Source organism: Heterodontus francisci, chromosome 11 (genome assembly GCF_036365525.1).
Source record: "Heterodontus francisci isolate sHetFra1 chromosome 11, sHetFra1.hap1, whole genome shotgun sequence".
Classification (NCBI taxonomy): Eukaryota; Metazoa; Chordata; class Chondrichthyes; order Heterodontiformes; family Heterodontidae; genus Heterodontus; species Heterodontus francisci.
The window spans coordinates 29,779,318-29,923,496 of record NC_090381.1 but is presented as its reverse complement, the minus strand read 5'-3'; the positions used below and the strand labels follow the sequence as shown (position 1 = coordinate 29,923,496).

The 144,179-nt window shown below is 44.7% G+C and overlaps 2 protein-coding genes across 10 annotated transcripts; one reads left to right on the top strand and one right to left on the bottom strand.

Annotated features, from left to right (window-relative positions):
- Window positions 1-62,312: 62,312 nt before the first annotated feature.
- zgc:103559 (Allantoinase, mitochondrial) lies at window positions 62,313-108,124 on the top strand. Of its 5 annotated transcripts, none has more exons than XM_068041893.1 (12): window positions 62,590-62,666; window positions 74,451-74,676; window positions 78,258-78,409; window positions 93,353-93,491; window positions 94,184-94,330; window positions 95,705-95,750; window positions 96,900-96,993; window positions 101,214-101,400; window positions 104,176-104,314; window positions 105,232-105,404; window positions 105,492-105,524; window positions 107,747-108,124. In XM_068041893.1, exons 3-12 carry the CDS (start codon window positions 78,285-78,287, stop codon window positions 107,882-107,884), a joined length of 1,221 nt encoding a protein of 406 aa, XP_067897994.1. In that variant the 5' UTR covers window positions 62,590-62,666; window positions 74,451-74,676; window positions 78,258-78,284; the 3' UTR covers window positions 107,885-108,124. The 5 variants fall into 5 exon arrangements, with proteins under 5 accessions (XP_067897993.1, XP_067897992.1, XP_067897991.1 ...); XM_068041895.1 differs by lacking the exon at window positions 62,590-62,666 and adding an exon at window positions 67,709-68,533; XM_068041892.1 differs by lacking the exon at window positions 74,451-74,676 and having other exon boundaries at window positions 62,313-62,666; window positions 93,383-93,491.
- Window positions 108,125-111,813: 3,689 nt separating this feature from the next.
- Window positions 111,814-143,211, bottom strand: cox18 (cytochrome c oxidase assembly factor COX18). Of its 5 annotated transcripts, none has more exons than XM_068041896.1 (7): window positions 143,145-143,211; window positions 138,218-138,683; window positions 131,558-131,658; window positions 122,755-122,921; window positions 119,714-119,832; window positions 114,846-114,953; window positions 111,814-113,053 (listed from the first exon to the last, which is right to left on the bottom strand). In XM_068041896.1, the coding sequence occupies exons 2-7, from the start codon at window positions 138,671-138,673 to the stop codon at window positions 112,880-112,882; spliced, it is 1,125 nt and encodes a 374-aa protein (XP_067897997.1). In that variant the 5' UTR covers window positions 138,674-138,683; window positions 143,145-143,211; the 3' UTR covers window positions 111,814-112,879. The 5 variants fall into 5 exon arrangements, with proteins under 5 accessions (XP_067897997.1, XP_067897998.1, XP_067897999.1 ...); XM_068041897.1 differs by having other exon boundaries at window positions 143,114-143,193; XM_068041898.1 differs by lacking the exon at window positions 143,145-143,211 and adding an exon at window positions 142,197-142,295.
- Between the last annotated feature and the right edge of the window lie 968 nt (window positions 143,212-144,179).

The following is a 144,179-nucleotide window of genomic DNA, read 5'->3' as shown; positions in this document are numbered from 1 at the left end:
TATTTTGCACATTGAAAAGTCTACAGGATAGAAATAAGACACAGGGCAGGATTTTATTCTGCATTGGGGGTCCTGGCAGCAGGCCAGAAAGCGGGGGGAGAACCCGCCTCGGCCCTCCATCTGACCCCCTGTGCAATCTAATTGCGGCAGCCAATTAACTGCCCGCTGTTCCTTTAAGGGATGAGCTCCAGCCAATTGGAAGGCTGACAGCTCTGCAGCACTGGCAGTACCACTGGGAGTGGTAGCCACTGTCGATACTGCAGGAGGCCCTGCAGTACGAGGACCTTATAGACCCCGCACAGGTAAGTGAGGTTGGGCTAGCTGTGGTGAGTCAGGCAGGCCCCAGGGACGGGTTGGGGTGGGTTGGTGAGGGTGTGGGGGGGGGGGGGGGTGGGTCTTGAAGGAGGGGTGCCCTCTGGGGGCCATGGATTGCTCTCAAAGGAAGGAAACACCGACCTGTGAGGAGGTCACCATGTCTCATCTGGCACCCTCTCCATGTGGCAGTGGGCCCCCTGTCATCTACAAAATTGGAGTGGAGCTGCGAAGAAACCCATAAGTGGTCATTAAACAAAGGAGGACTGCTAACATTGTAGCTTTGTTTAAAAAGGGAGCAAGAGATAGACCAAATAATTACAGGCCAGTCAGTCTAACCTCAGTAGTGGAATCAATTCCGAGAGACAGGATAAACTGTCGCTTAGAAAGGCACAGATTAATCAAAGATAGTCATCATGGATTTGTTAAGGGAAGATCTTGCTTGACCAACTTGATCAAATTTTTTGAAGAAGTAACAAGGATGAGGGTAGTGTAGTTGATGTGGTCTACATGGATTTTAGCAAAGCTTTTGACAAGGTCCCATATGGCAAGCTGGTTAAAAAAAAAGCCCATGGGAAATGTAGCAAGGTGGATACAAAATTGGCTCAGTGGCAGGAAACAAAGGGTAATTGTTGATGGGTGTTTTTGTGACTGGAGGGCTGTTTTCAGTGGTGTTCTGCAGGGCTCATTACTGGGTCCCCTGCTCTTTGTGGTATATATTAACGATTTGGACATAAATATAGGGGGCATGATCAAGAAGGTTGCAGATGACACAAAGATTGGCCGTGTGGTAGATAGTGAGGAGGATAGCTGTAGGCTGCAGGAAGATATCAATCAACTGGTCAGTTGGGCAGAAAAGTGGCAAATGGAATTCAACCTGGAGAACTATGAGGTGAGGCAAAGGAATACACGATTAATCGGAGAATACCGAGAGGTGTAAAGGAACTGAGGGACCTTGGAGTGAATGTCCACAGATTCTTGAAGGTCGCAGGACAGCTCGATAAGGTTGTTAAGAAGGCATATGGAATCCTTTCCTTTATGAGCCGAGGTATAGAATAGAAGAGCAGGGAAGTTATACAGGAACTGTATAAATCATTGATTAGGCCACAACTTGAGTACTGTGTGCAGTTCTGATCACCTCATTACAGAAAGAATGTAATTGCACTAGAGAGGGTACAGAGGAGATTTATGAGGATGCTGCTGGGACTGGAAAAATGCAGCTATGAGCAAAGGTTGGATATACTGGGGTTGTTCTTGGAACAGACAAGGCTGAGGGGAGATCTGATTGAAATGTGTAAAATTGTGAGGGGCCTCGATAGAGTGGATGTGAAGGGCCTATTTACCTTAGCAGAGAGGTCAGTGACGAGGGGGCATAGATTTAAAGTGATTGGTAGAAAGGTTAGAGGGGAGATGAGGAAAATCTTTTTCACCCAGAGGGTAATGGGGGTCTGGAATTCACTGCCTGAAAGGGTAGTTAAGGCAGAAACCCTCAACTCATATAAAAGGAGTCTGGATATGCACCTCAACTGCTGTAACCTGCAGGGCTACGGACCAAATGCTGGAAGGTGGGATTAGACTGGGGACTCATTTTTCAGCTGGTGCAGACACAATGGGCTAAGTGGCCTCTTTCTGTGCCATCAACTTTCTATGATTCTATTTCTATGATTCTTTCATTGGCTGCTTATGGGCCTCAATAGGCTGGGTCAGGAAGGCTGTCCTCAACCTTCCCTGCCCCAGACAAAAGGCAGGGGCTCCAGAAAACATTGGGAATGGCACCCCTTGCCATTTTGTTTGTCCCCCCCCCCCACCACCAGCCCCCCAATCACAAATGGCTGTCCCCTAAATCTGATCACTGCAGCTGTCTGTTGACCTACGCATTTATATTTGGACTCCTAATTTGGACTCAGTGCCTTTGGCACTGAGTGAGCTAGTGTCCAGGAGCAAATACAGAGGAAAGTCTGCCTTCCTTTTATATGCTTCAATCCCAGCCAAGTCAGCTCAACATTAAAGGGACGATTTTCCTGATGCTTCCCCTTGGGGAGCACCCATTTCCCTGGGTGCAAAGGTTTCACTGCCACAGGATTTCCCACACATGCAGTCTGTGCAGGCCCATCAGAGTAACAACACTGAGACTGGGAAATTGTGGAGTTTGGGGGGAGTGGCGGTGTTGGGTGTCTGCCTGTCACCTCATTTTCCAGGAGAAATGTGCGCTGGGTACCCCAACACAGAACTACCCATAGCAACAGGGCACTGTGCCATTCCCCCATGCCCCACTGACCCTCCAATCAGTAGGTGGAAGATAAGAAGGTGAGCAAACTTGTTTAATTTTTAACATACAAGAGATATTTTCAGGCAAGTGGGACTTTCTGGCTGCTGATCAGCAGCAGCCAGGGAACTCTGACCTCAAAGACCCGAACAACAGTTGGAGGCATGAGAGGACTGCAGTTGTACTTAAATTACCTGACCCTTCTGCTTACACTCGGCCCTGGTCCCAGGGGTTAGGGTGGGGGGCGGGGCCAGGGAGGGGAGTTCTTCCACCAGGGGCATCCCTGACTCACAGAGTAAATAGGAACAGTTAGACATACTGCTGCCGCTGCTCAGTGGGGAGCAGAGGTTGGGTCAGGTGTGTGGGTGGGGACGCTCAGGGAAATCTGCCCATAATTGTTTAGCTAAATTGACCTGGGCAGATGACTAGCAAAACTTGACCTTCAGCGTCCCTTCAAAAACAACAAAAACTTTCTCCAAAGTATTTTCTGCTATTGTGCCTGCCATGTTCAAATGTACACAGCCCGAAAATATAACAAGAGTAAAAATAAAAGAGAATCACGGCTGTGATACTGCAAGTGAGTACCAGTACAAAACATGTAGCCCCCTCCTGATTAAATAACGCAGCATAAACCAGGAGTAAATTTGGTTAATTGGATTTGACCAATTTTGTGGAGAATAGAAGTGTTGCAGGTAGATCTGGCTGATTCAGATCCAACTAACACTTTAACAGCCTTAGAGACAGAAATAAAGAATTTGCATTTGGATAACATCTTATTGTGTTTCTCAGCAATGTCCCAATTCACTTCACTTACAGTGAACTACTTTAATGTGTGTTCATTGTTGTTATGTATGTGGCAGCCTATTTTATGCACACCAATGGCCTACAAACAACTCACTTTGATTAAAACTTCCTTCTAACTGTCTCCTCCATTGGAAGCGGCTATATTCTTGCTTGATGTTCTGAAATATCTGTTCTGGTCACTCTGTTAAAGCTTGGAGAAATGCTTGATGTGAGCCATGCAATGCAGCATCCACTTGTACAACAAACTCAAACATAGCTTAAGTGCAAGCTGCACGTTATACTGGCCATAGGGGAATGGCACAATGCCATTAATAGATCTGCTCTGCTTTGAGAGAATGAATGGAAACAATAGGACAAACCCATCCCAGCACTCTTAAAACTAGTGATAGCCCTCTATTATGATCATTTCTTCAAAGGTTTGAGAGGAAGGCCTTGCATTTATAGAATCATAGCATCTTACAGCACTCAAGGAGGCCATTTGGCACATTGTGACTGTGACAGCTCTTTGAAAGAACTACTCAATTAGTCGCACTTCCCTGCTCTTTCCCCAAGCTGTGCAATTTTCTCCCCTTCAAGTATTTATTCAATTCCCTTTCAAAAGATTTCATTGAATCTGCTTCCACCGCCCTTTCAGGCAGATCATCATAACTCGTATTTTAAAAAATTCTCCTTATCTCCGCCATACTCTTTTCCAATTACTTTAAATCTGTGTCCTCCGGTTACACCCACTCCACCACATCTGCCACTGAAAGTTTCTCCATATTTACTGTATCAAAGCCCTTCATAATTTTGAATATTTCTATTAAATCTCCCCTTAACCTTCTCTGCTCTAATGATAACAATCCCAGCTTCTCTAATCTCTACAACTGAAGTCCTTCATCCCTGGTACCATTCCAGTAATAGCACCCTCTCAAAGGCCTTGATATCCTAAAGTGTTCTAACTATAACTGGACACAATACTGAGGCCTAACCAGTAATTTATAAAGCTTTAGTATAACTTCTGTAAGGCAAACCCCACCTGCCAAGACTGAGGCACACATTAATGTTGCACATGAACATTAAAACTTTAAAAATTGCAATCTCTGACTGGAATAACATTTACATAAGGACAAGACAATATTTTTTTTATTCATTCATGGGATGTGGGCATTTATTGCCCATCCCTAATTGCCCTTGAGAAGGTGGTGCTGAGCTGCCTTCTTGAACCGCTGCAGTCCATGTGGGGTAGGTAGACCCACAGTGCTGTTAGGAAGGGAGTTCCGGGATTTTGACCCAGCGACAGTGAAGGAATGGTGATATAGTTCCAAGTCAGGATGGTGCGTGACTTGGAGGGGAACTTGCAGGTGGTGGTGTTCCCATGTATTTGCTGCCCTTGTCCTTCTAGTTGGTAGATCTCGTAGGTTTGGAAGGTGCTGTCTAAGGAGCCTTGGTGCATTGCCACAGTGCATCTTGTAGATGGTACACATTGCTGCCACTGTGCATCTGTGGTGGAGGGAGTGAATGTTTGTGGACGGGGTGCCAATCAAGTGGGCTGCTTTGTCCTGGATGGTGTCGAGCTTCTTGAGTGTTGTTGGAGCTGCACCCATCCAGGCAAGTGGAGAGTATTCCATCACACTCCTGACTGGTGCCTTGTAGATAGCGAACAGGCTTTGGGTCGTCAGGAGGTGAGTTACTCGCTGCAGGATTCCTAGCCTCTGACCTGCTCTTATAGCCATGGTATTTATATGGCTACTCCAGTTCAGTTTCTGGTCAATGGTAGCCCCTAGGATGTTGATAGTGGGGGATTCAGCGATGGCAATGCCGTTGAATGTCAAGAGGAGATGGTTAGATTCTCTCTTGTTGGAGATGGTCATTGCCTGGCACTTGTGTGGCGCGAATGCTACTTGCCATTTATCAGCCCAAGCCTGGATATTGTCCAGGTCTTGCTGCATTTCCACATGGACTGCTTCAGTATCTGAGGAGTCACGAATGGTGCTGAACATTGTGGAATCATCAGCGAACATCCCCACTTCTGACCTTATGATTGAAGGAAGATCATTGATGAAGCAGCTGAAGATGGTTGGGCCTAGGACACTACCCTGAGGAACTCCTGCAGTGATGTCCTGGAGCTCAGATGATTGACCTCAAACAACCACAACCATAACCATCTTCCTGTGCGCTAGGTATGACTCCAGCCAGTGGAGGGTTTTCCCCCTGATTCCCATTGACCTCAGTTTTGCTAGGGCTCCTTGATGCCATACTCGGTCAAATGCTGCCTTGATGTCAAGGGCAGTCACTCTCACCTCACCTCTTGAGTTCAGCTGTTTTGTCCATGTTTGAACCAAGGCTGTAATGAGGTCAGGAGCTGAGTGGCCCTGGCGGAACCCAAACTGAGCGTCACTGAGCAGGTTATTGCTAAGCAAGTGCCGCTTGATGGCACTGTTGATGACACCTTCCATCACTTTACTGATGAATGTGGAAACAAAGGGGAGCCAGTCCCTGTTTTCCAATGCAAAGAAGTGGTCAAACTAGTTCTGCTGGAGGTTGAAGAAACTGTTCCATATAAGGCGCTAGTCACATGACTAACCTGCTGAGCACCCTAGGAGATTTTTGAATTTGAACTCTCAAACAAAGGATTTGCCAGTTAGAATGTTGTGTGGTCTCCTGGAACTAGGAACACCTCCTGTCTGCCTGCCTATCTCTCAGGGAACTGAAACCATTGAAGGCATGCGAAACTAAAACAGAGAAAGGTTTGTCACGTGAACAAAGTTTTAAGAAGATTACTGGGCCCCAACAAAATGCAAGACTATAACTTCAACCAAGGACTACAGCGAGCGTGAGAAACAGTAACAAGACTGTTCTACTTATCTCTTCTTCAACTCCTCTTCTGTCCCTATCTTGCATGTTTATATCGCGTGTGCATGCTACTGTGAGCGCGTCGTATATCTGCAGGTGTGAACCATACTAGAGTTAAGTTTAAGGTTTAATAAATTTCACCTTTCTGCTTTAAACCAAAGAAAGCCTGAGTGTGCTCAGTTATTTGCCTGATAATTGGAAACTGCGAACACGGATTTACAAAAAAAGGGAGCTCAAAACACAGTGTGTTTAAAATTAAACCCTGTTACAATAAGACCAGATGAAGACAGCAAGAGACCCCTAGACACATTGCTCACCTGGTCGTAACACTTCCTTGCTTTTTCACTCTATGCCTCTATTAATAAAGCTGAGGATCCTATATACCTCATCAACTCGTCCTGCCACCTTTAAAGATTTCTCTTTGTAAGCCTCTATGTCTCAATGTTCCTGCACCCCCTTCAAAATTGTACCAGTTGTTCAAAATTGCCTCTCCTCATTGTTCCTCCCAAAATATGTCACTTCACACCTCTCTGCATTAAATTTCATCTGTCATGTGTCAGATAGCGAACCTTTCACGACCTCAGGATTTCCCAAAATGCTTCTTAGCCAATAAAGTACTTTTTGAAGTGTAGTCACTCTTTAGTGTAGGAAATGCAATATCCAACATTGTCCCACAAATAGCACTGAGATAGATGACTGGTAATCTCTTTTAGGTGAGAGATAAATGTCGGCTAGGACAACAGGAGAACTCTGCTTCTCTTCTCATTTCATCTGAAAGAAGGTACCTTCGGCAGTGCATCATTCCCACAATACTGCACTGAAGTATAAGCTATTATGTGCTCATTTGTCTGGTATGGGTCTTGAAGCCATGATCTTCTGACTCAGAGGTAAGAGAGCTCCCACTGACCCAAAGCTAAAAATGAAAGAGAACTGAGCAATCTGAATGGTTGGTTTTATGGTACTGGCCTTTCCTGTCAGTGCGCACACGTGCCAACCTGCAAAACACAGAAAAGTTGCTGAAGAGCTTCAAAAGGAAACTTACATAGCTGCTGCACCTGCCATCGCCATTGCCCCGGCTCCCCCCCCCCCCTCCCTACCACTCAGAAAAACCCTGTACAAAAGCCTTGACAAACATCATTTCTTTAAGGTGACTGAACAAATTAAACCCCTTTTTTTTATTCTGGTTGGATAATAGATGTCAGGTACTTTACGATTATTTGGGGATTCTGCAATTCAGTTTCTTCATCTGTGAAAAGCAAAACATGGCCCTTACATATCAGAAACAAGATGAAGCAGTTACAATAGTTTTTACAATAGTAGGCATAAAAATGTTTAAAGGGAATGGTGAGTTCTGATGGTGCAAAGTTTATTCCCTGCATGGATTTCTCCCTCTCTCTAGGCAATTTTGATTTTTGACACCTTTCGACGCACTTTACAGCATTCTGATGTGCACTGTGATTCAGGATTTGGAGCTAAAATAATTTTTCCTGGAATTTATATGTTTATAAATATTAAAATAACAGTACTTGTCACACATCAGAAGTGACTCATGATTTCAGCACCATTAGAAGCAAATACTTAATGAGTATAACACAGCAGGCCTACAAGTGCCCTAATTGAATTTGACAATAATAATAATGTTCTGTAGAGCTTACAGCAGCAAAAGATTATTGAAACAGATGTAAATAATGGAATATTTTAAATGTAAAAAGTATTAATGTAAAGGCAATAGCAACAACTTGTATTTCTCCAGCAGGAAGACGTGTCATTGCATTTGTAATGCATTATGGTAGGAGAGCATCAGGTAAACATTAAACACCCAGTTCACAAGAACACTCTACTCCCTCCAGACTCCAGATTCCAGACCCAGTTTACAGAGACACTTTATCCCACCGCTTAACACTCTGCCATCTGCACCCTTCCCTTGCATCCACTTCTCTTTCTTCCCCATTCATTTCCCCTTTGCAATGCACTTTCTCTTCTGCCCTTTGCCATGCATTTTTCCCTTGCTATGCATGCTGCTCTACTCTCCTTACATTCTTCCTTCACTCTTCTTCTTGCCTTGTATCTGGTCACCTTCCTTGTCATATATTCTCCCTCTCTCTTTTACACCTATTCCCTTTTTACCCACTCCTACCATATTCCAGTGGTGAATGGGTCAGACAACCCTACTCCTTTTCTTCAAGTACTTGCAACACTAATGGCTTCAGTTGTCACCTCTGTATAAAGGAGAGTTCCCACCTCTAATACATGGAGATGACAACTGGGGCCATCAGTAGTGAGGTGGGCAAAGTATTGGAGCAGAACTTGTTCAATGTTTTTACCACTGAACACAGGAACAGTGCAACAGAAAGGGCAAGGAGTTTAACTTCTGTCAATTTCTTGCCATAAGTATAGACAAGCATACACAGACACCCCAAATGTGCAAATTGCAGAGGGTCATCAATTATGTATGGCCTACCACATTTCCTGCATTACAACAGTGACTACACTTCACAAGTACTTCATTGGCTGTAAAATGCTTTGGGGTGTCCTGTGGTTATGAAAATCGCTATGTAAATGCAAGTCTTTCTTTTCCTTTTATTCTTTCTTCTGCACATTTCTACAATGAAGTATCAAGGGAAACAATGGACATTGATTAGCCAATGATCATGTTACCTCCAGCTTGAGTATAACAGAAGATAACAGTGTAATCTCATTGTCAATGGCTATGACTAAAAAACATAAGAAAACAAATCTTTGGTTTTGATTTTTCTCAAGATTATTGTTAAAAGATGACAACCAAATAGAAATGAACTCCCAGAACATTAAAGATGTTAAAACATTAAGCATTAAAAAATAAACATCCACTGGTTTAGTTTAAAAAGAGCGTAAGTTGCTCAAATACATTCAAAGATTATGCAGTGTATTACACAATTCCACACAGCCCTGCAATAAAAGACCAGCCTATAAAAGGTGGATCTTTTGTCACTCCAAAACAACAGTTCATTTCCACTGATCTGATTCTCTGCTGTCTTGCATGCGCTCAAAGGAAACAGCTGCGATTAGGGATATGGTGGCCTAATGGTTATGGTACTGGGTTAGAGGTTGTGAGTACAAATCCCATCAGGGCACATTGGGAAATTTTATGTTGTAAATCTGGTAAGTAGTATGCTGGCTGAAGATATCAAGTTGCCGGCATGTTGTGGAGGGAAGGGAATCTGCCAGCCCTATCGATCTGGTCTAATTGTGTCCCACACTACATGGCTGACTCAGGGCAACTAGGGATGGGCAATAAATGGGGCCTTGCCAGCGTTGTCCATATCATGAGAATAAATATTAAAAAAACATAATACACCATGGTTCACTTCTTTTGCGTGGGCACTGAAACATTGCAGAAGAGACGAATCACAGTATATAATGTGATGACATCAGGATGTCATTAGGTGGTCACACGAATGGCGCAAATGAGTGCTGAAAAGGTTGACTGCCCATGTGAGAAGCTGATGGATGTGGTGAATGGATCTGATGTTTAATCGAGTCACATTTGGTCAAAGGAATATGCGAACCAATCAACCCTTCTCCAATCCATGCTGTCTCTCAGTCCTCAGTCACTCTGTCCCCATTGATAGGGTACAGTAATTTCCTCTCAACATCTGAACGCCTCATTTAGATTCCGGTCCATGGTTGGGAATTTCTGCAGAGTTCCTCCAGCTCCTCCACCGTAACTTTGCCAGAAATGATATGGATGGTGTTTCTGCTACACTTCCAGCAAAGTTATAGTGGCAGAGTGGGAGCAGCTCCCAGAAATTTTCCAGCACCTAGCTCACTTCTGGGTATACATTATCTATATATAAGCTGTGCAGAGCTCTCAATTAGATTCTAGCTTGTAACATACTCTTAGGCATTCACTACTTAAAATATTGAGCAACCAAGAACTTCAATTAGATTCCAGCCCATAACAGGTATTTGTTGTTCTGTGGAACACATGGCCAGAGGCTCTTCATTACATTACTGTTTAGACCAGGAGCACAATAATGATCTGGATAATGCAAAGATTATTTTGAGTGTTTGAGGTAAATATATTCTACAGAGGAAATGAATCCATCAGCAAGCAACAAGAGTGAGATTTATTGTCTGTTGTAGGAGAATGATTTTTCACAGATCAAGTGCTGTCCTCGAACATCCCATTTACAGCCTCATGCAGAAGAAAAATCTCTTAACTCTGCCCCCACAGTCTGAGCTGAGCCACTCTTGGGTGAGAAACCCCCAATATCATTTACCACACCGTGTCTCTGGGTGAAACTTCAATTTAGTGATAGCTTTTTAGGTCGAAGTAGTGAACATTCTGTGCTGTGAATGAGAAAAGAGATGTCATCCCAATTGACAACCCTCAATACACCAGGTAAATGGAGTTTCTGCCAAACTTACGTCAAAGTTACTGTGGTTGATCGACAAAACCCCCAAGGATATTACTGCCACCAGTCTCTCTGACGAGCTTTCATCTTCAGCTCAAGTCCCAGAATTGAAAGGGTATGAAGGCAAACAATAGCCCAGCCCAACAGAATTCTATGTAGTGAAAATGAATAGCGATTGTTTATCATACTCCTATATGAGAAGTGATTGGTTCGTTAATGGTATGATGAGTATGATGTAGGGAATGGGAGCTTGCTTATTTTTAAGATGTTTTTGGATTGCCAATTCCAGGACATCTACTTTCAGGCTTACATGGCAAGGGGTCAGATTAGGAGAAGGGAACATTGGGGATTCCAAACACAGATTGGGTGACCACTTTGCGAAACACCTCCACTCAGTCCGAAATCACAACCCTGAGATTCCAGTCACTTGCCATTTCAACACACTACCTGCCCCTGCTCCCATGCCAACATTTCTGTCCTCGGTCTTCTGCAGTGTTCCAGTGACTATCAGCGCAAGCTCGAGGAACAGCCCTGATCTTTTGATTAGTCACTCGACAGCCTTGTGGACTCAACCTTGAGTTCAACAATTTCAGAGTATGAATGGACATTTTTTAAATATTTTCCTTTTTTTCTTTTATTTTTTTAACCATGTGCGTGTTTTTCATGTGGACAGCATTGCTCATTACTCTGCTATTAACACTCTCTCTGGACCAATGCTTTGTCTTTCACCACAAGCATTAACACACTCTTTGCATTTGTCCCAGGACAGTTTTGTTATTTAATCTCTCCTGTCCTCTGCCCTATCACACACCTTCCCTTTTGTTCTCTTCTCCATCAAACCCCCATTCCCCCCGCCCCTTCAGTTGCTTAAAACCTAATTCTTTTTTAACCTTTGCCAGTTCTGATGAATGGTCACAGACCTGAAACGTTAAATCTGCTTCTCTCTCCACAGATGCTGCCTGACCTGCTGTGTATTTCCAGCACTTTCTGTTTTTATTTTGTATCCCCGAATCTTGTTTATGGGCACAGCTTAATGTCTCCTCTTCCATTCCGGGAGAAGTGACTGGAGCAAGCCCCATGGTTTGGATTTGTCACAGATATGATGCCCAGTGTAGTTAGCATGTTGACCTATGAGTAAAATTATGTTATTGGTATGCTCATGTGGAGCACTGGATAGAAGGCAAGATGATCGAGGCTGGTGTGATTCATTCACTCTGAGCAGTGACATCCACAAGGCATTTTCAAACAACGACCAGCATTTTACTGTTGTGACTCTTGTTGATTTAATAAATGTAAATTTAATAATTTACATAACCAGTACTCATGCATATGCTCCCTCACTGTCAATGAGAAATGTCCCTCTACTGCTCAATGCTTACATAGCATTGCAAGTGTTGATTGCCTGGAGTATTGTATTAAACCAAAGATAAACTCTCCCTTATATAAAAACAAGAAATGCTGGAACCACTCAGCAGGTCTGGCAGCATCTGTGGAAAGAGAAGCAGAGTTAACGTTTCGGGTCAGTGACCCTTCTTCAGAACTGGCAAATATTAAAAATATTGTTATCTCTTGCCCCACCCCCACTTCACTTGCTTATAACCTGTGACATTTTTAATATTTGTCAGTTCCGAAGAAGGGTCACTGACCCGAAACGTTAACTCTGCTTTTCTTTCCACAGGTGCTGCCAGACCCGCTGAGTGGTTCCAGCATTTCTTGTTTTTATTTCAGATTTCCAGCATCCGCAGTATTTTGCTTTTATAAACTCTCCCTTTGCAGAGATCTTGGAGCTTCTCAATGCTTCAATTTGTTACCATAGTCAACAGGACGATATAGATGGGCTGGTAAGATGGGCGGAGATGTGGCAAATGAAATTTAATCCAGTGAAGTGTGAGGTGATGCATTTTGGGAGGACTAACAAGGCAAGGGAATATACAATGGATCAATGGGTGCTTGGAGCTCAGGGTCATTGCCCGAAAGGTGGACTGATGCACCGCACCAAACAACATGAAAAAAGGAAAGAAGGTACCAACCCTTCGCTTTGCAAGCTGGAACGTCAGAACTATGTGTCCTGGCCTGTCGGAAGACCTTACACAAATCAACGATTCTCGGAAGACCGCCATCATCAACAACGAGCTCAGTAGACTCAATGTGGACATTGCAGCACTTCAGGAGACACGCCTCCCTGCGAGCGGATCACTAAGAGAGCAAGACTACACCTTCTACTGGCAGGGTAGGGATCTTGAAGAACCAAGACAGCATGGAGTGGGCTTTACCATCAGAAACTCTTTGCTCAGCATGATAGAGCCACCTTCAAATGGCTCGGAATGCATACTGTCCATTGACTGCTCACCGCCTCTGGTCCAGTACACCTACTCAGCATCCATGCTCCAACACTCTGCTCCTCACCTGAAGTTAAAGATCAGTTCTACGAGGAACTCCATAACATCATTAGTAGCATCCCCAACACCAAACACCTATTCCTGCTGGGGGACTTTAATGCCAGGGTTGGGGCCGACCATGACTCATGGCCCTCCTGCCTTGGGCGCTATGGCGTTGGAAGGATGAATGAGAACGGGCAGAGACTGCTTGAGTTGTGTACCTATCATAACCTCTGCATCACCAACTCGTTCTTTCACAATAAACCCTGTCATCAGGTTTCATGGAGGCACCCAAGATCGCGTCATTGGCACCAGCTAGACCACATTGTCACAAGGCGAGCCACCTTAAACAGTGTTCAAATCACACGCAGCTTCCACAGTGTGGACTGCGACACCGACCACTCCCTGGTGTGCAGCAAGGTTAGACTCAGACCAAAGAAGTTGCATCATTCCAAGCAGAAGGGCCACCCGTGCATCAACACGAGCAGAATTTCTCACCCACAGCTGCTACAAAAATTTCTAAATTCACTTGTAAACAGCCCTTCAAAACACTCCCACAGGGGATGCTGAGACCAAGTGGGCCCACATCAGAGACGCCATCTATGAGTCAGCTTTGACCACCTACGGCAAAAGTGCGAAGAGAAATGCAGACTGGTTTCAATCTCATAACGAAGAGCTGGAACCCGTCATAGCGCTAAGCGCATTGCACTGTTGAACTACAAGAAAGCCCCCAGCGATTTAACATCCGCAGCACTTAAAGCAGCCAGAAGCACTGCTAAAGAACAGCCAGGCGCTGCGCAAACAACTACTGGCAACACCTATGCAGTCATAGTCAGCTGGCCTCAGACACCGGAAACATCAGAGGAATGCATGATGGCATGAAGAGAGCTCTTGGGCCAACCATCAAGAAGATCGCCCCCCTCAAATCTAAATCAGGGGTCATAATCACTGACCAACACAAACAAATGGACCGCTGGGTTGAGCACTACCTAGAACTGTACTCCAAGGAGAATGCTGTCACTGAGACTGCCCTCAATGCAGCCCAGCCGCTACCAGTCATGGATGAGCTGGACATACAGCCAACCAAATCGGAACTCAGTGATGCCATTGATTCTCTAGCCAGCGGAAAAGCCCCTGGGAAGGACAGCATTACCCCTGAAATAATCAAGAGTGCCAAGCCTGCTATACTCTCAGCACTACATGAACTGCTATGCCTGTGCTGGGACGAGGGTGCAGTACCCCAGGACATGCGCGATGCCAACATCATCACCCTCTATAAAAACAAAGGTGACCGCGGTGACTGCAACAACTGCCGTGGAATCTCTCTGCTCAGCATAGTGGGGAAAGTCTTTGCTCGTGTCGCTCTAAACAGGCTCCAGAAGCTGGCCGAGCGCGTCTACCCTGAGGCACAGTGTGGCTTTCGTGCAGAGAGATCGACTGTTGACATGCTGTTCTCCCTTCGTCAGATACAGGAGAAATGCCGTGAACAACAGATGCCCCTCTACATTGCTTTCATTGATCTCACCAAAGCCTTTGACCTCGTCAGCAGACATGGTCTCTTCAGACTACTAGAAAAGATTGGATTCCCACCAAAGCTACTAAGTATCATCACCTCATTCCATGACAATATGAAAGGCACAATTCAACATGGTGGCTCCTCATCAGAGCCCTTTCCTATCCTGAGTGGCGTGAAACAGGGCAGTGTTCTCGCACCCACACTTTTTGGGATTTTCTTCTCCCTGCTGCTTTCACATGCGTTCAAGTCCTCTGAAGAAGGAATTTTCCTCCACACAAGATCAGGAGGCAGGTTGTTCAACCTTGCCTGTCTAAGAGCGAAGTCCAAAGTACGGAAAGTCCTCATCAGGGAACTCCTCTTTGCTGACGATGCTGCTTTAACATCTCACACTGAAGAGTGCCTGCAGAGTCTCATCGACAGGTTTGCGGCTGCCTGCAATGAATTTGGCCTAACCATCAGCCTCAAGAAAACGAACGTCATGGGGCAGGACGTCAGAAATGCTCCATCCATCAATATTGGCGACCACACTCTGGAAGTGGTTCAAGAGTTCACCTACCTCGGCTTAACTATCACCAGTAACCTGTCTCTAGATGCAGAAATCAACAAGCACATGGGAAAGGCTTCCACTGCTATGTCCAGACTGGCCAAGAGAGTGTGGGAAAATGGCGCACTGACACGGAACACAAAAGTCCGAGTGTATCAGGCCTGTGTCCTCAGTACCTTGTTCTATGGCAGTGAGGCCTGGACAACGTATGTCAGCCAAGAGCGACGTCTCAATTCATTCCATCTTCGCTGCCTCCGGAGAATACTTGGCATCAGGTGGCAGGACCGTATCTCCAACACAGAAGTTCTCGAGGCGGCCAACATCCCCAGCTTGTACACACTACTGAGTCAGCGGCGCTTGAGATGGCTTGGCCATGTGAGCCGCATGGAAGATGGCAGGATCCCCAAAGACACATTGTACAGCGAGCTTGCCACTGGTATCAGACCCACCGGCCGTCCATGTCTCCACTTTAAAGACGTCTGCAAACGCGACATGAAATCCTGTGACATTGATCACAAGTCGTGGGAGTCAGTTGCCAGCGTTCGCCAGAGCTGGCGGGCAGCCATAAAGACAGGGCTAAAATGTGGCGAGTCGAAGAGACTTAGTAGTTCGCAGGAAAAAAGACAGAGGCGCAAGGGGAGAGCCAACTGTGCAACAGCCCCGACAAACAAATTTCTCTGCAGCACCTGTGGAAGAGCCTGTCACTCTAGAATTGGCGTTTATAGCCACTCCAGGCATTGCTTCACAAACCACTGACCACCTCCAGGCGCGTATCCATTGTCTCTCGAGATAATGAGGCCAAAGAAAGAAAGAAAGAACAAGGCAAGGGAATATACAATGGATGGTAGGACCCTAGGAAGTACAGAGGGTCAGAGGGACCTTGGTGTACTTGTCCATAGATCACTGAAGTCAACAGCACAGGTAGATAAGGTGGTTTGGAAGGCATATGGGATGCCTTTATTATCCGAGGCACAGAATATAAGAGCAGAGAGGTTCTGATGGAGCTGTATAAAACGCTAGTTAGGCCACAGCTGCAGTCATCTTCTTCTTTGGCCTCCTTGGCTTGAGAAACAATGGGTAAGCGCCTAGAGATGGTCAGTGGTTTGTGAAGCAGCACCTGGAGTGGCTTTAAAGGCCAATTCTAGAGTGACAGAATTTTCCACAGGCGCTGCAGATAAAATTGGTTGTTGGAGCTGTTACACAGTTGGATCTCTCCTTACACTTCTGTCTCTTTTCCTGCCAACTGCTAAGTCTCTTCGACTCGCCTCACTTTAGCCCTGCCTTTATGGCTGTCTGCCAGCTCTGGCGATTGCTGGCAACTGACTCCCACGACTTGTGGTCAATGTCGCAGGACTTCATGTCACATTTGCAGACATCCTTAAAGCGGAGACATGGATGGCCAGTGCGTCTGATACCAATGACAAGTTCGCTGTACTATGCATCCTTGGGGGTCCTGCCATCTTCCATGCTCACATGGCCAAGCCATCTCAAGCGCGCTGGCTCAGTAGGGCGTATATGCTGGGGATGTTGGCCGCCTCGAGGACTTCTGCATTGGAGATACGGTCCTGCCACCTGATGCCAAGGATTCTCCAGAGACAGTGAAGATGGAATGCGTTGAGATGTTGCTGTTGACTGACCTACGTTGTCCAGGTCTCGCTGCTGTCGAGCAAGGTACTGAGGACACAGGCTTGAAACACTCGGACCTTTGTGTTCCGTGTCAGTGCTCCATTTTCCCACGCTTTCTTGGCCAGTCTGGACATAGCAGCGGACGCCTTTCCCATGTGCTTGTTGATTTTTGCATCGCGAGACAGGTTACTGGTGACAGTTGAGCCTAGGTAGGTGAACTCTTGAACCACTTTCAGAGCATGGTTGCCAATATTGATGGAAGGAGCATTTCTGACGTCCTGTCCCATGATGTTCGTTTTCTTGAGGCTGATGGTTCGGCCAAATTCGTTGCAGGCAGCTGCAATCCTGTCGATGAGTCTCTGCAGACACTCTTCTGTGTGGGATGTTAATGCAGCATCGTCAGCAAAGGGAGTTCCCTGATGAGGACCTTCTGTACTTTGGTCTTCGCTATAAGATGGGAAAGGTTGAACAACCTGCCATCTGATCTTGTGTGGAGGAAAATTCCTTCTTCTGAAGACTTAAACGCATGTGAGAGCAACAGTGAGAAGATCCCAAACAGTGTCGGTGCGAGAACACAGCCCCGTTTCACACCACTCAGGACAGGAAAGGGGTCTGGTGAGGCACCGCTATGCTGAATTGTGCCTTTCATATTGTCATGGAATGAGGTGATGATACTTAGTAGCGTTGGTGGACATCCAATCTTTGCTAGTAGTCTGAAGAGACCACGTCTGCTGACAAGGTCAAAGGCTTTGGTGAGATCTATGAAAGCAATGTAGAGGGGCATCAATTGTTCACGGCATTTCTCCTGTATCTGACGAAGGGAGAACTGCATATCAATGGTGGATCTCTCTGCTTGAAAGCCGCACTATACCTCAGGGTAGACATGCTCAGACAGCTTCTGGAGCCTGTTTAAAATGACTCAAGCGAAGACTTTCCCCACTATGCTGAGCAGGGAGATTCCACGGTAGTTGTTGCAGTCACTGTGGTCACCCTTGTTCTTAAAGAGCGTGATGATATTGGCATCGCACATGTCCTGTGGTACTGCTCCCTCATCCCAGCACAGGCAAAGCAGTTCATGGAGTGCTGAGTGTATAGCAGGCTTGGCACTCTTGATTATTTCAGGGGCAATGCCGTCCTTTCCAGGGGCTTTTCCACTGGCTAGAGAATCAATGGCATTACTGAGTTCTGATTGTGTTGGCTGTTCGTCCAGCTCGTCCATGACTGGTAGTGACTGGGCTGCTTTGAGAGCGGTAACAGTGACATCATTTTCCCTGGAGTACAGTTCTAGGTAGTGCTCCACCAGTGGTCCATTTGCTTGCATTGGTCAGTGATTGTTTCCCTTGATTTACACTTGGTTGGCCCAAAAGCTCTCTTAATGTCATCATCCATTCCTCTGACGTTTCCGATATCGGAGGCCAGCTGAATACAACTGCATTGGTGTTGCCAGTAGTCATTTGCACAGCTCCTGGCTGTTCTTTGCACGGTGCTTCTGGTGGCTTTAAGTGCTAAGGATGTTAACTCTTTGGGGGCTTTCTTGTAGTTCAGCAGCGCAGTGCGCTTAGCAGCTATGACAGGTTTCATCTCTTCAGAGATTGAAACCAGTCTGCATTCTGCTTCTTACGTTTGCCAAAGGTGGTCATTGCTGAGTCACAGATGGCGTCTCTGATGTGGGCCCACTTTGTCTCTGTATCCCCTGCGGGTGTGTTTTGAAAGGCTTTTTCAAGTGAATTTAGAAACTTTTGTGACTGCTGTGGGTAAGAAAATCTGGTAGTGTTGATGCGCAGGCGGCCATTCTGCTTGGAGTGATGTAGCTTCTTTGGTTTCAGTCTAGCTTTGCTGCACACCAGGCAGTGGTCGGTGTCACAGTCCACACTGTGGAAGCTGCATGTGATTTGAACACTGTTTATGGAGGCTCGCCTTGTGACGATGAGGTCCAGCTGGTGCCAACGACGTGATCTTGGGTGTCGCCATGACACCTGGTGACAGGGTTTAGTTTGAAAGAAGGAGTTGGTGATGCAGAGGTTGTGATAGGTACACAACTCCAACAGTCTCTGTCCATTCTCATTCATCCTTCCAATGCCATAGCGCCCAAGGCAGGAGGGCCATGAGTCATGGTCGGCCCCAATCCTGGCATTAAAGACCCCCAGCAGGAACAGATGTTCAGTATTGGGGATGCTACTAATGATATTCTGGAGTTCCTCGTAGAACTGGTCTTTAACTTCAGGTGGGCAGCAGAGTGTTGGAGCATGGATGCTGAGTAGGTGTACTGGAACAGAGGCGGTGAGCAGTCAATGGACAGTATGCATTCCGAGCCATTTGAAGGTGGCTCTATCATGCTGAGCAAAGAGTTTCTGATGGTAAAGCCCACTCCATGCTGTCTTGGTTCTTCTGGATCCTTACCCTGCCAGTAGAAGGTGTAGTCTTGCTCTCTTAGTGATCCGCTCGCAGGGAGGCGTGTCTCCTGAAGTGCTGCAATGTCCACATTGAGTCTACTGAGCTCGTTGTTAATGATGGCAGTCTTCTGAGAGTCATCAATTGTGTAAGGTCTTCCGACAGGCCAGGTCACATAGTTCTGACGTTCCAGCTTGCAAAACGAAGGGCTGGTACCTTCTTTCCTTTTTTTGTCATGCTAGTTAGCCATAGAGAGATACAGCACTGAAACAGGCCCTTTGGCCTATCGAGTCTGTGCCGACCATCAACCACCCATTTATACTAATCCTACATTAATCCCATTGTCCCTACCACATCCCCACCTTCCCTCAATTCTCCTACCACCTACCTACACTACGGGCAATTTACAATGGCCAATTTACCTATCAACCTGCAAGTCTTTGGCTGTGGGAGGAAACCAGAGCACCCGGAGGAAACCCACGCGGCCACAGGGAAAACTTGCAAACTCCGCACAGGCAGTACCCAGAACCGAACCCGGGTCGCTGGATCTGTGAGGCTGCAGTGCTAACCACTCCGACACTGTGCCGCCCCACAGCTACAGTACTGTGTACAGTTCTGGGTACCACACTATAGGAAGGATGTGATTGCACTGGAGAGGGTGCAGAGGAGATTCACCAGGATGTTGCCTGGGCTGCAGCATTTCAGCTATGAAGAGAGACTGAAAAGGCTAGGGTTGTTTCCATAGAGCAGAGAAGGCTGAGGGGAGATATGATTGAGGTATACCAAATTATGAGGGGCATTTGATAGGTTAGATAGGAAGAAACCTTTTCCTTAGCAGAGGTGTCAGTAACCAGGGGGCATATATTTAAGGTAAGGGGCAGGAGGTTTAGAGGGGATTTGAGGAAAAATGTTTTCACCCAGAGGGTGGTTGGAATCTGGAACTCACTGCCTGAAGAGGTGGTGGAGGCAGGAACCATCACAACATTGAAGCAGTATTTAGATGAGCACTTGAAATGCCATAGCATACAAGGCTACGGGCCATGTGCTGGAAAATGGGATTAGAATAGTTAGGTGCTTGATGGCTGGCACAGACACAATGGGCTGAAGGGCCTGTTTCTGTGCTGTATAACTCTATGACACTTTGACTCTAGTCATAGAGTCAGAGAGATACAGCACTGAAACAGGCCCTTCGGCCCACCGAATCTGTGCTGACCATCAACCGCCCATTTATACTAATCCTACATTAATCCCATATTCCCTACCACATCCCCGCCTTCCCTCAATTCTCCTACCACCTACCTACACTACGGGCAATTTACAATGGCCAATTTACCTATCAACCTGCAAGTCTTTGGCTGTGGGAGGAAGCCGGAGCACCCGGTGGAAACCCACGCGGCCACAGGGAGAACTTGCAAACTCCGCACAGACACCCGAGCAAGAAAATTCTATTTCAATTCCTAGTCTGAGCTCAATTATCTGATCTCAGTTTGGTAGCAGTAGATAATTGAACAACAACTTGTATTTATATAGCACCTATAAATTAACAAAATATCCCAAAGCACTTCACAGGGGCATTTTGAAGCAAAATTTGACACCGGGACACACATGACAATATTCGGGCAGATAACCAAATCTTGGTCAAAGAGGTAGGTTTTAAGAAGTGCCTTAAAGGAGGAAAAGAGGGGTAGAAAGGTAGAGAAGTGGAAAAGTTTAGGGGAAGAAATCCAGACCTTAGGGTTTAGGTAGCTGAAGGCATGGCCACCAATTGTGAAGTGGTTAAAATTGGGGATGTTCAAGAGGCCAGAATTGGATGAGAACAGATACCTCAGTGAGTTGTGGGGCTGGAGGGACATCTGTCATTGACAGTGAGGGAGAATATGCATGATTTCTGGTTATGTAAATTATTAAATTTACATTTATTAAATCAACATGAGTCACAACAACAGCAAAATGCTGGCCATTTTTTTGAAAATGCCTCATGGATGTCACTGCTCAGAGTGGTTACAGAGATAGGCAGTGACAAAGTCCTGGAGGGGTTGGAAAATGAGGGTTAAATTAGTCTTAGCACCACTGGGTGTACTTGTGCACTGCTGGTGTTTCTGATCTGTATAATGGGGCATGGAGCTGTGTTTTTAGGCTATAGCTCTGGTCCTCACTAGTCAATCTTCAGTCTGTGATCCTCTGCAAGCAGGTTAGTATAGGATGAAGAGTCATGTCATGACCCAAAGAATTATGGAAATACAAGTGAATCCACCTCTGAGCACTGTAGACCACCTGTATTCTGAACAAATAGAAGCCCTTATCAATGATGTATATCATATATCAACCCAAAGGAGACAGAAATGCTCGAGAGTATGAAATCAGTCTCCTCTTGAATGCAATAGGATATATTGTCTAATGGCAGAGAACCACAACTCCCCACCCCCAACCACCACCCCTTCCCCCAATGTATAAAAATACCTGGTAGCAGGAGATTCGATGGCTGCTGTGACTTCATAGCTAGAGGAGAAGTAGTGGAACAATTAATAAACCAATGTGATAATCCTGCACCATTATACACCCTTTTATCTCGGCCATTCCTTTTATATTGTGTATTCAAACACACATTCAACCCTCTACCCCTACACCCTCCACCCCTCTATTGCAGAAACAGTTTAGAGGCCAATGACACAAGCAACAACTGAACCACTGGATATGTCACTGTATCGGATTTGGAGGAAGAAAGTTCAGGTTGGTCCAAGGCATGCAAAAGCAATACTTACAAAAATAATTCTTAAAATTTTCTTAAAGTATCCTCCGGGAGATGACAAGAAAACTGAAAAACAGAAATGAAACATTCAATTCTTCCAAATCAATATATTCTTCAGATTGAGGTCGGATATGGAACAGTAGGTTTCAGCACAGTAATTGACCACATTAGTTTGTAAATATATGTTACTCTTCAGCCAGAATCTGTTAATGCATTCACACGGTTTGGCATTTTGCTCACCACTGCTTCCTGGCTTGACAATGAAGACACTGAGTGATTGCTTCCCCTGGCTGGGGAATCTAGAACACGGGAGCACAGTCTCAGGATAAAGGGCCGATCATTTAGGACTGAGATGAGGAGAAATTTCTTCACTCAAAGGGCTGTAAATCATTGGAATCTCTACCCCAAAGGGTTGTGGATGCTCCATCATTGAATATATTCAGACTGAGATAGACAGATTTATGGTCTCTCAGGGAATCAAGGGAGATGGAGAGCAAGAGGGAAGGAGTTGAGGGAGAAGATCTGCGATGATCATATTGAATGGCGGAGCAGACTAGAGGGGCTGCATGGTCTACTCCTGGTCCTATTTCTTATGTTCTTATGTTCCTGATCCTAGATTGCCAAAAGTCACCATCTTTTATCACACAGTGTTGTGTGATTCGGGGCTGTAGAAGTGGTTGTATTTGGAGTCCATCAGTGCCTGAGGACCGTGTACTCTCAGCTGTGCAATTAAATACCAATAGATTGATCTTGAAATTGAATATTGTACAAGATTCTTGAGGGCCTGTTATTGTCCTTGGCCTGTGACATATAATTGTTGGTTTTAGTGTTTCCCTTGTGATCTTTAATGGCACAAATTTGATCATGATCTGTGGTTTGCCTATTATCCCTGGCATTTCAATTCGGGATGGACAACAAATGCTGGCCTAGCCAGTGGCACCCACATCCCACAAATGTATAAAAAAAACTTGTCAATGCTGTCCACTAGACTTTGAATTGGAGCAGGATCAGCCCATTTCTGTACGTCAATCTGCTGAATATATTGAAAGCGAGGAGATATTCACCCAGTGTAGATTCAATCTGATGAATCTTCCTTTAGTGATTATTTGCTGTACTAACAATCTTGATTAAAAATATTTCCATTACTTTTGCAATTCCTGTTTCAACTTAAAAAAGCACAATATAGCTGGATCACCGAGTTTGTAAATACACTGCCTGGTACTGGACTATAAAATCTGTTACATTTTCAATAAGATGACAATCAGATGCTAATCTGAATACAGTACACAATACGTTTGTATTTGAATTGATTCACTTGGCTCCACTCTCAGAAAAACTTCTCATCAAACAATTAAATGATAGCACATACTAGCAATAGAATTACCTAAGTAATCTGAAATCAAAACAAAATTGGCCAGAGTTCCCACTCCTGGGGCAGGATTTTACCAGTTCTCTGGAGATGGGCTGGGAGATGGGAGGCCTCATAAAATGGTGGCAGAAGGTGTCGGGAGGAGAACCCCACGTCTTCCTGCCACCATGGGATATTCTCAATGGCAGGAACAGCAGCAACACAGCTGCCCACCTTCATTTGGTGGGCAGCCAACTGAACCAATTAACTGTCCAATTAACGGCCAGTACTGCCCCGCTGACGTTTTACCAGTGTCAGGATGGGCTCCGCCATGTGGGGAAACTGCCAGATAAACTGTGGCAACCTCGCGGCAAGTTTCTGGGGGGGTGGGTGCCTTCCTTAATGGCCCACGGAGGGGGCCCTAGTGGCAATGGCTGCCCCACTGCTTTGACACCGCTACTGGAGGGTTCACCCCTCCAATCGCTGGGGCTTGCATGCCCAGTCTTGGCGCAGTGAAAAAGAACTTACCTGGACTTCAAGGGGGCCTCAACATGAGGCGCCCTCTTCTTCATCCTGCAGCCTCACCAGTGGCCACCTCTATCAATGGCACTGCCGAGGCTGCCAAACTGGCAGTCCTCTGATTGGGCCAGCAGCTCTGAGAGGTGGCCGCTGTCCTCAACTGGATCGCGATCCTGATGTTGGCCTCTTAATTGGCCACTGCCAGGAATATATTGCCCAGGGTCCCGCCGTCCGTTCACATGGGTTCGGCACCTGCTTTCAGTACCGGTGGAAGGACAACCTGGGACTTGATCAGATTCTGGCCCTGATCACGACCTTGGTTGCACCCCTCTTCACTCCCACCACACCACCAGCTGAGCAATGTGCATGTCTGGATATCAGTTGAGGTGGGCAGGTTGTGATAGGCTTGAGTGTGATACGGCCCACTAGTGAAAACTTGCTCACTATCTAAACTCATACATGTAGAATATCTATTGGAGAGGTATTAAAGAGCAGGCATCAACCCATGGATTTGTACCTCTGCTAGAGTTTTCAGTTTCAGATTGAGGGAGAAAAATTAGGGATTTAAAAAAAAAAATGCTGTTTTGATCCTGTTAGGGACCTTAACTTTTAAAACGAGAAAGTCAAATTCCTAGTTATTACTGAAAGAATTACGCCACAAGATTTCGTGTTTTAAAAAAAAAAATTTCTGTATAAGAGTTAAACAAAGCAAAACACTGATGAAAGGTCACAGACCTGGAACATTAACTCTGTTTCTCTCTCCATAGATGCAGCCTGACCTGCTGAGTATTTCCAGCACTTTCTATTTTTATTAAAGCAAAACACTACCAATTTAAGACTACAATTAGGAAACATTTATCTTTTAAACTTAAAAACTTAACAGATCACGAAGACTGTTATGGCTGGAACACACTGCCTGAAGGGGTGGTAGAGGCAGGAACACTCATGACATTTAAGAAGTATTTAGATAAGCACTTGAAACGCCATAACATACAAGGCTATGGGCCAACTGCGGGGAAGTGGGATTAGATTTGGATGGGTGCTTGATGGTTGGCGCAGGTATGTTGGGCCGAAGGGCCTGTTTCTGTGCTGTAAAACTCTATGACTCTATGACCCGGTGAGAAAGAGGTCTAGGGCTCCCTTTCAGCCTTCACCTGGTCTTACCGTAACAGGGTTTAATTTTAAACACACCATGTTTTTAGCTCCTCCTTGGTGAATCCTTGTTCACCTCTTTCCAATTATAAGGCAAAGAAGCCAGCACAAACAGACTTTCTTAGGTTTAAGGAAGAAAAGTTGAAATTTATTAAACTTAAACTCTAATTCGGTTAATGCCTATGGATACACGATGCGCCCACACTAGCATGCATACGCAATACACACATGCAAATAGAGACAGATAAGAGCAGAAGAAAAATAAGGTGGAAAAGTTTGAGGCAATATATGAAGAGTTGTTGTTACGGTTCTTTGAGCTCACTGTAGAGTCCTTGATTGTAGGTAGCTCTTGCTTTTCGTTGGGGCCCAGCATTCTTCTTAAACCCTGTTCGCTGTCGGAGACTTTTCTCTTTTGGGGTTCATGTGTCTTCAGTGGATTCAGAGGCTTGTGAGAAAGAGATGGGATTAGACAGGAGAGATCTTCTCAGTCCAGGAGCAAGCAGACACGCTGCCCAAACTGTTTGTACAAATTCAAAAAACTCAGATTGCCCAGCAGGTTAGTCATGTGACTAGCTGGTTTGACCATGACCGTTTGTGTATTTGGCCATCTTAGCAGTCAACCTGGAATGCAAACTCCCCCATCTTCAACGTCTGATGATCAGAAGTCCATTGTGGATTGAATGTGTCAGGGAATAGCTGCTTTGTTCTTCCAAACACTGTCTGTTAATATGCAAATATCATTACCAGCCACAGCTGATCTGTTTAACAAGTCCTTTCTTTACTCCAGTAACAGTTTAAAATCAATGTTCGCGACAAAATAAATGTGCCTCATTCTTGGCTGGTGGGGGCCTAGCATGACATAACAAATACCTTAAACTCTAAATTTCAACAGAACACTCCTGTTTGACTGTTACTTCCACCCCAAGAGTTCCCCTGTATGTTACAAGATCTTGTAACAGGATCTCCAGGGACCAATCCAAAGTGTGCCACTGTTCTTAGGAATTCACTTCGATTTCCTTAATTTCTCAGCTTTCTTCTGAGGTTCCAGATCTCCTGAATCTGGACTTCCCAGCTTGAGCATGGGCCTGCCTCAAAACAGAAACAACCCTGGCTCCTGATGGCTTCTTTGCTCCTGAGTCCAACTCTCTTCCAAAAGCCAACTGCCTTCTCTGTGACCAACAGCCTGTCTGAAGCCAACAGCTTTCCAAAAGCCGACCTACTTATCCAAAAGCCAATTGCTTATCTGTCATCAGGCACACAGATCAAAACACCAACAGGCACCTCCCCAGCCCCCGCAATATCTATCTCCATCTCCATAGCAATGTGATACACATAGGATGTCCCAGATAGCAATTTAAGCAAATTACCCCAAACTCCAAAATCTTCTCTTTGTTCTGGGAAATCATATGAATAATTTAAACCCCTGATTGCAGTAGCTGCATGCACATCATTTCCATCAAGAAGTTCAGAGAGGCTCCCATTGTTACAGTCTTCATACTTCCCATTATGACGTTACTCAATAAACGTGGGCCATCCTTTGATTTGTCACCACCCTAGGTTTGTTTGCCAACTTCTCAAACCAGGTATTTTTATTTGTCATGCACTAAAACAAATTCAATTCCCAAATTAAAAGTTATCTCTAGAAAATTAACATAATCATAACAATGATCATAACAATGCACAATTGTGGCAGCATGATTGGGTCTGACAAAAATGAAGCTATCATTCCTAATTTTTATCTTAGTATTGGTAATGCTGTGATGATACTTCAGGAGTTAAAAAATGGTTTTACTTACAGAATTCTCTTGCATCTTAACTTAGTACAATGTTGTGCCTATTGACTAGCTGGTCATTGAAGAGTCTGTGGAAGGGAGGGGCCAAATCACACAAGTACAAACATGCTGTGTAATTCATTCAGATCTGCATCTAACTGTCAGCTTTATGAAAATCTAATAGACTTCTTGTGTTTGGTGAAGAAAGAATTAAAAAAAAATCAACAACATAAAAAGTAAATATAGTGATAGTTTTAACGCTAGATTTATAAACAATTTATAATGTTCTGCTAGTATGAATAGCTAGCATAATGTAACAACTGTAAAACTGGGTTTTACATCTTTTTACTACCCATTTTTTCAAGAAATTTTGGGGCACCAGATAAGAGTAAAATGGGGCAGCATGTAACACTGTCAGGAAAATGCCCTAAAAATGTTTTTTTTAAATTTATTCATTCACTGGAGGTGAGTGTCGCTGGCAAGACCAGCATTAGTTGCCCATCCCTAATTTCTGTTTGAGAAGGAGCCACCTTCTTGAACTACTGCAGTCCATGTGGTATAAGTACACTCAACAGGGCAGTTAGGTAGGAGATTCCAGTATTTTGACCCAGCAACAATAAAGGAACGGAGATATAGTTCCAAATCGGGATGATGTGTGGATTGGAGGAGAACTTGCAGATGGTGGTATTCCCATGCACCTGTTGCCCTTGTCCTTCTAGGTGATAGAAGTTGCAGGTTTGGGTGATGATGTCGAAGAAAGTTGCCATAAATGTGTTCTCAGAATGGAATTGAGGAGTCATGCTGTGTTCTGGGAAACTGAAAAGCTAATGCTTTGTAAAACAAAACATTGCTGAACTGGTTATCCTAAGCTGTCACAATTACACCTCAGAGATATCAGCCCTGATTTTTAACCTTGGGAGGGAAAGAAGCATGTGGGTGCTGAAGCGGGAGGGATGCACCCACTACACTGCCAATGTGAGGCCTGGGCAATTTTTACCTCTTAGGCCTTAATTAAATGGCCAGACATTGAATCCGACCCAAAGCTGGCTAGAATGTCGTGGAAGGCTCGCGGGCTGGAGCAGGAAATCGTGATTCCACTGCCATGAAACCAAAAAAAATTGTTTGCCAGCAAGGTCAGTGAGAAGGAGGTGTCCAGGACAATCACAGTCAGAAGAGGAGGAAGAGAGGCCAGGGCGGAGGGCGACCAAGGCTTCCTTGTGGGGCAGGAAGACTCCAAGAAAAAATGAACTCACCAGCACCTCTTCTGGATTCGACCCTGCTCACTGCCAGCGGGTCTCACTGTTTAAGTACTGCTGTGGTCTGAATTATGTCACCCCTACATTTAAATATTAATGAGGCCCAGTCTGTGCTGGGCAGACTTGACATTCCCAAAAATTTGTAAGTTAAAATGATGGGGGGAGGCATGAAAGCTGTGGACATGCAATGAGTAGCTTCTCTCCACCTTTTCAAATCCCTGCCCACCGCATTCCTTCCAGGCATTCCTTTGAGGAAGTTAGGAGCCCAATTAAAAGGAAGGCAGAGAAATTACGAGAATGAAACTGTCACATGATGCCTATTTTATCCCATAGTTTGACTGAGTTCAGCATGATTCCCAGTGTGTCTATTGATTGACAAGGTGATTGACACCTTAAATTGGCAAACACTTGTAATATGTGTGCCAATGTGTGCCAATTGGACTGGTTAATCACAGAATCATAGAATTGTTACAGTGCAGAAGGAGGCCATTTGACCCATCTTGTCTGCACCGACACTCTGAATGAGCATTTCAACGAATGCCATTTCCCCGTCTTCTCCCTGTAAACCTGAACATTCTTCCTTTTCATATAACAGTCTAATTCCCTTATGAATGCCTTGACTGAACCTGCCTCCACCACACTATCAGGAGGTGCATTCCAGATCCTAACCACTCGCTGCGCGAAGAAGCTTTTCCTCATGCCGATTTTGTTTCTTTTGCCAATCACTTTAAATCCGTTCCCCCTCATTCTCGATGCTTTCACAAGTGGGAACAGATTATCTCTATCTACACTGTCGAAACCCCTCATGATCTTGAATACCTCTATCAAATTTCCTCTCAGCCTTCTCTTCTCCAAGGAGAACAGTCCCAACTCCTCTAATCTATCTTCATAACTGAAGTTCCTCATCCCTGGAACCATTCTCATGAATATTTTCAGTACTACTCTCTCCAATGCCTTCGCATCATTCCTAAAGTGTGGCGCCCAGAACTGGATGCAATACTCCAGCTGAGGCCAAACTAATGTCTTATACAAGTTCAACATAGCCTCTTTGCTCTTGTACTCTATGCCCCTATTAATAAAGCCCAGGATACTGTATGCTTTATTAACTGCTCTCTCAACCTGTCCTGCCACCTTCAATGGCTTATGCATATATGCCCCTCGGTCCCTCTGCTCCTGCACCCTCTTTAGAGTCGTACCCTTTATGTTATATTGTCTCTCCATGTTCTTCCTACCAAAATGAATCACTTCACATTTCTGTGCATTGAACTTTATCTGTCATTTTCCGCTCATTCCACCAACTTGTCTATGTCCTTTTGAAATTCTACAATCTACACTATCCTCCTCACAGTTTACAATGCTTCCTAAAGTTTCATATCATCCACAAATATTGAAATTGTGCCCTGTGCACCAAGTCTAGGTCCTTAATATATATCAGGAACAGCAAGGGTCACAACATTGACTTCTAGGGAACTCCACCACAAACCTTCCTCCAGCCCAAGAAACATCCATTAACCACTACTCTCTGTTTCCTGTCACTCAGCTAATTTTATATCCATGTTGTTACTGTCTCTTTTATTCCAAGGACTATAATTCTTCTCAAGTCTGTTGTGCAGCACTGTATCAAATGCCTTCTTGAAATGAATATACAACACATCAACAACATCGCCGTCATCAACCTGTTACCTCTTCAAAAAACTCTAGCAAGTTAGTTAAACATGATTTTTCCTTAACAAATCTGTGCTGGCTTTCCTTAATTAACCTGCATTTGTCCATGTGCCTATTAATGTGGTTCCAAATTATTGTTTCTAGAGGTTTCCCCACCACCAAAGTTAAACTGACTGGCCTATAGTTGTTGGGCTTATCTTTACATCCTTTTTTGAACAAAGGTGTAATGTTTGCAATTCTCCAGTCCTCTGGCACCACACCTGAGTCTAAGGAAGACTGGAAAATTATAACCAGTGCCTCCGCAATTTCCACTCTCACTTCCGTCAGTATTCTTGGATGTATCTCAAATGGCCCTGGTGTTTTAGCAACTTTAAGCATAGACAGCCTATCTAATACCTCCTTCTTATCAATTTTAAATCCTTTTAGTTTATTAATTGCCTCCTCTTTCACTGTGGCCTGGGTAGCATCATCTTCCTTGGTAAAGACTGATGCAAAGTATTCATTTAATAGCTCAACTATTCCCCCTGCCTCCATGCATAAATCCCCCTTTTGGTCCCTAATTGTCCCTACTCCATCTTTTGTCATCCTTTTATTATTTATATGCCTATAGAAGTCTTTGGAATTCACTTTTTTTATTAGCTGCCAGTCTCTTTTCATACTCTCTATTTGCTTCTCTTATTTGCTTTTTCATTTCCCCTCTGAACTTTCTATATTCAGCTTGGTTCTCCATGGCATTATCTACCTGACATCTGTCATAAGCACACTTTTTCTTCTTCATATTTATCTCTGTCTCTTTTGTCATCCTTGGAGTTTTGGACTTATTCACCCTAACTTTTCCTTTCAAGGGAATATGCCTTAACTATGCCCAAACTATCTCTTCTTTGAAGACAGCTCATTGTTCGGCTACTGTTTTTCCTACCAACCTTTGATTCCAATTTATTCAGCCCAGATCCATTCTTCCCCATTGAAGTTGGCCTTCTCCCAGTTAATTACTCTTATTCTAGATTGTTCTTTGTCCTTTTCCATAACCAACATAAACCTTATGATACAATGGTCAGTGTCCCCTAAATGTTCTCATTCATGCAGGCCCCCACCTGCCAGGAATGAGGCACATTGGTTTTGTCATATGAACATTGATTTTTAACTGTTGCTGGAGCGAAGAAATGACTTGTTGAACAGATCAGCCGTACCTGGAAAAAAACATTTGCATATTAACAGACGGTGCTTGTGTAGACAAAGGGCCATTCCCTGACACATTCAACCCACAATGGATGTTGATCACCGGACAGTGAGGGAGTGGGGAAGTGCAGTTCAGGGCCTGCTGGGGTGATGCAATCCACAGGGGCTAGGATTGGTTGGATCAGCTGGTCATATGACTAACTGGCTGTTCCAAGGGACTTTTGAACTAGCCACAGAGAGTTTGAACTCAAAGATTTTTTTCTCCTGGACTGAGAAGATCTCTCCTGTCTGCTCCTCTCTCACAAGCCTCTGAATCCACTGAAGATACATGAACCCCAAGAGAGAAATGTCTCCTACAGCAAACTAGGTTTAAGAAGAATACTGGGCCCCAACGAAAAGCAAGATCTACCTACAATCAAGGACTCTACAGTGAGCTTGAAGAACCATTCAGATATTGGCCTCAAACATTTCCACTTTATTTTTTCTTCGGCTCTTTTCTGTCTCTATTTGCATGTGTGTATTGCATATGCATGCTAGCGTGGGTGCGTCATGTATCTGTATGCGTTAACTGAATTAGAATTTAAGTTTAATAAATTGCAACTTTTCTTTTTTAAACCTAAGAAAACCTGTTTGTGTTGGTTTCTTTGCTTTATAATTGGAAAGCGGTGAACAAGGATTCACCAAGTGGGAGCTAAAAACAGTGTGTTTAAAATTAAACCCCATTACGGTAAGTCCAGGTGAAGGCTGAGAGGGATCCCTAGACACCTTTCTCACCCGGTCGTAACATCTCCAACTGATATCTGATCCACTTGGACATCTCATTCCCAAGAACCAGGTCCAGCAGTGCCTCCCCTCTCATTGGACTGGAAACATAGTGCTGTAGAAAACTTTCCTGAACACAGTCTAGGAACTCTTGCCGTTCTCTGCCCTTTACACTGCTACTGTCGCAGTCTATCTTTGGATAATTAAAGTCCTCCATTATACTTAATCTATGGGCTGGATTTTAAGAGCCTGCCGCCGATCTCCCATGCTGGCCACACGCCAAAGAGCCACCGCAATCTTAAGCGCGGTGGCTCATTTAAGTAGCCGGGGCTGCCCACCAACCACACCCCCCCCTCCAATCATGTGGAGGGGGTGGGCTGTCCGTCAACGGCAATGGCGTCAGCCGTCTGTGCACAGGCACTGGCACTATTTTTAAAGGACAGCCAGCCCTGCCGACATATTTAAATTTTTAAAGAAAGATCCCCCACAAAACTAAATAAATAAATTTCTTATGCCCCTGTTACAAACAGGTGCAAAAGGGTGTCCAGGGGTCTGTTACTATCTTCACCTGGTCTTAATTTAACAGGGTTTAATTTTAAATACACTGTGTTTTGAGCTCCCCTTTTTGTGAATCCTTGTTCAGTTTTCCAATTATAAGACAAAGAAACCAATTCACACAGGCTTTCTCAGGTTTAAAGAAGAAATATGAAATTTTATGAAAACTTAAAACTTAAACTAATACGGTTTACGCCTACGGATATTCGATATCCAACTAACATGCACACGCGATATACACATGCAGATAGGAACAGAAAAAAGAAGAAAAGATAAGGTGGAACAGTTTGAGGCAATATCTTGTTACAGTGCTTCGAGCTCACAGTTTAGTCCTTTTTATAAGTCATCTTACTTTCGGCGGGGCCCAGTAGTTTTCTTAAAACCTTTTTCATATAGGAAACTTTTCTCTCTTTGAGTTTCATCTGTTTTCACAAGATTCAGTTCCGTGGGAAGGAGATGGAAGCAGAAAGAGGTCTTCTTGCTTTAGTTCCAGGAGAGATCTTTACTCCATGAGCACACCCATTATGTGTATTTGACCCTGTCTTCCTGACTCCCACGCTGATAAACTTATCTCCTCCCCCCTCCCCACCAGTGTGGTGCCTCATATACCCAGACGGGGATCTGAAGGTGCGGGAGTGCCGGCTGCCAGGCCAAACATTGCGGCGGGCCCTCGAGATCTCAGGTAAGTGTACTTAAGTTCATTAATTTTATTGATTTACATATTTAAATTGTTGTCCCGTCGCCCAGCAGTGGGGGCGCTGTCACGGAGCCTTGCTGCCACCGGGAGGATTGGGTTGGGCCCTGCCAGCATCGAGGTCTGTGGCAGGCCTCATCTGAAGCCATCTTTAGGCCCCCGCCATGGATCACGATGCGAGGGCTTCTTAAAATCCATCCCTATAATTCATGCATCTCTCTATAATTTCCTTGCAAATTTATTCCTCTTCATCCTTTCTACTAGTTGGTGGCCTATAAATTACACTGAGAAATGTAATTGCACCTTTTTTGTTCCTTAGCTCTAGCCAAATAGATTCTGTCCTTGACCCCTCAGAGATCCTCTCTCTCCAGGACTGCAAAGCCTTCATCTCCTTAATCAATACTGCCACTTCACCCCCTTTTCTCCTTTTCTACCTTTCCTGAACACCTTGTATCCAGAAATATTTAACACACAGTCCTGCCCTTCTTTGAGCCAGGTTATAGCCACAACATCATATTTCCACCTGTCAATCTACGCCTGCAACTCACCAATCTTATTGACAACACTTAGTGCATTTGCATACAGGCACATTCACCCTGATTTAGACTTTATTACTTTATTCCTTACTCTGACCCCACCTAATAACTTACTATTCCCTACTCTAGTGCTATCTATCTTCTCAGTTTTCTGTACACCTTGGTATTCCCCTCTGATATTTCCTCCTGGTTCCCCCTGCCAAGTTAGTTTAAACCCTCCCCAATAGCACTAGCAAATCGCCCCACAAAGAAACTTGTCCCAGCTCTGTTCAGGTGCAACCCATCCGGCCTGTATAGGTCCCACCTTCTCCAGAACTGGTCCTGGTGGCCCAGGAATCTAAAGCCCTCCCTCCGGCACAGTGGCGCAGTGGTTAGCACTGCAGCCTCACAGCTCCAGTGACCCAGGTTCAATTCTGGGTACTGCCTGTGTGGAGTTTGCAAGTTCGCCCTGTGTCTGCGTGGGTTTCCTCCGGGTGCTCCGGTTTCCTCCCACAGCCAAAAGACTTGCAGGTTGATAGGTAAACTGGCCATTATAAATTGCTCCTAGTATAGGTAGGTGGTAGGGCAATATAGGGACGGGTGAGGATATGTTAGGAATATGGGATTAGTGTAGGATTAGTATAAATGGGTGGTTAATGGTCGGCACAGACTCGGTGGACCGAGTCTAAAATCTAAAAAATCTAAAATCTTTCCAGCTATGCATTTATCTGCACCATCCTCCTATTTCTACACTCACTTGTGCATAGTACTGGGAGTAATCCAGAGATTACTACTTTTGAAGTACTGCTTGATAATTTCTTACGTAGCTCACTAAACTCTTTCTGCAGGACCATATCCCTCTTCCTACCTATGTCGTTGGCACCAGTGTGGATCACAACTGCTGGCTGTTCACCATCCCCGCTCAGGGTGCTCTGCAGTCATTCAGTGACGTCCTTGACCCTGGCACCAGGGAGGCAACACACCATCCTGGATTCATGTCTGCGATCACAGAAATGCCTAATGATTACATTGAGGGGGCTTATTTCAGAATCAAGGGTATACAGGTGGTGTTTGACAGTAAAAAGAGTTAAGTAGGCAAGTTAAAATGTATTAGGATGGAAATTAAAACTTTTAGATTAAATGCTATGTAGATGTTCACTGCATCACTCAAGCTGGCTCCAATTCTCTGGAAGTACTGGAGAAAGAGACAGAGGAAGGAGAGAACCGTAGATCATGGAACGATAGATGTTTACAGCACAGAAGGAGGCCATTCGGCCCATTGAGTTGATGCCAGTTCCTCAAAACTCAAACCTATACTGCTCTCTCTGTGTGGATTTGTAACTCCCTCTCATACAAATCCAACTTTTCCTTAGAAGATGCAATGGTCTCTACCTCAACAATGGTTTCTACTTCAACCACTCCATGCGGCAAAGTATTCAACAACACACTTTGTAAAAAAATGTCTCCTAACGCTTAGTGATAACTTTAAATTGATGACTTATCCCCACTGACTCCCCAACCAGAGGGAATACTCTTCTCCTGTTTGGTCAGTTGTAGTGTTTTGAAAAGTACAATGTGCATTTTTTTCACTTTAGTCTATTATACACACACACATGCCACCAGAGGGGCTGCAAAGTGAAAGTAAAAGCATAAAGAACAATCCATTGTTTTCAACAGCATGCTGTCTCATATCTCTTACTAACTCTGGCTAAATCTAAGTCGTGAGAACATCAAATAGAAAGAAAATGGATAATGAAAAACAGGAACCATTGCTTTCAAGGAGGAAACTTTTCAAAGGTTTTTGTCTGCATTCTGACGACAGCATTTTAAGTTGGAGACTGTGTTAGACACACACAGGAAGCTTATTCAATGTATTCACACACACTGATCTTTCCAAAATAACCATCCAACCAATAAAAAAAAAATGCAATCTCGATCATTGCAGGGTAGTTTCCTCTGAAAGGAATGCTATTCTGGATTTTTGATCACACATTATCACTGTGTTTCTGATCACTTCGTGCAAAAGGCTTAAAGGGGGCAGAATTCTTAAAACGCATACAGGAGAGCTTTTTGAACCAATACATAGAAAATGCTACAAGAGAAGGGGCAGTACTGAACCTAATCCTAGGGAATGAAGCCAGACAAGTGGTAGAAGTATCAGTGTGGGAACATTTTGGGGATAGTGACCATAACTCTGTAAGATTTAAGGTAGTTATGGAAAAGGACAAAGATGGACTGAAAATAAAGGTACTGAATTGGGGGAAGGCTGATTTCAATATGATAAAACAGGATCTGGCCAAAGTGGACTGGGAGCAGCTACTTGTAGGAAAGTCTACCTCAGACCAGTGGGAGTCATTCAAAGAGGAAACAGTGAGAGTTCAGAGCCAACATGTACCCTTTAAGGTGAAGGGTAGGACAAATAAGTCCAGGGAACCTGGATGTCAAGGGATTTGGAGGATTGGATCAGGGGAAAAAAGGAGGCTTATGGCAGATTCAGAGTGCTGAAAACAGTGGAGGCACTAGAGGAGTATAGAAAGAGTGGGGGGGGGGGGGGGGGTACATAAAAAAGTATTAGGAGAGCGTAGAGGGGACATGAATAAAGCAAGATAAAGGAAAATTCTAAGGCGTCTTATAAGTATATTAAGGGCAAGAGGATAACCAGGGAAAGAGTGGGGCCCATTAAGGAGCAAAGTGGAAATCTGTGTGTGGAGCCGGAGGACATAGATGAGGTTTTAAATGATTACTTTTCATCTGTGTTCACTATGGAGAAGGACAATGTAGGTGTAGAGATCAGGGAGGGGAAATGTGATATACTTGAACAAATTAGCATTGAAAGGGAGGAAGTATTAGCTGTTTTAACGGGCTTAAAAGTGGATAAATCCCCAGGCCCAGGTGAGATGTATCCCAGGCTGTTATGTGAGGCAGGGGAGGAGATAGCTGGGGCTCTGACACAAATTTTCAAATCCTCTCTGTCCACAGGAGAGGTACCAGAGGACTGGAGGACAGCAAATGTGGTACCATTATTCAAGAAGGGTAGCAGGAATAAACCAAATAATTACAGGCCGGTGAGTCTAACATCAGTGGTAGGGAAAATATTGGAAGACATTCTGAGGGACAGGATTAATCTCCGCTTGGAGAGGCAGGGATGAGGCAGGGATTAATCAGGGATAGTCAGCATGGCTTTGTCAGGGGGACATTGTGTCTGACTAACATAATTGAATTTTTTGAGGCAGTGTCGAAATGTGTAGATGAGGTTAAAGCAGTTGATGTAGTCTATATGGACTTCAGTAAGGCTTCTGATAAGGTCCCGCATGGGAGATTGGTCAAGAAGGTATGAGCCCATGGGATCCAGGGCAATTTGGCAAATTGGATCCAAAATTGGCTTAGTGGCAGGAGGCAGAGGGTGATGGTCGAGGGTTGTTTTTGCCACTGGAAGCCTGTGACCAGTGGTGTACCACAGGGATCGGTGCTGGGATCCTAGCTGTTTGTAGTGTACATTAACGATTTCGACGTGAATATGGGAGGTATGATCAGCAAGTTCGCAGATGACACGAAAATTGGTGGTGTCATAAATAGTGAGGAGGAAAGCTTTAGATTACAGGACGATATAGATGGGCTGGTATGATGGGCAGAACAGTGGCAAATGGAATTTAATCCTGAGAAGAAGTGTGAGGTGATGCATTTTGGGAGGACTAACAAAGCAAGGGAATACACAATGGATGGTAGGACCCTAGGAAGTATAGAGGGTCAGAGGGACCTTGGTGCAATTGTCCATAGATTACTGAGGGCAGCAGGACAGGTAGATAAGGTGGTTAGGAAAGCATATGGGATACTTGTCTTTATTAGCCGAGGCATAGAATATATGAACAGGGAGGTTATGATGAAACTGTATAAAACACTAGTTAGGCCACAGCTGGAGTACTGTGTTCAGTTCTGGGCACCACACTATAGGAAGGATGTGATTGCACTGGAGAGGGTGCAGAGGAGATTCACCAGGTTGTTGCCTGGGCTGGAGCATTTCAGCTATGAAGAGAGACTGAAAAGGCTGGGGTTGTTTTCCTTAGAGCAGAGAAGGCTGAGGGGAGATATGATTGAGGTATACAAAATTATGAGGGGCATTTGATAGGTTAGATAGGAAGAAACATATTCCCTTAGTGGAAGGGTCAATAACCAGGGGACATAGATTTAAGGTAAGGGGCAGGAGGCTTTGAGGGGATTTGAGGAAAAAAGTTTCACCCAGAGGGTGGTTGGAATCTGGAACACACTGCCTGAAGAGGTGGTGGAGGCAGGAACCCTCACAACATTTAAGAAGTATTTAGATGAGCACTTGCAACGCCATAGCATACAAGGCTACGGGCCAAATGCTGGAAAATGGGATTAAAATAGTTAGGTGCTTGATGGCCGGCACAGACACGTTGAGCTGAGGGGCCTGTTTCCGTGCTGTATAACTCTATGACTGTATGACTGTAATATGACATTGCCTATGCCCAATCTACTACCTTCTGATGTACATTCACAGCCATCATCTTTCGTTAGCAAAAGTGGCTGCGATGGTTCGAAGCCATGATGGCAGGTTTTGCAATCACAGATGACGAAAGAAAAAAATGCCTTACTTCTCCACTGTGGAGATGAAGCATTAGAAGATATCTTTTCAGGCACTTATCCCTCATCAAAATGACTTCGACTCAGCACAAAATTTGCTGACAACCTACTTTACACCCAAGAAAAATACCATATACGAAACTATTGTCTTCTGATGCACTAAGCGAGAAACAAATGAGACAATTGACCGATATTGCATACGATTGAGGCAACTAGTAACCAAATGTGAGTTCGGTGATATTGAACATGTCGAACAGGAAATCAAAACACAAATAACCAAAGGTTGTCTCTCCAGTCAACTAAGCCGAAAAGCACTCAAGAAAGACTGACAGCTGTCAAAGCTGTTGGAGTTAGCATGATCACTTTCATTTTCAGAGTCCAGAGCTACTGAGGTTGAGGCTGCTAACAGTAACTACCACACTCCAAGTTCAACTCCTGTGAACACAGTTCATCGCTCATGTGCCAGGAAACCACTTGCAAAGCAACAACAGCCGTCTCACAAACAGAGCTGTGACTTGTCCAAAGAATGTTTCCACTGTGGCGGTGCTTACCCACACTGGACAGAGTGTCCTGCTGCTTGTAAACAGTGTAAAGCTTGTGGAAAACCCAACCACTTTGCTCACATTTGTCACTCATCAGCAAAATCAACTACTAAGACCACTACCAACAAAATGATGCCATGTCTGTGCACTACAGCAGAAAGGGCAAGAGAATGTAGCCAACGTAAAGGCAAATGCCCTGAACACACCTTTGTCCTCTCTCTCAGACACAGTAAACAAACACATGTGACAGTGACCATTGGCTGCTCTGATGTAGACACGGGCGGCACAGTGGCGCAGTGGTTAGCACCTCAGCCTCACAGCTCCAGCGACCCGGGTGCAATTCTGGGTATTGCCTGTGTGGAGTTTGCAAGTTCTCCCTGTGTCTGCGTGGGTTTCCTCCGGGTGCTCTGGTTTCCTCCCACATGCCAAAGACTTGCAGGTTGATAGGTTAATTGGCCATTATAAATTGCCCCTGGTATAGGTAGGTGGTAGGGAAATATAGGGACAGGTGGGAATGTGGTAGGAGTATGGGATTAGTGTAGGATTAGTATAAAATGGGTGGTTGATGGTCGGCACAGACTCAGTGGGCCGAAGGGCCTGTTTCAGTGCTGTATCTCTAAACTAAACATAAACATAAACAGACACTTTCATAGGTATAGGAGCATTTGTCAATGTCACGGGAGACAAAATAATCAACAAACTTCAGAATTGCTCCATTCTCTGAAAACCAGGGAATACAAAAATTTTCCCTTACAAATGGATGAAAATTCGAGACTTTTGAAACACCTGTCTCATTTAAACACACTAGAATGAATGCTCTTTTTCTTACATCTGGAGAATATGACATGTTTATCAGTTTCCACACAGCAATAGATCTGTACATAATTGTTGTCACATACGTTATTCCTACGCATGACAACAACATTTTTGACCTGTATGATGACTGCTTCACTGATATCAGCAAACTGAAAGGTGTTACATGCAAGCTGCATGTAGACCCGAATGTGCCCCCAGTCGCACATCAATGGTGACGAATACGATTTCATGTCAGGAAGCAGACAGAGAAGGAACTTTAATGCCTACTTGACCTTGATGTTATTGAGAAAGTTGGGCATGAGCCTATCCCTTAAGTTTCACCCATGCAAATCGTCAAGAAATCCAAGAGCAAGAACCAGATCAGAATCTGCATTGATACGCGATCACCAAACCAAGCCATTCAACAAGAAAGACACTTGGCATGTACAATCGATGATGTCCTAGAGAAACTGAATGGTGCTAAACACTTTGCTCAACTTGACCTTAATGTAGGATATCATTAATTCGAGCTTGCAGAAGAATCGAGATATCATACTGTATTCTGTATTCATATCGGGACTTTCTGATACAAGAGGCTCTACTTTGGAGTCAACTCAGCAGCTGAGGTATTTCAGCACTTGATTCAATCTGCAATTCAAGAACTTGAAGGCTCGCTGAGCATCAGTGATGACATTCACATCTACGGTTGCACTGAAAGGAAACTCGAGACATGCCTACATGCATGCCTACAACATCTCAGAGAATGTAACTTCAACTTGAACAAAGACAAGTGCTTGTTTAATGGAAGTAGAATTGAATTCTTCGGTCATCTGCTTACTGGTGAAGCAGTATCACCAGATTCACGGAAAGTTGAAGCCATAGAAAATGCTGCAGATCCTACAAATGTGCAAGACATCCAGAGTCTGCCAGGACTATGACTATGACTCATCACATACTGCAGTCAGTTCATTCCTGACCTCCCTACGATATCTGCGCTCCCCCCCCCACCCCCCCACGCGATCTGATGAAAGAGACCATCAAGTGCAAATGGACTAAATCACATTGAAAGGCAGTACACCCTGCATTAATGCCTATTTTGACCCTGAGAAAACCACCCAGTTAGTCATGGATACAAGCCCAGTTGGCGTAGGCGCAGTTCTTGTACAGAAAGACAAGACGGGAAACCCATCAATCATTGCAATGGCAAGCAGATCGTTAACGCCTGTAGTGCATTGTTATTCGCAAACAGAGAGAGAAGCACTCTCAATCACATGGGGTATCTTACACTTTCATCTCTATTTGTAGGGAAGTGAGCTTAAAGTAATAACCGATCATAGACAACTAGTGAGCTTGTGCAACAATCCACATAGCAATTCACCCACTCGAATAGAACATTGGATGCACAAGCTATAAGAGTACGAGCTCCATGTTGAGTATCAGCTGGGCAAGCTCAACCCAGCAGACTACCTTTCACGACATCCGTTGCCGACAGTTGGTCCTACTAGTCGTGAGGAAAAAGTTGCTGAACAATATCTTAACTACATAAGCCTAAATGTGGTGCCAAAATTGAAAAAACTAGCCGACATCAAAGCAGCAACAAAACAACATAAGGCTTTGCAACTATGTGTGAAGGGTATGGAATCACAAAACTGGAAATATGTGATTAAGAGAACAAAATTGCTCATACACTACAAGGTTTTCACAATGTTCAAAATAAGCTCACCGTTACAACCGCATTGATCTCACATTATGCAACAACTGTATTGACATTCCACACTCATTGAGGGAATGTGTTGTCGATATAGCACATAAAGGACACCAGGGAATTGTCAAAACCAAACAACTCCTTAGAGAAAAGGTATGGTTCCGAGGAACTGACGGTATGTTAGAGCACACAATCAGTGTTTGCCATGTCAAGCAACCACAATGTCACATCTTCACGATCCTCTCAAGATATCCGAACTACCTTAAGGACCATGTATTGAAGTTAGCATTAACTTCACAGATTTGCTCACAGGTGAACACATGCTTGTTATCAATGATAACTACCGCAGATTCCCAATCGTGGAAATAATTATGTCAACTTCAACGAAAGCAGTCATCCCAAAGCTTGACCAGATCTTCACATTGTTTAGAATCCCTCAAATGGTAAGAAGTGACAATGAACTCCTATTCAACAGCAATGAGTTCAGTAAATCTGCAAATTATCTAGGGTTCACTGATCAAAAATCACACCCCGTTGGCCAAGAGCTAATGGTGAAGTTGAGAGATTTATGCAAACCTTGGAAAAGATGATATGTACAGCTACAACCGAGAACAAATCATGAAAGGAACAGCTATATAATTTTCTTTATAATTACAGAGCGACTCCTCACTCGACTACTGGAAAACCTCCAGTTACACTCATCTTTGCACATCCTATGCACACACATCTATCTGAGCTACCCCGCAGAGCTAATGATCAACATGTACACGAACGTGATCGAGAACAGAAGGATCGAATGCTCAGCGAAACATGAAATTTAGAGCTACACTGCTAAAGCCAGGAGATAAAGTACTGTGAAACATGATGGCCATGTTGGAGAGCAAGCAACTCCTTATGACACCCAACCATTTGCTGTGACCAACACAAAAGGATCAATGATCACTTTTAAGTGCGGTTCATAAATCATCACACGAAACGCGTAATTCTTCAAAGCACTGAAAACACAAGCATTGAATCCGATTCCGACATCATCTCAGATGAAGAACATGAGTCAAATGAGACTACACCTGATGTCAGACGATATCCTACTCGTGAGAAAAACGTCCACCATACTTAAATGGTATGAAGTGTGTCAGGCAAACCCCGCCTGCCAAGACTGAGGCACACATTATTTCGGCACATGAACATTAAAACTTTAAAAATTGCAATCTGACTGGAAGGACATTTGCATAGTACCAGACAACGTGGAAACAACGGGAGCCAATCCCTATTCCTCCAATACACAGAAGTGGTCGGACCAGGTTTGGTCACATGGCTGACGGGCTGTGACAGAGAAATTTGAACCTCCAACCAAGGATGGTGAAGAGACTGTTCCATTTAAGGAGCTAGTCACATGACTAATCTGCAATCTGCTGAGCACCTTGGGAGCTTTTTGAGTTTGAACTCCCAAACAAAGGAATTGCCAGGCAGAACGCCGTGTGTTTCTGGAACTGAAGCAAGAACATCTCCTGCCTACCTGCTCATTTCTCAGGGAACTGAAACCATTGAAGACACATGAAACTCAAAGAGTGAAAGGTTTGCCACGTGAGAAAAGTATTAAGAAGATTACTAGGCCCCAATGAAACACAAGAATATAACTTCAATCAAGAACTACAGCAAGCTCGAGAAACAGTAACAAGATATTGCCTCAAACTGTTCTACTTATCTTTTCTTCTGCTTTTTCTGTCCTTATTTTTGCACGTTTATTTCGCGTGTGCATGCTAGCATGAGCGTGTCGTATATCCATAGGTGTGAACCGTATTAGAGTTTAAGTTTAAGGTTTAATACATTTCACATTTCTGCTTTAAACCAAAGAAAGCCTGTTTGCGCTCATTTATTTGCCTTATAATTGGAAAGTTGTGAACAAGGATTCACAAAGGGGGAGTTCAAAACACAATGTGTTTAAAACTAAACCCTGTTACAATAAGACCAGGTGAAGACAGCAAAAGACTCCTAGTCACATTGCTCACCTGGTCATAACAAGTGAAATATTTATGTTTAAGTTTATTGTTTACACTTTTGGAAACAAAACATTGAAACATGCTATGTCTCTCATTTACTAAGTAGGGGTGGGATGTAGTGTTTTGAAAACTGCATTGTGCATTTTGTTCACTTGAGGCTACTATACACACGCACACACATACACACGCCAGCAGAGGAGCTTGAAAGTGAAAGTAAAAGAATAAGGAAGAATCCATTGTTTTCAACAGCATGCTGTCTCATAACTCTTACTACCTCTGGCTAAATCTAAGTGCCGAGAACACCACATCTATCAAAACCCTTCATAAATTTAATTTCCACTTCTTCACTCCAGTGGAAATAGTCCTGGTATCTCAACTTTCTTCTCATGATGATAGTTTCCCATCCCTGGCATTACCTGGTGAATTGAAACATTATGGACTCTAAGAGAGAGAGAAAGAGAGAGAGAGGTGGGGGAGCGAGAGAGATGTCTCAACAGATTTACAGTCATTTGCAAGCTACATACTGACAGACATTAAATCTGCCACTTAGATGCATGGGCCTTTATAGCCACTCCAGGCGCTGCTTCACAAACCACTGACCACCTCCAGGCGCGTATCCATTGTCTCTCGAGATAAGGAGGCCCAAAGAAGATGCATGAGAAGTTTCCCTGATACTAAAGGTAGTGAGATTGGAGACAGCTAGTCCAAATATAGCAATAGTAACATAAGGTAGATCTACTCAGGAACCGGGTATCCAGGAGGGAGTGGGTATCACATCCACACATGGAGGTTCATCACTGAGCTCAGGAGGCTAACAGCAGCATCTCAAAGGAAGGTGAGACAACTAACTTTACTAGCTCAGCTCAGAAGGATGGGTTCACAAAATTCCTGGAATCATTGCTTAAAGCTACGAGCCTATTGATAATGAGGTGAACGAATTGGGCTTTTAATATATATCTAATAGACTAGCTATCTAAAACTATTAACTCGGTAACTGTGTATGGAGTCTAAACATAAACTAATCTCACCAACTGATGTCAATCTCAGATAACAACTTTAACATAATCAGCAATTCAGTTAATGATGAATTGCTGAGACAGAGCTAGACTGCTTTTGTAACCACCATTGCTAATTTTGTCAATTAAACATATCTACTGAATAATTTGCATACTTAGTTCTTAATACTTCAATATTGTTAATTATAAAAATAGAGTTTTGATAGAGAAATGTTAGGTCATGACTTTATGGTTGTACTTCTCTGGTGATTTGGCAAGAAAGGGTTTATTCATTCACTTGGCAGCTTCTACACATACTGATTGGGTATTTGATAGTGCAAATGTTGATACAATCCAAACTGATTGATGAAAGGTAGCTCAGTAAACCAAACTTAAGCATCATTCAGCCCTTGGCATGGAATGGGGGGTAAGCAACTTACCCAGCTGTTAAAATGAGCGGGTGGGGGGTTTATTCATTGAAGGGTTTCATTCAATTAATGTGTAGCTGGTATGCAGTGCCACTCGCCTTATTGTGTGCATTAAGGCCCACAACTTAAAAGTTGTCTTCAACATGTGCAAATCCACTATACCACTCCTGATGTTCCAAAACAATGTATCATGGTGGTTGATTGATTAGATATCAGGGATATTACCCAGAATCAGGTCTCATAACTTCAGTACAGCATCTGCAGTCAGAAAGGAAGAACAACATTAATGAACCTCATGGTTCTACAAGACCTGTGATAGAGCAAACCACTTGTATCCTGAAGTCTTGTTTTAGTTGCCTAGATTAATCTAGTGGAGTCTCGCATTACAGCCCAGAAATAGACTCCAGACTCATATGAGGAGATTTTAACTCTTTCTTGATTGGTGGGAAAGGAGCAGGGGAGCAGTTAGAGAGAAGCAGTTCCATTTCCAACCAATCTGTGATTTTACTGTGACTCAGTTAGTAGCACCCCCACCTCTAAATTAGAAATTTGTGGGTTCAAGTCCCACTCCTGAGACCTGAACTCAAAATCCAGGCTGACACTCCAGTGAGGGAGTGATGCATATGAACAAATGAATTAGGAGCAGAAGTACGTCATTCGGCCCTTCGAGCCTGCTCCGCCATTCAATAAGATCATGGCTGATCTGCTTGTGTCTTGAATTCCACATTCCCATCTACCCCCGATAACCTTTGATTCTCTTGCCTAACAAGAATCCATCTACCTCCGCCTTAAAAATATTCAATGACCACGCCTCCACCACCTTTTGAGGCAGAGAGTTCCAAAGTCACACAACCCTCTGAGAGAAAAACTTTTCCCTCATCTCTGTCCTAAAACGATAACCCCTAATTTTAAAACAGTGCCCCCTGGTTCTGGATTCACCCACATGAGGAAACATCCTTTCCACATCCACCTTGTCAAGACCGTTCAGGATCTTATATGCTTGAATCAAGTCTCCCTTCACTCTTCTAAACTCCAGTTAAAACCAGCCCAGTCTGTCCAACCTTTCCTCATAAGACAACCCGCTCATTCCAGGTATCAATCTAGTAAACCTCCTCCGAACTGCCGCCAACGCATTTACATCCTTCCTTAAATAATGTTACGACTGCGGCGGGAGCAACGCACTGTCAATTCAGTCCCGTCACTCCATAGGTCGCGGCATATTATTAAAGCTTTCCACCCAACCAGAAAATAGCCAAATTAAACACTCTAGTTACCCCTGGAATAAAACAGACCAAACCAGGTATCGTTAGACAAGAAGAAATTAAGTATTTATTAAAACTAAATCTTAAACACTATTCAGATAAACCTATGTCTAAAGATCTTATTTTAAGCTAACTTCCCCCATTCATACACATACACTCAAAAATAACAGTTGTTAACCAGTTTTAAAAATTGTGTTTTTAAAGAATTAGCTGTTTCTTAAGAATAAATAAACAAGTAAGTCTTTGTAAGTTACGTTCCTGATGGATGAGCTATTCTAATGTGAAAATAATCAAAAGCCACTCGAAGTCTCCACATGGATTTGATGAAATTGTCTGTTCTTAATAGGCATTCAAACTCTTCGGCTGCAGCAGGCATCAACACCAGCGAATTCCAGAAAATATAATCAGTCAAGAGAGATTCAATCTTGAAGCAAATACTTCCTGGCTTGGAAGTAAAGAAAAGGAGTTTTACTACCTTCAGCAATACAAATAGTCTCTTGAAAAAAGAAAGGCTTTTTAACTGGGCCTGTAGCTCCTTGTAGAGTTTTTGCTGAGAGAAAATAGACAGTTCTTCAGTAGCAAGCCTCGCTGGAGAGTTTCTCAAAAACAAACTGGTTCAGTTTTACCACAGTCACATCGAAACATTATATCATGTGACCTCTCTCTCTCCTGCTGTTGCCTAGGTAACAAAATGCAGCTGTGGCACACTGTGTCCTAGAAATCCAAAACTTCTCTCCCTGCTTTAAAGGCACACTGTTTTCAAACAGAGTCTTAAAGTCACACACTGTTTTTTTAAATCCAAGGAGAAAATAAATTCAAGTCCGTGACAATAAGGAGACCAAAACTGCACACAGTATTCGAGATGTCGTCTCACCAATGCCCTGTATAACTGAAGCATAACATCCTTACTTTTATTTTCAATTCCTCTCGTAATAAAGGATAGCATTCCATTGGCCTTCTTTATTACTTGCTGTATCTGCATACTAACGTTTTGTGACTCATCCACTGGAACACCCCAGAATTCTGCAGATGTTCTCCATTTAAGTAATACTCTACTTTTTTATTCTTCCTGCCAAAGTGAACAACTTTATTTTTCCCACATTATACTCCATCTGCCAGATTTTTGCGCACTCACTCAACCTATCTATATCGGTCTGCAACCTCCTTATGTCCTCTTCACAACATACTTTCCTAGCTTTCTTTGTGCCATCTGCAAATTTAGTTACTATGCCATAGCTCCCCTCATCTAAATCATTGATATAAATTGTAAAAAAATTGAGGCCCCAGCACAGACCCCTGTGGGACTCCACGCGTCACATCCTGCCACTCAGAATAGGAATAATTTATGCATACTCTCTGATTTCTCCCAGCCATCCAATCTTCTATCTATGCTAATATATTACCCCCTACACCATAAGCTCCTACTTTGCACAATAACCTTTTATGTGGCACCTTGTCAAATGCCATCTGGGAATTCAAGTACAGTGCATCAACGAGCTCCCCTTTATCCACAGCGCGTATTACTCCTTCAAAGAACTCCAATAAATTGGTTAAACATGATTTCCCTTTCACAAAACCATGCTGACTATTCCTGATTATCTTGAGTTTTTCTAAGTGCCCAGCTATAACCTCCTTAATGATTGATTCTAACACCTTTCCCACGACAGACATTACCTGTTTTCTGCCTCCCCCCCTTCTTGAATAGAGGGGTTATATTTGTTACTTTCCAATCTGATGGAACCTTTCCAGAATCTAGAGAATTTGGAAAAATGAACACCAATGCATCTACTACCTCATTACACTGTCAGAGGTACCATCGTTGGATGAGGCATTAAACTGAGGTCCCATCTGCCTTTGCAGGTATGTGTAAAATAGCCCACAGCACCATTTTGAAGAAGCACAAAGTAATTCTCCCCGGTGTCTGATCAATATTTATCCCTCAACCAACAGCTAAAACTGACAATTTGATCAGTATCTCTTTGCCATTTGTAGAAAATTGCTGTGTGCAAATTAACTGCCATATTTTCTACATTACAACAGTGACTGCACTTCAAAAGTTCTTCATTGGCTGTAAAGCACTTTGAGATGTCCTGAGGTTGTGTAAGACACGATATAAATGCAAGTTCTTTCTTTGTTCTTTAATACTGCAGCAGACGAGGCTCCCACCAGGCATATGTGGACCCGAATGGAATTTTAACCATGTCCAGAGCAGGGTGCCCACTGTGGATGCCTCTCACTGTAATGCATTCTTTATGTTGTCTGATGCAACATAAATGAGATGCATGGAGTCCAGTTCATTGAAGCTCTCAAACAAGTTTATTACAGTTAAGCTATTAGATATAGTACAGAGCAAACTATTTACAGAACCTTCATTTGGGTGTTGTTACAGCTGCAGATTGACGCTGGCTTGTAGTCACATGACTGCATCCCGGTACTTAGCTCATTAGCATACTAAGATCTTAAAGGGACATCACTCTTAAAGGCAACCATACAGCATCCTCTTTCTTTCCAAAGAGAAGTCTCGTGTGCTACAAGTAAAAATACATAAAATTAGATAATATCAAAACTAGTTGCACAGGATGGAGACTGTGAAATTTACAAGTATAGAGGCTTAAAAGTCCATATATCGTTTTGGTGGTTTGACAACTCTTCCAGATCTTGTTATGGTATAACCTTCTGGGGATGTGGATTTCACTCTTGGCTGTTTTGGGTTTGCAGGCATGTTGTCAATGTATTGGTTGTTGTCCTATTGTTCCGTCACACCCTCATCATCGGAGTGCGTTCTTTCGAGTCCACTGTGCGCAGTTGGAGTATTGAACACTTCTCTTAGTTGGTTTTGGTTCCTCCTCAACACTGCTCTGCTTGATGTTGTAATCACATAGGACCTAGGCTCGCTGCATGCTTTGGATACCTCTGTGGGTAACCATGTTCTCATTGCGGGACCCTGACCCTTTGTCCTCCTTGTAGCTGAGGTAGTTCCGCCCCTGCGTGTTGGTCATGTACCATCTTCATTCTACCTTATTTTTTGAGCAGTGTCTCCTGCATCTCTGAGAATTTGGACAGATGGTGGCTTGGCAGAGTCGTTCGCACTTGTCTGCCAAATATGATATCTGCTGGTGACGGTGAGCCCACATCCATAGATGTAGCTCTGAGGTGGAGCATAGCAACACAAAAATCTTGTTTTGTTGTCCTACACTTTAGGATAAGTGCTTTGACTGTGAAAACCATTCGCTCAGCAAGGCCGTTAGATCTAGGGTAATGTGGTGAGGACGTCACATGGTTTACCCCCCATTTGGCCCACATATCCCTGAAAGGTTTGTCCATATACTGTGGTCCATTGTCAGAAATGATTTCTTCAGGTGCACCAAATAGACTGAATATGGCACTCATTGTGTCTGCGATGACCGCTCTTGAAGAGTCTTTTACCTGTCTGATAATTGAAAATTTGGAGAAATAGTCAGTGACTAAGATAAAGTCATCTCCATTAATGGAAAACAGATCAGTGGCGGTTTTGGACCAAGGAACTGATGGAATCTCGTGAGGTGTAGAGGTTCCTTGCATTGTTGTGGCTGGTGGCTTTGGCATGCCTCGCACATCCTCATTAACCTGTCGATGTCACTGTTTATCCCTGGCCAATAAACAGTGTCTCGTGTCAGTTGTCGTGTTCACTCTATTCCCATATGGCCTTGGTGAAGTTGTGCTAAGATGCCCTGTTGGAGAGCTTAGGGCACAATCGCTTGTTTTCCCTTGAAGGTGACGCCTCTTGAGACACAGAGTTCATCTCTATAAGGCCAAAAGCACCTAAAGGTTTCTGGCACTTCTTTTACCATATCTGGCCAACTTGCTATGATTACTCTCCACAGTGCCTTCAGTTGTGGGTTATTGGCTGTTTCTGATTGTAGTTGGTCACATTTGTACTGACAAAATACAATAAATTGATTTTGAGCACATCTTCCACCTCGATGTCCATGCTGTCTACTCGTAGATCCAGTGAAGCTTCTTCATTCTTGCTCGGGTTTGGCAATCTGCTCAGCATATCCGAGGTGACCATTTTGGTACCCGGTTTGTAGCAGGAGTTGAAGTTGCACCCCTGTACTTTCGCTAAGAGTCGCTGTAGTCGAGGTAGTGCGCTTGTTAATGGTTTGTGACAGATCATCTCCAGTGGTTTGTGGTCAGTTTCCACTGTGACCTACTTACTGAACAGGTAGGTATGGAATCTTGTGATCGCAAACATCAGAGGAAGTGTTTCACGCTCCATGTTTAAGTAATTGGATTGTGCTGGGGATAAACATTTGGACCCGAATGCAATTGGTTTGCCACCCTGCAGGATACATGCTCCTAACTCTTTCTGTGAATTGTCGACTTCCTTGGATTGTACTGCAGGGTACAGGTTTCTGCTGACAATGCTTGTTTGAGAGACACAAACATATGCTGATGGTCCTCCTGCCATACAAAGGCTCTTTAAGAGCTCTCTCAGCGATGACACTTTGTCAGAAAGATTGGAATGTATGACACAAAGATGTTGAAAAATCCAAAACATCTCTGGAGGTCTTCCTTCTGTTGTGGGGTAGGCATATGACTTACATCTTCGATTTTGCCTGGGTCAGGACGGATTCCGCAACCTGAAATAGATGGAGCCAAAGAAATTGATCTGACTTACATTCACCTGACACTTCTTGCTGTTAAAAATGAGCCTTTCACGACAAGATATTGCCATCATTGAATGAAGATTTTGATCATGTTCTTCTTTGGTTTTGCCAATGTCATCGGCAATGCACATACAGCCAGGCATGTTTTCTATAATTTTTTCCATATGCTGCTGAAACAGGTCGTGAGTGACAGATAAGCTGAAGGAAAGTCTTTGGAAGCAGTATCTTCCAAATGATGTCCTGTAGGTAGTGGCTTCTTGAGATTCCTTAGCTTGGTGTACTGACCAACATCCATGTTTAGTATCCAACTTGGAGAAGAATTTCATTCCTGTGAACTTGGGATTCAGTTTCTCTAATGTCGGGATCTTGTGGGACATCTCTAGGGAGAGGGTTAGATGCCTTGGGTCTAGACGTACCCTGATTGCTTCATCCTTCTTCAGTACGCATCTGATTGAGCTGCACCAGTCTGTGTGATGATGCACACAACCGATGATGCCATTGTTTTCCATGTCATCTAACTTGCGCTTAAGCTTTTCTATTATGTATGTGCATGCCGCACTTTATGGGAGGGTCGATTGACGGAATTGCATCCTCTCTGAGGTGCAGTACGGCATCGCCTTTGAAATTTCCGATGGCATCGAACCTGTCCAGGTACATTTGTTGTAGGTCGTGGACTGACTCAATGCGGGTGCCCTTGGTCTCTTCTACTGTAATGGATACCTTGGTGATCTTGTGGATGGTCAGGATGTTGAGGTTCTTACACGCTGGTAGTTCTGCCATTACTGGTTCGATCGTGTCTACTGGGTAGAATATTTGTAGTTTCCATGCTGACTTGCCATAGCTGCATTGTATTGTTAGTGTGCCACTGCAAGGGAATGGGTGACCCATTGTATGCAGATAACTATGCATTTGTTGGTTGTATCATTGATTTCCAATGACTTTGGTACATATCCTTCAGGATTCAGACTTGCCAGCTTTCTTTGGGCACATGATGTTAATAGTGGTGAAAGCTTCCAGTTCTCTGACTTCATCAACATGTTGGGCTGGATTTTAAGAGCTTGCCGCCAAACTTGGTGGCGAGCTCAAGGAATGGCGCTTGCACCGCACATCAAAGGCTGCCGCAATCTAAAGCGTGGCGGCTTATTTAATACCGGGACACCTGCCCCCCCACCAACCTCATGGAGGGGGCGAGCTGTCCGTCCCCGGCAATGGCGTCAGCTGCCTGTGCGCAGGTGTGGTGCATTTTTAAAGGAGAGCCAGCCCTGCCACCAAATTTAAATTTTTAAACACATACCCCCCAAAATTAAATGAATAAATTTCTTATGCCCCTTTCCCATCTCCCCAAAAACGATTCCATTAACTATTTGCCCTTCCCATCTCCAAACACTTACCTTTTACATCTGACCTCCCCCCCCCCCACAAAGTTTGAAGTTCAACCCTTCCCACTATCCCCTACACCCATTACGTGCATTTGATGCCGTTCCCCACCGCCCCATCCCCACACTGAAAATCTTACTTCTTCCCCACCAGTGTTGCACAGCCTTTCCCCGGACAGGGATTTGAAGGCGCGGGAGTGCCGGCCGCCACACTGAAGATCGTGGCAGGCCCTCAAGATTGCAGGTAAGTCTATGTTAATTTATTCATTTTATTTATTTGAATATTTTAATTAAGGTCCCATCGCCCTGCGGTGGGGGAAGCCACCACAGAGCCTGACCCCTGCCAGGAGGATCGGGCTGGGCCCTACTGGCTTCGAGGTTCATGGCGTGTTTTATCTGGACCTATCTTCAGGCCTGCCCCCTCCCCCCCCACCACCCGACAGACAACAAGATCCAGCCCGATGTGTCAGGTTCACAATGTGAAACACCTCTTTGTCATCTGGCTGAGAATTGCTTCTCTCTGCGTTTTGTCTCAGGTCTGTTTCGCTGTGGACTTTGTGTATCAGCTTGCATTTAGGTGGGTCTCTGGCGCTCTCCTTGCTGCTGTTGCCCTGTTGCTGTGCCTTTATTCTGTTCGTTTGTGTCCTACTGTAACTTTTGGCTCTGTCTTTGGAGCCAGATTTCTCGGATAGGTGGGCCCAGTGTCCTTTTGCACTGCATGCCTTGCACAGGTCTTGAAATGCAGGACAACTTTGAGGTGAGTGGGATAAACCACACTTACCACACAGCTTGTTTGCTATTTTCAACCTGGTTATGGTGCCAATACTGTTGGCTACATCTAGTGCTTGCAGATGCTGTTTTCCAGCTACAATGGCCTCATATTTTCTGCCATCTTCCAGCAGCACATCAAAGCTGTGGCCTTTCTTTTTCCCCAAGAGGTCTTTCTGAAACGCTTCAATGGGTGTTGAGACAATTACCAGCTCTATTAGTTGTTCTGACAGCTCAGTTTCTGACAAATCACATTTGTTGCCCTAACCACGGCATCTATTGACAAACTGATCTATTGATTCCAGCAGCCGTTGCTTTTCGGACATCAATTCCAGGCGGTGAATTCTAAATTCTAGTAACCGGAGCTGATCTTCTAGCACTTTTCATATCTTTGCGTGATCTTTCTGGTCCTCTTCAGATAAGCCAGAGGTATTGATTCTGTGTAATCCCTCATTTCCAACTGCTGTCAGTATCTTAACAGCCTGTTTTTCTGGTTCTGCAATCACTTGGTCTATGAAGCCTAACAGCATTCTTTGTTTGAAAAGTCTGAACTCGAATAGGATATCAATGGCCTTCCAGTTCATGCTGAGAAATTGGGTATCCATCTTTCTACTATTCTTTTGCTTAAAACTTGCTTTAAGCTTGTTCTATGACTCTGCACTGTTTCCCCTTTAAGAAACTCTCTGTTATTTAGATTTGCTGTTTGGATTGAGTTGAGCAGGTGTTTGACAGTGCTTATCTTGCTTGCAGCACTTACGCTTGGCTGTTTACACAGCTGTTCAATAGACAGTTCAACTGTATTTTTTGCTAGAGTTTGTGTTGTGGTTTAATGGTATTTTTATAGCTGTGGCTACCTGAACTGCTCTTCTTCAGGCTTGAAAGGTTTAATGATTTTTTTAAACTGTGGCTGCATGAATGGAGGCTCTGCAGTGTTCGTAGGTTTCCCATGCTTTTTGCTATTGGACGCCTCCTGTAATGGTGCTGACCTCAATCAGCCTGGGAAAGGAGTCGGGTCTTACCCATTTTTTTTATGGAGCCTGATTTACCTGCAGCCTGTTGTTCTGAGCTCTGTCTTCTGGAGCTGGAGGTGGGTTCTTTCATCTTTCCACTTTTTGGGTCAATATTTCTTTTGAAGTTTCTATGCAGTAGTTGTTGGTAAGGTCACTTTCAAAGCTGTTTGACCTGTGGTCTTCAACTTAGACTTTGTTTTCTCATCACAGCTGTCACCATGTATTTTTCTTTATGTTGTCTGATGCAATATAAATGAGCTGCGTGGAGTCCAGTTCATTGAAGATCTCAAACAGGTTTATTACTGCTAAATTATTATATACAGTACAGAGCAAACTATTTAGAGAACCTTCATCTAGTGTTACAGTTGCAGAGTGATGTGGCTTGTACTCACATGACTGCATCCTGGTACTTAACTCATTAGCATACGAAGATCTTAAAGGGACACCACGCTTAAAGGCAATCATACAACACTCACTAACCACGGGAGATGAAGTCAGTGAGGTCTGCTTCAGGTAAGCTTAAAAAAACTTTCCTTAGTGGGACCCGGAAGAGCAGAAATTCTTTGCCACATTGTTTTTTCCTCTTTGAGTTTCATGGCCTAGAGGTTTGGTAAGAAATATTCTCGGATTGGTGGATTTAGATTTTCCCTCCCACGATCTTCTTGACCTGTTCTAAATACACTTGTATTTCTGCGGTTAGAAGAACAGAAGCTGTAAGACTCTGAGGTTTTATTCAACTTGTAAACAGAATTTCTTTAAAAGATTTTGAACTCGTGAGAATATCTTGTTCGTCCTCTACTTATTGGGTATTTTACTGTTTATGTGATTTGTGAGGTTCTCTCTTCTCCAATGTAGCTGAATTATAGGCAGGGAGAGGAGGAGGAACTGCAAATTGCTTCCCTTGGCTTAAAGTTCCTTCCCACTGTGTATGATTTCAAACCTTCAGGTACCTTACCCAGGTGTATGGCAGCAGGCTATTTAATCATTAAAAAAATACAATTAAGTATCATCTTCTGTTCACCTAGTGTTAATGCACAAACTTTCAGGTAGGGTCATAGTTAGCGAATAGGAGCAGAAACTCTAACTTTCTTTAACTCCTTCCTCGCCACAGGTGCTGAGGCCAATTGTTGCCAGCCACCACCACCCCTACCCCACAACTGCTGCACTTGCTGAGATCAGCTAATACAGTACTAAGGGATTGAGTTTGAGAGATTCCGGGTTTGTGCAATTTGGCTATTGAAAGGATAAATTTGCTGAGCCGTCAGGGGAAGGTGCTTGGAGGAGGCTTCATCAAACAATTACTCCTTAAAGATACTAGCTTCCAGAGAACAAGGGGGGGTTGGGGGGGGGGGGGGGGGTAACAACCACATATGAAATAGGGATGTGGCACTTAATTCAGCAGCAAAAAGCCCCATCTATTCCAGGGAGCCTTGCAACTAGACCCCTTCCTTTTTCCACTTGGATAGCAGTTAGGAAAAAGAAAGAACTTGCATTTATATAGTGCCTTTCACATCTTCAAAATGTTATAAAATGTTTTACAGCCAATGAAGTATTTTTGAAGTGTACTCACTGTTGTAATGTAGGAAATGCAACAGCCAATTTGCACACAGCAAGCTTCCATGAATGGCAAAGTGATAATGACCAGATAATCTGTTTTAGTGATATTGTTTGAAGAATAAATATTGGCCAGTACAGCAGGAGAACTTCCCTAAAACTAGAATAGTTAGTAAGAACTCTCACCATACATATACAATGGGGAAGAAACATTGACACTGCTCCATAAATCTCACTTTTGGACAAATAAATGTTGGAATTTGGCTGTGAATTTTGTGCTGTAAGTATCTTTGTCTTGTGCTATGTTCCAGCTTCAGGATGTGCCTGAATGTGAATACATGGAGGGTGAGGTTTACTGCAGGGTCATGATATTAGGTGGGCTTGTTATGACAGTTCATTACAGAGGAATGCTTGTGTGGGAGACTTCCACATTTTAAAGTAATTTATATTCTCCACTAAATGTTGTTGCGTTCCTAACCATGATGTTGCTCCAGTGAATCTGGCCACTCTTAAGGCTTAGCATCATTATCTCCATCTTCTAGACCCTCCTCTAGCCCCAGCTGCATGCACCATCCTATAAATTGTTTCACTAGACCTACAGAACGTTCGACTTGTATCCCTGTTAGACATGTGGCTTATTATATTTTTGATCTTCTGCTGTTCTTGGATTTTGCACCAGGACTCAACAGCGTCGCACTGGTCACCTAAGTCCTTCCATCTAGATCGGAACAGCCTTGAAATAATGGTGGAACTGTGGACAGGTGGAGAATAAAAGCACTATGGTAGCTTCCAGGGTAGCTGGCATCAACCTGCATATGTAATTCTGATAGTCACACACACACATTGATAGACAGGGATGCCACTGTATTAGTGCAAGGAACCTTGCTGTTGCCTGTCAGCCTTCCCAGACTGCTGCCGCCAATGTCGAGATGATACAGTCCACAACTGGCACTTCTAGGCTCAGAGCTGCTCAAGGTTGTCCTTCAAGGCCATCTGCAGTCTCCTTGACTGCCTTCCACCAGCCATGCTGCAGCCATTAGGGTAGTACTGTGTAGGAGCACTAGGGCAGGCAAAGGCACCTGCAGGAAAGGCACTACGGGAATTCACAAGGGTGATTAGTTGATTTTTTTGTATGAAATATGGCATGATTCATTTATAAATTTGTTTTGGAATGTTTATTTTGTGGTGGCTTTTATTTTAGTATTGAAGCCAAGCAGATGCTGTGATAGTCAGTAACAGAGGGAAGGTAAGGGTGGTGAATGGGGAATTGGGGTTGCACTGACTGACATTGCAGTCAAATGAGTTCTTCATGGACAGCCTGGGCAGAAAGGGGCTGTATAGTTTGCCTCCTCGCTTCCTCTTTCTCTTCCTCCTCATGCTTCTGCTCCTCAGCTGCTCACTGTATAGCTGGTGGCAAGGCCTCTTCCCTCACAATGGCAAGGCTGTGCAGCATGCAGCAGACCATCACGAATCTTGATTGCATACATGCTATGTGTGTGTGGGTTACACACTTGAGTCATCAGTCATGTAGTCAACGGATAGCCCTCGTCGCACAGTAGCCACCTTTTGGTTTGTCACGCTGGCTGAAATGCAGATGAAATGGTGGACTTCCGCAGAACGAAGGCATTGTGGCTGCTGCCAGGATACCGGGCATTGACGTGCTTGATTCACTGCCTATGATCACATACCAGCTAGACATTGAGGGAGTGGAATCCCTTTTGGTTCTGATATAGGGTAGAGTTGACAAGCAGCTCCCGCAAAGCAATGTGTAACAGTCAATGACAAACTTTGAGATTACAAATATCTCCATCTCCAGTCTGGAAGGAGCCAGACCCATAAAGGTTCATCACCTTCACAGCCACTGGCAATGTGGTCCTCACCCTACTCTGAGGTTGCACTTGTGGCTGCAGCAGGTGGTAGATTTCAGTGATGATATCCTTACTGAGGTGCAGACTTTGCAAGCATTGTTCCATGCTGAGGTTCAGGCAGGAGAATTGCTCCTTGAACACCCTTAGTAGATATGGCCTCCTGCTGAGAGTCCTTCCTGTCCTCCTCCTCACTCATCCAGCAGTTTGTCCTGCTCTGTGTGACCTCTGTTCATTCTCCCAGTCATGCCATATTCCAAGAGCAATACCTACTGGTGCACTCACGTTTGGGAGCAACTGGTTTGTGAAGAAGCCTTGAAGTCATCAAAAGCTCTTTCATCACCTGCCACACCACTCCCTGAACTGCATCTGTGGTCAGAGAAGCAGAGTTAACGTTTCGGGTCAGTTACCCTGCTCGTCAGTGACCCTAACGTCAGTGACGTTAACTCTGCTTCTCTTACCACAGATGCTGCCAGACCTGCTGAGTGGTTCCAGCATTTCTTGTTTTTATTTCAGATTTCCAGCATCCGCAGTATTTTGCTTTTATTTTAGTGTTTAATTCACTGCCACTTCTCTTCCAGGAATGCCTACCTTGAAGAAGTTCTGCTCTTCCCTCCGACGGGATTTTCGTTTGTCTCTTTTACCTTGTTCACCTTCATTGCTTTCTATTTCCCTCCTGGTGTTTGATAAAGTGTCGACTAAAACTCGTTTACACAGCCACATCTCCTTCCTCAGTGACTGCCTCCGGCTCCGACCCCGGTTCACTTGCTTATAACCTTTGACATTTCTAATATTTGCTAGTTCCGAAGAAGGGTCACTGACCCGAAACGTTAACTCTGCTTCTCTTTCCACAGATGCTGCCAGACCTGCTGAGTGGTTCCAGCATTTCTTGTTTTTATTAACTGAACAGTTTAATAGGTAGCTAATACACTAAATTGCAGAGAAAGGTAGTTCCTATAAAGTTATTAACACACACCACATTTATACGTTACACAGTGTTCTCTGCAATAAAGGTCTCCTTGGACTTAAAATTCCTTATTTTCTTCCAGTTGCAATTGTCATGTGTTCTTTGTGTTACCTTAAGCAACACAATGAGGTTTGTGGATTCCAGTTCCTTGAAGATCTCTAACAGGTTTATTAACAGTGAAACCAGTATATACAATACAGAGCAAACTATATACAGAACCTTTGTCTAGGGTGTTACAGTTGCAGAGTGACTATGGATTCTAGTCACATGACTACATCCTGGTACTTAGCTCATTAGCATACTGAGTTCTTAACGAGAAATGACTCTTGAAGCGATCATACAAGATCCCCTTTCTGTCCAAAGATAAGTCTCATATATTATAAGTAAAAACACATAAAATTGGATAATATCAAAATTAGTTCTACAGGAGTAGAGATTATAAACTTTACAAGTATGAGGATAGGAATTGTGAAATTTACGAGTGCAGAAGCTTAAGAGTCCATATATCATTTTGGTGATTTGACAACTCTTCCAGATCTTGTTATGGTATAACCTTCTGGGGATGTGGATTTCACCCTTAGCTGTTTTGGGTTTGCAGGTATGTTGTCAATGTGTTGGTTGTTGTCCTGTTGCTCTGTCACACCCTTATCGTTGGAGTGTGTTCTTTCGAGTCCGCTGTGTGCAATTGGAGTATCGTACACTTCTCTTAGTTGGCTTTAGTTCCTTCTCAACACTGCCCCGCTAGTTGTTGTAACCTCATAAGACCTAAGCTCACAGCATACTTTGGATACCTCTGCAGGTAATTATGTTCTCATTGTGGGGTGTATGATCCTGACCTTTTGTCCTATGTGTAGCTAAGGTAGTTCCACCCCTGCATGTTGGTCATGCACCATCTTCATTCTCCCCTGTTTTTCAAGCAGTGTTTCCTGCATCTTGGAGAATTTGGACAGATGATGGCTTGGCACTTGTCTGTCAAACATGATCTCTGCTGGTGACAGCAAGCCCATATCCATAGGTGTAGTTCTGAGGTGTAACACAGCAATACAAAAATTTTGTTTTGTTGTCCTACACTTCAGGATAAGTGATTTAACTGTGCGAACCATTCGCTCGGCAAGACTGATAGATCTAGGGTAATCTGGTGAGCAAGTCACATGGTTTACACCTCATTTGGCACACATATCCCTAAAAGGTCTGGCCGTATACTGTGACCCATTGTCAGAAATAATTTCTTCAAGTGCACCGAATAGAATGAATATGGCACTCAATATGTCTGCAACGACCGCACTTGAAGCGTCTTTTACCTGTCTGACAATTGCAAATTTGGAGAAATCATCGGTGACTAAGACAAAGCCATCTCCGTTCACGGAAAATAGATCAGTGGCTATTTTGGACCAAAGGACTGATGGAATCTCGTGAGGGTATAAAGGTTCTTTACGTTGTTGTGGCTGGTGGCTCTAACATGCCTCGCACATCCTCAATAACCTGTCAATGTCACTGTTTATCCCTGGCCAATAAACAGTGTCTCGTGCCAGTCGTCTCATTCGATCTATGCCCGTATGACCTTGGTGTAGTTGTGACAAGATGTCCTCTTGGACAGCTTTGGGCACAATCACTTGTTTTCCTGTGAAGGTGACACCTCTCAAGATACCGAGTTCATCTCTATAAGGCCAAAAGCATCTGCGGGTTTCTGGCACCTCTTTTATCGTATCAGGCCAACCTTCTATGATGACTCTCCACAGTGCCTTCAGTTGTGGGTCACTGGCTGTTTATGATTGTATTTTGTCACATTTGTGCTGACCAAAATGCAATAAATTGATTTTGAGAACATCTTCCATCTCGATGTCCATGCTGTCTACTTGTAGATCCAGTGGAACTTCTTCAATCTTGTTCGGATTTGGCAATCTGCTCAGCGTATCCAAGGTGACCATTTTGGTACTAAGTTTGTAGCAGACATCAAAGTCGTACCCCTGTACTTTCACTAAGAGCCACAGTAGTCGAGGTGGTACACTTGTTAATGGTTTGCGCCAGATTATCTCCAGTGGTTTGTGGTCAGTTCCACAGTGAACTGCTTACCGAACAGGTAGGTATGGGACCTTGTGATCCCAAACACCAGAGCAAGTGTTTCATGCTCTATGTTTGAGTAATTGGATTGCGCTGAGGATAAACTTTTGGATCCAAATGCAATTGTTTTGCCATCCTGCAGAATGTACACTCCTAGCCGTTTTGTGAGATGTTGACTTCCAGGATTGTCTTCTTCTTTGGATTATAGTACTGCAGGGTACAATTTTCTGCTGACAATGTCCTCCTGTCATACATATTGTACGTCTTTCTTTAAGAGCTCTCTCAGTGATGATGCTTTGTCAGAAAAATTTGGAATATATGGTGCCAAGAAGTTGAAAATTCCAAGAAATCTCTGTAGATTTTCCTTGTTTTGTGGGGTAGGCTTACATCTTCGACTTTGCCTGGGTCAGGACGGATTCTGCAACCTGAATAGATGGAGCTAAAGAAATTGATCTGACTTACTTTCACCTGGCACTGCTTGCTGTTAAAATTGAGCCCGTCACGACGAGCTACTGCCATCAATGAATTAAGATTTCGATCATGTTCTTCCTTGGTTTTGCCCATCACTACAATATCATCAGCAATGCATATACATCCAGGCTCATTTTCTATAATTCTGCCCATGTGCTGCTGAAACAGATCTTGACTTACAGATAAGTCGAAGGGAAGTCTCTAGAAACAATATCTTCCAAAGGTGTTCTGAAGATGGTGACTTTCTGAGATTCCTTAGCTATGTGTACCAACCAAATGGGCGGTGCAGTGGTGTAGTGGTTAGCACCGCAGCTTCACAGCTCCAGCGACCTGGGTTCAGTTTTGCGTACTGTCTGTGCGGAGTTTGCAAGTTCTCCCTGTGACTGCGTAGGTTTCCGCCAGATGCTCTGGTTTCCTCCCACAGCCAAAAGCTTGCAGGTTGATAGGTAAATTGGCTATTGTAAATTGCCCCTAGTGTAGGTAGGGTTGTAGGGATGTGTTAGGGAATATGGGATTAATGTAGGATTAGTATAAATGGGTGGTTGTTGGTCGGCACAGACTCGGTGGGCTGAAGGGCCTGTTTCTGTGCTGTATCAATAAATAAATATCCATGTTTAGCATCAACTTGGAGAAGAATTTGGTTCCTGTGAACTTGAGATTCAATTCCTCTAGTGTTGGAACTCAGATTAAAGACTCTTTCGAAAAGCAGTCTCTCATTTTTTTCTTTGCATGGTGACCAAGATCTCTGGCTTGTTTCCGGGCAGACTCAGTGTAAGGTCACACGTCTCCTTCAACTCTTACACAGCATTAAAAGTCACAGTTTTTAAAACATACTCATACTACAAAGTCCATTACAGTAGGTAAGGAAGACACAGCTCCTCAGATATTTTATTTGTTTATTTAGAGATACAGCACTGAAACAGGCCCTTTGAGTCTGTGCCGCCCATTTATACTAACCCTGCAACAATCCCATATTCCCTATCACCTACCTACACTAGGGGCAATTTATAATGGCCAATTTACCTATTAATCTGCAAGTCTTTGGCTGTGGGAGGAAACTGGAGCACCCGGCAAAAACCCACGCAGTCACAGGGAGAACTTGCAAACTTCGCACAGGCAATACCCAGAATCGAGCCCGGGTCTCTGGAGCTGTGAGGGTGCAGTGCTAACCACTGCGCCACTGTGCCGCCCTGTCTAAGTAACTGTAACCTGGTCTATACATGTATCTCTTGGGACTCCAAGTCCTCTTCCAGTTCAAGAGCACTTGTCTCTGCTCACAGCTGCAAAACATGTCCTCATCCTGCAGCTCACTGTAGACTGGGTTAATTCCTAAAAGGAATCGATTTACCCTATCGAAAATACTCTATGAGGGGCTTTGACAGAGTAAATAAGGAGAAACTGTTTCTTCTGGCAGGACTGTTGGTAAACTGAAGACACAGATTTAAGGTGATTGGCAAAAGAACCAGGTGGGAGATGACGAAAAACGTTTTATGCAGCAAGTTGTTGTGATCTGAAATGCACTGCTGAAGGTCCTATATCACAACAGTGACGACACTTTAAAAAGTACTCCATTAGCTGTAAAGTGCTTTGGAACATCCTGAGGTCGTGAAAGGTACAATATAAATGTAAGACTTTCTTTCTTTGCACACAAATGGAATTGTTATCCTTTTTATGTACGCCCACAGTGCTTCAGGGCAGAAAGGAGGCCCGGGCAAGACCCAGACTTCTAGCAGAACACAGGCCAAGGGCACACCAGGACCAAATACCATTTTAGGCATCTGGTAGCCATACTAAACAGATCAAGTACAGCACAGGCTGGATGCAGGGCAGTGCTCCAACTTGGGTACAGCAAGGAATTTACAAAGCCTTTTGCCCTTCAGGCTCCTGTCATACCCCTCATTGACCTTGTTCTGCCATTAAAAAATTATTGGTAATTATTTAAAAAATTATTAATAGATGGACCTTGACGTCAGCGTTGCGTGATGCCGTCATCCCGCGCATCCGCCATTAAGTCCGAGCAAGATGTAGTTGGGCATGTGCGCAGCTTGGCGAACGGTGACGATGTTAACAACCCTGTGCGTTGTCAGGAATCACTGAAAATTATTTTGCGTTTGTCTGCTGTCACTCACCCATGTCTCTTTTGTTAATGATTGACTTGGTGACTTGGACACAAAGTTGACTGGTCACATGATATTTGGATTCCAAACAGTCTGGAAGAATTTTGTATAGAAATGGAAGTGGGCTCTCAGCTGTCTGTGGTGAGGAGCAGAAAAGTGGTGTTGGATTCACGGATCTGTCCAGCTGACATCATCATAGAAGGGGGCAAGATTGTGGGCATTCAACCAGAGGGAATCACAGCAGGAAAGGTGCTAAATCAACAGGTATGCCTTGCAGACATTCTGCCCTTTGGACATTCACGAAATGAAAACACATTATCATCAACTCGACCAGTCTCTCCATTCCCACCTGGTATTCTGTACATTCCCACCTGGTATTCTATGCACTCCCACTGGCGTTCTTTGCATTCCTACTTGGCGGGCTAAATTTTATGGGCCCCCCAAGACAGGTTCTGAGGCGGGGTAGCCCATAGAATTGTGACAGGAGGCAGAGGGCTGGGGGGCCCGTCACCTTCATGTAGCATTGCAATTTTGTAGGGAGCGGGGTAGGCTGAAGACAACCTTTCCGTTCAGAGGCCAATTGAGGACCTTAAGTGGCCAATTAACAGTCACTTAAGGGATTCTTCCTGCTGCTGCTGGGATTTAACCAGCGATGTGGGTGTGGGGTGTTCCTCTGCTACGCGGGAAAGCTGTTCAGTAAAATGAGACAACCTCCCTGTGGGCTTGGGGAGGGGCTCTCCTCTGTGGGTAATCTGTGGCCCAGGGAGGGCTCCCACTGGGAAAACCTGGACATCCCAGAACCCCCGTCCTCTACACTAAACATCTACCTCCCCCGCGCCCCCTTGCCAGGGCCTGAGGGCCTGCCGGTCTGGCCCCGGTGACCCTGCCTCACTTACCTTTTAGCCAGGCTCCAGCGCTGGATCTGGGTCCAAGGCCTCATGCAGGACTGGCTTTGGCAACCAATCTCAGTCATTGTATTTAAAGGGACGGAGATCCTGTCGCAAGGCAGTTAATTGGCCCAGTGTCGTAGAATCGCTCTGGGGGGGGGGGAGGCTCCAGCTGGCTGAGGTGGGATTTCCCCCACCTTTCGGTCCAGTGCCGGCAGCTCAGAATTCAGCCTGGTATTCCATACATTCCTACTTGGTATTCTATTTATTCTGTTATGACCAGGTGAGATAGAGGTCCAGGGGTTCCCTCTCAGCTTTTGCCTGGTCTAACCGTAACAGGGTTTAATTTTAGAAACACCGTGTTTTAGCTCCCCCCTCAGTGAATCCTCGTTCGCCTCTTTCCAATTGCAAGGCAAAGAAATCAGACAGGTTTTCTTATACATAAACAAGAAAGGTGGAAGTTTATTAATCTTAAACTCTAATTCGGGTATCGGGTACGAATAGCGACACGACCGCATGCATACGTGATAAATACACACACAGATAGAGACAGAAAAAGTAGAAGGAATAAAGGGGAAAAGTTTGAGGCAATATCTGGTAGTTATTTATGGTCCTTTGAGTTTAATATGGAGTCTTTGGTTTCTGATAAGTCTTGCTGTTCGTTGGGGCCCAGTGCATGCTTCAACTTGTTTCGATGTAGGAGTCTTTTCTCCCTTGAGGTTAATGCGTCTTCAGTGCATCTGGAGGCCTGTGAGAAAGAGAGAAAGCACCAGCCAGGAAAGACGGCTCTCTTGTTCCAGGTTCAGTTGAACTCTGCAGCTTTTTAAGATATCAGGATTAAAATTCTCTCATGGTGAATGATGTAATTGGGTCGTGGTTTCTGCACCTTAATCAGGTCCCATGCTTGCTGGGGTAGGCTGCCTTCCTGATTCTGTTTTGCACGAAATTTAAGTGGCGGTGGGGAGGAATGCTTTGTGCACAACTGAACGTAAGAAATAGGAGCACGAGTAAACCATCTGGCCTCTTGAGCCTGCTTCACCATTCAATATGATCATGGCCAATCCGCTTTCCCGCATGCTCCCCATATCTCTTGATTCCCTGAGAGACCAAAAACCTATCTCAGCCTTAAATATGTTCAACAATGGAGTATCCACAACCCGATGGGGTAGAGAGTTCCAAAGATTCACAACCCTCTGAGGAAAGAAATTTTTCCTCATCTCAGTATTAATTGATCGACCCCTTATCCTGAGACTGTGCCCCATGTTCCAGATTTCCCAGTCAGGGGAAACAGTGTCTGCCTTGTCAAGCCCCTTCAGAATCTTGTATGTTTCAATGAGATCACCTCTCATTCTTCTAAACTCCAGAGAGTATAGGCCCAATTTACTCAGCCTGTCATCATAGGACAACCTTTTCATCTCAGGAACCAATCTAATGAACCTTCACTGTACTGTCTCCAAGGCAAGTATATCCTTCCTTAGTTATGGAGACTGAAACTGCACAGAATACTCCAGGTGTGGCCTCACCAATGCCCTATATAATTGCAGCAAGACTTTCTTTCTTGTACTCCAATCCCCTTGTAATAAAGAACAAGATGCCATTTGCCCTCCTAATTGCTTGCTGCACCTGCATGCTAACTTTCTGTGTTCCTTGTATGAGTACACCCAAGTCTCTCTCAACATCAATATTGAAACATTTCTTTTAAATTTAACCTTTTAAAAAATATTCTGCTTTTCCATTCTTACTACCAAAATGAATAATCTCGCATAAAAACAAGAAATGCTGGAACCACTCAGCAGGTCTGGCAGCATCTGTGAAAAGAGAAGCAGAGTTAACGTTTCGGGTCAGTGACCCGTCATCGGAACTGACAAATATTAGAAAAGTCACAGATTATAAGCAAGTGAGGTGGGGGTGGAGCAAGAGATAACAAAGGAGGTCTAGATTGGACCAGGCTACATAGCTGACCAAAAGGTCACGGAGCAAAGGCAAGCAATATGTTAATGGTGTGTTGAAAGACAAAGCATTAGTACAGATTAGGTGTTAACGGACTGAAAATTGAACAGCAGCAAGTGCAAACCTGAAAAAAACAGTGGGTAAGCAAACTGAACAAACTAAGATGAAATGAAATAAATGCAAAAAAAAATTGTAAAAAATGTAAAAAAGAATGTTAAAAAAAAAGGAAGAAAAAATAACTAAAAATGAAAGTAAAATGGGGGGCAAGGGTGGTGCTGTTGTTGTATGGCGTACCGACCTCTACCTTGCAGAAGCTCAACGCCAACTCACGGACACTTCTTCCTACCTCCCTCTGGACCATGACCCCACCACCGAACATCAAGCCACTGTCCAAAGGACTGTCACTGACCTCATCTCCTCTGGAGATCTTCCCTCTACAGCTTCCAACCTCATAGTCCCACAACCCCGGATAGCCCGCTTCTACCTCCTTCCCAAAATCCACAAACGGGACTGTCCCGGCAGACCCATTGTGTCAGCCTGCTCCTGCCCCACTGAACTTATTTCTTCCTATCTTGACTCTATCTTTTCTCCGCTGGTCCAGTCTCTTCCCACCTACATCCGTGACTCTTCTGACGCCCTGCGTCATTTTGACAATTTCCAGTTTCCTGGTCCCAACCGCCTCCTCGTCACTATGGACGTCCAATCGCTCTACACCTCCATCCCCCACCAGGATGGTCTGAGGGCTCTCCACTTCTTCCTGGAACAGAAGCCCAACCAGTCCCCATCCACCACCACCCTCCTCTGACTGGCTGAACTTGTTCTCACATTGAACAACTTCTCCTTCAACTCTACTCACTTCCTTCAAGTAAAAGGTGTCGCTATGGGTACCCGCATGGGTCCTAGTTATGCCTGTCATTTTGTGGGATATGTCGAGCATTCTTTGTTCCAGTCCTACTCAGGCCCCCTCCCCCAACTCTTTTTCCGGTACATTGATTACTGTATCGGTGCCGTTTCCTGCTCCCGCCCCGAACTGGAAAAATTTATCAACTTTGCTTCCAATTTCCACCCTTCTCTCACCTTTTACATGGTCCATCTCTGACACTTCCCTTTCCTTCCTCGACTTCTCTGTCTCCATCTCTGGGGATAGGTTGTCTACTGATATCCATTATAAGCCCACTGACTCCCACAGCTACCTCGACTACACTTCTTCACACCCTACCTCCTGTAAGGACTCCATTCCATTCTCCCAGTTTCTCCGTCTCCGACGCATCTGCTCTGATGATGCTACCTTCCATGACGGTGCTTCTGATATGACCTCCTTTTTCCTCAACCGAGGATTTCCCCCCACTGTGGTTGACAGGGCCCTCAACCGTGTCCGGCCCATTCCCCGCACCTCTACCCTCACCCCTTCCCCTCCCTCCCAGAACCGTGACAGGGTTCCCCTTGTCCTCACTTTTCACCCCATCAGCCTCGATATCCAAAGGATCATCCTCCGCCATTTCCGCCACCTCCAGCGTGATGCCACTACCAGTCACATCTTCCCCTCCCTTCCCATGTCAGCATTCCGAAGGGATCGTTCCCTCAGCGACACCCTGGTCCACTCCTCCATTACCCCCACCACCTCGTCCCCATCCCATGGCACCTTCCCCTGCAATCGCAGGAGGTGTAATACCTGCCCATTTACCTCCTCTCTCTTCACTATCCCAGGCCCCAAACACTCCTTTCAGGTGAAGCAGCGATTTACTTGTACTTCTTTCAATGTAGTATACTGTATTCGCTGCTCACAGTGTGGTCTCCTCTACATTGGGGAGACCAAGCACAGACTGGGTGACCGCTTTGCGGAACATCTCCGCTCAGTCCGCAAGCAGGACCCTGAGCTTCCGGTTGCTTGCCATTTCAACACTCCCCCCTGCTCTCATGCTCACATCTCTGTCCTGGGATTGCTGCAGTGTTCCAGTGAACATCAACGCAAGCTCGAGGAACAGCATCGCATCTACCGATTAGGCACACTACAGCCTGCCGGACTGAACATTGAGTTCAATAATTTCAGAGCATGACAGCCCCCCATTTTACTTGCATTTTTAGTTATTTTTTCTTCCTTTTCTTTTACATTCTTTTTTACATTTTTTACAATCTTTTTTTTGCATTTATTTCATTTCATCTTAGTTTGTTCAGTTTGCTTACCCACTGTTTTTTTTCAGGTTTGCACTTGCTGCTGTTCAATATTCAGTGTATTAACACCTAATCTGTACTAATGCTTTGTCTTTCAACACACCATTAACATATTGTTTGCCTTTGCTCCGTGACCTTTTGGTCAGCTATGTGGCCTGGTCCAATCTAGACCTCCTTTGTTATCTCTTGCCCCACCCCCACCTCACTTGCTTATAATCTGTGACTTTTCTAATATTTGTCAGTTCCGATGACGGGTCACTGACCCGAAACGTTAACTCTGCTTCTCTTTTCACAGATGCTGCCAGACCTGCTGAGTGGTTCCAGCATTTCTTGTTTTTATTTCAGATTTCCAGCAACCGCAGTATTTTGCTTTTATTTGAATAATCTCGCACTTCCCCACATTATATTCCATCTGCCACCTTATCGCCCACTCACTTAACCTGTCTATATCTCTTTGCAGCCTCTGTTTTTCCTCGTCACAGCTTACATTCTCACCAAGCTTTGTATCATCATCAAACTTGACTATATTATTCTTCATCTAAGACATTAATATAGATTGTAAATAGATGAGGCCCCAGCACTGATCCTTATGGCACTGCACTAGTTACAGCCTACCAACTTGAGAATTCCCAGTTTATTCCTACTTTTTGCTTCCTTTTCATTATCCAATCCTCCATCCATGCTAATATATTATCCCCAACTCCATGTGCCCTTATCTAGTCTATAAACCTTTTGTGTGGCACCTTATTGAATTCCTTTTGCAAATCCAAATATACTACATCTACTGGCTCCCCATTGTCTACCCTACTAGTTACATCCTCAAAGAAAATCTAATAAATTTGCCAAACAATATTTCCCTTTCATAAAACCATGTTGACTCTGACCATACTATGATTTTCTAACCACATTGTTAAGATTTCCTTCAGAATAGATCCCAGCATTTTTCTGATGACTGATGTCAGGCTAACTGCCTTGTAGTTCCCTGCTTTCTCTCTCCCTCCTTTCTTGAAAATCGGTGTAACATTTGCCAACTTCCAATCTGATGGGACCGTTACTGGCTAGTGCTGCAACTACTGACCTCTCCTAACAGCCAGCAGCTGAACAGGAGTAAAGAAGCTTTTGGTGAGGACTGCACATGCTACTTAAAATCATGCTCAGCTTCCATTATGCACTTGCTGATTGAGATTGACTGACTACACTGAGTTTGAAGAGGACTTTTGAAACACATCAGGAGACTTTCTGGGACATTGTCAAAACTTCACCAGCATGCTATCAATAGTTATTCTGGAAATTCTCTGAGGACTTCACCTAAAGAAGCTAAGTGCTGTGCTACTATATCTTATTGGAGACCTTATAGGAGTCACCGGGAGAAAGGGAGTGCTTGGTAATGGGGATCTTGCTAGGGGTCCCCCTTGGTCTGGAGGAGGACTTGGAAGAGATGAGCCCAGGCAGATCAGTACCAGCTGCTGGACAAGAGAGGGAGAGAAGGGAGAGGTGGGCCCCCAGATTCGTGGTGACTTGCTGTTCCACAATCTAGCAATCATGAGAAGCTATCTGTTACCACCAGAAATTGTGTCAGAGGGTAACACTCAGGAGCAACCAGAGGGGGAGGAGAAAGAGGAGGGGGACCAGGAGGAACAGAGAATTCCAGGTAGACAGCCCCCACCTGGGAAGGATGCTTGCTGCCATCTAATTGAGTACTTCTTTTGAGAGATGACCTCCACCATTATACTTCAGCGCACTGTTGCCACATGACTTACCTTCCATGGCTGAGGATCCATCAAGAAGTCCACCATCTGCATTGAATCCCTTCAACTCCTTCCCCATGAAGAACACAATAAAAAAAGCCATTGATTCTAGCATGACCCATTTACCATCATCACTCTTTATAAACATAAAAAAACAATGAAAACATGATACAATAAACGGCACTTACAAACATTGAACTATTCACCCTGGTGCTTACCCTTATTCACTGGCCTTAAGTGCTCTTGTCTACCCTGGTGCTTCTACAAACTGCAACCCCAGTGGCAGCAGCAGGTGAGGTGGGTAACTGCTGAGAATCTGAAGAGGGCAGTTGAGATGTCCTCATGTGATGCCAGGATGGCCCCACCTTAGACTGCACCAACTCAGAATCAATATTCACCAAACAGTACTTAATAGGTAGCTAATACACTAAATTACAGAGAAAGGTATTTCACATTAACTTATTTACACACTTGAAAACCACACTCCACATTTATATGTTACACAGTGTTCTCATCGAAAAGGTATCTTTGCGGTTAAAAATTCTAAACTCCTCCCAGCTGCAATGGGTTGGATGTCCCAGATCTTCTCAAAGCCAACATCCTCTTTGCTCACTTCTTCCAAGCACATTTGATTGGACTTCAGTTATTAAGGCAATCTCCGGTGACCCCGTCGACCTTTTCTCCTCCACAAACCTCGAGCCTTGAAAGCCCGAGTTCAAATCTTAGCAGCCTTTTGCTGTATCGGTGATCTGAGAGCAGCTGTTTCCCCAGAAAACAGCCCACTGCGCCTCTCTCTCTGGCGTTCAGCCCCCAGACTTGTGAAAGCCTCTCGAATTTATCTAGATCAAAAGTCAATAGTCGTTTGCCTCTGACATTTCTCAGAGACCATAAGTCTGACCACAGCAAAATCACCTGGGCCTTCCTTTGTTTCCCGGTGTTAAACATTGCAACTCAAATCTGCATTTTAGAGCCCCTGGTTCCCTGTTTACAATCTGTGAGTCTGGGAGAACGAAACCCATTGTCCTTTAGGCATTACAACCTTTGCACCCTGCTTTCAGAAGGGTCTTTCATCTGGGTTCCTTGTTCTCATGGTAATCAAGACCCCTGGCTTGTCTCCAGGCAGATTTTGAAGGAGGTCACATGCTTCCTCCGTATGTCCACATACCTGCCCATTCTGGAAGGATCTTTGAACAGTGGTCAGGAGCAGAAAGCCACTGCTTTTTTTCCCCTCCTTACCCCAAGGGTAATAAGACTAATAGTAACATCACTCCTGCCAACCAAGGCCATTGGCTGTGTTCAGGCAAGGCATTTATTTACTCACTGAACCATCAGGGGACAGGCCTGGAAGCAATGAATTAAGCCATTCAGTACTGCAGTGATCCTCTGAAGTTGTGCTCAGAGAACAAACCCACATGAACAGATGGCCTGAGTCTTGACATTGTCCCATACACATTTCCATGATGGTAGCATTTGGAAGTTTTTTGGAATTAGTGCTGTAGGCATGCACAAGCTTTATTACACCCTGAAATTAATATTAATTATGATCAATTGGTTTGTTTAATCAGTTCCCCAGGTTTTCTTCACTCTGGGCATATTTAAAATGGGTGCTTGTCAGCTTCCATGATGTTCAGTAACAAACTTCCATTTGTAAAGGTGGCTGACTGTGTTTTTGCAAATTTGATTTTGTTGCCTGACATAACTTGTCGTACTGCTGCTTCTGTGGTATTGCTGTTACAATACCTTTTCTGCTGTTTGCTGCTGAAATATTGCGATACCTTACCCCTTTCGCACAGACCTCCAGCCAAAGCAATGCAGCTGCTACCAGCTGCTAACCTTAGCTTGATCCACACAGCTTAGATTCATGTGGCACAGTGGTTAGCACTGCAGCCTTACAGCTCCAGTGACCTGCGTTTGATTCTGGGTACTGCCTGTGCGGAGTTTGCACGTTCTCCCTGTGACTGTGTGTGTTTCCGCCGGGTGCTCCGGTTTCCTCCCACACCCAAAGACTTGCAGGTTGATAAGTAAATTGCCCCTAATGTAGGTAGGTGGTAGGAGAATGGTGGGGATGTGGTAGGAATATGGGATTAATGTAGGATTAGTATAAATGGGTGGTTGCTGGTCGGCACAGACTCGGTGTGCTGAAGGGCCTGTTTCAGTGCTGTATCACTCTATGTTCCAATGGACCTACCAAGGATTTGGAGAAAGAGGAATTCATGCAGATGGAGGCACCTTAGGTCTCTGGCATACACTCAGAATAAGCCCAAACACCAAATTTACAGATTCAGGCACACCTACTTGACTATGCCTGAGGAGACCTACCGTCATTAGCTCCACTTCACGATGAAGGCTGTCTTCAAGGTGTTGTGGACAGGTGAGAGGTCGTGTGGGTGTCTTCCACTTTTCACCTCTCAACTGACCGCAGATAGTGTTTTTAAAATAGTGTTTTAGTCCCCGAGTGTTTTAAGGGTCAAATAAATAGACAAACAACAGGTTTCTCATAGGTTGAAAAATAAAGAAATAATTTTACACAAAAAACCTTTAGAAGCTTTACAGGAAGAAATCTTTCAGAGGTGCAGGCCTGAATATGTGTTGGCTTGGAAAGGATGAAGTTTCACAGGCTCCTTGTGGTTACACCTCAATCTGATGTTGATGGTTGGAAATTGGTTTACCTTCGCAAATGGGGAATTCCAAAGTCACCTTGCAATTTCTCTGCTGCAGTAGTTAAAAGATGTTATCAACAGAACTGCTGCTTAGCTGTTCTGGCTGGAAAAGACCTCTGGTTCTTCTCTCTCGCTCACTCTCTGTCCTCATAGAGTTACCTTTTAAGGTAGAAACTTGTCCAGTTGGGGTGTTGGACGGGTGACTAAGGGCTCTCTCTCCCCTGGGGTGATTCATACAATGTTCCAGGATATGGGAAGCATTGCTACATGATGACATCTGAATGTGGTCCATTTTGATAAATGGGTGTTATTTCACACCCATTATTTTGGCCTTGGCTTCGGAATCAGTATGTCTGCAAAAGTCTTTGTTAGCTCCATTTCTGCAGATAGGAATTGTTAGCATGGAATTGGCTTTTTTCCCATTTCAATGTGTTTTCCCCAAAGCTAATTCAGACGTGGATAATGGATTTTGTCTTTAACCGACAAACATGTTTAATGACAGTATAGGAGGGGTCACCTGATCTCTCTTCCATTTTGTCTGTGGCACAAATGTGTCCTTTTTTTGTAGTTTAGTTCAACAGTTGACTTTTACTTCATAATTCCTCCAGTTCATTTCATGTTTCATCACTGTTTCCTCTGTCAATGTAACAAAGTTGTATTGTCTACTGCAGCCTGACCTGCAGACAAGATCTACCATAGCAAAATGGTGCTGGGACAACAGATATAGAAGCCATGGTACAGTTCATTGACAAAGTCGTTATGTAGCATGACCAACTTCGATTTGGCAAGATAGTTGGATGCCAGCTAGCTCAGCTGGTATCACTCTCACTATTAAGCCATATATTTCTTGGTTCAAACCCACTCCAGAACTTGAGCTCATAATCCAGGCTAACGCTCCAATAATAAGGACATGATGCGATGTCCGAACAGCTGAGATATTAAACCAGGGACTGTCTGCCTCTTCAGGTGGATGTAAAAGACCCTATGGCAGCATTTAAAGATGACCAGAGAGTTCTTTCAGTCTTACAGCCAACATTCATCCTGCTGGTCATTTGCTGTTTGTAGGACCTTGTTGTTCATACATTTGCCTTCTGTGAACATAAGTAATTCACTAGCTGTGAAGTGCCTTGGAATATCCTTAGGATGTGAAAGGTATTATATAAATGCAAACCTGTTCTTTCTAATTAACCTCTAAAATGCAATAGAATATATAAGGATGAGAAAAAATGAATGGCCCATTGAATTCTTCCTAATAGTACCCAACTCTTTGCCCATCAGCAAACCGCCTTCATGAAGCTCTGGTTGGCTGCTTAAGGTCATTGACTTGTCATTGACTTAAGGTCATTGGCTTCTTTAGCAACACCACCCAAACCCAAAACCTCCACCACCTATAAGAGCAAGACCCACATGTACATGAGAACAGTATCACCTGTAAGTTCCTCTCCAAGTCACACACCATCCTGACTTGGGCATATATTGCTGCTCCTTCTTTATAGTTGGGTCAAAATCCTGGAACTCCCTACCTAACAGCATTGTGGGAGCATCTTCACCACACAGACTGCAGCAGTTTAAGAAGCAGCCTTAGCACAACCTTCTCAAGGGCAACTACAGATGGACAAAAATGCTGGCCTTGCCAGCAATATCCATACCCTCAGAGTGAATAAAAAGAAATAAAGATGGCAATCTCAAACACCACTGTAGCAAATGTTCTATGTTCTCCTGACCTGTGTTCTGTTGAGGTTCCTCATGCAGATTCCAATTAAATTCAAGTGACAGTTTATTGTGTAGATTATATTTTAGAGAGGAATTGTCTCAACATCAACAACTTATATTTATATAGTGCCTTTAACATAATAAAACGTCCCAAGTTGCTTCACAGGAGCATTATAAAACAAAATATGACATTGAGCCAGATAAAGAGATATTTGGTCCGATGACCAAAAGCTGGGTCAAAGAGGTAGGTTTTAAGGGGTGTCTTAAAGGAGGTAAGTGAGGTAGAGATGTGGAGAGGTATTGGGAGGGAATTCCAGAGCTTAGGGCCTAGGCAACTGAAGGTGCAGCCACTAATGGTAGAGCGATTAAAATCAGAGTGCTCAAGAGGCCAGAATTAGATAAGCGCAGATATGTGAGGGTTGTGGGGCTGGAGGAGATTACAGAGATAGGGAGTGGTGATAGCATGCAGAGATTTGAAAACAAGGATGAGTATTTTAAAATCAAGATGTTGCTTGACCGGGAGCCAATGTCGATCAGTGAGCACAGGGATGATAGGTGAATGGGACTTGGTGCAAGTTAAGACACGGGCAGCAGAGTTTTGGATGACCTCCTTTGAAAGTCTTTGGTAAAGCTTCTTTTGGTTGGAGAACCCAGAATCATCTCGGTCATGATGACTTTATTTGATGTGATGATTCATCTGGATGTGATTTAGACCCTCACATTAAGTACCTCACAAACCTTTTCTCTTCTGTTAGTTTAGAAACACTTCCCATGAAGGCACTGCAAGATTCAGTGGTATTTCCTTCTGAAATATCTGCTCTTGTTGTGTATAATAATGAAAGATATTTGCATAATTTTATTTATCACTTGGTAGTTTACATCAATCTTCTAACCATCTTCAGCTCTTTCACTTTACAGAACAATCTAGGATAAATGCTTCAGGGCTGAATGCAACATTGCCCATCTGCTATTTTAACACAGTCGCTAAGCCATTTATTTTAAAATTGAACATTGCCTTAAATAAGTTAAAGCCTCTGCCGAATGTATTAAGAACACACTGAGCCTTCGTCTACCAACATTAGCAGCTGGAACTTCAAAGCAACTGAATATTTTAGTCCGTTTATTGAGTTTTTTGCCTAGGAAGGTAAGAGCTCTCTCTGCCATCAAACACTCCCAGGGCAGGTACAGCACGGGTTAGATACAGAATAAAGCTCCCTCTACACTGTCCCATCAAATACTCCAAGGGCATATACAGCATCGGCGTTAAGTCAATGTGCTTTGTTGAATGATAATTTTCTTTAATCCACTGACTGGAGATCTGAATTTATATTTTCTTTAAAAGACATCTTCAAAAGACCAGCTAAAAGGATGATTTTGCTGGCATCTTAAGTTGGCTACCTAATTTGCAACACTGTGAGGAGGGTGATGAAATGTCTGTGCATTTCCCAGCAAGAACCAAGACTCAGGAGGTTTAAAGGAACTACCTGTTCTCTCAACAAGAAATACTGCGAACTGCTATGTTTGAATCACTTAGTGACTGTCATGTGACAAGCCCCTCCCCATCTATGGTTTTAAGCTGGTGTTTTTCTCTGCAGCAGAGGATAAGCAACTGGACTCTGACATGAGTAGACCCTAAGTGGCCCCCCCCCCCCCCCCCACCTCTCTCTCTCTCCATTCCAGCTTGAAAGCTTTCAAATCCTGCCTGTTGACTGACCACCTTTGCACACTCTGGCTACAATCAGAAACCCCATTGGAGGAAATCATCCGCATCACTATCTCCAAGAGACTCACCGAACCAGTCATCTATCTCTTCAAACTAAAAGCTTCAGGACCACTGAATTTAGCTAGAAGCCAGCCATATCACCAAACGCCACAGACTGTTTAGCCTTTTCTTTATGGACTCTAACTCAATGTACCTTTCCCCACTCTATAAACTATTTCTATGTTTATAAACCTCTAGTGCATGTGTGAGAGTGAAAGTTGGTGTGTTGTTTATTATTTTATTAGTTCGGTTTAGTTACAATAAAGTTAACCTCTTGTTAACTCAAGAAAACCTGCCCGATTGGTTCTTGTTGTGATCATAACAAGAACCAAACACCTACTGAATTGGCCAGTACATCCACTTTAAGAATTAAACCTGTTGTGGTCTAACAAGGAAAGGGAAAAAGAGGGAAGATCTTCAACCCATCCTCACTTGACCATAACAATCTTTCAGATAAAGAGTAAATCTCCTTCTACACTGCCCCACAAAACACTCCCACAGCAGGGACAGCACAGGTTAATACAAAGTAAAGCTCCCTCTGCACTGTTTCATCAAATACTCCCAGGGCAGGTACAGGATTGATTAGATATAGAGTAAAGCTCCCTCTCAACTGTCCCAAATACTCGCAGGACAAGTACTGCACCAAATTAAATAGAGAGTAAAGCTCCCTCTTCACTGTCCCATCAAACACTCCCAGGTTTCATGAGTAAGTGCTTTCAGCTGTACAGTCAGACAGATTGGACAGTCAATCATGGGGTTCAGTAATGCAATATATGACCTCCCAGAAATGACTGTAAATCAGGAATTTGAAGGGAGGGAGGAATCCAAGAAAATTAGAATCACTAGGGAAGTGGTACTGAACAAATTGTTGGAGTTGCAGGCTGACAAATCCACGGGTCCTGATGGATTTCATCCTAGGGTACTAAAAGTGGCTAGTCGATAGTTGATTTGTTGGTTTTAAATTTTCCAAAATTCCCTAGATTTGGGGAGGGTTCCATTAGATTGGAAAATAACGAATGTAACTCCTTCATTCAAAAAGGGAGGGAAACAGAAAGCAGGAAACGACAGGCCAGTTAGCTTAATATCTGTCTTAGGGAAAATGTTAGAAGTTATTATTAAATATGTTATAGCAGGGCACTTCGAAAGATTCAAGGTAACCAGGCAGAGTCAACATGGTTTTGTGAAAGGGAAATCATGTTTAACCAATTTATTGGAGTTCTTCGAAGAAATAACATGCGCTGTGGATAAAGGGGAATGGGCGGATGTATTGTACTTAGATTTCCAGAAGGCATTAGATAACATCAAATGTTATTGCAGAAAATAAAAGCTCATGGTGTAGGGGATAACATATTGGCAGGATAGAAGATTGGCTAGCTAACAGGAAACAGACAGTTGGCATAAATGGGTCATTTTCTGGTTGGCAAGATGTAATGAGTGGTATGCCACAGGGATCTGTGCTGGGACTTCAACTTTTTACAATTTATATATGGTTGCTAAATTTGCTGATGACACAAAGATAGGTAATAAGTTGTGAAGAGGGCATGAGGAGGCTACAAAGGGATATAGATAAAGTGAGTGGGCAAAGATCTGGCAAATGGAGTATAATGTGGGAATATGTGAAATTGTCCATTTTGGCAGGAAGAATAAAAAAGCATATTACCTAAATGATAAGAGATTGCAGAGCTGTGAGATGCAGAGAGATCTGGGTGTCCTAGTGCATGAATTGCAACAGATTAGTATGCAGGTTCAGCAAATAATTAGGAAAGCTAATAGAATGTTATTGTTTATTGCGAGGGGAATTGAATACAAAAGTAGGGAGGTTATGCTTCAGTTATATAGGGCATTGGTGAGACCACATCTGGAGTACTGTGTACAGTATCGGTCTCCTTATTTAAGGAAGGATGTAAATGTGTTGGAAGCAGAGGAGGTTTACTAGACTAACACCTGGAATGGGCGGGCTGTCTTTGGCGAAAGATTGGACAGGCTAGGCTTGTATCTGCTGGAGTTTAGAAGAGTAAAAGATGACTTGATTGAAACATACAAGACCCTGAGGGTTCTTGACAGGGTGGATGTGGAAAGGATGTTTCCCCTTGTGGGAGAATCTGGAACTAGGGGTCACTGGTTAAAAATAAGGGGTCACCCATTTAAGACAGAAATGAGAATTTTTTTCTCTGAGGGTTAAGATTCTTTGGAACTCTCTTCCTCAAATGGCAGTGGAAGCAAAGTCTGAATATTTTTAAGGTCTAGGTAAATAGATTCTTGATAAGCAAGGAGGTGAAAGGTTATTGGGAATAGGCAGGAAAGCGGAGTCGAGGTTACAATCAGATCAGCCAGAGCAGGCTCGAGGGGCCGTTGCCTACTCCTAATTCGCATGTTCCAAATTTTCCCATTATTAATTTTAATATCTGGAAAATTGGGAGAATTGTATATTTAACACACTGACTCTTGTGCTTAATTGTCTGATGTGACCAGCCACTGACTGGACCCTGACCTCTTGAAATGTACGACACTGCCCAATTCTATGTCTTGGTCCAGTATCACAACCCCAGCCTTGACTGCATCATTGGCTACTTTCCACCCCTGCCATCCTGTGGGTTTTGTGAGTGAGATTTCTAGTTTATTGCTACATTACAGACTGTTTAGTGCTATAGATGTGTGGAAGTGTTTCGGGATTTCTCAAATATACTTCACATAGATCCCTGCAGTGCTACGCCACTTTCATCCCATTAGCCTGTGTTGGATTCAAGCTTGGATCCCACAGATGAAAGGAAAGTGTGCACTGTGCTGTCCTGCCACATTTTAACTCAAAGCCTTGAAAGTGGCTTGCATTTTTTCCCAAGCCGGCCGGACGCAGTACCTTTAAGTATTTTTGTGTATAGGTGACCAGAGGCTAATGACTGATTGTGCTGTCCCTAGTTGCTGTTTGCCTACTCTAACCTCTGTTAATCATTGACTTGATGTAGATACTGGATGTTGGAGACCTCGTGGTGATGCCTGGCGTTGTGGACAGTCACGTGCATGTCAATGAACCTGGACGCACTGACTGGGAAGGCTACTGGACAGCGACTAGAGCAGCAGCAGCGGGTGGAATAACAACTATTGTCGACATGCCACTGTAAGGAACCAGGCCACAAGTGTATCACAGTGTATCAGTCTGTTGCCTGAACCCCCATAGTGTGTCAGTGTATTAGATTTCTGTCAGAATGGGTAAAGTAGCACAGTGATGATGTTACTGAACTAAAGATGCAGTGACGTGTGTTCAAATCCCACCAGGGCAGTTGGTGTATATAAATGTAGTTATTTAAATAAATCTGAAATAAATATCTAGCCCCAGTAATGCTGACCATGAAACTACTGGATTGTCATAAAAACCCCATCTGGTTCATTACTGTCCTTTAGGGAAAGAAATCTGCTGTCCTTGCCTGGTCTGGCCTACATGTGACTCCAGATCCACGGCTGTGTGGTTGACTCTTAACTGCACTCTGAAATGGTCCATCAAGGTACTCAATTGTATCAATCTGCTACAGAAAAGTCGAATAAGTATAAAGCCAGGTGGACCACGGGGTATCGATCTAGGCACTGGAAATGGCAAAGGTACACCCTGTCCTGTCCCAGTCAGGACAGACCCACCATAGGTAGCGGCACAGTGCATACATTAGAGAGGGAGTGGCTCTGGGAGTCCTCAACATTGACTCTGAACCCCATGAAGTCTCAGGGCATCAGATAAAAAAAACATGGGCAAGGAAACCACCTTGATTGCCACCTACCACCGTCCCTCAACTGATGAATCAATACGCTGCCATGTTGAACACCATTTGGAAGAAGGTTGAGGGTAGCAAGGATGTATTCTGGGTGGGCGACTTCAATGTCCATCACCAAGAGTGGCTCAGAAGCACCGCTACTGACTGAGCTAGGTAGGTCCTGAAGGACACATCTGCCAGACTGGGCTTGTGGCAGCTGGTGAAAACCAACTAGAGGGAAAATCCAACTGGACCTCATCTGTCACAAATACATCTGTCCATGACAGTATTGGTAAGAGTGACCACCGCACAGTCTTTCTGGAGACAAGGTCTATCTTCACACTGAAGACACGCTCCCTTGTGTTGTGTGGCATGACCACTGTGCTAAAGTCCTTGAACATGTTGTCGTCTTCCAAATCTGTGCCCATCTTTCCCAGAACTCCATGTTTGAATCTCTCCAATCAGGTTTCCACCCCTGCCACAGCTCTTATCAAAGTCACAAATGACATTCTATGTGACTGTGACAAAGGTAAACTTGCCCTCCTTGTCCTTTTTGACCTGTATGCAGCCTTTGACATGGTTGACCACACCATCTTCCTCCAACACCTTGCCACTGTCGTCCAGCTGGGTGGGACTTCTATCACCCGGTTCCATTCTTATCTATCCAATCATAGCCAGAGAATCACTTGCAATGGCTTCTCTTCCGGCTCCCTCCTATTTCCCATCTATGTGCTTCCCCTCAGTGACATCATCCAAAAGCACAGCGTTAGTTTTTATGTGTCTGCTGATGACACTCATCTCTACCTCACCACCACTTCTCTCAACTCCTTCACTGTTGCTAAATTATCATACTGCTTATCCAACATCCAGTGGATGAAGAGAAGTGTGCTCTAATTAAATACTGGGAACACTGAAGCCATTGTTTTCGGTTCCCACTCCAAACTCCGGATCCTAGCTTCTACTCCATCCCGCTTCCTGGCAACTGTCTGAGATTAAGCCAGTCTGTTCACAAACCTGGTATCACATTTGATGAGCTTCCAACCTCATACTTGCACCCTGACTAAGACCTATTTCCAACTCTAATATCACTCGATTTTGCCCCAGCCTCAGCTCATCTGCTGCTGAAACCCTCATTCATGCAATTGTTAAATCTAGACTTGACTATTTCAATGCATAGAGCCTAACCATCTCCCCTTGACATTCAACAGTATTACCATCACTGAATCCCCCATCATTAATCACTTGGAGATTATCAGTGACCAGAAACTTAACCGGACCAGCCATATAAGTACTGTGGCTACAAGAGCAGTTCAGAGGCTGGGAAGTCTGTGGTGAGTAATTCACCTTCTGAATCCCCAAACCTATCCACCATATATAAAGCACAAGTCAGGAGTGTGATGGAATACTCTCCACTTGCCTGGATAGGTGCAGCTCCAACAACACTCAAGAAGCTCAACACCATTCAAGACAAAGCAACCCGCTTGATTGGCACCCCATCCACCACCTTCAACATTCACTCCCTTCACCACTGACGCACAGTGGCAGCAGTGTGTTCCATTCAGAAGATGCACTGCAGCAACTCATCAAGGCTCCTTCGACAGCACCTTCCAAACTGGTGACCTCTACCACCTAGAGGCACATGGGAACACCATGACCTGCAAGTTCCCCTCCAAGTCACACGCCATCCGACTTGGAGCTTTATCGCTGTTCTTTCACTGTTGCTGGATCAAAATCCTGGAACTCCTTACCTTATAGCACTGCAGGAGTGCCTACACCAGACAGACTGCAATGGTTCAAGAAGGTGGCTCACCACTGACTTCTCAAAGCCGAAGGATGGGCAATGAATGTTGGCTTTGCCAGCGATGCCCACACCCTGTGAACGAATAAAAGATCTCCCATAGTATGTTAGTGTGTCAGATTTGTGCCTGAAGTCTAATAATAGTGTGTTAGAATTGGATTGCAGTTCACCTATGCTGTTTCTTACATGCTTGGCTGTGAGGAGTTCATAATAGAAAAGCACAATTCTTAATATATTTGTAGGCAAATAAATGATTTAACTGCTGAAAATCAAAGCTTTGAAAATTGAATCTACTTTTTCTTTCAAAGCTCCCTCCATGGGGCTGCACTCCCACCACCAACACCCCCGAACCAACACCTCCCCGCCCCCAATTTTCCTGTATTTGCTTTCACCAGGTGATCCAATACACACAGGCACACAACTTGTACAGTCTCTCCCCGCATCCCCCACCCCCCCCAATCATATGGAGCTTTAACCAGTTTTGACTAAGCAGATGCGAGTGTGAATGATGTGCCAACAGTGCCACCTAGTGATACAAATTAATATATTCCTCATTATCACATCCATCAATACTCTGCACAGACATGGACCGAATGATAAAGATGGTGTTTGCCTTCTGCTTTAGTAACAGCTGCAATCTGGGGTATGGCTGTTCATTTAGGTTTCTTAATTTTGAAAAAAGCCATATTTGTCCAGAGAATCATCATTAACTGATGTGTATAGAACATAGAACATAGAACATAGAAAATACAGCACAGAACAGGCCCTTCGGCCCACGATGTTGTGCCGATCCTTTGTCCTCTGTCAAGGACAATTTAATCTATACCCCATCATTCTCCTTTATCCATATACCTATCTAAAAGCCGTTTGAAAGTCCCTAAAGTTTCTGACTCAACAACTTCCCCAGGCAAGGCATTCCATGCCCCGACCACTCTCTGGGTAAAGAACCTTCCCCTGACATCCCCCTTATATCTCCCACCCTTCACCTTAAATTTATGACCCCTTGTAACGCTTTGCTCCACCCGGGGAAAAAGTTTCTGACTGTCTACCCTATCTATTCCCCTGATCATCTTATAAACCTCTATCATGTCACCCCTCATCCTTCTCCGTTCTAATGAGAAGAGGCCTAGAATGTTCAGCCTTTCCTCGTAAGACTTATTCTCCATTCCAGGCAACATCCTGGTAAATCTCCTCTGCACCCTCTCCAAGGCTTCCACATCCTTCCTAAAATGAGGCGACCAGAACTGCACACAGTACTCCAAATGAGGCCTTACCAAGGTCCTGTACAGCTGCATCATCACCTCACGGCTCTTAAATTCAATCCCTCTGCTAATGAACGCTAACACCCCATATGCCTTCTTCACAGCCCTATCCACTTGAGTTGCAACTTTCAACGATCTGTGCACATAGACCCCAAGGTCTCTCTGCTCCTCCACATGCCCAAGAACCCTACCGTTAACCCAGTATTTTGCATTCGTGTTTGTCCTTCCAAAATGGACGACCTCACACTTTTCAGGGTTAAACTCCATCTGCCACTTTTCAGCCCAGCACTGCAACCTATCCAAGTCCCTTTGCAGACGACAATAGCCCTCCTCGGTATCCACAACTCCACCAACCTTTGTATCATCTGCAAATTTACTGACCCACCCTTCGACTTCCTCATCCAAGTCGTTAATAAAAATCACAAACAGGAGAGGACCCAGAACTGATCCCTGTGGCACGCCACTGGTAACTGGGCTCCAGGCTGAGTATTTACCATCTAAGACCACTCTCTGCCTTCTATCAGTTAGCCAATTCTTAATCCAACTGGCCACATTCCCCACTATCCCATGCCTCCTGACTTTCTCCATAAGTCTACCATGGGGGACCTTATCAAATGCCTTACTAAAATCCATGTACACCACATCCACTGGTTTACCCTCATCCACTTGCTTGGTCACCTGCTCAAAGAATTCAATCAGGCTTGTGAGGCAAGACCTACCCCTCACAAAACCGTGCTGACTGTCCCGAATCAAGCAGTGTCTTTCCAGATGCTCAGAAATCCTATCCCTCAGCACCTTTTCCATCAACTTGCCTACCACCGAAGTAAGACTAACTGGCCTGTAATTCCCAGGGTTGTTCCTATTCCCTTTCTTGAACAGGGGCACAACATTTGCCACCCTCCAATCACCTGGTACCACCCCCGTCAACAGAGAAGATGAAAAGATCATTGCCAGCGGCTCTGCAATTTCATCCCTTGCTTCCCATAACATCCTTGGATATACCCCGTCAGGCCCGGGAGACTTGTCTATCTTCAAGTTATTCAAAAACCCCAACACATCTTCCCTCCTAACGAGCACTTCCTCGAGCTTACCAGTCTGTTTCACACCGTCCTCTTCAGTAATACACCCCTTCTCATTCGTAAATACCGAAGAGAAGTACTCATTCAAAACCTCACTTATCTCTTCCGGCTCAACACACAGTCTCCCGCTATTGTCCTTGACCGGACCTACGGTCCCCCTAGTCATCCTCATATTTCTGACATACGCGTAAAAGGCCTTGGGGTTTTCTTTTATCCTACCCGCCAAGCATTTTTCATGCCCTCTCTTAGCTCTCCTAATCCCTTTCTTCAGATCCTTCCTGGCCATCTTGTATCCCTCCAGAGCTATGCCTGTGCCCTTTTTCCTCAACCTTATATACGCATCCTTCTTCTTCCTAACAAGACTCTCAACCTCTCTTGTCAACCACGGTTCCCTCACATGACCATCCCTTCCCTGTCTGACAGGGACATGCTTATCAATGGCCCCTACTATCTGCTCCTTGAAAAAGTTCCACATTTCGACCGTGCCCTTCCCTGCCAGCATATGCTCCCAACTTATGCTCCTCAGTTCCTGCCTGACAGCATCATATCTACCCTTCCCCCAATTGTAAACCTTGCCCTGTTGCACATACCTATCCCTCTCCATTACCACAGTGAATGCTACAGAATTGTGATCACTATCTCCAAAGTGCTCGCCCACCAACAGCTCTATCACTTGCCCTGGTTCATTACCTAGTACCAAATCCAATATTGCCTCCCCTCTGGTCGGGCAGTCTACATACTGAGTCAGAAAAGCTTCCTGGACATACTGCACAAACACTACCCCATCCAAACTATTCGATCTAAAGAGTTGCCAATCAATATTTGGGAAGTTGAAATCCCCCATAATTACTACCCTGTGACTTCTGCTCCTTTCCAAAATCTGTTTCCCAATCTGCTCTTCCACCTCCCTGCTGCTATTGGGGGGCCGATAGAAAACTCCCATCAAGGTGACTGCTCCTTTCCTGTTCCTGACCTCAACCCACAGTGCCTCAGTCGGCAGATCCTCCTCGAAAATTATTTCAGCAGTTGTTACACTATTTCTAACTAACAATGCCACCCCCCCACCTCTTTTACCACCATTCCTAATCTTATGAAAACATCTATAACCAGGTACCTCCAAGAACCATTCCTCCCCCTCACCTATCCACGTTTCAGTGATGGCCACAACATCGTAGTCCCAAGTGCCCATCCACGCCTTCAATTCACTCACCTTATTCCTGATGCTTCTTGCGTTGAAGTATACGCACTTCAACCCTTCTCCGTGCCCATCTGTCCTCTGCGACAGTGCTACCTTCCCCAATACCTCACTACACTCTTTGTCTTTCTGAGTGGACCCACTGGTCCCTGGACTACAAGTCCGGTTCCCATCCCCCTCCCAAACTAGTTTAAACCCTCCCGAACAGTACTAGCAAACCTCCCTCCCAGGATATTGGTGCCCCTCTGGTTCAGATGCAGCCCGTCCTGTTTGAACAGGTCCCATCTTCCCCAGAATGCAGTCCAATTATCCAAGAACTGGAAGCCCTCCCTCCTACACCATTCCTGCAGCCACGTGTTCAGCTGTGCTCTCTCCCTATTCCTAGCCTCACTATCACGTGGCGCCGGCAACAAACCAGAGATAACAACTCTGTCCGTCCGAGCTTTCAGCTTCCAGCCTAACTCCCTAAACTCACTTCTAACATCTGTGCCACCCTTCCTTCCTACGTCGTTGGTGCCAATGTGCACCACGACCTCTGGCTGCTCCCCCTCCCCTTTAAGGATCCTGAAGACGCGATCACAAACATCACGGACCCTGGCACCAGGGAGGCAACAAACCATCCGTGCGTCTCGCTTGCTCCCACAGAACCGCCTGTCGGTACTCCTCACCATCGAGTCCCCGATGACTAGTGCTCTCCCGTTCTCCCTCCTTCCCTTCTGAGCCACAGTGCAGGACCCCGTGCCAGAGGCCCGTTCACTGCAGCCTGCCCCCGATAGGCCGCCCCCCCCAACAGTATCTAAAACTGTATACTTGTTGTTGAGGGGAACGACCACAGGAGATCCCTGCACTGACCTCTTCCCACCTCTAACTGTTACCCAGCTGCCTTTGTTTTGTGGAGTAACGACATCCCTGTAGCTTCTATCTATCACCCCCTCAGCTTCCCGAATGATCCTCAGTTCATCCAGCTCCAGCTCCAGTTCCCTAACACGGTCTGATAGGAGCTGGAGACGGATGCACTTCCAGCAGGTAAAGTCGGCAGGGTCCCCGGAGGTTCCCCTCACCTCGAACATACTGCAGGAGGAGCACTGCACTCCCCTGGCTGCCATTTCTTTTACTCAATTACCCCTTAATTAAGTACAAATATAGATATTAACAAAAACAGTGAAATAGCTTACCTGTTTAGTCCTTTTTGGTTAGAGGAGGAGGGTAAAAAGGGTCTTATTATTAGGTTAGAGGAGGAGGATGGGTGGGAGACACTACATGTGTAGTGTCTCGGGTTAACTCTGCTCCGCACCTTTAAAGAAAATACCTACCCAGGAGTCCTTGCTGCCGTCCAGCTTCCGGTTCCTCCCGCGCCAAAAGTAACTTGAACACAAGGAAAACAGTAAGTACAACTTTTAAAACACAGCTCCTGGTGCCTTCACTTACCCACCGAAGAGTCGCTACCTTCTCCTGCTGCTCCGCCGGGAAATGAGGCCGAGTCCACGGAGCTCCGCACCTTTAAAGAAAATACTTACCCAGGAGTCCTTGCTGCCGTCCAGCTTCCGGTTCCTCCCGCGCCAAAAGTAACTTGAACACAAGGAAAACAGTAAGTACAACTTTTAAAACACAGCTCCTGGTGCCTTCACTTACCCACCGAAGAGTCGCTACCTTCTCCTGCTGCTCCGCCGGGAAATGAGGCCGAGTCCACGGAGCTCCGCACCTTTAAAGAAAATACCTACCCAGGAGTCCTTGCTGCCGTCCAGCTTCCGGTTCCTCCCGCGCCAAAAGTAACTTGAACACAAGGAAAACAGTAAGTACAACTTTTAAAACACAGCTCCTGGTGCCTTCACTTACCCACCGAAGAGTCGCTACCTTCTCCTGCTGCTCCGCCGGGAAATGAGGCCGAGTCCACGGAGCTCCGCACCTTTAAAGAAAATACCTACCCAGGAGTCCTTGCTGCCGTCCAGCTTCCGGTTCCTCCCGCGCCAAAAGTAACTTGAACACAAGGAAAACAGTAAGTACAACTTTTAAAACACAGCTCCTGGTGCCTTCACTTACCCACCGAAGAGTCGCTACCTTCTCCTGCTGCTCCGCCGGGAAATGAGGCCGAGTCCACGGAGCTCCGCACCTTTAAAGAAAATACCTACCCAGGAGTCCTTGCTGCCGTCCAGCTTCCGGTTCCTCCCGCGCCAAAAGTAACTTGAACACAAGGAAAACAGTAAGTACAACTTTTAAAACACAGCTCCTGGTGCCTTCACTTACCCACCGAAGAGTCGCTACCTTCTCCTGCTGCTCCGCCGGGAAATGAGGCCGAGTCCACGGAGCTCCGCACCTTTAAAGAAAATACCTACCCAGGAGTCCTTGCTGCCGTCCAGCTTCCGGTTCCTCCCGCGCCAAAAGTAACTTGAACACAAGGAAAACAGTAAGTACAACTTTTAAAACACAGCTCCTGGTGCCTTCACTTACCCACCGAAGAGTCGCTACCTTCTCCTGCTGCTCCGCCGGGAAATGAGGCCGAGTCCACGGAGCTCCGCACCTTTAAAGAAAATACCTACCCAGGAGTCCTTGCTGCCGTCCAGCTTCCGGTTCCTCCCGCGCCAAAAGTAACTTGAACACAAGGAAAACAGTAAGTACAACTTTTAAAACACAGTATAATATCCACTCCTTGTCTGTCCAGTGGCCTGTGATTGTATTAATGATTAAACGAACATAGAACATAGAACAGTACAGCACAGTACAGGCCCTTCGGCCCACGATGTTGTGCCGAACCTTTAACCTACTCTAAGATCAAACTAACTACCTACCCTTCATTCTACTATCATCCATGTACCAAGAGTCACTTAAATGTCCCTAATGTATCTGCTTCTACTACCACCGCTGGCAGTGCATTCCATGCACCCACCACTCTCTGTGTAAAGAACCTACCTCTGACATCTCCCCGAAACCTTCCTCCAATCACCTTAAAATTATGCCCCCTGGTGATAGCCCTTTCCACCCTGGGAAAAAGTCTCTGGCTATCCACTCTATCTATGCCTCTCATCATCTTGTACCCCTCTAACAATTCACCTCTCATCCTTCTTCGCTCCAATAAGAAAAGCCCTAGCTCCCTCAATCTTTCTTCGTAGGGCATGCCCTCCAGTCCAGGCAGCATCCTGGTAAATCTCCTCTGCACCCTCTCTAAAGCTTCCACATCCTTCCTATAATGAGGCGACCAGAACTGAACGCAATATTCCAAGTGTGGTCGAACCAGGGCCTCATAGAGCTGCAGCATAACCTCACGGCTCTTAAACTCAATCCCCCTGTTAATGAAAGCCAACACACCATACGCCTTCTTAACAACCCTATCAACTTGGGTGGCAACTTTGAGCGATCTATGGACATGGACCCCAAGATCCCTCTGTTCCTCCACACTACCAAGAATCCTGTCTTTAAGCCTGTATTCTGCATTCAAATTCGACCTTCCAAAATGAATCACTTCACACTTTTCCAGGTTGAACTCCATCTGCCACTTCTCAGCCCAGCTCTGCATCCTGTCAATGTCCCGTTGCAACCTACAACAGCCTTCCACACTATCCACAACTCCAGCAACCTTCGTGTCATCGGCAAACTTGCTAACCCAGCCTTCCACTTCCTCATCCAAGTCATTTATAAAAATCACAAAGAGCAGAGGTCCCAGAACAGATCTCTGCGGAACACCACTGGTCACCGAGCTCCATGCTGAATACTTTCCATCTACTACCACCCTCTGTCTTCTATGGGCCAGCCAATTTTGTATCCAGACAGCCAAATTTCCCTGTATCCCATGCCTCCTCACTTTCTGAATAAGCCTACCATGGGGAACCTTATCAAACGCCTTGCTAAAATCCATATACATCACATCAACTGCTCTTCCTTCATCAATGTGTTTTGTCACATCTTCAAAGAATTCAATAAGGCTTGTGAGGCATGACCTGCCCCTCACAAAGCCATGCTGACTGTCTCTAATCAAACCATACTTTCCCAAATATTCATAAATCCTGTCTCTCAGAATCCTCTCCAATAATTTGCCCACTACCGACATAAGACTGACTGGTCTATAATTCCCAGGGTTATCCCTGTTCCCTTTCTTGAACAAGGGAACAACATTTGCCACCCTCCAACCATCCGGTACTACTCCAGTGGACAGTGAAGACGCAAAGATCATCGCCAAAGGCACAGCAATCCCTTCCCTCGCTTCCCGTAATATCCTTGGGTATATCCCGTCTGGCCCCGGGGACTTATCTGTCCTCATATCATTCAAAATTTCCAGCACATCCTCCCTCTTAACCTCAACCTGTTCGAGCATATCAGCCTGTTCCACGCTGTCCTCACAAACGACCAGGTCCCTCTCACTAGTGAATACTGAAGCAAAGTATTCATTTAGGACCTCCCCTACCTCCTCCGACTCCAGGCACAAGTTCCCTCCACTATCCCTGATTGGCCCTACCCTCACTCTGGCCATCCTCTTGTTCCTCACATAAGTGTAGAACGCCTTGGGATTTTCCTTAATCCTACCCGCCAAGACTTTTTCATGTCCCCTTCTAGCTCTCCTAAGTCCATTCTTCAATTCCTTCCTGGCTACCTTGTAACCCTCTAGAGCCCTGTCTGATCCTTGCTTCCTTAACCTTAAGTAAGCTTCCTTCTTCCTCTTGACTAGCTGTTCCACATCTCTTGTCATCCAAGGTTCCTTCACCCTACCATCCCTTCCTTGCCTCATCGGGACAAACCTATCCAGCAGTCGCAGCAAGTGTTCCCTAAACAACCTCCACATTTCTGTCGTGCATTTCCCTGAGAACATCTGTTCCCAGTTTATGCTCCCCAGTTCCTGCCTAATAGCATTGTAATTCCCCCTCCCCCAATTAAATATTTTCCCATCCCGTCTGCTCCTGTCCCTCTCCATGACTATAGTAAAGGTCAGGGAGTTGTGATCACTATCACCGAAATGCTCTCCCACCGAGAGATCTGCCACCTGGCCTGGTTCGTTGCCAAGCACCAAATCCAACATAGCCTCCCCTCTAGTCAGCCTATCTACATATTGAGTCAGGAAACCTTCCTGGACACATCTGACAAAAACTGCTCCATCCAAACTATTTGCACTAAGGAGGTTCCAATCAATATTAGGGAAGTTGAAGTCACCCATGACAACAACCCTGTTACTTCTGCACCTTTCCAAAATCTGCCTCCCAATCTGTTCCTCCGTGTCTCTGTTGCTATTGGGGGGTCGATAGAAAACTCCCAACAAAGTGACTGCTCCTTTCCTGTTTCTGACTTCCACCCATAATGACTCAGTAGACAAACCCTCCTTGACGACCTCCCTTTCTGCAGCTGTGATACTATCCCTGATTAGCAATGCTACTCCCCCACCTCTTTTACCTCCCTCCCTATTCCTTTTGAAACATCTAAACCCCAGAACATCCAACATCCATTCCTACCCCTGTGATATCCACGTCTCCGTAATGGCCACAACATCGTAGCTCCAAGTACTGATCCATGCTCTAAGTTCATCACCCTTATTCCTGACACTTCTTGCGTTAAAATAGACACACTTCAACCCATCATACTGATTTTGACACAGCGATGAAGGAGGACGGTGATATAGTTCCAAGTCAGGATGGTGTGTGATGTCCCCATGCGTCTGCTGCCCTTGTCCTTCTAGATGGTAGAGGTCATGGATTTGGGAGGTGTTGAAGGAGCCTTATCGAGTTGCTGCAGTGCATTTTGTAGATGGTACACACTGCAGCCACAGCACACTGGTGGTGGAGGGATTGAATGTTTAAGATGGTGGATGGGGTGCCTGTCAAGTGGACTGCTTTGAACCAGATGGTGTTGAGCTTCTTGGGTGTTAGAGCTGCACTTATGCAGGTAAGTGGAGAGTATACACTCATACCCCTGACATGTACTTTGTTGATAGTGGACAGGCTTTAGGGAGTCAGGAGATGAGTTACTCGCTGCAGAATTCCCAGCCTCTGACCAGCTCTTGCAGAAAAAGTATCTATATGACTGTTCCAGTTAAGTTTCTGGACAATGGTGACCCCCAAGGTGATGGTGGGGGATTCAACGATGATTACGCAATTGAATGTCAAGGCGAGGTGGTTGGGCTCCCTTTTGTTGGAGATGGTTGTTGCCTGGCATTTATGTGGCACGTATGTTACTTGCCACTAATCAGCTCCAGCTGGGATATGGTCCAGATCTTGCTGCATGTGAACAAGTGGTACTGAACACAGTGCAATCATCCCCACTTCTGACCTTATCATGAAGGGAAGGTCATCGATGAAGTAGCTAAAGATGGCTGGGCCTAGGAAACTACCCTGAGGAACTACTGCAGTGATGTCTTCGGGCTGAGATGTTTGATCTTCAACAACCACAACCATCTTCCTTTGTGCTAGGTATGACACCAATAGTGGAGAGTTACCACCACCCCCCCATTGACGACAATTTTGCTGGGGCTCCTTGATGCCACAATCAGTCAAATGCTGCCTTGATGTCAAGGGCAGTCACTCTCACCTCACCTCTGGAATTTCTCTCTTTTGTCCATAGAAACATAGAAAATAGGAGTAGGCCATTCGGCCCTTTGGGCCTCCTCTGCCATTCAAAAAAGATCATGGCTGACCGTCTAATTCAGTACCCTGTTCCCGCTTTCTCCCCACATCCCTTGATTCCTTTGGCATTAATATATCTATCTCCTTCCTGAATATATTTAATGACTTGGCCTCCACTGCCTTCTGTGGTAGAGAATTCCACAGGTTTACCACCCTCTGAGTGAAGAAATTTCTCATCACGGTTCTAAATGGCATACCCCGTATCCTGAGACTGTGACCCCTGGTTCTGGACGCCCCAGCCATCGGAAACATCCTCCCTGCATCTTGCCTGTCTAGTCCTGTTAGAATTTTATAGGTTTCTATGAGATCCTCCCTCAATCTTCTAAACTCTAGTGACTATAGGCCTAGTTGACCCATGTTCGGACCAAGGCTGTAATGAAGCCAGGAGCTGAGCGGAACCCAAACGGAGCGTCGGTGAGCAGGTTGTTGCTGAGCGTGTGTCACTTGATAGCACTTTTGATGACACCTTCAATCACTTTGCTGATGATTGAGAGTTGACAGATGGGGCGGTAATTGGCCAGATTTGATTTGTCCTGCTTTTTGTGGACAGGGTAGCACTGTTAGAACAGCTTGGCTAGAGGTGCAGCTACTTCTGGACTACAGGTCTTCAGGACTACAGCCGGGATGTTGCTGAGACCCATAGCCTCTGCCACATCCAGCACACTCAGCTATTTCTTCATATCATGTAGAGTGGATAAAATTGGCTGAAGACTGGCATCAGTGATTGTGGAGACCTCAGGAGAAGAATGAGATGGATCATCCACTCAGCAGTTCTGACTGAAGTTGGTTGCAGCTTTTCTTTTGCACTCATTTGCTGGGCTCCCCTATCATTGAGGATTGGGATGTTGATGAAGCCTCCTCCTCTTAATTTTTCAATTGTCTACCATGACTGGAAGTGGCAGGATTGCTGAGTTTGATCTGATCTGTTGATTGTGGAATCGTTTAGCTCTGTCTATCACATGCTGCTACTGCTGTTTGGTATGTTTCATCAGCCTTGGGTATGCCTGGTGCTGCTCCTTAAATGCTGTCCTGCTCTCTTCATTGAACCAGGGTTGGTCCCCTGGCTTGATGGCAATGATAGAGTGGGGGATATGCCAGACCATGAGGTTACACATTGTGGCTGAATACAATTCTGCTGCTGCTGATGTCCCATAACACCTCATGGATGCCTAGTTTTGAGCTGTTAGATTGGTCCTGAATCTATGCCATTGAGCATGGTGGTAGTGCCACACAACACAATGGAGGGTATCCTCATTGTGAAAACAAGACTTTGTCCCCAGAAGGACTGTGTGGTGGTCACTCCTACCAATACTGCCATGGGCAGATGCAGGTAGATTGATGAAGATGAGATCAAGCAGGTTTTTCCCTCTTGTTGGCTCTCTCAACACCTGCCGTTGGCCCAGTCTGGCAGATATTCCTTCAGGAATCGACCAGCTGGTTCAGTAGAAGTGCTGCCAAGCTACTTGTTGATGCAAATTGAAGTCCTGCACCCAGAGTACATTCTGTGCCCTCGCCATCCTCAGTGCTTCTTCCAAATCGTATTCAACATGGAGCAGCACTGATTCATCTGCTGAGGGAGGGCAGTAGGTGGTAATCAGCAGGAGGTTTCTTTACCCACGCTTAACCTTATGCTATGAGACTTCATGGAGTCCGGAGTCAATGTTGAGCACTCCCAGGGCCAACCCTCCTGACAACTGTGCCGCCACCTCTGGTGGGTCCATCCTACCAGTAGGACAGGACTTACCGAGGGACGTGGCAATGGAGCACTCTGGGACATTGACTGTAAGGCATAACTCTGTATGACTATGTCACGCAGTTTGGCACATGTCCCCAGATACGAGTGGGAAGGAATTTGCAGGGTTGACTGGGTGGATATGCTTCTGTAATATCCAAATCTGATGCCAAGGTCAAAGTGCAGTGGTCTGTGCGGTTTTATTCTTATTGCACTTCTTTGTAGCAGTTTGATATAATCAAGTGGATTTCTCCGCCATTTCAGAAAGCAATTAAGAGCATTATTGCAAGTCTGGAGTTACATATAGGCCAGACCAGGTAAGGACAGGAGGTTTCCTTCCCTAAAGGGTATTAATGAACCAGCTGAGTTTTTAATGACAACCCAATAACTTCATAGTCACGATTACTAATAAAAGCTTTTTCTTGCAGATTGTATTTAATTTTTTCCTTTTTAAGCTAAATATAAATTTACAAATTGCCAATGGTGGGACTTAAACTCATGTCTTGGATTATCAGTCTCAGCCTCGAGATTACTAAACCAGTAACATAACCACTGCACTACATACCCAATGTAAACTGATATGTAACACCCAGTCCCTGTCTTTCCATTGAGCTGTGACTGTATAATGAGTAACTGACATTTGTAATGCCCAGACTCTGTTTTCATGTTACGGCCAGGAACAGCAATCCACCAACAACTACAGTAGAAAATTTCCAAACTAAACTGCATGCCGCCAGAGGCAAGTGTTTCGTTGATACTGCATTCTGGGGAGGTGTTGTTCCAGGCAACCAGGTGAACCTTTAAAAAATAATTAATCCTTCACTATTAACTAACTAAATAAATAAACAGATTATCAAATTGACTAGTTTGGGCTGTCTATGGGGTGTGACGAGGTATAGCATAGGGTCAGAGCAGGGCAGATCCTGGCTTGAATTGTAATGTTTCAATTTTCTGCCAATGAGTGCGTTGAGAAGCTCAGTAACTAAGCATGTCATGGAGCACAGAAATAAAGTGGGAAAGATAAATTTCCAAGCACCAAAATTGCAAGACATTTCTGCCACTGTGAGGATCTCACAACAGATTTGCAGATCTCACACACCAATGTGGAGCACAGCACACCAGATGTGCATCATTCCCAATCTTCCAGCTGTTCAAAAGTGGACACACTAATCTCTGTGCTCATTTCACTGATCAGCAGTCCTGTTGAGTGTGACTCTGAGCAGGGGTTGAGGGTGAGGGGGAAGAGGGACTGCGTATGAGGGATAGTGGGTTTAAATCTCATGGTTTCAGGGCCTTAGTGTCCAATTCATATTTCAAGAATTTCCCAGGGTCTCTGGTCCAAAAGCAGACTGATGTTTTAATGCTGAAAGACGAAACAGGAATTATTCAAAAGTAAAGTTTAAACTGATGGCCAAGCCTGACAGCAGCTTGATAACTGGAGAAGATACTGCTGTACAGTGTTAACCTCTCTGCTTTATTCCTAGTCTGCACTGCGCCCCATGATTGAGGCTGGAGTCCCGGGGTTCAAGTGCTTCCTCATTCACAGTGGAGTGAATGAATTCCCTCATGTTACTGAAGTAGATCTGCGGTCAGCCCTGGCTCAACTGCAGGGTACAGGCCGGGTGTTACTGGTAAATACGCAATCTCTATCTCATTCTGTCTACATCTCTCTCATTCTATCATAAAAGTTAAATATACACACAACCCTATCTCAACTCAACAATAAAGGTCAAGGTTCAAGTGTTCTGTTTGTGACAACACTGTGGATTGGGCTGATTTGGAACTAATTGCAAAAATACACAGAGCAAAGAGACTTCAGAAATAGACAAATCTTGTACTAAAGGTACAGGGTCTACACAGAGCGAGCTTTCCAGACAGACAAGCACAGGACTGAAGCGCAGAGTCCAATATACTGGGGATCCTCTGAATAGACAAACCCAATGTGAAGTAAAGATCTACACACAGGAATCCCTTGGACAGAATGAGGCAGTGCTGAAGCTCAGTCCTACATGCAATGAGCTCTCTGGATAGACATACCCAGTGCTGAAATACAGAGCTAGACCTTCTGTGAATTCAGAGGTCCACCAAGCTTTGGGTTACATTCTCAGTACTGTTGGTTGAATACAGTAGCCAGGATTTTTTGCTTGTGCTTCCACCAGCCTGTAATTTCTGCTCACTCACTAGAACATCACAGACTTTAGGGCACAGAAGTGTGACCAGTAAAAGCTCCCAGCTTGTACTCTCCGAGCCTGATCTGAGCTTGTTTCAGACAGCACTCATACCTCTGGGTCAGAAGCTTGTGGCTGGAGCTCCAGGAGTTTGAACATATGACCTAGACTTGCATTCCAATGCAGTACTGAGTGCTGAGGCTCTGTCCTTTGGATGAGCTATTAAGGCTGGGTTTGCCTGCCTATTCCAATGCTTGCCCTGGTCAACTTTCTTCTCTCAACCAACATCATCAAGAGCCGATTAACTAGTGCTGTTTTTGGAAAAATACAATGCTTAAACTGACTGCCAGATTTGCCTACCTAACTAGTCACTGTGCTTCAAAGTGATTATTTGTAAGAAACACTTCCAACTGGTGGTAAAGCCCAGACACACCCCTGTACTTTATTGCCCCTGATTATAGGAAATAACCAGCACTTTATTCAATGCAAAATGAGATTCAGCTCCTAAATTTAAACCTGGGTATTCTAGAGGGGGCATGCTCATTAGACAATCTCGCAACGATATTACACCAGTGCTGTACCAGATCTGGGAGTGTTTGATGGGACTGTGTAGAGGGAGTTTTACTCTGTATCCAACCCATTTAAAAAATTTTTTTGCTGTATCGGCCCTGGAAGTGTTTGATGGGCAGTGTAGAGGGAGCTTTACTCTGTTTATAATCTGCGTTGTACCTGACTGGACCAACACTGGGGACAACAAACTGGAAAGTATTCCAAGTGGTGACATTGCTCATCATGATAAACATGTAATAGCTAACTTAATATGTATTGCTTCATCAGTTCCATGCAGAGACAGAGCTGGAGCATGTGACCCCTCTACTAAACAGTAAGTATAAGAGATGAAGGAGCAATGGAGAATAATCATGTAACTATACCATGTAAATATTAGATTCCAATAGTGGTCCGTTTTGAACTTGTACTATTTTAAGAGGGATATCTCCACTCAGTTACCTGTGAGAATAATATCTGTAGATGCCAGCATGGCCGAGTGGGAGCAACCTTCACCCGAGTCAGATGGTTGTGATTTCAACTTCAAATCGAGACTGGAATACACAATCAAGGCTGACAATTTAGTACTGTACTGAGGAAGTGCAACCCTGCCAGAAGTCCCAATTTCAGATAAGATGTTGGGAGAGACCCTGTCTGTCCTCTGAAGTGGACTATTTTAATAAGAGCAGGGGAGTTCTATCCGTGTCCTGCCCAACGTTTACCCCTCACCCAACATGGGCCATGTACAAATACACACCAACGCGGGCCGTGTACAACTTTTACAGTTACCAACCATGTACCGTGTTCATGATCAAGAGACATATACAACCTTCACTATCACAGACTTAGCCTAAATACCTAAAGGTTGCTGAGTGAGAGGAGTAATTACGTCAGGGACTTTGGGAAAGGCAAAGCTTAGAAACTTCAAGAATACTCATCCTGTTTTTGCAATCATCCAATCATGCATAGCTGTATCCTACTGACACTCCCATGATCCATCAAACATTTTTACCATGAAATATTTCATTATAAATTGGAAAATTACTCAGGTGATAAGTATTAATTCCTGATTTAAGCCTTTCATAAACTGAGTGTGTTGTTAATGTCTGATGCCAGTTTCCCTCTCCCTGTTTCTGCTTCTACCACTGCAAAGTCCTTGTTAGTCACTACCTCTCTGTCAGTGCCTTTTTCTCCATGTCTCAGTTCTCTTTGCTTCTCTGCCTCTGACTCCCTCCATGCCTTTGCCATTTTCTCTCCCATGTCTCTGGCTCACTCCATGATCTGCTTCTATCTCCCTTCTTGTGCCTGTTTTTTTCTTTCCCCATGTCACTGTCCCTTTCCCGATGTCACTGTCTCTCTCTCCTTCCTTATATTACTGCCACTCTCCCTATGTTGCTGCCTCACTGTATATGTATCTGTGTCTGTCTCCCTGTATTTCTGTCTCTCTCTTTCATTGTGTCACGTGACTCTGTCCCTCGGTTCCTAGACCCCTGTGATTACACAACATTCCTGGCAACCCGACCAGATGAGATGGAGGTGGAAGCCATTCGAACAGTTATTAAACTTTGTCTCCAATACAGGTAAGGAATTAATTCAACTGCACAGAAAGCCCAATCACAGCATAGGCTGCCCTGAAAGATGACCCTCTAAAATACTCATTAACATACACATAGCATTAAACCTAGTGTTCAGGATGCTCTTAGGGGCATAGTGTTTTCTGACCAATAAATTTTTTCTGGTGTTTGCATTAAATAATTTTTTCAACAGCAAATGAGTGAATAATGCGGGGAGGCGGCGGCGTAGTGGTATGGTCACTGGACTAGTAAACCAGACGACCGGGCTAATGCTCTGGGGACATGGGTTCGAATCCCACCACGACAGATGGTGAAATTTGAATTCAATCAATAAATCTGGAATTAGAAAGCTAGTTTAATGATGACCATGAAACCACTGTCGATTGTTGTGAAAACCCATCTGGTTCACGAATGTCCTTTAGGGAAGGAAATCAGCCATCATTATCTGGTCTGGCCTACATGTGACTCCAGACCCACAGCAATGTGGCTGACTCTTAAATGCCCTCTGAAATGGCCGAGCAAGCCACTCAGTTGTACCAAACTGCTATGAAGTCTAAGAAAAAGAATGAAACTGGAACGGACGACCCGGCATTAACTTAGGCACTGGTAACGACAACAGCAAACCCAGCCCCGTCAACCCTACAAAGTCCTCCCTACTAACATCTGGGGACTTGTGCCAAAATTGGGAGAGCTGTCCCACAAGCAACAGCCTGACAGTCATACTCACGGAATCATAACTTACAGCCAATGTCCCAGACACCACCTTCATCATTCCTGGGTATGTCCTGTCCCACTGGCAGGACAGACCGACCAGATGTGGCAGCAGAGTGGAATACAGTCAGGAGGGAGTTGCCCTGGGAGCCCTTAACATTGAATCCAGACCCGATGAAGTCTCATGGCATCAGGTCAAACATGGGCAAGGGAACTTCCTGCCGATTACCAACACTGACAAATCAGTGCTTCTCCATGTTGAAGACCAATTGGAAGAAGCACCGAGGGTGGCAAGGGCACAGAATGTACTCTGGGTAGGCCACTTCAATGTCTATCACCAAGAGTGGCTCGGTAGCACCACTACTGACTGAGCCCTAAAGGACATAGCTGCTAGACTGGGTATGCGGCAGGTGGTGAGGGAACCAAGAGGGAAAAACCTACTTGACCTTGTCCTCACCATCTACCTGTCACAGACTTGTCTGTCCATGACAGTATTGGTAGGAGTGACCACCGCACAGTCCTTGTGGAGCTGAAGTCCCGTCTTCACATTGAGGATACGCTCCATCATGTTGTGTGGTACTACTACCGTGCTAAATGGGATAGATTTCGAACAGATCTAGCAACTCAAAACTGAGCATCCATGAGGCACTGTGGGCCATCAGCAGCAGCAGAATTGTATTTAACCACAATCTGTAACCTCATGGCCTGGCATATTCCCCCACTCTGCCATTACCATAAAGCTGGGGGACCAACCTGGTTCAATGAAGAGTGCAAGAGGGCAAGCCAGGAGCAGCACCAGGCGTCCCTAGAAATGAGGTGTCAGCCTGGTGAAGCTACAACACAGGACTACTTGCACACCAAACAGCAGAAGCAGCATGCGATAGATAGGGCTAAGCAATGCCACAACCAATGGATCAGATCTAACCTCTGCAGTCCTGTCACATCCAGTCATGAATGGTGATGGACAATTAAACAATTAACAGGAGGAGGAGGCGCCACAAATATCCCCATCCTCAACGATAGTGGAACCCAGCACATCAATGCAAAAGACAAGGCTGAAGCATTTGCAAAAATCTTCAGCCAGAAGTGCTGAGTGGATGATCCATCTCGGCCTCCTCCCGAGTCCCCAGCATCACAGATGCCAAACTTCAACCAAACTAATTCACTCTACGCGATATCAAGAAACGACTGAAGGCACTGGATACTGCAAAGACGATGGGTCCTGACAACATTCCGGCAACAATAATGATGACTTGTGCTCCAGAACCAGCCGCGCCCCTAGCCAAGCTGTTCCAGTACAGTTACAACACAGGCATCTATCCAGCAGTGTGGAAAATTGCCCAGATATGTCCTGTCCACAAAAAGCAGGACAAATCCAACTTGGCCATTTACCGCCCTATCAGTCTACTCTCGATCATCAGCAAAGTGATGGAAGGTGTCATCAACAGTGCCATCAAGCGGCACTTGCTCAGCATTAACCTGCTCACTGAAGCTCAGTTTGGGTTCTGCCAGGGCCACTCAGTTCCTGACCTCATTACAGCTTTGGTCCAAACATGGACAAAAGATCTGAACTCAAGAGGTGAGGTGAAAGTGATTCCCCTAGACGTCAAGTCAGCATTTGACCCGAGTATGGCATTAAGGATCCCCAACAAAACTGGAGTCAATGGGAATCAGGGGGAAAACTGTCGCTGGTTGGAGTCATACCTAGCATGGAGAAAGATAGTTGCAGTTGTTGGAGGTCAATCATCTCAGTCCCAGGACATCACTGCAGGAGTTCTTCAGGTTAGTGTCCTAGGCCCAACCATCTTCAGCTGCTTCATCAATAACCTTGTCTCCATCATAAGGTCAGAAGTGGGGATGTTCGCTGATGATTGCACAACGTTCAGCACCATTCGCGACTCCTCAGATACTGAAGCAGTCTGTGTCCAGATGCAGCAAGACCTGGACAACATCCAGGCTTGGGAAGATAAGTAGCAGGGAAGATTTGTGCCACACAAGTGCCAGGCAATGACCATCTCAAACAAGAGAGAATCTAACCATCCACCCTTGGCATTCAATGGCATTACCATCACTGAATCCCCCACTAATAACATCCTAGGGGTTACTATTGACCAGAAACTGAACTGGATCAGCCACATAAATACTGCGGCTACAACAGCAGGTCAGAGGCTAGGAATTCTGCAGCGTGTGACATCGCCTGTCTCCCCAAAGCCTGTCCACCATCCACAAGGCACAAGTAAGGAGTGTGATGGAATACTCTCCACTTGCCTGAATAGTTGCAGCTCCAACAACACTCAAGAAGCTCGACACCATCCAGGACAAAGCAGCCTGCTTGATTGGCACCTCATCTACTACCTTTAAAATTTACTCCCTCCACCACCGACATACAGTGGCAGCAGTGTGTACCATCTACAAGATGCACTGCAGCAACTCAGCAAGGATCCTTCGACAGCACCTTCCAAACCCACTACCTCTACCACCTAGAAGGCCAAGGGCAGCAAATGCATGTGAACACCACCACCTGAAAGTTCCCCTCCAAGCCACACACCATTCTAACTTGGAACTATATTGCCATTCCTTCCATGTCGCTGGGTCAAAATCATGGAACTCCCTTCCTAACAGCACAGTTGGTATATCTATACCACATGGATTGAAGCAGTTCAAGGCGGCAGCTCACCACCACCTTCTTGAGGACAATATATGCTGGCCTAACCAGCGACACCCACATCTCACCAACGAATGGAAAAAGGACAACTTGAGTGGGGAAAGTGAGTATTAACGTAACTGGAAAAGAGGTAGATGGCATAAAGGAAACTGGAATGGGGGTAGTGGCAAAAAGGGAGTTGTAGAGGGTATAAAGGCAACTGGAGGGTGCTGTTGTGTCCTTATCAAGATGATATTGTATGGTATGTTTTCATATTAAGGAGGAGGAGGATTAAAAGGAACTAAAACTTTCTCCCCAATTTCTGTGCCAAGACCACAACTGGTTGAGCTCATTCTCAATTGGTGGGAAATTTAGACCAAGTTATAGCTGCAGTTTAACAATCTGCATCAATCCAAAAAAAGGTCCAGGGAGTGTTAACTTCACACTCCATGTCTCCTGCCTGTGAAAGTCTCCCAAACAGCAGCAGAATCTGGGTCATCCATCTTATACAGAAAGTTAAAACTCAGAGGACCAAAATTTGCTGAGCTATGGAATCTCAATACTACTTCTCCAATTCATTGGCATACTGACTGGGTTTCAATAGAGAGACAGTCCTGACTGCACCATCCCTGGGCTGCAATGGAATCTATGCTGAGCACAGCTTTCCAAACCACTGCCATTGCTCATTTCTCTGTGAAAGAGGGAGGCACCCTCCATTCTGTTCCAATGCATCTCATGACCCAGAGCCCTAGAAGTTAGCGTTGGATCACAAGTTTCCAAAAGATCACAGAGCTTATTTGGTTCATCAGTGGATGGATAGTCCAGTTGTTTTTAAGAAGTCAAACTTGCTTTCTGCTATTCTCTGTCCCAGAGTACACTGCCATATTGTCCATCTTTCCACTGCGGAAGCTCTACCCATCATAAATGAAGCTCGCAAAGCAGGTGCTCCGCTGACTGTTGAGACCACTCACCATTATCTCTCGCTGGCTGCTGAAGACATACCAAATGGTGCCACACACTATAAGTGCTGCCCTCCGATTAGGACAAGAAACAATCAGGTATGGATTCTGCATTTTATTTTTATTTTTTTTTAGATTTAGATATACAGCATTGAAACAGGCCCTTCAGCCCACCAAGTCTGTGCCGACCATTAACCACTCATTTATACTAATCCTACACTAATCCCATATTCCTACCACATCCGCACCTGTCCCTATATTCCCCTACCACCTACCTATACTAGGGGCAATTTATAATGGCCAATTTACCTATCAACCTGCAAGTCTTTTGGCTGTGGGAGGAAACTGGAGTACCCAGAGGAAACCCACGCAGACACAGGGAGAAGTTGCAAACTCCACACAGGTAGTACCCGGAATTGAACCCGGGTCGCTGGAGCTGTGAGGCTGCAGTGCTAACCACTGCGCCACTGTGCTGCCCTTATTAATTAGTCCAATTTTAAATTAATTTTAGAATGAAGATGATGGAGGGGGAATGATTGGTGGGGTGTGGGCAAGAAGGGTTTGATCTCCTTTGGATGGATGATATCATGAACCTGGTGACCTGGTGGTCTGCAGATCGATGCAACCGTGTGCCTGTCAAGATGCGGCATTGATGATTCCTTCGGACTGTGCGTGCTAACGGGGGGAGGTTACTCAGGGGATTGGATAGATGCAATATTTACTACTGTCACTGGACATAACCAAAACACCCAGCTCTCAAGACCAAAAGCATTGCCCTTCTGTGCTGCAATACCCGATTCCCACCAATAGGGACTGCTGCAATGATTCCCACCAATAGGGAGCGATAGTACTGAGGGGAGGGAGTTACCAGCACCATGTTGTCCCCTAGTTGCTGCAGTCAGGTACTGCAGGGGTAGGCCCCCCTCCTCCTCCATCTCAGATACCAGTTGCACTGATTTTCTTTAGCCTCAAGTCCATACTAAGTCCTAAATTTGATCAAATGCCTCCACCCTCACCATGCAGGGAAACTAACTAATGCCTTTTTTTTGGTTTCATGGTCACCATTAGACTAGTTTTTAATTCCCACATTAACTGAATTCAAATTTCACCATCTGCCGTGGTGGGATTCAAACCCATGTCCCCAGAGCAGTAGCCTGGGTGTCGGGGTTACTAGTCCAGTGGCATTATCACTATGCCACCACCTCCCCCTGGTGCTACCAGTTCTTTAGGGACAGGTTTCTACAACTCCCACCCATCGCCCCCATCAACTCCTGAACAGGCCCATTCTGTGACCTTGCCTTGCTTCGGACGCGAGGTCACTGGACGTTGATGTCGGTGGGGTGGGGGGGGGAGGGGGGTGCGGTATCACCTTCTGCCCTGGGTGGATAGGTGCAGTCCTGCAGGCACTAGATGCCCCTTTAGTCCTTTGGACATCTGGCCATCCTTCCAGCATCACTCAGCTATTTGACCTGGGGCAGCATTGCAACCCAGTCTAAAGTGTTCTCTCCTTGCCCTGCACTTTTCCAGCAAAGGTCACAAAAGACTGATTCAGGCAAGGCCTGAATTTCTTCACTGATTTTCTTCACTCACGAGCCCCAGGTGTGGTGGCTGGGAGTGTGGTTGACATTGCGGGGTGTGATGATGATTTCCGACTGCTGGATACCCCCACTCCGACTCCTGCTCAGCTGGGCTGACTCAGAACATGCCCCCTCCTGCTCCAAATCTGGGTGGTGAATTCAGTTACCCAAGCAACCTTGGCAAAAATATTAACAGAAAAGGATCAAACTGGCTAAAGCAAAAACCCAAGAGATGAGAGAGCCACACTAACTAAACACAGGAAAGCATGTAATGCAAATACATTCAGGGAGGGGGGCAAAGCATCATGAAAAACAACTCAAAGGGGAAAATCGTTCCATATGGACTTTGTTGAATTACAGATGGTAATCTATTATTATGGTTTCGATTTCTTGTTACACTGTTTGCTATGCTGTTTCCAGAGCCTCAGCGCCTCTCGTGTTTCTCAAATATCGGGGCACAGCCTGTGATGTTTTGCTTTGACTTCCTTCATTACCTCGTCTGCCACTGCTCCTGTTGGGGTGTCCTCACCCTCAGTGTTAGCTTGTCTGATTTGTGAAAATGCAAAGACTGGATCCACCCAGACCTGTCCTCCCATCTGGTAAACCACCTCTCAGATGTTGAGAGGCTGTTTCCCCTGGCTGTAAAGTCTAGACTTCAGGATAAGGCGTCGGCCATTTCAGATTGAGATGAAGAGAAATTTCTTCACTCGAAGGGTTACAAATCTTTGGAATTCTCCACCATAGAGGGCTATAGATGCTCAGTCAATGAGTATATTCAAGACTGATATCAACAGATCTTTAGGCACCAAGGGAATCAAGGGATATGGATCAGGCGGGAAAACAGAGTTGAGATAGAAGATCAGACATGATCTTATTCAATGGCGGAGCAAGCTCGAGGGGCCATATGGCCTACTCCTGCTCTTATTTCTTAAGTTCCTACAATCTGCAGGATTTGAAAACCCAAGCTTGCCTTCACATGATGTTTACTGATACTGGAACTGAGAGTCAGGACAGTGGAACTGATGAAAGAAAGGGCTTATTGAGAAACAAATGATAACAAGATTACTGAACAGAAATAGCCCAATAGAGCACTGTCCAAAATACCAACTTTTCATTTTTCATGTCTTGTTTGCCTACATAACAGTAGTCACTACACTCTAAAAACAATTTATTGTCAACCACCTTGAGTTTTATTGATGGAATAAGTCACTAGATAAAGTTATTATGTTGCTCATGCATAGTCATAGTCTACATTGGCCTAGAAACTGATTGTGATGCTCGTAACTGTCCCATACAGGAACAGCTGTGGTCTGCACTGAAAGCTGGAAAGATAGACATGGTGGTTTCAGATCATTCGCCATGCACTGCAGACCTCAAACTGCTACAATCTGGAGACTTCCTCAAAGCATGGGGAGGGATTTCATCCCTGCAATTTGGTGAGTCAGATCTGTGTCAGCCAAATTCAAACAGTTAACTCATGCACTCAGCATATAGACAGTACTGTCACTAAAGCGACTGAGCAATGTCAGCTTGGCTCAGTTGGTAGCACTTTCACCCCTGTGGCAGATAGTTGTGGGTTCAAGCTCCACTCCAGGGACTTGAGCACATAATCTAGCACAAAGAGAATGCTGCGTTGCCAAGTCGCTGAGACTTTATAGAGTCTCTCTCTGCCTGTCCAAACAGATGAAAAAGATCTCATGGCACTATTTGAAGGGTTGGGGACGTCTCCCTGGTGTCCTGTCCAACATCTATCCTTCAACCAACACCAAAACAGATTAACTGGTCCTTTAGCTCATTGCTGTGTGTGGGATCTTGTTGTATATGTATCCATGCTTGGCAATATAACAGTGACTACACTCTATAAGTAATTCATTGGCTGTGAAGAACTTTGGCACATGCTGGGGATGTGAAAGGTGCTTTACCAACGCAAGTTCTTCCTAACATATACACTATGTACTGTTAACACGAAGACCATGTACTGCCAACAGAATGCACGGTTAGCATACAGACTGTCAATACAAACACATGCCAATGACACAAAGGCCATGTACTCTTTCCACAGAGACCATGTTCATACACCTTAATGGCCATATCCCAGTTCTTTAGTTAAACTAATGTAGAACCTACTTAGCTGGGACTAAAAAAAGTGTAAGAGGGCAGTTTATCCTTCATTTCTGCTCAGGAGCCATTTTTCACTGTCAGTCCTTGGCAGTGGTAAGCTGTTAGGCATCCACACAGCAGAAATTGTGCTGGCAGTTAGGGCCTGAAGAGCAGGCATTTCCTACCATCCAGGTATTGAGGTAGCCACTGGCTGTTATCACTCTCCCTCTATAACGTCATTCTCTTTTAAAAGGTCTTCCTCTGTTCTGGACCTCTGCACGAAAGTACGGATTCACTCTGCAGGACATAGTGAACCTGATGTGTAAAAACACAGCCAAGTTGTGTGGGATTGAAAACAGGAAAGGGTCTCTCGTCGCTGGTAAGGATGCTGATCTTGTGATATGGGATCCTGACAAAGAGTTTGAGGTAGGTTACCAACACGTTATCACCTTCACTTTGAGAATGTTTCCATGTCTGACTATAACCTCGGTAATTGAATATTGTTGTTTGCAGGTGAGCGAGACCTTAATTCACCACAAAAACAAAGTAAGTGTCCTGATCGCAATCGGTTATTTATTTATTACTTATTTATTTAGAGATACAGCACTGAAATAGGCCCTTCGGCCCACCAAGTCTGTGCCAACCAACAACCACCCATTTATACTAATCCTACATTAATCCCATATTCCCTACCACATTCCCACCATTCTCCTACTACCTACCTACACTAGGGGCAATTTACATTGGCCAATTTACCCATCAACCTGCAAGTCTTTGGCTGTGAGAGGAAATCGGAGCACCCGGCGGAAACCCACGCAGTCCCAGGGAGAACTTGCAAACTCCGCACAGGCAGTCCCCAGAGCTTTTTTTTTTAAATTATTCGGGACAGCATTTATTGCCCATCCCTAATTGCCCTTGAGAAGGCAGTGAGCTGCCTTCTTGAACCGCTGCAGTCCATGTGGGGTAGGTACACCCACAGTGCTAGCGGTTAGATACAACTGAGTGGCTTGCTAGGCCATTTCAGAGGGCATGTAAGAGTCAACCACATTGCTTTGATCTGGAGTCACATGTAGGCCAGACCAGGTAAGGACAGCAGATTTCCTTTCCTAAAGGACATTAGTGAACCAGATGGGTTTTTACAACAATCGACAATGGTTTCATGGCCATCATTAGACTAGCTTTTTAATTCCAGATTTGATAATTGAATTCAAATTCCACCTTCTGCTGTGGTGGGATTTGAACCCATGTCCCCAGAGCAATACCCTGGGTCTCTGGGTTATTAGTCCAGTGACAATACCATTACGCCACCGCCTCCCCTTAACTGAACCCGGGTCGTTGGAGCGGTGAGACTGCAGTGCTAACCACTGTGCCGCCCAGCCTCTCTCTCTTTAAATTCCTCCAGCTGGAGGCACAATGGCCTCAGCGTCGCACAATTTTCTATCAGTACTGTACACTGTGTGCTGAGTTAGTGCTCCTCTCCACATTGAGAAGTGCTCCCATTCCTTGAGTAATTCCATCAACAGCTAGTCGGAGAACTATTGGTGCAGTGATTGTACGACAAACAGCCCCCGAGCACTGACAGAACTGCCACAAGTGAGACAGATGGTCCCAGGATTGGCACCGGCTGCAGTCACGGGTGCGAGACAGATGCCATAATGATCTAAAAGATGATTCTGAAAGATAAAGGATATCATGAAGCCCTTAGACACAGGTTGTTAATCCCCAATAACAAGTGCATTACACATTCCTACAACACCTGCAATGAGGTGGTGCTGAGTAGAAGCTGGACCTCTTCCTACGATGCCCGACAGACGGAGGAACTGATCAGAACGAGTTCCACATTCAGGCTCTTCCCTGTTCTCTAGTAGCTGTTTTCAACAAAGCATTGGAGGAAGCCTGGATGGTTAACAGAATATAGTTAAAATAAAAAACACAGCTACCCACCCCCCCCCCCCCCCAATTCTTTCCACCCACAGGTAACACAATACTTTCTACAGAAAGTCAAACACTCACCTTTCACCACGGGCTTCCAGGTTCAAATAAAACCCTAACTGGTGGGATAATAGTGCCCTCTGCTGGTTGTAAGGATTGCATGTATGGTGAGATGAAGCTCAGTTTCCAGTGGGTGCAAAACTAACCTTCAATTTGTGCTGTCACTCAGGAATGTCACACTGATACCTTAAGGGATGCTCAAGAGATTGAGGTTAAGCCCCATTATGGGGGCAGAGTAGAAAGCTTTACTCAGCCTCTGACCAATGCTATACATAAGAAATATGAGAAGGCCATACAACCCTCAAGCCTGCTTCACCATTCAATAAGACCATAACTGATCACCTACCTCAATTCGACATTCCTGCCCTATCCTCATATCCCTCAATTCCCTTAGGGTTCAAAAATCGTGATCTGAGTCTTGAATATACTCAGTGACTGAGCTTCCGCAGCCCTCTGCGGTACAGAATACCAAAGATGCGCAACCCTCAGTGAAAAAAATCTCTTTTCATCTCAGTCTTAAATAGCCCACCCGTTATCCTGAGATTGTGACCCCAGGTTCTAGACACTCGGGAAGATGGCCTCTCAGCCTCGACCCTGTCAAGCCCTCCAGGAATTTTATACATTTCAATACCTCACTCGTGAACACTTAATGTTGTCTTTGAATGCCCCAAATTAGAAAGTGCTCCATTTACCAGCACAGAAATCCCTCATGTTGAGAAAATTATCTACAAAAGTGTGTTTCAAAAGAAATGACGCAAATTCCGTTTCCTTTCCAGTTGACCCCGTATCTTGGGCACAGACTGCGAGGAGAGGTTTTTGCTACTATTGTCCGTGGAAAAATAGTCTACTTGCAAGGAAAATTCTCAGACAAACCCCTGGGAGAACATATCCTGATCGACATTACTCAATTATGAACTGGATGAAGATTCACTATTACGCTCTTTCTCCAACTGGAGGAAGCCTGGATGGTTAACAGAATATAGTTAAAATAAAAAACACAGCTACCCCCACCCCTCCACCCCCCAGTCCCCAATTCCTTCCACCCCAGCATAAACATACAAGTAGCACAATACTTTCCACAGGAAGTCAAAACACTCACCTTTCACCACTGGCTTCCAGGTTCAAATAAAACCCCAACTGGTGGGATAATAGTCCCCTCTGATGGTTGTAAGGATTGCATGTATGGTGAGATGCTCAGTTTCCAGTGGGTGCAAAACTAACCTTCAATTTGTGCTGTCACTCAGGAATGTCACACTGGTGTCTTCTTTCCCATTAATGAGAACCTACCTTTCCCATCTCTCAGTACATTTACTCCTAGAAAACACTAACCTAGAAATTCCTGTGCTGGTATTAGTGGATGAATGTTTCACATGGCATTTCTCTATCCATTATTTTAACATGGGATTAACTGCTCCAGTACAATAGAAGAGTGTTATATATGAACATATGAAAAATGAGGGATAGGAAAAGTCCTACTGGTACAGCCAGCCTGTCCCACACAACTCTGATGTCTTGTGCATTGCAGTATGTATACTCCCAACCCAGAAGCCAGATAATTTCCAGACAGACACAAGAAAGAATAAAAACTCAGTCAACTGGAGCGATGGTGGTTGGTGGGGTGGGGGAGGGGGGAGGTGAAAAAAATATGAAAAACTCCTCTTTGGCCCCATTAGGCAATTGAAACAAGCCCAGGAGATTATAGTACAAGGACATCTCAGTCATAACCAGTAAAAGGTCCAGCTCTCGCTTTAAAGAATTCTGCGAATCAGTGTTCACTGCACTAGTTAGAAGCCTGTTCCATATCTCTATTGGCTGGGAAAAGAAACGCCTCCTAACCTCAAACCTCTGAGCACATTATAAACATTAATTTGCTGTCAGCGAGACACATTCCTAATCTACACTTCAAAGTTGATGCAGGCAAAGTCTTAGGCAATAAGCTTCTGTGACAACTGCTAGGAAGTGACAGCTTAAAGGTTGTTTGATGGGCCACAGCAGTGAAAGTACTCGAGGTGAATAAGCTTGTGTCGTGATCAAGTATCTATTACAAACTGTAGTTAGTGTTATGTACAAATCCATAATTTGACTACTGCTTTTGTTTATTGGGAGCAGACTCAGTTGGAACATAATGGGGGTAAAATTTGTCTCCGCCAGTAGTACGGTACGAGCTCATCGCGATCTGGCATCACGTTTTAAACTGCGTTGATTAATCATAAAGAAAATCAAAGATCAAAATGCAAAACAGGTTGACAATTTGCTTGAAGACCATTTCACATCCATTAGCTCTTACCCCCACCATTGTATTAAGCTAATTCACAAATGTAATCACTTCTTACCGCATCCAGTTCTTGCAGCTCATTATTCAGGACTCAAGACTTATAAATACAGCCTGTAACTATTATAACCAACCTCTGTACCAAAACGCTACAGATTTTAGCTTCCCCCACCACCCCCCCAAAAAGAAATTACTGAAGCTCCTGTGGCTTTGCAGGATAAAGCACATTTTCTTCACAGGACATTAGTGATGCTATAAGTACAAGTGTCTGAGGCTTCCAGAGCTTAGGAGGCTTCATCTATTGGTAGCAATGCACAGCTGCAAGCACGACTGCGTGTCACAGAATAGTAATGCCCAGATAAGGGGCTGGATTTTGTTGGGACAGCTAAGGGCCCTAACAACGGGGCAGAATGCCGGGGCAACTCTACCTCAGCCGTTTAGGGGGACCCTTGGCTGAATTTTAGGCCCATCATGCAGATAATTAGCTGCTGTCAGGACAGCTGTCCCTTTAAGGGATGACGGCCTGCCTCCATGAACTGCTGGCCAGTCAGAGGGCCCGCAGCTCTTCAGTTGCAGTAGCACCACTGGAAGCAGTGGTCACTGCTGGGACTGCACCCAGCCAGAGAGATGCAACAATGGACGTCACCCTCAGAAGGTGAGTGGAGCTGCCAGGGCCAGTTGGGCAGTCCCCAGCGAGAAGGGTGGGGATGGTATGCCATTGCAACAAGGACAGCTATTGACATTGGGGGCCCCTCCATGGGCCGCAGAGTGCCTGCTTAGGTGCACCCCCCCCCACCCCAAGCCCACAGGTAGGCCACTAGGGTTTACCAGGTGGTCTCCCCACATGGCAGAGGGTCCTCCTGCTGCTGGTAAAATAGCTGGGGCAGGAAGAGGCCCTTAATTGGCCACTTAAATAACACTGTTGGCCTCTGGGCGGGAGGGCCATCCTCCACATTTCCTGCATCTGGCAGAATGCTATGGTGGAAGGTGATGGGCACTCCAACACTCCCCCCCCCCCACCCCCACCACCTCCCAGACCATCCCTAGAGGACTGGTAAAATCCAGCCCAAAGGAGTGCACAATATACATAGGAAATTTAATACACTTTATATTGGGCAGGGAAGCAGAAACTGAGTAACATTTCCCTATCTACCCTCTTTCTTGCCACTTTTTGTAGAGGGGGAGTCCTATTAAATATTCATCCCACGCTCAGTTACGTAAGCAAAATGATCAGTCGTCCATGTCTATATGATAGTGAACTGAGCATCACCTCCAGCTCTAAGTAGACCAAAAGGGCAAATTCTCTTATCCTATGCTCCCAGTCGAGCCCAGGTCTGTGACTCAGTACTCAATGTTGTAGCGTTCTCACAAATCATGAGAGACTCTGCTAGGACCGCTACAATTGGTGAACTTTACATTATGATTTCTGGCTTCTAAACTTGCTGGATATAGCTGGCGTCAGTTCCAGTCCCAGTCAACAAGCAGCTCAGGAGCTCAGACTTGACTATATTAATTCCTCACTGTTATTCAACAATAAAGGTACTGAAGATTTCAGGCTCAGGCATCTGTCATTTGGTAATCTAAGCATTGTAGAGGCTGCTCGTCTGCGGTGGACCCATCAGAGCTCCTCAGAGTTGGATCCTGAATCTGACTTGGAGTAAAAGAAAAGACAGCGTCTGAAGAGAAGGGTAAAAGTGCTCTCCCCCACACATTGTTTTTGCTTTGAATTTCATCTCCATCACTCATTGATGCTTTTTAAAGTCAGCAATCCAAGGAGAGATAGCAGTGGAGAGTGGATCTGCCACAGGGAGGGAATAATAAAAAGATAAACCAGAACCAATAAACTGTTATGAGTGCTGAGCATCAGGAGCCTGGAAGTTCTCACTGACTTCACAACAGGTTGATGTGTGGGGTTGCAGGCTGTACACAGCCTTGCTTTTTAACTACATGGCCAACGTCAGGTGATGGAGGAAAAAGTCACTCCACGTAAATATCACGAGAAGAGTGAAGGAAACAGTCCAGCAGTAAGGTGCTAAAACTGCCTCATCCTTCAGTACTGTCTTTGGAAAAAAAAGCACTTTAAAAAGGTGTTATTTTTAACCAGATTCACACGACCATGAATGCTACCTCACATTTAGGGACCACCTGCACCATGTTTCTAAACACTAGTCCTGACAAGAGGGGCCCTGCGCTTCTCCCACGATTTCAGTGGGAGACCCATACACATTGAACTGTGAGCAGTTTTGTGGTGAGAATACTTGTCCACCAGGAATTGTGTTTCCAGTGCCCAAACTCCATTGTTACACAAAGGAACCTGACAAGCATCTTAAGTGGAGCAGCCATTCAGCTCCCAATCTGAAGCACATATGAATCAGCCCTGCAGTAGTGAAAGAGGTCAATGCGCTGACAAAGTGTGGCAGGCAATCTCAGGCAGCTCCTTCAAAATCTTTGATCTCTTAAACACCTCAATACACTCACATCACTGCTTTTAAGTACAAAGTGAAGAGATTATTCTCTACAAATTCTGAACATTTATGATCTAGGGTTCAAATAATTAAATATTTGTAAAGTCAACTTTTTTTTAAATGATTTTCCTTTATTTTAGTCTCAAAACATGATTGAAATTCTGATAGGATTAAAAACTTAAATCATTAACCCAGTAGAGTGGCACAATGATGAACAGATGGAATGTGGTTAGAACAAACAGGAAGGAGGGTGGGAACAGTTTCTGAAATAAGCAAATTACACCACCATCAAGCCAGCCAGATGCGCCGTCTTAGTTAGACCACCTGAAAGGTGGCTGCAAGCAGCAATGAGGCGCTACCCCATAACTAGAAGAAAAGCTAGGAAACAAATCAAGCCAGCAGCACTCAGTTTTCCAAGAAATCATCTATAAATGGATATATCTGGAAACAGTCTCCCAACTCTCTATTTAGGAAAACTGCTGAAAATTGCAGCAGTGTGCAACTACCGAGGGCTTCAGTTCCATTTCACCTCCTCTGATCAGCAATAATCAGAAAATTAAAACAAAACACCATTAAAGTCCCTCACAATCATCAGTAAACCATGGTGTATCTTATCTTTAATACAAGTTGTGTGCCTGTTGACTGTTGGGCAGGTTTGATTCACTGTGGCTATAAACTTCAGTTTAAAATGACCAAATGTGACAGGATATTGGCGCAGCCCATTCAGTTACAGCATGCATTTCACACACGCAATGGGGAAATGGTGGCGTAGTGATAATGCCACTGAACTAGCAATCCAGAAGCCCAGGCTAATGCCCTGGGGACATGGGCTCAAATGCCACAATGGCAGCTGATGGAATTTAAATACAATTAATTAATAAATTCAATTAATTAATAAAATCTGGAGTTGAAAGCTAGTCTCAGTAATGGTGCCACGAAACTATTGATTGCCATAAAAACCCATCTGGTTCACGTTCGGGAAGCTGTCCTTACCTGGTCTGGCCTTCATGTGACTGCAGACCCACAGCAATGGGGTTGACTCTTAACTGCGCTCTGAAATGGCCTAGCAAGTCACTCAGTTGTCAAGGGCAATTAGGGATGGACAACAAATGCTGGCCTTGCCAGCAACGCCCACATCCCACGAAAGAATACAAAAAACAATGCACAGTTGATCACTTCCTATGAAAATATTTTGCAGTGAATTCTGCTGACAAGTCTCTGAAGGGAGTATCGGAGTCTGACTTCATCTTGGGTATTCGGCATAAAGTACGAAGCCTGGGGGAACGCAGCAGCAAATTCTGTCCAAGACCCACACAGCTGGAGGTCAGCCAATAGAGAGCCATAGACTGTAATAGAAAAAAGAGGCACTGAGCAAGCTTGTCCAACCTATGTAGAAGATAAAATAAAAGGGGTGTTTCAAGATGAGGCAGCACAAGTGCCTTAACCTTGAAAATTAATGTATTTAATGGAATAATACCATTCCCCAGTCCTGGGGGGGAAAGGGGCATATTGTCTGAGTACTTAAATACTACATTCCCACAACCGGTACAAAGATGGAAGCTCTCAACAGATCAGCCTCAACATTAAATGAATATACTTTTGGGGCTCTACTGGTTTGTCTGGCCAGTGATTTTAGACACACAGACTAGAGGATCCCAGACTTGTTGAATTAGCTGATATCAGCCTGGGTAGCAGTAGGAACATAACTGAACTCTTAGCTCAGGCAAGATGAAGGCAGCTGAGTTTCCCAGCAACCACTGTGGTGCAGATCTCCTTAAATATTCTGCCAACTTGTTCACAAGTCATGCATGAAGATTGGATATATTGATGAGGTAAGGACATCTGGTGCCGTCAGAGCCATAGCCCAGCAGGAATTAATGCCTTTGGAAGGGAAGTGCAGAATACTGGCCAGAAGAAAAAAACAAGAGAGTTCAATATCTTGGGAAGTTTAGTTTATTAGTTTAGTTTAGAGTTACAGCACTGAAACAGGCCCTTCGGCCCACCGAATCTGTGCCGACCATCAACCACCCATTTATATTAATCCTACACTAATTCCATATTCCTACCACATCCCTATATGTCCCTATATTTTCCCTACCACCTACCTATACTAGGGGCCATTTCTAATGGCCAATTTACCTATCAACCTGCAAGTCTTTGGCATGTGGGAGGAAACCGGAGCACCTGGAGGGAACCCACGCAGACACAGGGAGAACTTGCAAACTCCACACAGACAGTACCCAGAATTGAACCCGGGTCGCTGGAGCTGTGAGGCTGCGGTGCTAACCACTGTGCCGAATCATTTCCCATAAATTTTCCAGAATACAATGTGTTAGGTCTTATTCTCAAATATTATTTTCTATTAATAAAGATTACAGCTATTTCTTCTACAAGTCATGATTAGAAAACTTCATTTGGAGGCCCTGCACCTGCAGAATTCAGTGGTTAAGGCAGCAGACCCGTGAAGAAAACAGAAATGTTGCAGTACCCATGGGGTGGCACTAGTCCATGGCGGCAGGAGGGGGGGGGGGGGGGGGGGGCAGGGTTTTACAGTAATGAAGAGGAGTTAGGGCTTTATTGGTGGAGATAAAATGGCTAAGAGATGACCCAACATGAAGGATTATGACAAGGTAAACAAAGATAGATTGTTTCCATGATCCAAAGAAACAGTAAGGAGAAAGCACAACATTATGATCACAAGAGTGAGATAAGAAAAAAAAAAATCTGACACAAGCCATTGTTAAAGGAGCCGATAAGTTCTTCTAAAAAATAATAGCTTCAAACTTAGGAATATCATTAGGTAAGGGAAGCAAATGGGAGTACGTTAGACTAGATGGTCCACATGGATAGAAACACTAATGCCACTGGATAGGCTGAATAGTCTTTCTGTGCTATAACATTCTTTGATTCCACTGGACACTTGACTTCTTTGGTTTACTACTTGGTGAGGGCGCAAATACTGAAGCATTACAATGGAAGTAGCAGCTTTTCAAAATGGCAATGCTACTGCAGGTATCATTTTAAATAAAGGCTACTTTGGCTGTAACAGCAGCAAAGTCAACAGTATGACAGAACCCATACAGTTCAAATGACAGGCAAAGCTTGACCTCCACTGTCATGGGGCCAGCAAGTACTTACTGAGGGCACTGTTGCAGCAATCGGAACCATGAGCACTGAAATTCCACGAATCATGTAAGTGACGTATTTCTGAAATTTTGACAATTCGATTCTCCGGAGTGCAAAAATCTATATTTGAATAGGAGGAACAAAAAAAGCATTATAGGGTTTGGAGCAAAGGAGACAAGTTTTCTTTTTTAATATATACTCATTCACAGGATGTGGGCATTGCTGGCTAGGTCAGTATTTATTGCCCATCACTAATTGCCCTCGAGAAGGTGGTGGTGAGCTGCCTTCTTGAACCGCTGCAGTCCACGTGGTGTACGTACATTCACTGTGCTGTTAGGAAGGGAGTTCCAGAATTTTGACCCAGTGACAATGAAGGAATGGAGATATAGTTCCAAGTCAGGATGGTGCGTGGCTTGGAGGGGAACTTGCAGGTGGTGGTGTTCCCATGCAACTGCTGCCCTTGTCCTTCTAGGTGGTAGGGGCTATGGGTTTGAAGGTGCTGTCTAAAGAGCCTTGGTGCGTTGCTGGTTTATCTTGTTGGTACACACTGCTGCCACTGTGCGTCGGTGGTAGAGAGAGAGAATGTTTGTAGATGGGGAGCCAATCAAGTGGGCTGCTTTGTCCTGGATGGTGTCGAGCTTGAGTGTTGTTGGAGCTGCACCCATCCAGGCAAGTGGAGAGTACCCCCTTTGTAGATGGTGGACAGACTTTGGGGAGTCAAGTGAGTTATTCGCTGCAGAATGTGGTGATTATCAGCAGCATGAACTTCAGTTCATCAAGGCCTAGCCAGCTGAACTGTTATCTGAAGTGTTTTATGGTGTCACATGACAAAAAAAGGGAAGTATAACAACTTCAGTACAGTCTTTTCACAAACTCCAGACGGAGTCACAATGCCATCTCGGACCTTTACAATAGACTGAAGAATGTGGAAATTAGTCGAATGTCCTGTAATGCTGAGAACTGAATTCTGCTAATCAAATCAATTAGTTAAGTGGTTCAGTCACACACAAAAGAACTAGTAAAATGATTACATTCCTCAGAATTGATCAAACATGACCAAGCTGTGAATGGCCAACAGTTCACATATCTGGAGGTGTACGACAGCGGCTCATGCTTCTAAAGTGAACACCGTCAGCGACACCTCATTTCATGTTCAACAAGCACAGTAGTTCCTTTTCATCTGCAGCATAAAGTGAAAAATTCACTTGGATCTTAAGCATAATCCTGTGGACAAAAATTCTTGTCTAGTACCTGTTAATGCAATGGAAGGAATTTGAGAGAACACGTTCTCAGTGGTTCAGGAACTCTTCCTGTAAGATGACCTTGTCCCAAAGACCAAGACTTGTAGCTTTTTGGTATCAGTCCCTGCACTCTCAAACTTTGAGTCAGAAGGTTATGGGTTCCAGTTCCACTCTAGAAACTGGAGCACAATATGTAGGCTGACACTCCAGTGCCACATTGACAGAATGCTGCACCGTTAGGTGCAATCTTTCAAATGGGACATTAAGCCGAGGCCCCATTTGCCATCTCAGGTGGATATAAAAGATTCCATGGCACTATTTGAAGAGCATGGGAGTTTTACCGTGTGCCCTGACCAATATGTATCCCTTAACCAACATTATTAAAACAGATTATTTGGTCATTATCACATTGTTGTCAGTGGGATCTTGCTGGGTCCAAATTGGTTGCCACGTTTCCTACATTACAAAAGTACTTAATCAGCTGCAAGGCAGCTGGGACATCTGGAAGTCGTGAAACATGATACACACGTAAGTTTTTTTTCCCCCACATCCTGTAATTTGTAGGCCTGTTTTTGCTAGAATTTAGAAGGCTAAGGGGTGATCTGATCGAAGTCTTCAAGCTATTAACAGGAAAAGTCAGGCTAGATAAAGATAAACTATTTCCACTGGTTAGAGATTCTAAAACTAGGGGGCACAGTCTAAAAATTAGGACCAGACCATTCAGGAGAGATGTTAGGAAGCAAAGGGTGGTAGAGGTTTGGAATTCTCTCCCACAAACAGTTGAAGCAAGAACAGTTGCTAATTTTAAATCTGTTTCCTTTATTTCTTTTTTGTTAAGCAAATTTTTGTTAAGCAAAGATATTAAGGGATATGGGCCAAAGGCAGGTATACGGAGTTAGGCCACAGATCAGCCATGATCTCACTGAATGGCGGGACAGGCTCGAGGGGCTGAATGGCCTACTCCTGTTCCTATCTTCCTATGTTCCTACGTATGCTGATTAAACAGTCACACTGTTACCACACCCATCTTCAAAACAGCACATATTAAACTGTTTAAAGCTATTAAGTGAAAATATGAAGCAGAAATGTTCAGCATATATAATGTACAAGCAAAAAATCAACAAGAGTCTGTAATGGGTTTTGTACATTTTGTAAAAACAATATAAAGTCTAAGTTCTGAAAGACACAATCCTGGTTACTCAGGAAGGTAACTTCAATAGATTCACTTGTATCACTCGAGAAGATACTAGTATTCATCATAGGATGTTCTAGAACTGAACTGAATGACAGATAGATTTGTATGGATGTTTTAACCATCTTAAAAAGCTTAAAACCAATAAATTAGGAAGATTCAGAACCCGCTAGACCAACCTCTACCTTTTTTGAAATAGTGACATCCCAAGTGGAGATTGGAAAGGCACACAATACATCTAGACTTCAACAAAGCCTTCCATATGTTCCACGTGAAAGGTGGCTAAACAAGTTTATATCAGGGAATGCAAGTAAAATTTGGAATGAACAAGGATTTGGGCGAGCGTACTAGTTAGGGAAATGTCATTGGGGAGATATACTGGAGTGGACTACAGCAAGGATCAGTGCTGGGGCCCACATGGTTTCTGATCTACAGAAGTGATTTTGATTCAGAGTTATAATATAAATCAGTCATTTTCAGGTGATATCAGACTGGAGAGGGGGCACAGTATAGTCTAATGATGGAGCAAAAGAGATGAAAAAAGACCTATATTTATACAGCGCCTTTCACAACTACCAGATGTCCCAAAGCGCTTTACAGCTTTTGCACTGCAACAATTTACAAAACAAGAGATTGTCAGGCTATATTGTCAAACTAATACAATACGATCTAGTCTGGTTAACAAATGGGTCTGAAACCACAGATGTATAATTTTTTCCAAATTACAGGAAGCCTCTACTATTTATGCTGGTATTGCCATTAGCAATATAAATCAGCAAATCAATCTGAAGCAGGATCAAAAGATTCCCCTCTGTACAGTCAAATAAAGGAAACAAGCTTGTAGAATCATACAGCACAGAAGGAGGACACCATTCAGCCCATCGTGTCTGTGCCAGCCCTTAGTTCCACTCTTGCTTTTTCCCTATAGCCCTTCAAATTTTTCCTTTTAAGTATATATCCAATTCCTTTTGCAAGTTATGACTAAATTTGCTTCAATCTTCTACAGAGTGTCTATTGACAGCACTGTGTCAGCCAATGAGTCAGACAATGAGTTGGAAGTGGGGCAGGACTTACAGTCAGACTCAGCGCACCACTGAAAACAGTATTTTAAAAAGAGTCTCCACCAGCTACAGAAAACAGAACTCATGACAAACTACAGCAACAAAAGCAGGATTATTACCCGAAAAATGTAGTGAGTTACATTAATTTGTATTATGTAAGTAAAATCAGTCACTTATAGCATTGCAGTCTTCAGACATGATTGGTGGGGGAATCACCCAAGCATATCCAGTCTGGCTAGGAATAATGGCGTCACTATATGCCGTCACCTTTTTAAAGCAGTGCGTTGCAGATTATAATTCGCTGTGTGAAAAAAATTCTCAATTCCCCTCTGGCTCTTTTGTCAATTATCTTAAATCTGTGTCATCTGGTTAGTGACCCTCCTACCAGTGGAAACAGTTTCTCCTTATTTACTCTATAAAACACTTCATTATTGATATTTTTGATCTCTTGATTAGAAGGTCTGGTCTGAGCTCTAAGTCAATGAATCAATCTGCATGTTACACCCAAATAAGGTCTTTAGCTTGGTTTATTCAAGAACTCAATTACTTCATGACATCCAGAAATACAGGCATGTGATAGGACGCACTGCGCCACAAATCATTGTACAGAGACTGCCCTTTTTAAAACAAAAATTAAATCACTTGCTTCCCCTACCATTCCCTACTCAACTTGCTCACAAAACTCAGTTTGTAGTTTTTTTTAAAAACATGGCTGTATGTTACATGGAAAATTCAAGTAAGCAGAAAGCTCCATTTACTTTATTTGCATGAAGCACAAACACAGAAAAATTCTGGTAATTTGCAATTTGTGCTCCTCTACCAAGTGAGTGAATGTCAACGCCAGTAACAGATTATGTAAAGCAGGGTTGTTCATAAGATGACCTGCAGGTCATTTGCAGGTTACCTGCTCCCATCAAGATTAATTGTTCCAATACATGTGGATCTTAATTTGCAGCCTGTTTGGCTGTGGGATGTTGACAGAGGTGAGATGGTGCACAGCTCCTCTTTTCTCTTGCTCCCAGCAAAGCTACTACTATTTGGAGGCCTTACTAAAGCAGAACTATTAATTCAGTTTCTTTTCCTTTGAGGAAGTGCTTGACATCCACTGACAATTGTCAAGTATCATCAATAAAGGAGCTCACTACATAGGGAATCAAAGGCATGGCCCACACCCCATCGTTCCATGATACAATTCCAACCAATGCTACCCTCTGGAATACTGTAACACCGATGTGGAGCATTACAAGATAAGCCACATATCGCTTGACCATCACTGCTCCAACGTACATTGCACAGAAAGAAACTCACTGCTCTTTAAATGGACAGTCAAGGAAATGAAAATATTCTCTTTCATAGTGAGCACTGAGTCTTAAATGATCTCCTTACCTCAACTATCAAAAGGTTAACGAGTCCCAATGAGATGGGCAGAATCCAGGTGAAATCAGGCAAAGTCAGGTCAGGAAACCAAAGTACTCCTCCCATTGCTAGGTCCTGAACTGCAGCTGCTAAAACAAGAAGTGGGATAATTAGCTATCGTGCCATCCCAAAGGCCCATCAACCCACAACCATCTACTAAACCCTCCAACTATCAACCAACCACTGCAACAATCCTCTAACCATTAAGCACCTCCACAAACTTGTAATCAATCAACCCATCTACAACACAACCCTCCCTACCTCCTGCCATGATAGTTCCTCCACTGTTAATCCACCCAGTCATAATACCTCAGTCACCACCCTCAGCAATATTTCCTTTGCCACCTGTGTGCTCATCCCATCAGCCATCTCATTTCCTAAATGGTCAGAGAAGCAAGGAAAAAAGATAGAGGGATAAATGCACTGAGGAACCAAATCAATAGATGAACTGCTCACCAAGAGGTTATTTGTTTTTTTTTCTTAAATCTGCTTTGTAGTTCCAGCACTTTTATCAGCAAACTGAAAAGACGAGACACATGATTTTTTTAAAATCCGTTAACGGGATGTGAACAACACTGGCAAGGCCAGCACTTATTAAACATCCCTAATTTCCCTTGAGAGCCACCTTCTTGAACCGCTACAGTCCATGTGGTGTAGGTACACCCAAAGTGCTGTTATAGGGAGGGAGTTACATATGAATTAGGAGGAGTAGGCCCCTTGGCCCTGCTCCGCCATTAGTAGGTTCATGGCTGAACTGATTTCTCCATATTACCACCTACCCCAACCCCTTGCTTATCAAGAATCTATCTACCTCTGCCTTAAAAATATTCAAAGACTCTGCTTCCACCGCCTTTTGAGGAATAGAATTCCAAAGACTCACAACCTCAGAGAAAAAAATTCTTATCTTATTTTTAAAACAGTAACCCCTGGTTCTAGATTCTCCCACAAGGGGAAACATCCTTTCCACATCCACCCTGTCAAGACCCCTCAGGATCTTATATGTTTCAATCAAGTCGCCTCTTACTCTTCTAAACTCCAGTGGATACAAGCCTCGCCTGTCCAATCTTTCCTCGCAAGACCGCCCGCCCATTCCAGGTATCAGTCTAGTAAACCTTCCCTGAACTGCTTCCAACGCATTTACATCTTTCCTTAAATAAGGAGACCAATACTGTACATAGTACTCCAGATGGGGTCTCACCACTGCCCTGTATAGCTGAAGCATAATCTCCCTACTTTTCTATTCAATTCCCCTCGCGATAAACAATAACATTCTATTAGTTTTCCTAATTAGGTGCTGCACTTGTATACTAACCTTTTGCGATTCATGCACGAGGACACCCAGATCCCTCTGCATCTCAGAGCTCGGCAATCTCTCAATTTGATGTGGAACCTTATCAAATGCCTTCTGGAAATCTAAGCACAATACATCCACCGGTTTCCCTTTATCCACAGCACATGCTATTTCTTCAAAGAGCTCCAATAAATTGGTTAAGCATGATTTCCCTTTAACAAAACCATGTTGATTCTGCCTGATTACCTTGAATTTTTCTAAGTGCCCTGCTATAACGTCTTTAATAATAGCTTCTAACATTTTCCCCAAGACAGATGTTAAGCCAACAGGTTGCAGGTTTTTGAGCCATCCTGTGATTTCAGGTGGAAGACATGGTTTGAAAGTGTATTCGATCTCTTATTTACCATTCCGCTTGAACTCTACATCTCATTGTTAATCCAAGCTTTTAATCTTTGGCCTCCTACATTGCTCCTGCCAGGCTCAATCAAAATTTCCAGAACAGTATTTCAATTTTCTCCCAAGTAAGCCTTCCTTGCACAGCCCATAAGGCAAGTATATCCTTCTTTAGGTAAGGAAAACAAAACTGTACTCAGCGCTCCAGGTGGTCCCAATGCCCTGTACAAGTGCAGCAAGACTTCCTTACATCAATCCCCTTACGATAAAAGGTGACATCATTTGTGTTCCTAATTTCTTGCTTCACCTGCATATTAACTTTGTGTTTCGTGTGCCACGTATAAGGACACCCAAATCCCTCTGAATGCCAAGAGTAAAAAAAAAATTGCTTTTTCTATTCTTCCTCACTTTTCCCCACATTATACTCCACCTGCCATCTTTTTAACACTCACTTAACCTATCTATATCCCTTTGTCAACTCCTTGGGTACTCCTCAAAGCTTACATTCCCACCTAGCTTTTTATCATCAGCAAGCTTAGATACATTAAACTCAGTCCCTTCATCTTAAAATTAATATACATTGTAAATAGCTGAGGCCCCAGCACTGATCCTTGCAGCATCCCACTAGTAACAGCCTGTCCAGCCTGTAAATCACATTTATTCCTACTCTGTTTTCTGTCCTTTAAATCCATGCTAATATATTACCCCAACCCCTTGAGCCCTTATCCTGTCCAACAACCTTTCGTGCAACATCTGATTGAATGCCTTGTTGAAAATCTAAATATACTACATCCACTGGATCCCCTTTATCTACACTGTCAGTTACAGCCTCAAAAAAAGCTCAACAGTAATAATTTCAGGTAAAATAAGAGCTTGTTGGTTTACAATTGTGCCTCATCTTGCGAGTGAACCTTTCAGTTCATTATCCCAAAAAATAGAAGAGCACATGTGATGGCACAAGCAAGATTGCAATAGACAATATAGGCAAAAACGATTCTGTTATGGGCCACAGGTCACTGCATAATTTACCCAAATATTGAAGGGGATACAAGGTCAACTGGAGGAAGTGACTGGTGAGACTAAAGTCAAGAAAATAACTAGAGCTAACCCATGTAACGTGTAGCAGAGCTCAACCCTCATTCAGCAATTTTAGCTGTCTGCCACATTCCTGCAAGTTTCTCCTAGTTATTTTCATCAGTTTTCATCTCATTTTAAAGAGAGTTAAGTATCCATCGCCCCATGACATTTTCCCACACTTTTCGAAGGCATTTGGGCATCTGATTAACACCAATAAAATAAAACTGTACACCCTGGCAACCCTAAATACCTGCTGCAGTATCAGATGCTGCAAGGCTCAGGTTCCGCAAGGCGACAGAGATGAAAATCCACAATGGCAGCTGGACCCAGATGAGCAGACTGGCTTTGAAAGGATGACAATTGTCCCGCACATACAGTTCAGAGATGATCCTTTGTAGATTCTTCCTGAAGTGAAAGCTGACTCCCAAGAGGCAAAATAATGCATTAAATCTTCATAAATCAGTAAGAGTGCTTAAAACACTCATGTATACAGGTTTATCTCAAATGTGGTACAGGAAACAATTATTTGCAATTTACTTTACAATCTCAAGACTATGCTGATAAGATCAGAGTTAATACAATTGGTCAAGATCAGTTCAAATTTTATCAAATTATAAAAAGGGTTACATTTTTGCCAGTGTACATCACAATCACGTGATGCACAGAGTTACTGACTCAGGTACTGAGTGAGGGGAATTTAATTAAACTCATGACAACACACCATAAACTATTTGCTCTTTCAGCATATAGGTGAGACCACGTATTCAGTAAATTTCTGAATTTCTATTGGTAACTTTACAGGTTCTTAAATTCAAGTCCTTCCTGTCTGGCTTATGCAGCTTTCATCATCAAAATTGCTTTACTCAATTACAAGCAACTTCCACTGTGACTGTGGCCATGTGCATTATCATTCCATGACCTCTCTAAGACATTCAACATGATTGATGACACCATCCTCTTAAAATGCCTCTCCTCTGTTGTCCAACTCCATAAGACTACCCTTGCAATGCTCCATTCCTATCCAAGTACAACCAGAACATCTGCAGAAATGGTTTCTCATCTTACTCCTACACCATGACCTCAGGAGTTCCAAGAATCTGTCCTTGATCTCCTCTTCCTCATTTAAATGTTACTCCTTGACACCATCACATGAAGACACAGGGTCAGCTCCCACATGTACATGACCAACATTTATCTCTATTACCTCTCTCAAACCTTCCATTGTCTTCATACTGTCAGACAAGCAGTCCAATCCAATGCCTCAAATCCCTCCACGGTCTTGCTCCACATCTGCCTCCACCCTTACATCCCCCACTTCCCCCTACTCCAGTCTGGTCACCTGTGCATCCTCCTCCTTTCACCCATCATTGATTAAACCAGAAGTTTGGCTCAGCATCCATTTTCTATATGCCACCTGCAATGTGCCTTGCAATGTTCTTTACAATAAAAGGTACTATATAAATGTAAGTTGCAGTATTGCATCAGAATTTCAGATTAATTACAGTCCTGTTAAGGCTGCAAGGCTTACAAGTCACAATTTCTAACATGACAATCTGGTGCTAATCTGCACAAGACATCTGCCTCTCAAGTTTAAACCAGGTTTCCTCCTCACACGAGTTCACTATGTGGCAAAACCAACAAAATAGGCAATTCTGCATCTCATTCAGGCTCAGGCTTTGGTCTGCACTGAGGGCTGCTTGAGCACACAGAGTGTGAGAAGGGAGTGTGGTGAGTGATGGGATTTTAAGGGTTACTCTCTTATAGTTTTTGTTTACATTTAGCAATTAACTAGAATTACTGTTTAAGTTAAGAGGCAAGTTAAGTTTCTCCCAGTTTTAAGCAGGGATATACAAGCTCTAAAAGTATCTGTAGCTAGTTAGTTAGGTAGCTAGCTTAAACTGGTTTCTGAGCTTTCTTCAAGTTCCATCAAAGCTGACTCATCATTGTTTTTTTCAGAGTGTATAATTTCAAGGGTCTCAGAGTGCTGCCTGAGTGTAGTGTGTGAAGGGAGTTTAGTGAAAAGGAAAACTATAAATTAAGAAAAATAAATTTAATTTAATTAACACTGTTCTATTGGCAGAACAGGTGACATGTGAGAGCTGCAGAATGTGGGAGCTCCTGGACGCCACTGCAACCACGTCTGTAAAAAGCGTTTGCAGCTCGAGGAGCTTTGGCTCAGGGTAGATGAGCTGCAGATATTGCGATGCATCAGGGAGGGGGAAAGTTACCTGGATCCTTTGTTTCAGAAGGCAGTCACACCCCTTAGGATAGGGTCATCTGATTTGGTCAGTGGTTAGGGACAGGAGGGTGTGACTGCGAGTCAGGCAGGGAAAGGGGATCGCAAAGGTGGAAGTGAAGCATCCTAGCCCTTGCAATTGAGCAACAAGTTCGAGGTTCTTGCAGCTTGTATGGACAAAAACGAGGGCTATAATGTGGATTAGCAGAGTGGCCATGACACCATGGTACAGGAAGCCATTCAAGTGGCAGGAGTTAAAAGGTAGTAGGGGTCAGTATAGTCAAGGTGATGGTCACTGTTCTCTGCAGCCAAGAACAAGAACCCAGAAGGCTGTGTTGCCTGCCTGGTGCCAGGGTTCGGGACATCTGTTCGGGGCTGGAGAGGAACTTGCAGTGGGAGAGGGAGAATCCAGTGGTCATGGTCCACGTAGGTACCAACGACATAGAAAGGACTAGGAAAGAAGTTCTGCGTAGGGATTATGAGGAGTTAGGCACTAAATTAAAAAGCAGAACCTCAAAGATAATAATCACTGGATTACCTGAGCCACGAGCAGATTGGCATGGGGTAAATAAGATTGGAGAGTTGAACGCATGGCTCAAAGACTGATGTGGGAGAAGTAGGTTCCAGTTCATGGGGCATTGGTACTGGGGAAAGTGGAGGCTGTCCCGTTGGCATGGACTATACCTGAACTGTGCTGGGACCAGTGTTCTAGCGAGTCATATAACTAGGGAAGTAGAGAGGACTTTAAACTAAATGGGGGAGGGAAAAGAGAGGAATGGATCATGTAGGGGGAAGATTGAGTAAATTAAAGGGAAATGACAAGGCAATAGATCAAGGTAGCAATGAAGGTAGTGATAATCAGAATATGGTAGGAAGGGACAGTGACTGCAATCTTAAGAGTGTACCAGCAGATAGGGCCAGAGTTTACAAAAACAATATAACTGAATTAAGGACACTGTATCACAATGCCAGCAGCATTCACATTAGTTTAGTTTAGTTTAGAGATACAGCACTGAAACAGGCCCTTCGGCTCACTGAGTCTGTGCCGACCATCAACCACCCATTTATACTAATCCTACACTAATTCCATGTTCCCACCACATCCCCACCTGTCCCTATATTTCCCTACCACCTACCCATACTAGGGGCAATTTATAATGGCCAATTTACCTATCAACCTGCAAGTCTTTGGCATGTGGGAGGAAACCAGAGCACCCGGAGGAAACCCACACAAACACAGGGAGAACTTGCAAACTCCACACAGGCAGTACCCGGAATTGAACCCGGGTCGCTGGAGCCGTGAGGCTGCGGTGCTAACCACTGCGCCACCCTACATTAAAACAGATGAATTGTCAAGTTCAAATAAACATTCATATGTATGACCGGATAGCCATTAGAGACGTGGCTACAAGGAAACGAAAGCTGGGACCTGAATATTCAAGGGAAAGTGACATACAGAAAGGACAGGAGCTGGGAAAAGCTGGTGGGGTAGTTGTGTATATTGAAGAGTGCATTATTACTGTAGGGAGAGGTGATCTTAGTTCTACAGATCAAGACGTAGAATCAGTTTGGATGGAATTAAGAAATAGCAAGGGACAGAAAACATTGGTCGAAGCTGTTTATAGGCCAAAAAGCAATGGTAATGTAAATCATAGTATAAATCAGGAAATTACAGGTGCATGTAACAAGGATAATACAGTAATCATGGAGGATTTCAATCTACATATAGACTGAGATAACCTTATTAGTACTAATTCTTGGAATGCATGAGCTGGTTTTCTAGAGCAGTGCGTTGAGGAACCAAGGGAATGGGATATTTTAGATCTAGTATTATGCAATAAAAAAGGGCTAATTTATAATCTTATTGTAAAGGAGCATTTAGGAAAGAGTGACCACAATATGAAAGAATTTTACATTAAGTTTGAAAGTGTAGTTCAACAAAAACCAGCTTCTTAAATCTAGGCAAAGGAAATTATGAAGGTATGAGGGGCTAATTGGCCATGGCGGATTGGGAAATGACATTAAAAGGTATAATGGTAGACAGGCAATGGCTAACATTTATTTAAAGAACTAATACATAGTTTACAACAAAAATACATTCCTTTGATGCACAAAAACCCAGCAAGAAAGTGTTCCAACCATGGCTAACGAAAGAAATCAAGGAATGTATTTGAGCAAAGGAAGAGGCGTATAAAGCTACCAAAAAAAAGTAAACCTGAGGATTGAGAATTTCAGAATTCTGCAAAGGAGGACCAAGAAAAAGATTAAGAAGGGGCAAATAGAATATGAGAGTAAACTAGCGACAAACACAAAGGGACTGTAAAAGTTTCTATAAGTATGGAAAAAGGAAAAGATTAGCAAAGACAAATGTGGGTCCATTACAAGCGGAATCAGGAAAATCTATAGCGGGGAATAGGGAAATGGCAGAGAAACTAAACAAATACTGTGTGTCGGCCTTCATGGAGAAAAATACTAACAGCCTCCCAGAAATATAAACGAGGAACTGCCCCAAAGGGCTGCGGAGGCTCAGTCATTGAGTATATTCAAGACTGAGATTCATAGGTTTCTCTGTATTAAAAACATCAAGGGTTATGGGGATAGTGCAGGAAAATGGTGTTGCAGTAGATTAGCCATGAATAGCAAAACAGGCTCAAAGGGCTGAATGGCCTACTCCTGTTCCTACTTTTTGTGTTGTGTTCAATTCAGCCCAGATTTCCTTCCACTATTCAATTCCAATCCAACACATGTTCCTCTTTTGTTCTTCCTAAGCAGCAAGAGCACCATCCCACACACTCTTGTGCTCCCTAATTGTGAAGCTGACATGCATCATAGTTTCCTGCCAATACACAATGACACATGATTTCAGTGGAACTCCTTACCTGCTCCAGTCCTTCTTTCCTGCACAGGCTTATAAACCTACATTTGGCTTGACCTGATCACTCCTACGAGATTTACTCCATCTACCTTCCTACTCCTTCAATCATGGTGGTGTCCTATACTACGAGACCTGCCTTTCAATAAAAGCCAAAATACTGCGGCTGCTGGAAATCTGAAATAAAAACAAAGTGCTGGAAATACTCAGGTCTGGCAGCATCTTGTTTTAATTTATTTGTTCATGGGATGTGGGCGTCACCAGCAAGGCCAACATTTATTGCCCCTTCCTAATTGCTTGAGAAGCTGGTGGTGATCTGCCTTCTTGAACCACTGCAGTCCTTGGAGTGTAGGTACACCAACAGCACTGTTAGGAAGGGAGTTCTAGGATTTTGCCCAGTGACATGGAAGGAACAGCGATATAGTTCCAAGTCAGGATGGTGTGGGCTGGAGGGGAACTTGCAGCTGGTGCTGTTCCAATACATCTGCTGCTCTTGTCCTTCTAGGTGGTAGAGGTTGTGAATTTGGAAGGTACAGTCAAAGGAGCCTTGGTGAGTTGCTGCCGTGTATCTTGTAGATGGTACACACTGCTGCCACTGTTTCGGTGGTGAAGGGAGTGAATGTTGAAGGTGGGTGCCAATCAAGCTTGGCCTGGATGGTCCACCTTTACATGGTCCATCTCTGACACTTCCCTTCCCTTCCTCGACTTCTCTGTCTCCATCTCTGGGGATAGGTTGTCTACCAATATCCATTATAGGCCCACCGACTCCCACAGCTACCTCGACTACACTTCTTCACACCCTACCTCCTGTAAGGACTCCATTCCATTCTCCCAGTTTCTCCGTCTCCGACGCATCTGCTCTGATGATGCTATCTTCCATGACGGTGCTTCTGATATGACCTCCTTTTTCCTCAACCGAGGATTTCCCCCCCACTGTGGTTGACAGGGCCCTCAACCGTGTCTGACCCATTCCCCGCACCTCTACCCTCACCCCTTCCCCTCCCTCCCAGAACCGTGACAGAGTTCCCCTTGTCCTCACTTTTCATCCCACCAGCCTCCATATCCAAAGGATCATCCTCCGCCATTTCCGCCACCTCCAGCGTGATGCCACTACCAGTCACATCTTCCCCTCCCTTCCCGTCAGCATTCCGAAGGGATCGTTCCCTCCGCGACACCCTGGTCCACTCCTCCATTACCCCCACCACCTCGTCCCCGTCCCAGGGCACCTTCCCCTGCAATCGCAGGAGGTGTAATACCTGCCCATTTACCTCCTCTCTCCTCACTATCCCAGGCCCCAAACACTCCTTTCAGGTGAAGCAGCGATTTAATTGTACTTCTTTCAATGTAGTATACTGCATTCGCTGCTCACAGTGTGGTCTCCTCTACATTGGGGAGACCAAGCGCAGACTGGGTGACCGCTTTGCGGAACATCTCCGCTCAGTCCGCAAGCAGGACCCTGAGCTTCCGGTTGCTTGCCATTTCAACACTCCCCCCTGCTCTCATGCTCACATCTCTGTCCTGGGATTGCTGCAGTGTTCCAGTGAACATCAACGCAAGCTCGAGGAACAGCATCTCATCTACCGATTAGGCACACTTCAGCCTGCCGGACTGAACATTGAGTTCAATAATTTCAGAGCATGACAGCCCCCCATTTTACTTTCATTTTTAGTTAGTTTTTCTTCCTTTTTTCTTTTTTTACATTCTTTTTTTACATTTTTTACAATCCTTTTTTTTTGCAATTATTTCATTTCATCTTAGTTTGTTCAGTTTGCTTACCCACTGTTTTTTTCAGGTTTGCACTTGCTGCTGTTCAATAATCAGTGTATTTACACCTAATCTGTACTAATGCTTTGTCTTTCAACACACCATTAACATATTGTTTGCCTTTGCTCCGTGACCTTTTGGTCAGCTATGTGGCCTGGTCCAATCTGCACCTTCTCCTTTGTTATCTCTTGCCCCACCCCCACCTCACTTGCTTATAATCTGTGACTTTTCTAATATTTGTCAGTTCCGATGAAGGGTCACTGACCCGAAACGTTAACTCTGCTTCTCTTTCCACAGATGCTGCCAGACCTGCTGAGTGATTCCAGCATTTCTTGTTTTTGTTTCAGATTTCCAGCATCCGCAGTATTTTGCTTTTATATTATTGTCCTGGATGGTGTTGTTGGAGCTGCATCAATCCAGGAAAGTGGAGTGTCTTCCATCACACTCCTGCCTTGCGTCTTGTAGATGATGGACAGGCATTGGAGAGTCAGGTGGTGAGTTACTCGTCGCAGAATTCCCAGCCTCTGACCTTCTCTTGTAACCACAGTATTTAAGTGGCTGGTCCAATTCAGTTTCTGGTCAATGGTAACCCCCATGATGTTGATAGAGGAGGATTTAGTAATGGTAATGCCATTGAGGACCAAGGGGGAGATGTTTAGATTTTTTCTTGATCAAGGTGGTCATTGCCTGGCACTTGTGTGGCGTGAATGTTACTTGCCACTTATCAGCGCAAGCCTGGATGTTGTCGAGGCTTTGCTGCATCTGGACATCTATCTGATGAGTCGCGAATGGTGTTGAACACTGCGCAAACATCAGTGAACATCTCCACTTCTGACCTTATGATGGAGGGAAGGTCATTGATGATGCAACTGAAGATGGCTGGGCCTAAGGACACTATCCTGAGGAACTCCTGCACTGATGTCCTGGTACTGAGATGATTGACCTCCAACAACCACAACCACCTTCCTTTGTGCTGGGTATGACTCAAAATAGTGGAGAGTTTTCCCCCGATTCCCATTGACTCCAGTTTTGCTAGGGGTTCTTGATGCCATACTCGTTCAAATGCTGCCTTGATGACAAGGTAAGTCACTCTCACCTCACGTTTGCAGTTTAGCTGTTTTGGCCATGTTTGGACCAAGGCTGTAATGAGGTCAGGAGCTGAGTGACCCTGGTGGAATCCAAACTGAGCCCAGTGAGGTTACTGCTGAGCAAGCACTGCTGGCTAGCACTGTTGACGACCCCGTGCATCACTTTGCTGATGATTGAGTGCAGACTGATAGGCCGGTAATTGGCCGGGCTGGATTTGTCCAGCTTTTTGTGGAGAGAGAAACAGAGTTAACGGCTGGAATTTTTTGTTGGACGGAGGGTCCCACCCACTAGACGAAAAGTCAATGGTGAGCCTGCCTCCACCAGGTCTGGGAAGCCAGGCCTGGATTTTTCACTCCCCTGACCCTTAATTGGTCTTGGGCGGGACTTGCACCTCCTTGAGGTATGGGCCAATCAGCGGGCCGCCAGCTCTTAGTTGTAGCAGTGCCACCGGGAGCGGTGTCCACTGTGGGAACGACACCCAGCCAAGGTGAACACAGCCCTGGAAGATAGGTAAGTCTTTAGGACTTCGCTGGGGACAATCGGTCGGGCCCTGGAGAGGCAAAGGCAGGGGCAGCCCTCCATGGGGCACAGGGTGCCTGGAGGGCCCCCCACAGCCCGCAAGAAAGCCACCTGGTTTTACCAGGCAGGGTTCTAGAGGCTTTTGCTGTCCAGCTGCCAAGAGTAAAATACCCGCGGTGGCGAGAGGAGGCCCTAAAGTGCCAGTTAATTGGCCACTTAAGGGCCTTGATTAGCCTGGGGTGGGCAGGCTGTTTCTCATCGCAGCCCTGCATAAAATTACATTGGAGGCAGCAGGGGGTCAGGAATGCAACCATCCCCCTCCCCCACACCTCCCCACCTCCCACACAATTTTACCCCACCCCGCCACCAGCCTGCTCGTTTGGGGGCTGTAAAATTCCGGCCAATATTTCAGGATGTGACCTTTAATCAGAACTTGTCCCTTTACTTTGGCTTCATAAGAACTAGTCTCATTCTGTTCCCCTCTGACAATCATGGTTTGTTCTGAGGCCACAGACATAGCCCGCATCAACTACATAACTTTTCATGCTTTTGCAAGGAAATAGAGATACATACCGAGCCACCTTTTCAGACCACCCAACTTGTTTTGCACGCATGGATACTTCATAACGCAACCGTTTAGCAAGTTCTGCAATCTCTGGCTGTAAATTTTCAACCTAGCTAATGAGAATGAGACACTGTTTAGAAAACATATAGCAAGAGAAAGTGCAATTCCAGTTAATAGTTTCATCCATTCCACTTCACAACAAGAATACTTTCCTATTTCCAACAAGACACAGCTCCGCAAGGATCTTGGTTTCTGTTCAAATAGCAGCTCTGAGCAGGATCACAGTACGGGTATGGCAACTGGCTTTCACATACCAGGCTTTGGGGGGCCTAGGGCATAAATTGTCACTTTTGATAGCCAAAGCATCATGCCTACTAGAATGTGTGCAGAGGACAGGGTTAGGATTAGCTGTCATACCTCCAAGGGCTCAAGCCACCTGCATAGTCTCACTGCCCAGACTTACCTAAAGAATTAATTAGGAGGTAAATTATTTTAATCCGATCACAGCCGGAGCAACTCCAGCAATGGTTGCTCCTCCTGCCTCCAAATGTCTCGAGTCCCCCATCTCCTCATTTATGTGCTGTTTCAAAACACTGTCATTCACTGACATTGGGTCACTTACCATACATATGCTGATGATACCCAGCTCTACCTCTCCACCATCTCTCTAGACCCAGTTACTACCTCTGTATGAGACTGCTTGTCTGACATCCAGTGCTGTATGTAGGAAGGGGAGTGAGGTGGCGGGATTTAGCAAGAGAATGCTAGAGGGTAGGGCCTAGGCAGCTGAAGGCGTGGCCGCTACTGGTGGGATGAAGGCAGGGAAGATGCATTAAAGGACAGAGTCAGAGGAACAGGGGTGTCGAGCTAGAGGTTACTGAGATAGGAAGGGGGCGTGGTCATAAGAATTTAAAAAGGAGGAGAATGAGAATTTTACATGGTAGCTATTTGGGGGCTGGGAATCAAAATGAGTTAGTGGAGGGGGGGGGGGGAAATAAGAGAGCCAACCATGGTGCAGGATAGGATATGGGCAGTAGAATTTTGGATGAGCTGAAGCTTACAGAATGTGGAAGATAAAAGGCTAGCCGGGACAGAATTGGAACTGTTAGGTCTGGGAATGACAAAGGCAGGTGAGAGCTACAGCAGATGGGATGAAACAAGGCTGGAGATGAGAGATGTTACTGAAATAGAAGCCGATAGTCTGTGGAGGAGAGGTTATAGGGTCTGTAGCTCAGCTTGGGGTTGAACAAGGAGATTGCAATCAGTCTGAGTGGCTGGGGAGGGGGTGCAGAATCAGTGGCATGGGTATGAAATTTATGGCAGGGCCTGAAGACAACAGCTTCGGTCTTCCCAATCAATGTTCAACTGAAGGAAAGACATGGTATGGATATGATATTTCTTCGAATCTGGGATCAGCCAATTGGACCCCAAAAGGCCTTTTGTGTTCATGTGCATTCCTACACAAGATTTGCTGAGTTACATTTTAATTTTATTTTATATTTAAAAAATGCTTTGTTTAAAAGCACAAGCACTGATAACATCTGTCATTCTAGCCAAAGAGAGTTACTAATCGACCTTGAGAGAGAGAGAGTTGAGCTATTCCTCAGATAATGAAGCAATCCGTGCCTGCAAGCAGCATGATCTGGACGAAATTCAGGCTTGGGTTGACAAATGACAAGAAATGTTTGCGCCACACAAGTGCCGAGCAATGGCCATCTCCAACAAGAGAAGCCAACCACCTCCCCTTGAAATTCAACAATATTACCATTGCTGAATCCCCCACCAATATCCTGGGAGTCAGCATTGACCAGAAACTTAACTGGTTGGTTGGTTGGCATCCTTCCATCTATGAAGGATGATGATGACAAGCAAACAATCCATTTAGGTGAGGTGTCTTCTCTTGGTGCACCTTTGCTGATGGCTGTGAAGGCTAATCCTTGAGGCAGAATCTGCCACAATTGCTGCACGCGATGTAGTGAGTTGTTGTTTTTGATGTTGGCGCCTGTTGCAAAGCTGCTGTAGCAACTGGTCATCATGGTAGTGCACACCAGTCCACAGAATGTGTTGCCATTTCGCTCTTTTGCCAGCTAGTGACTCCCAGGTTCGATAGTCGACATTTAGGGCCTTCGTGTCACGCTCGCAAGCATCCTCGAAGCGGAGCTTTGGGTCATCTGGCCCCGGCTACCTCACCATACAGAAGGTCCTTGGGTATGTGACCGTCTTCCATCCTGCAGACATGTTTGTTCCACCCAAGCCAAGTTTGATTAGTGCCAACATACTTGGGAGCTCTGCCTTTAAGAGGACAACTGCATTTGTGATTTTGTCTTGCCAGGATATACTCACAATATGCCACAGACAGCGAAGACGGAAATTGAATTTTTCCTGGTAGCTAAGTCGCCCATGTTTCACAACCATACAGCAAGGTGCTGAGAACATAGGACTAAACTGATGGTTTATAAGGCCTAAGGGTCAGCTTGGTGTTATCCCATGAGTGTTTTGCGAGTCGGCCAAGGGTGGTAGCTGCACTCCCTATGCGTGTAACGAGCTCTGCATCAAGGGACAGATTGTCTATTACTGTGGACTCAAGGTAGCAGAATTTGCTAACCACTTCCAGTAGGGTGTTTAGTGTGATCAGGGGAGGAGATGCAACACCTTGTCCCATAACCATGGTTTTCTTGATGCTTATAGTCAAGGAGACCAAGTTACAGGCATGGGAGAGACAGTCCTGGGGGTCAGCATTGACCAGAACCTTAACTGGACCAGTCACAAATATTCCGGCTACAAAAGCACGTCAGAGGCTGGGTATTTTGTGGCAAGTGGATCACCTGCTGACTTGCCAAAACCCTTTCCGCCAGCTACAAGGCACAAGTCAGGAGTACTGATTGGCCTGGATGAGTGGAGCTCCAACAATACCATCCAGGACAAAGCAGTCCACTTGACTGACACCCCATTCACCACCTGAAGCAGACACACCTCCACTATCAATGCAGTGTGTAAAATGCACTGCAGCAACTTGTCTATTCTTCTTCCACAGTTCTGTAGAAATGAGCAAGACCTGGACAATATCCAGGCTTGGGTTGAGAAGTGGCAAGTAACATTCGTGCCACACAAGTGCCAAGCAATGACCATCTCCAACAAGAGAGAATCTAACCATCTCCCCTTGACAGTCAATGGCATTACCATCGCTGAATCCCCCACTATCAACATCCTAGGGGCTACCATTGACCAGAAACTCAACTGGAGTTGCCATATAAATACCATGGCTACAAGAGCAGGTCAGAGGCTAGGAATCCTGAGGTGAGTAACTCACCTCCTGACTCCCCAAAGCCCGTCCACCATCTACAAGGCACAAGTCAGGAGTGTGATGGAATACTCTCCACTTGCCCGGATGGGTGCAGCTCAAACACTCAAGAAGCTCGACACCATCCAGGACAAAGCAGCCCGCTACAAACATCCACTCCCTCCACCACCGATGCACAGTAGCAGCAGTGTGTACCATCTACAAGATGCACTCCAGCAATGCACTAAGGCTCCTTAGACAGCACCTTCCAAACCCACGACCTCTACCAACAAGAAGGACAAAGGCAACAAATACATGGGAACACCACCACCTGCAAGTTCCCCTCCAAGTCACACACCATCCTGATTTGGAACTATATCACCGTTCCTTCACTGTCGCTGGCTCAAAATCCTGGAACTCCCTTCCTAACAGCACTGTGGGTATACCTACCCCAAATGACCTGCAGCGGTTCAAGAAGGCAGCTCACCACCACCTTCTCAAGGGCAATTAGGGATGGGCAATAAATGCTGGCCTGGTCAGTGACGCCCACATCCCATGAATGAATTTAAAAAAAGTACCTTCCAAACCCACGACCTCTACTGCTTAAAAGAACAAGGACAACAGATGCATGGAAACACCACCTGAAGCTCCCCTCCAAGTCACATATCATCCTGACTTGGAAATATGTTGCTGTTCCTTCATCCTCACTGGGTCAAAATCCTGGAACTCCCTCCCTAACAGCACTGTGGGTGAACCTACACCATGTGGACAGCAGTGGTTCAAGAAAGGCAGCTCACCACCACTTGCTCAAGGTCAATTAGGCATGGACAATAAATAAAGACCTTGCCAGTGTCACCCACATTGCATGGACTAATGAAACAAAATTTATAGAGATACAGTCAGTTAATACAGGGTTCTGGGTGGTTGAGGTTCTGAGTCCACAAGGTAGATTAACATCAGGAGAAATTAATATTGATGCTGGAATGGTAGGCCTCTGTGCTAGAGAAAAGAAATCTGTCAAGGAGTTCCTATTGCTGGTTGCCATTGACCTATTCCTGTTGGAAAGTGTACCTCAGCTTAGGAGAGAATCAGGTGGCACATGGTTCAACAGTTTGCTGAAACTCACTGTCTAGGTTTTTGCATTTTTCCAACTTCATCATTGCAGATGGGTTGCCTCATCTGCTGGTAGTTCATATTGAAAATGCAGGCCTACACTGCACACATTACTTAAAATGGTCAGAAAATTGTGCGCCGTGCACGCCTAAACTTCTTTAGCAGCACAGGATGTTGGACCATTATCCTTGTGAAGGTGGTTATTTTGGTGAACTGTACCCCAACAAGAGAGTTGGTCACTTTTGGAGATGGAATGTAATGAAATAAATCTAGGGAAAATATTTTTATTTTGAATGGATACATTCCGAAGCACAAGAACAAAGCAACAGCTCAGTCGCTAATTGAAATCATTAAGGTGGAATGGGGCCTATTAGGGACAAAGAGGATAATATATGCTTAGAGGCACAGGGCAAGGCTAACATACTTAATGAGTACTTTGTTTCAGTGTTGACTAAGGAAGTGGAATCTGTCAAAATATTGGTAGAAGCAGAGGGTGTAGAAGCAAAGGATCGGATAAAAATTGAGGAAGGGGCAGGGGGTGGGATGGGGTGGGGTGGGTGGAAGTACTAAAAAGGCTGGCTACGCTTAGGGTAGATAAGTCACTTGGTCCGGTTGGCTTGCATCCAGGTTGCTAAAGGAAGTGGGGATGGAAATAGCGGAAAGGCTTGCCATAATCTTCTAATCTTCCCTGGATAGTGGGGAGGTGCCAGATGATTGGAGAGTGGCAGATGTGACACCCTTATTCAACAAATGGTGTAAGGACTGTCCTAGCAACTACAGGCCAGTTAGTTTAACATCAGTGGTGGGTAAGGTTTTAGAAACAATAATTAGGGAAGAAATCAACAGACACTTGGAGAGGTTCGAGTTAATTAAGGATAGTCAGCACAGATTTGTAAAAGACAGATCGCGCTTGACAAATCTAATTAAATTGTTTGATGAAGTAATTGTGAAGGTTGATGAAGGAATGTAGTGGATGTTATTTATATGGATTTTAAGAAAGTGTTTGATAAGGTACCACATAAAAGGCTAGTTAAAATAATTGAAGCTCATGGAACAGGAGGGTCAGTATCAAATAGGATTTAAAAATTGGCTTAAGGACAGAAAACAGTGAGTTGTAGTAAATGGTTATGTCAGACTGGAGGATGGTAGACAGTGGTATTACCCAAGGATCAGTGCTGGGACCATTGCTTTTTTTGCTATATATAATGAATTGGATCTTGGAATACAGAGTAGAATCTCTAAATTTGCCGATGACACCAAACTTGGAGGTGTGGCAAACAGTGAGGATGATATGAACCACCTGCAACAGGACATAGATAGGGTGGTAAAATGGGCAGACAGGTGGCAGATGGCATTTAATACTGACAAGTGTGAAGTGATGCATTTTGGTAGAAGGAATAGGGAGAGGCAATATTTACTTAATGGCACAGTTCTAATCTGTGTGTAGGAACAGAGGGACTTGGGGGTGTATCAATCTTTGAAGGTGGCAGGACATATTCAGAGTGGTTAGTAACGCACGTGGGTTCTTGGCCTTAATAAAGAGGCATTGAGTACAAAAGCAGGGAAGTTATCTTTATAAAGTTCTGGTTTGGCCCCAACTGGAGTATTGCATCCAGTTCTGTGATGCGAGAGTCCTTGTGAGGCTGCAGAGGAGATTTACCAGAATGGTTCCAGGGATGGGGAATTTTAGTTACAAGGAAAAAAACTGGGGTCGTTCTCCTTAGAACAAAGGAGATTGAGGGGAGATTTAATAGAGGTGTATAAGATTATGACCGGCTTAGACAAGGAAAATCTTCTCCCATTAACTAATAGTACAATGACTAGGGGATACAGATTGAAAGTTTTGGGCAAGAGATGTGGGGGAATATGAGGAAGAACTTTCTTTTTAATGCAGCAAGCAGTAATGTGTTGGAACTCGCTGCCCACAAGGGTAGTGGATGCAGAGACAATAAATGACTTCAAAAGGAATTTGGAATGCCACTTGAAGAAAATAAGCTTGCAGGGCTATGGGGAAATCAAGTGGGACTGACTGGGTCGCTCCATGAAGAGCCAGCATGGATTTGATGGGCTGAATTGCCTCTTCTGTAATGTAAATGACTATGACTCTCTGCTCCTAGTAGCATGCAATCACTGGTCCACTGAGTCTCTAGTCAGTTACCCACTGCTAAGTGTAATGACCAGAGGACAAGTCAGGACTGATACTTCTTTCAAAATGTTGAGAATAGAAGTTACCAATGATGCCCAACTGACAGATGGCGTGAAGCTCTCCACTCACCTTGGCAATAATGTACATCTGATAAACAGCTAGTGGGAGTGTCACAGTCACTCGTAATGCCATGGTTGTGCAAATTATGCTTGCCCACCACGGCAGTCCTGTGGCTTGCTGCACATTAGTCAGAAAGTCCTGCGTTAGGTGAACAGGCACAGAGTCTGCAAAGCTCTCATACCAGCCAGGGTGAAGAGTTGAAACTGCTGCAGCTGACAAGCATGAGGCCAATGACAGTGTCCTTCTGTGACAAACCACGGGGCTTTGAAACATTTCATTGCTCTTAGGTGCTGCCAATGAGAGTGACTGTCCATTACAGCCTATCCATCGGCCTTTTTGAATGATTCCATGAGCAGTTGAACAGGATAATCTTTGAGTTCTCTCCCATGGACATCGTTTCAGACATGCTCCACTATGTGACAATGCCAATGTCTTCTCCAGTTTCAATGCCCGACAGCACAGCATTTTGGGAAATCTGCAAAGATCAAACCAGAAGAGAGAATTACACATTTTCTCTGAGCAAAGTGGCTCACACTTCACTCTTCCAGTCACACTCAGCAGCATAGTTAAGAAGAATTATTCCTGAGGTGAAGACATGGATGTCTCAACTTATATCCCACCACTAACTGCCAAGTAATGAGTTGAAAGTTCAAACCCATAGCCCAGTATTCTGACAGAAGGAACTGCAAGTCCAAACCATTGTCCCGCAATTAATTCTATGGAAAAGACTATGTCCAAAAACATCTCATCATTAATCGAAGCGGGAGAATTATATGACAAACCCTACATCCCAATATTAATTCTATGGGAAAATCACCAAAATCTCATTTATGTAACATCTTTAATATAGTAAAACGTCTCAAGACATATCACAGTAATGTAATCAGACAAAATCTGACACCGAGCCAAAGTAGACGACATTAGGAGAGAGGTGAATAAAATCTTGGTCAAAGAGGTAGGTTTTAAAGGAGTGTCTTAAAAGGAGAGGCATAAAATTGCTTCTAGTAAACATTTCCATTAATACAAGGCACAGGCAGAGTAAAGCTTCCTTTAGAATGTCCGATAAAGTACTCCAAGATCAGGTACCATACCAGTTCCCTCTACATGCTCCCATCAAGCACTTCAGCTAAAGACAGCATGGGTGAGAAGTTCCCTCAACACCACACTAACAAGCACTTCCAAGTCAGGTAGCTTGGCATTCTGATCTTCAATGGCGAAGTCCTGGTGGGGGCCAGGCAATTTGAGGTAGACAAATGGAGGGATTTAAGCGATAAGTGTCATTTGGGAACCCACTACTTTTGTCATCCAATCACAAGGCAGCATGCATAGCACAGGGCTCATGACAACCTGCACTTGGACAGGGTGGGAGGGAAAATTCAAAACTAATTTACAGAAGCAATATTTCAGTGAGCAAGTGGTCAATTTATGGACAAGGTTGCTTGTGGAGATAGTGGAAACAGCATTGAAATGCAAAGCAGATAGATTGATTTTAGAAAATCGCATTTGCGATGCAACATAGGAATATCTTGAGACATGGCATCACATTGAATCTACAGCACAGAAACAGGACATTCAGCCCAAATGATCTATGCTGATCTTTATCCTCCACATGAGCTTTCTTCCACCCTACTTCATCTAACCTTAACATATCCTATTCCTTTCTCCCTTGTGCTTATCTAGTTTCCCCTTAAATGCTTTTGTTATTCACCTCAGCTACTCCTGGTGCTAGAGAATCCTACATTCTAACCAAATTAAAAACAAAATACTGCGGATGCTGGAAATCTGAAATAAAAACAAGAAATGCTGGAACCACTCAGCAGGTCTGGCAGCATCTGTGGAAAGAGAAGCAGAGTTAACGTTTCGGGTCACTGACCCTTCATCGGAACTGACAAATATTAGAAAGGTCACAGGTTATAAGCAAGTGAGGTGGGGGTGGGGCAAGAGATAACAAAGGAGGTCTAGATTGGGCCAGGCCACATAGCTGACCAAAAGGTCACGGAGCAAAGGCAAACAATATGTTAATGATATGTTGAAAGACAAAGCATTAGTACAGATTAGCTGTTAATACACTGAATATTGAACAGCAGCAAGTGCAAACCTGAAAAAAAACAACCTGAAAAAAACAGTGGGTAAGCAAACTGAACAAACTAAGATGAAATGAAAAAAATGCAAAAAAAAAGATTGTAAAAAATGTAAAAATGTAAAAAAAAAGAAAAAAATAACTAAAAATGCAAGTAAAATGGGGGGCTGTCATGCTCTGAAATTATTGAACTCAATGTTCAGTCCGGCAGGCTGCCGGACTGAACATTGAGTTCAATAATTTCAGAGCATGACAGCCCCCCATTTTACTTGCATTTTTAGTTAGTTTTTCTTCCTTTTTTCTTTTTTTACATTCTTTTTTTACATTTTTTACAATCCTTTTTTTTTGCATTTATTTCATTTCATCTTAGTTTGTTCAGTTTGCTTACCCACTGTTCTTTTTTTCAGGTTTGCACTTGCTGCTGTTCAATATTCAGTGTATTAACAGCTAATCTGTACTAATGCTTTGTCTTTCAACACATCATTAACATATTGTTTGCCTTTGCTCCGTGACCTTTTGGTCAGCTATGTGGCCTGGCCCAATCTAGACCTCCTTTGTTATCTCTTGCCCCACCCCCACCTCACTTGCTTATAACCTGTGACTTTTCTAATATTTGTCAGTTCCGATGAAGGGTCAGTGACCCGAAACGTTAACTCTGCTTCTCTTTCCACAGATGCTGCCAGACCTGCTGAGTGGTTCCAGCATTTCTTGTTTTTATATTACATTCTAACCACTCTGAGTAAACAAGTTTCTCCTGAACCCGATACTGATGAGGCATAGCCTGCTCTTTCTTTTATCCACTCATGGGATGTGGGCATCGCTGGCAAGGCCAGCATTTATTGCCCATCCCTAATTACCCTTGAGACAGTGGTGGTGAGTTGCCTTCTTGAACCGCTGCAGTCCATGTGAGGTAGGTACAGTGCTGTTAGGGAGTTCCAGGATTTTGACCCAGCAACAGTGAAGGAATGGCGATATAGTTCCAAGTCAGGAAGGTGAGAGACTTGGAGGGGAACCTGCAGGTGGTGGCATTCCCATGCATTTGCTGCCCTTTCTTGTCCTTCCAGTTGGTAGAGGTCGTGGCTTTGTAAGGTGCTAAGGAGCCTTCGTGCGTTGCTGCAGTGCATCTTGTAGATGGTACACACTGCTGCCACTGTGCATCGGTGGTGGAAGGAGTGAATATGTGTGGATGGGGTGCTAATCAAGCAGGTTGTTTTGTCCTGGATGGTGTCGAGCTTCTTGAGTGTTGTTGGAGCTGCATCCATTCAGGCAAGTGGAGAGTATTCCATCATACTCCTGACTTGGGCCTTGTAGATGGTGGACAGGCTTTGAGGAGTCAGGTGGTGAGTTACTCGCTTCAGGATTCCTCGCCTCTGACCTGCTCTTGTAGCCACAGTATTTATATGGCTACTCCAGTTCAATTTCTGGTCAATGGTAACCCCTAGAAGATTGATAGTGGGGGATTCAGCAATGGTAATGCCATTGAATGTCAAGGGGAGATCGTTAGATTCTCTCTTGTTGGAGATGATCATTGCCTGGCACTTGTGTGGCATGAATGCTACTTGCCATTTATCAGCCCAAACCTGAATATTGTCCAGGTCTTGCTGCATTTCTACACGGGCTGCTTCAGTATCTGAGGAGTCGCAAATGGTGCTGAACATTGTGCAATCATCAGTGAACATCCCCACTCTGACCTTATGATTCAAAGAAGGCCATTTATGAAGCAGCTGAAGATGGTTGGGCCTAGGACACTACCCTGAGGAACTCCTTCAGTGATGCCTTGCAGCTCAGATGATTGACCTCCAACAACCGCAACCATCTTCCTTTGCGCTAGGTAAGGCTCTAAACAGCAGAGAGTTTTCTCCCGATTCCCATTGACTTGAGTTTTGCTAGGGCTCTTTGATGTCATACTTGGTCAAAGGCTGCCTTGATGTCAAGGGCAGTCACTCTCATGGTCACTTGGGACCTATGGTTTCCAAAGCTCTCCATCACTGGGGGTTTTTCTTGCCTCATGTCTGCAACTGCTGTAGACTGATAGAGATTAATTGCCATGATTAGTCAATAACTCCACTATAATTGCATCAGGTGACTACCAGGATGGTAGAAGACAAACTAGTTGGATCTTGGTCATCTGTTGTCTAGCTATTCCCATGTTTCTAGTTGCAGCTTCCAAGACAAGCTATATGTGAGGAGTGGTAATGGGGAAGGGTAGGGGCCACACACAGGGTTGGGATCTGTTGGGTCGGGGCTATATCTAGAAGTGTGTTTTATGTTGAGCAGGGTCTAGACCTGAGGGGGAGTGGTTTCAGAGGTGAGGCTGATGGTCTGAGCCTAGGACCCCCATGTGCTTGGTTTCTGCCACTGACCACCAGTTGTGGTGAGAAGGGTTTGGGTTGGATGCTCTGCATGAGCCTCTTCAATGAGGTCTGCAAGTTCTGCACCATCAATTTGAAGAGCCACTTTCTCTGTGTCGGTTAAGGGCTATCAATTTGGCGATCCTCCCCAGACACCACCCCCTCCAGACTCCGCCCCTCAAGCATAGGCCTCACTCCTCCTTTAGACATAGATCACCTTCCCCCAGACCCAAATCCTCAGGTCCAGAACTTCCCCTCCGATATAGGTCCCACCCCTTCCCAGACCCCCACTCCTCACGTCTAGACCCTCCTCCCAATACAGGGCGAGCCGACACTGCCTCCCCATCCCCCAACCGAGGTAAACACACGCGATTTCTCGCTTTACCCGGTCATTTTTCTCACCGGCGGACCCAGACCCCAATAATATGCAGCCAAACCATAAACAGCTCCCCGGCCGCAAGTGCCCACACTCACCGAGATAGAAAGACAACTCGCCCATACTCACCGCAGCCCCGACCTGATTCAAGCTCACTCCCACGCACACTACCGTACTCGCCGTACTGACATCACCGGTACGTATAGCGTCATCACGCATCGGCCTTCCGCTTGTTGCTGCCGCGGGGAGGCGGGGCCAAGGAGTGAAAGTGTGACCTTGCCGTGACCCCAGTTCGAGGGGAATGGGCCTGCGGGAGAGATGAAGGTTCGGGGGGAGGGGATGAAGACACGGTGGGGGAATGATGAAGACTCGGTGGGGGAATGATGAAGACTCGGTGGGGGAATGATGAAGACTCTGGGGGGGAATGATGAAGACTCTGGGGGGGAATGATGAAGACTCTGGGGGGGGAATGATGAAGACTCTGGGGGGGAATGATGAAGACTCTGGGGGGGAATGATGAAGACTCTGGGGGGGGGAATGATGAAGACTTTGGGGGGGAATGATGAAGACTCTGGGGGGGAATGATGAAGACTCTGGGGGGGAATGATGAAGACTCTGGGGGGGAATGATGAAGACTCTGGGGGGGGGAATGATGAAGACTTTGGGGGGGAATGATGAAGACTCTGGGGGGGGAATGATGAAGACTCTGGGGGGGAATGATGAAGACTCTGGGGGGGGAATGATGAAGACTCTGGGGGGGAATGATGAAGACTCTGGGGGGGAATGATGAAGACTCTGGGGGGGGGAATGATGAAGACTTTGGGGGGGAATGATGAAGACTCTGGGGGGGGAATGATGAAGACTTTGGGGGGGAATGATGAAGACTCGGTGGGGGAATGATGAAGGCACTGGGGGGGAATGTTGAAGACACGGCGGGGGAATGATGAAGACTCTGGGGGGGAATGATGAAGACTCTGGGGGGGGAATGATGAAGACTCTGGGGGGGAATGATGAAGACTCTGGGGGGGGAATGATGAAGACTTTGGGGGGGAATGATGAAGACTCTGGGGGGGGAATGATGAAGACTTTGGGGGGGAATGATGAAGACTCGGTGGGGGAATGATGAAGGCACTGGGGGGGAATGTTGAAGACACAGCGGGGGAA

Coding starts and splice junctions, on each gene's coding strand:
- cox18 (XM_068041896.1), bottom strand. CDS start 138,673: ATGCTGTGCTGTCGGGCATTGAAACTGGAGAAGACATTGGCATTGTCA. Junction 114,954..119,713: donor TTAACCTTTTGATAGTTGAG/GTAAGGAGATCA, acceptor ATTCAAATATAG/ATTTTTGCACTCCGGAGAAT. Junction 113,054..114,845: donor TTGCTGCAACAGTGCCCTCA/GTAAGTACTTGC, acceptor TTTCTATTACAG/TCTATGGCTCTCTATTGGCT.
- zgc:103559 (XM_068041890.1), top strand. CDS start 62,517: ATGGAAGTGGGCTCTCAGCTGTCTGTGGTGAGGAGCAGAAAAGTGGTG. Junction 94,331..95,704: donor GTACAGGCCGGGTGTTACTG/GTAAATACGCAA, acceptor TTGCTTCATCAG/TTCCATGCAGAGACAGAGCT. Junction 96,994..101,213: donor AAACTTTGTCTCCAATACAG/GTAAGGAATTAA, acceptor TCTCTGTCCCAG/AGTACACTGCCATATTGTCC.